The following is a 144,179-nucleotide window of genomic DNA, read 5'->3' as shown; positions in this document are numbered from 1 at the left end:
AAAAAAAAAAAACGGACACCATGTCTACATGCAATGGCGCAACTGAGGAATGCGACACACTTTGATATCAAAAGTCACATCCCTTCCAGACACAGTCTCATGGGGTGAATATCAATAACACTTCTCGGCATCTGAAATATTTCCATGGGCTGATACTGAAAACGAAAGTGTATGAAATGTCTGTCGGTATCTGTGCTGTTGAATTATATGCACAGCTTTTATGAGGCCACCTGTTTGAGCAAAGGCTGCGTAATGCACCTCGATCTCTGCTTCATACCACTCCAGTAATCGATTCGAGTTCAAGCAAGCGTGACCTGTGACCCGAAACTGGCTTTGTGAGCGACGTTTGGCGAGAACACTGACGATCTCGAGCGCTGCATCGATCCTCCACAGCGGTTCTTTCACGGGACGGCGTTCGCATACTGTCGTTTTACAGCTGACGGAGGATTTAATAACGGCGACGTGGCGTTGATTTCACTGCGCTTTTGAGACAATGATGGATCCACACGTTTATATGTCAAGTCACAGAAATTCTCTCAAAGCAAATATGGATCGATTAGAACTGAAACACACACTGAAGCAATGACTCGATCGATAGAGTATCCTTATAACCAGAACACAGGGACTGACGGTATCGATTATAGAGTACAATTTGAGAGAAAAATGGAAAAGGAAATGGATTCTGTACACACACTGGTGTATTTTGCTTCACTGGAGCAGCTCTTGATTTGGAAAAAAAAAAAAAAAAAAAAAAAGAACATATGAAACTTGCTTAGAGACATTTCATTCCGGACTTCCCCATCTGTCCACTAATATGATTTAAAAATGTGATTTGCACTGCAATTTATGCTTCAAAATAGTCATACTGAGGACCAGGAGTCGCTGCGATTCTGCAGAATTCTGGCTTGAAGTATCACACAGTATGTTGTAAAGATCCCAAATTGAATCCATTCACTCACTCATATTCATTGTTGTATATTAGAATTTATTTTAATGGTAAATGGCACACTTATATAGCGCTTTTATCCAAAGCGCTTTACAGTGTGTCTCATTCACACACACACTCACACACCAATGGTAGCAGAGCTGCCATGCAAGGCGCTAACTTGCCATCGGGAGCAACTTGGGGTTCAGTGTCTCGCCCAAGGACACTTCGGTATGTGGAGTCACGTGGGCTGGGAATCGAACCCCCGACCCTACGACTAGTGGACGACCCGCTCTACCACCTGATCCACAACCTTCTTACCATGTTTATCTTGTGTAGCATTCCCCCAAGGTTTTCTCTTCTCTTTTACTCTTGGAAAGAAATCTCTTTCCAGGAATTAGTGTTCATTGTTTTGGTAATGGTTTGATGATGCTTATAATGGTTTTGTGTCAAAAACTGGGCATCACGAGAGGCATAGCTGAGTTTTTGAAGGTGTGTATGTTGGCTGTTCTCCTCCGCGAGAAAGGGAGAGCTAGGTTTTTCCCAGAAACCCCTTGACACGAATACATTTCCGTGAATCTTTCCAAAACAATATAAATCTCTGCGCAGTGGTCTTATATGAAAACAAAAAAAAAAGTGAAAGAGAGTTTAACGGTTGCAAACCTGGTGGAAAGCTTTAGCATTGATTGGCTGCCTCCTTGTAGTGCAGGGTGTGTCCGAGGGGGAGGAGCCAGTGCTCAGGGCTTCCTCAATGTCCAGATTGAGCTGGTCCAGTCTCTTCATGAGTTGGTTCATGGATTCGGACCAGGGAGACAGCAGGACGAGCGGAGACTCCTGAAGGCAGAAGGAAGTATGAATACATCAGGAATACTTTTACTGCCTAATCCTAATCCTTACGATGGAAAACCACATTAAAAGAGTGTCCTTTTATTGCTTGGGGTGTTCAAGGGAGTCTTTCAGCTTTCCTTTTATTCCCTTGCCAAGAACAAAGTTTTGAATCTTAGATTAGCCGTGTAGATGTATAAGGTAACACTGTAGAGAAATGTGATCAAACCAAAACAAACAGCGAGTTGCTGACTGCCATGTGGCCCACGTATAGCCTGTTGGCATTCCTCCCTTGACTGCTTTCACTACTCTCTAGACACCCGCAGACAAGGGTATAAATAGACTACCCCCATCGAGCATAGAGACATCGCTTGTGTTTGGGGAGTCCGTGGCTATAAATTAGAGACAGCTACTTCAGTCACCAAGTGATAAATCAACATGGCTGACCCCTTCTCTTTTAAAGCAAGGAGGAAAGAAGATGAAATATCTCACTATAAGGAAGATCGCACAATAGTCTAGTTTCAAGGACATGCTACAAGTAGGGATGTTTGAGCATTTCCTGGAATTTGTTTGGGGGTGGGGGGGTGAGCATGCTCGTGTGAGCCCTGGGGCAAAGCGCTCTCCGCCCGTCAATGCTTGCTCTCATCTATACACAATCATGCTTTTGATGGGTGTCATGCCAAAGTGGAATGCATTTGTCAGAGGCAGCTGAGCTACAAGGCTTGGTCAAGATCCTGAGACTACAAGTCCTGTAAATTCCCATGGAATGTGGCAATGTTAAGAGGCATAACCAATTAGGCCCCAAACACAGGGCTTCCCTTTGAGTGGACATGCGGGAGAGGGGGGTGACAGTTAAACACTCACCTACTTTGACTCGTTTTGATCTTGTGGCGACTCTAATTGTACATAAAATGCCATAAAAGGTTGCAAAAATCTCACGTGGACGCTTAATGGAAATCTAATTTCACTTCAACGAGAGAAAACATCTCGGTTACAGGCTCTCTGGGATTCATTCGACGCTGGTGCATGTTTTCGGCAGTATCGGCGACTCTTAATAACGAATGGAAGACAGGAGCCATGCTTGTTGTGTGGCCATGAGAACCTGATCTGGCAATCTGAACAGGGAGCAGGCTCTCTTCAAGGGTCAGATGCCTGACCTTCAGCAGGCGAAAGTAGCTTGCTCAAGCTAAAACTAGCAGGAATGACCAAAATCTGGCGAAGGCCCAGACTGATCTTTGAGAAACAGGGTGGTCTGGGGTCAAAGCTGGTGAGGGTGAGTTCGAGTTGACCTCTGTCAAGAAGTTAGCGTCACTCTGTCTTAGTTCTATGAGACTAACCAACAAGCCCTTGACTTAGACAACAGAACAGACGTGTTTATAGTGGCTTGGGGCACCTGGTTAATCTTAGATGGACGTTTGATGGAATCGTAATTAATGTCTTTTTTTTTTTTTAAGAATGAAGGAGTGTTGTTTGCTGTTTTCTAGCAATAAATACAATTCACACCAAATCACATGACTCAAGTTGTACGAAGCATACAATGGTTAAGATCATGCTTAGGGATTGGGTTCATGTTTGAACCATTTCTTGACTTAGCTGGTATAAAATTGACCAAATCTCGACCGCATCATGCTCTTGCTCTTATGAATTCTACCAAATCAGTTTTATAAAAAAAAGCAATAAGCCACACGAGGCCTTGAATTGCGGTGATCTTATCCCAGGTAAAGGTGTTATAGGGACGACATGAAGCAAAGAAGGACGTCAACAAAAGGAATACGATCAAATACGGTCTTTAATAAGTCGTTTAATTTGTTGTAATAATAATATTCGCAATAAACGATTCTTCAGTTACGCAATGAAGTCTGTTAACATTAAGCTTTGGTGTGAAGAAACATCGACAAAGATTTTACGGTATTCCATGGGCAGTGTAACAGTTTTATTGTTTTAAAACAATACAAGCGCATTAATACAGAATTCGCTCATTGCGGTGCGGTCACAGTCGAAGATTTTGGACGGAACAGTTTCGACCGATCGGCCAATCAGATTTCTCTACAAACAAAACAAAAACCACCGATTTTATAAATCATATGAAACGTGTAACCTGGGTGGTTCTAATACAAAGCAATCAATAAGCACACTGTCAAGCTTTTCCACAAACTGAAGGCAAATAGAGAAACAGTACAAAAGCCACACAAAGCGTTTCTCGGAATCTGTCCGTTTCTTGTACGGAATGACCGGAATTTTAGCATTGCTTCATCCTCGGAGTTGAGACAGTAGCCTCGATTCATTTCAACCCCCTATTCAGGCTTGTCGATCGTGAAACACACACTCGCCATGGCAACAGGGTTGGCATGAGTCAACCCTCCAGATCAAGTCATCATTGTTATCTTCAGAAGAGGACAGAATGAGTGAGGGCCATAACTGTATCACTGCAAATTAGCCACATTGGAAACCGCACTGCTGGCGCTTTGACATGTAAATGAGGAGTTAAGTGGCCGGTTGTGGCAATGGTCTGGGCTGCCAGCCATGGCCATACCACCCACTGAGAGTGTCAGGACGCTGTGTAGAGGTAGGAAGATGCACCAAAAAGAGGCCACCAGCCATTACGTGCTTGTTTAAATGCATCAGATCTGGGTCATGGAAGATTTGAAGGAGATGAAGTCATTCAGGATGCTTCGCAAAAAGAGCGCCATCCGGGTCAGGCATTTTAATTCTACTCGATTAGAAACATCAAGGGTGAAAATGGGTCTTTATGTTATTATCAGCTGATTTGATATAGACATCCTTATGTCTCAAAGGATATTGTTTTCAATTCCTACTGTTTGGGAATGGCACCCTCAGATGGTGACCACACAGAACTACACGGTGAAACCTTTTAACCCTGACTTCTGTGAAACCCCGATTTCTCCAAATTTCATACGTAACTTAATACCAACACCAACAATAGTACTATTGAGAAACCCAGCATCAGTCAGTCAGACTGATCTTACACAACATATCCTTTACATTCAAGCTCCTTTCTAACAAAGAGTCAGTACTCAGTGATTCGCACTGGAATGTCTGGAGTAGGTGCAAACAAGGCAAGGTCAACGTGTCTGTGGAAGGTATGCCATTCTTTCACACATTTTTAAAACAGGTATGAGCAAAGAAAGAGCAGCAGGAGAGAGTACAGCATGTGCGGAAGAAAGCAGGACTGGGAGTCGAACAGAAAAAAAAAAAAGATTCGAAAAACACCCAGATGAATAGCGTCTATAATATATATATATATTATTTTTCCAGTGTTCGCACTGCATTGTGTACTGTGGGTGAAATAAGAGTTTGGACAAATTTTCCACTTTGTACTTGCTTTAAGACTAAAAAAAAAAAAAAAAAAATGGATCATTGTGAAGATGTTTTGAACCATCACAGCCATTCAGTGGAAAGAAGTGAAGCAGAAAATCGAAACTGATGGAGTTCTTTTCTAAAAAAAAATGATGGACTGATAGAACACCATGCAGGCAAATGTCAAATAATAACACGATCCAATAAGTTGCTTTGATTCCAGCCCTTATAGTGTCAAGAGCAAAAGTTCGTACACCCTCAGGCAAAATGATGACATTAAACATTAAAACGCAATTTATACCAACATGTCATTTCACAGATGCTCCTTTATTAATTTTAAAAAATTATTAAAAAATGGCCAAAGAGTATATTATAATATATCATACAGGATTTATACCACAGTGCCCCTGAATGCTCGATTTTGATTGGTCAGAAAGTTTGGATTCATTCATATTTAACTCAACTATGAACTCTGAGAAAATGTAAATTATATAACTGAACATAAAAATTAGACAATGTGCATCGGTTTCTTAGTTGATTTAGTACAGTATAATAATTCATAAATAGAGCTAAATTAGCGTGCTAGGATATCAACGCATCAGTATTTTATCCCTGGTAAAAGACATTTGAATTGACTTTAATTTTTTTTACATCCAGCACATCGATCACAGTTACAGCCTCGACATTCATCTGTGTTACTCATGAGCTCCATTTTAAACACAGACTCAAAGAGAATCACCGATGTCCTTATATAACCTGTGTCCATAAAGAAAATATGTGCTACTTGGAATCTGCTTGTCTGACCTCATTTCTGCTTTCTGGCTGGGGACCTTATCTGTATTTTGTTTTAAACAAGAGTCCTCCCTAAACCGTGCATACATGCCCCATTATTCATTAAAGCACTACAGTAAAAATGAGCAGAACAAGGTCACAGATTGCTAATCATCAGGTCAGGGAAAGGGTTTGGGAAAAAGACACAAATCTTCCCGGACCTGGTGCAGCTTAAGGGATTAAGTAGTGGAAGGCGTAGTTCACTGCTCAATACAGTCATCTGGTTTGACAGAAGGAGACGAAGGAGATGAGGGACACAGCTACTGAATTCCTTTACAACAGAGACCGAGGTTGTGTTTACATCATAGGTACTCTATCGAGATACTAATGTGTAGTTAAATAGCCTCCAGCAAAAAAGCTTACTAAATGATGGAATATAAATGCGTACCGGTCTGGTCTTGTTTTGGAGACTGTACACTGATATCTGATATGTCTCTATCGTTACAGTGTTAGAATTTGTCAGTTCTCCTGATTAGCCTGTGAGTAGGTGGGGATTTTGGCATCGCCGGTGTATATAATCAGGGTTGCCAACTCTCATGCAATTGGCGTGAGACACACACTTCACACGCCAAATGGAATATCAAGCCAAGGTAAAAATACAGCATATCAACAAATCTGCTCACATGATTTTGTTCCTGTCAGTATCGAGGGGTTTAATTAGACCGATGAAGCCCCGCAACTTCTTGATTGGACCAGTCGGAATTGGCTCGGTCCTGTAACCAACCACATTTTGACTGTCCATTTTAAATGCATATATCCTCTAAGTATGAATTTTGTCATCGTTTTGGAACGCACTGGCTTATAGATAACCTTAAGGCTAATATGTTCATACTAAAAGTCACAAAACTTCATGGGGATTTTCATGAAAAATAGTGACGGCACTGGAGAGCGAAGACACGGGCATGTGAAAGAAATAGAAACAGTCAAACAAAACAAAAAAAGTGATGTATGACGTTGCGCACATTTCCCCCCCTAAATCTCATTCCCACAGAGCAAAAAAAAAAAAAGGTCGCTTGATTCGGAAATCTCAAGCCAAAGTTGTCAACCCTGATATAATTATTATAAATAAGAAGCAAGCTTCAAAAATCACGTCGAGTGTAACTTGTCAGCAAGCTAGCTAGGCTGATGTAATCTAGCTAGTGCTCAATTTAAATAACAAAACATACAGAGAACACAGGTAATGGATAATGGATATTGCTAGCTGGCTCGTTCATAGTACAGACTCTTTGCTAACAATAATAAATCAGAAAGAAACTTCTACTTTTTAAAATGAGCTTGAGTTTAAACTAGTTAGCTAATTTTTTTTATTTATTTTTTTTTATTTTTAATTTTTTGCAAACAATAATGAACTTGAAGAGGAGAACTTAACATTAGGAAATTAATTGTGTAGAAAAAAAAACACGCTCCAGAAACATATCCGGTTCAATGTTCCAACTTAACACTGAACCGATGACAGCAAGACAGCTAGGCTAATTTTTGCTACTAAGCACACAAATTGGATGACAAAATAGACAGAGAACACATATAATGAATCATGGAAATATGCACACTAGTAGTAATTAAGTATGAGTTTTGTCCTCCAGACTGCCTTTTAAAGTTAAAGCTGGCTAGTTCACACCGCAGACTCTTTGCTAACAATAATAAACAGGGGAGGGTTTAAGAAGGACCCTTTGCCCTTTAAAAGGAGCTTGTGTTTAGCTAACTAGTGAATGCTAGCTCACACTGTATACACTGTGCTAACAATAACAAATTTACCATGTAGAAAAAAAAAAAACACTTCAGAACCATGAGTAATTTGCTAGGTTCACACTGAACAGGTGACAGCAAGCAAGCTAGCTAATTTTAGCTAGTAAGCACCCATATCAGATAACCATATATACACAGAACAGAAATAATGTACATAGAAATAGGGTTACACACCAGTAGTGCGTAAATCTGGGTTTTGTTTTCCAGACTGCATTTTAACTAACTTGCTAGCTTGGTCACCTTGCTAGTTCGTGCTACAGTCTCTTTGCTAACAACAATATACTTGTAGAAAGAACAATTTCTCTTTAGTTGTTAGTTAAATGGCAGTAAAATGACAATGAAAATGATTGAAAAAAAATCCATTAAAATCTAGCTAAAATACAAGTCGAGTATTAGTTTTGCATACTTTTTATTGTTGCATACTCTGTGCTAACTATAGAGATGAGGCATGTAAAGGCCTTAGAAGTCTTGTAGAGCATCCGACTGTACGTGGAACTGATATATATTTAAAAGAAAAATGCTAATCAGCATCCTGGGCCATGTAGTAAATAGTAATAATCCCATACATCAATGGTCACCAACCCTGTTCCTGGAGATCTACCTTCCTGAAGACTTTAGCTCCAACCATAATCCTGCCCACCTGAGCATCTAATCAAAACAGGTGTGTTAGATTTTGGTTGGAGATGAAACATGCAGGAAGGTAGATCTCCAGGAAGAGTGTTGGTGACCACTGCCATGCATGATAGATTAATCATTACATTTACCTCCCTGCTACTGTTCTCCTCTTCAGCCTCATAGCCGGTGGAGGTACCGAGCCTGACTTCGGAGTCCGGGTCTCCATTTCCATTATGTTGTTCTCCTCCTCCTCCAACAGTTCCTTTCCTACGTACAGTTCTCCTGTGTCTACAGCCAGGAAGGATCTCACTGATCTGAGTCATCTCTGTAAAGACATCATCGTCATCATCCTCCTCAGAGGAAGACTCACCACAATCAGAGCTCTCGTGAACCCCTTGGTTGAGGGCTGATGTACAGTCATAATCTGCAAAAGTGATAGAACTGGGCTTGTGTTTGATGATCCGAGGACGTTCAGCTCCTCCATTGGATGAGGAAGGAACAGGAAGGGGTTTGGCAGATGTGGTGGAGCTCTTGCGGTGAGGGCAGGGGGAATTGCGGTGTAACGTGGAGGATGTGACATCTTTGGATGGCGCTACTGTATCTACATCATGGCTGTTTACTATTTGAACATCTGATGCAAACGGGTTGTGGTCGTCCTCTGGTGATGGATATCTACACTGGTAGCATCCATTTAGATCCCGTTCAGATTTACTTTCCACTTTCCATCTTTCTTGGCTCTCAAATGCGTTCTCGATTACAGACTTTCCAGTTTCATAATCCCATGTTGGCTTGGGAAGATCTGGAGTAGATCCCATTTTCACAGTGTTATCTTGTGAAGCACAGACTTGTTCTGGTGGAAGAGAATAAATATTACTACTGTTTTGGTTTAATATGGAACGCCGTTTAATCTCTGCGGATTGGCAGAACCATTTCTTGCCACAGATCTCATTCGCCTGAGACACCGCATTAACATCAGTGTTCCTCAAGGGCTCATCCCCGTTCATGTCCATCTCAGCCTTCTGTACTGAAAAGGTCATTGTGGTGAGTGGCGTCTTTGATGAGTTTGGTTGTCCCTTCTGCTTGACCATGGACAGAGCCTCCATGACTCGTTCTATAGTCCAACACTACTAGTCGCAAGGTATATCCAGAAGAATCTTAGTCGGAAGCCAAGTCCTGGTGTGTTTAGCATGTTTAAACATCTGGATGTTGTCGGTCCTCAAAATGTGAAAATCTCAGTGGACGTTTGCCTGCAATAAACAAAAACCAAGACAAATCTGTATAAAAGAGACTATAAGAGAATATTCCTCTGTAACTTGTTTTAATGCATCTAGAGGTAAGGTACTTTACCAACAAAGTCTGTAGAGCAGCCGTGCACTTCACACACCAAATTCAGCGCATGAAGCCCTTGCTAATTGGTGTGCTAATTTTCACAGATGTCGCCCAAACATAAACCAAATATTTAAATATTAGGCCCATTAAATTCAAATATTTTTGTCTATTTATTGGAGCCATGGAGCTTTTTGTTACTGAAATGTCCGGTGATAAACACATTAGCTTCTCATTATTTACAGTCTTCCTTCTTTTTGGGTTATTGAGGTTTGGATTAAACCCATTTAATGAAAACATAAACAGACTGTACTAGCTCTGCTTCATGGACCCACTTTGAGAACCAATGCTTTAGAGGAACCCTAGGTCAGGTATCATTAAGGGTTTCGTTCATAAGGCTATAAGACACCCCTGTAAGCCTTTTATAACAACTGGCATAAAACTGCATAGGCATCTATGCTTATTCCAACACACGGCATCTGCTATAAACTATTCGTCTGACAATTTTAATGTACAGCTCACTTAACATCTGAATCGACTGAGCTTACTTGACATGATGTAGTGTTATGAGTCTACACGCCAACTGATTCATGATAACTGACTTTGCAGCTCAGTGTGATTCTGTTACATCAGAGGCACATCACGATGATAATCATACAACATTTTAAAGCCAAACTTGCTCAAACGTGTTACAGTATAATGGCATTGCTATGAATATTCATGAGCATTCATAAGCAGGAATTTGCAAATATAGAGCAGGTTTTCATGTTGATGTTACCACCAAGTGCTACATGACATTTTTACATCGCGTCACATTACCCTCACTGTGTCGCATCGCCACACCGTCAAACTATGTCGCGTCACCATCACGTGACTTAAGAGGTTCACTGAGCTACACACTCAGTTATCATGACGTTCTAATGTTAGTCAGCTTATAAACACAACCTTATGTCAACAAATTCCTGTCACTTGGCTCAGGTGTTATGCCAACCTGACAAAAAGCGAACACTTGTTGGAATAAGACGTTAATAAATGTTTATGTAGTAACATAAACGTTAATAACATGTTATAATGCATCCATGGTGAATTCTTAATGTAACGTATGATACATGGCGTTTGGAACACTATGACGAATGTCAAACAAACTCAATCTCACTTTTCGTAGAGGATTATGGCTCACAAATACAGCTTTTAAGGTATTATAATAAGGTTATGATATTATATAGCTGACAGTTGAAATGAAATGTTAAAAATACTTAATAATAAAATCACGGCAGGTCTCAGGGGGTTTATAACGTAATGCACTACGCAGTCTGAGGTTGTTTGTTATTGGCTGATATGATCTCTTTCTGTTAACAGCTTATAATGCATTATTAGCATTGCTATCACGTTTAATGCATTTTCTTAAGCAATTATAACAACGTGTAAAATGGCTTATAAATACATCATGACATGTTATGAATATACTGTATGTATTCACAGTTTATTATACATATGATGTTCTAATTTTTTTTTTCCTCAAGCCTATGATAATGTGCTTTGCTATTCCTGTTTTTTTTCCTGGGTTTATTTGTTGTTGTTGTTGTTGTTGTTGTTGTTGTTGTTGTTGTTGTTGTATCATCACCTTTTTTTCCTCACAAGCCAGTGATATGCTTGATTCAGGGCACTGATAACAAAATACATTTGACATGGATTGTTAGAATTTGCAGAAAATGTGAAGCGTGGAGGAATGTAGCACCACTACTGCTATGAATAAATAGTGCTTGGAAAATTTCAAATAATGGGAATTTTTCTTTTGAGAAATGAAAGGGATAAAAAGGTGTACTGGTTAAGGTGTGTGCATTGCAGACCTGATATGCTATCATATCATAGCAGTGGTGGCTTAGCAGTTAAGGCTCTGGGTTAGTGATCAGAAGGTCGGGGGTTCAAGCTCCAGCACTGCCAAGCTAACACTATTGGGCCCTTGAGCAAGGCCCTTAACCCTCTCTGCTCCAGGGGGCGCTGTATCATAGCTGACCCTGTGCTCTGACCCCAACTTCCTAACATGCTGGGGTATGCGAAGAAAAGAATTTCACTGTGCTCTAATGTATATGTGACCCATAAAGACTCATTATCTTATCTCATATGGCCTATTTTATAGAAAGGGTAAGGGCTCGTAAATAAACATATTTTCTATTTCCCAAACCAGACGTTAATCATCTCGGATCACCTTTTCCATCACGAGTCAGTGATATAATAAATAATGCTTGGAATATTTCAAATAATGTCCACAAAAATAAATAAATAAATAAGTAAATAAATAAAACAACTATTTTGTCATATTAAAAGAAGGGAAAATGTACAAAACTGGTATTCAAAGCTTAATGAAACAGTCGAATCATTACAAATACAGAGAATGAGTCATACAGCTAAATATGAGCTGAAGTAAAAGTGAAAATAAAGTAGGTCTCCCCCCCCCCCCCCCCCCTCCACCACAAGATCTGAAAAAGTTCTTGGGTGATTGTGATTATGGCCATGAGCGAGAAATCTACAGAGGGGGAAGAGAAAGAAAATCTCTGAGGCTGAACATCTGTCTGCAACTGAGGTGTTCAAGTCTGGATCTGTTTCAGGCACGATGGCAGTGACATCAGCGGCGTGAGGAATCCAGCGTCTCTTCCCCCACTGGCTGATTTACAATGCACCAGTCCATTCATCAGAGCAGCTAAAGGGCACCGGCCAAGCTGTGGTTAGCAGGCTGACTAACCCCCTCATTACAGCTTTACCTCCAACAAAACACATACATTCAGCCACGGGAGAAGCGACACTCGTAGGAAATAAAGGAGCATTCCTTTCTGACACCTAAAGTGCGTCATGTGTGCAGCTAAGGAACATTGGGGGTGTCAAACACGAGGATGCTTTTCCTCAAGGGGATGACAGGATAAGCCACAACTATATAATAATTGCTTGTTGACGCCTTGGGCTGAAGGAGAACCGACTTGTTTGTCGTACACCTCCGTACAAAGTACATGGTAAGCAGTCATTATTGTCTCCATAATGACCATTTGTAATAAAAGGTCTACAAGTAAGTGTGTGAAGAGTTTAATCCACAGGACAGCAAAATATAAGCAGTTATACTACCGCGCTCTGGAATGCTGGATTCTGATTGGTTCAGAAAGTTTTGACTTACGTCCTATAACATCAGCGTCGACGATCGTGCCGTCTGTAATTCAAATCACAGGTCTACGTCAACGCGCTCGTCCGTGTTACGTTTTGTTATTTAACAAAAGCAAGACACAATCATCACTGACATGGTGACTTTTTCAGTGCAGAGATGTTTATCGAACATTTATGGAAGGAGTCTCCAGGACTCGGTAACATGACAAGCTGGGGCTTTTTATTTTTCTTCTTCTTCTTCTTACTAACGAAAAAAAAGAGAGAGAGAGAGAGAGAAAGAGTTTGCTATAACATAAGTGATAACAGGAACTTGTGGGTGATCCGCTACATTAAATGTAACTACAAATGGGTCAAGAGTATGACGTGTCGTTCATGAATAAATCTAATCTTGTCATTAATGTTGCCGAGTTGCTGTGGTATAAGAGGAATAAAACACTTTGAATGTTCTGTTATTGGAAAAGAATCAAATTTGATGATAACAACTTCATTGTTGATTATTTTCCACTAACAATATATATATATATATAAAACGTGGTAACTAGGAGGAAAAATCAGAGCAAGACCTGGAGAGATGTCTCATGAGAAATGAGTACAAATCTGAACGAAGAAGGACGATACAGCTGGATTTTATTGTGTGGTTTTTTTTCCCCCATACGAAGGCTCCACCAGCCCTAAACCTAACTGTAACCGTTATCAATCGCCACGTGAATCGTCACACGTTTGCAAACGTACGCCCGTCCTGACAGAAACTGCGAGTATCATTCAAAGGCGACCGCGTAAACGAGTCCTTGATGGACATTCTGGAGCATTTTGAATCCTAAAGAGCGTTCCGCACTCATAAAAAGCACAGTGGTCAGTCTCAAAAAAAAAAGTCATGGCGTCTCGATTTGTCTGCGTCATTTCAGTAGTCGGGACGTCCCTGGCGTAGATAGACGGTGTGAACATCTCCGTACATTTCCTCCAGCTCTCGTCTCCCTTCGTGTATTTTTGTCTACCTCTGATATAGCAAATGTGACAGAGCGACAGCCGGTCAGTCCTTATCAAGCATGTACACATGTACAAAATACACACACACGTGTAAAAACACACATACGCTTCAATGGAACTGAGAGGATAACGCACCTCAGGGCTTTAACCTTCAGAAGCTGATAAGCGAGCAAGGCTAGAAGCAAGGTCACACACTCACACCCCTGAACTGTCCCTCCTGTGTGTGTGTGTGTGTGTGTGTGTGTGTGCAAACCCTCTTAGCTCCATTATTTCATTTAAACAGACGTAACCTCAACATTACGGTGTTTGTACAACAAACACGGCGACCATCGGGAAGACGTTCCTTTTCCTCTTCCATTGGAAACGTTGGTGTAAGAATGATTAGATCGACTGAGTTCACCTCATCCCCTACAGCCCCTCTTTCTAAATCTGTTGTGAAAGAGGGCCTCCTTATTCACGCCTACAGAAAAGGGGAAGGAAAGATCAGCCAAAACAGCCAAACGGAGGATGCCACCGCAGGAAGATCAACAGGAATCTCATTTCACACACGTTACCGCAGAGAAACTTTCAGTTCCTCGACCTCCCTCGGAAGATCTGAATACAGTGATTATACATATCGACTGTGCAACTCTCATTCCACCGAGATGATGCTGAATATCTCAGTCACCTGGTAGTGAGGATAGGTGTTCATAAATTATATGGAAAAAAAATAATCGAGCAAAACATATTGTGCTGTCGTAAAAAAAAAAAAATAAATAAAAAGCTTCTTTCTTTATTTAAATTGCACTTAATTAGGATCTATGCACTCTGCACTAAAAGGACTATGTGATTAGGATTATTTCCACACCTATAGTAAAATGCACTTTGATCTCTATAGCATACGTTTCAGCCTTTGTTTCCAATTAAACCTCATGATTTTAACACTTATTTTCAAGGTAAGTGCGAGGTGTTTTATTATTTCCTTGCATCATAGCACTGAGTTTTTTCCCCAACAGTAATATGGAAAGAAAGCTTCTCTGAGACAAACTTCTATCCATCAAAGTAAAAACTGTTGAAAAGACAAAAAAAAAAGGTGAAAAGAAGACGTTTGAGTCAGATCTCACCTTACCTTTAACCTGTTGAGTTTGTGTCTGATAGTCCAATGGCAGTCATGGGGAAGGAGGTGACCCATTCAGGTGAACACACACCGGTGTCTCTCCCTGCTTTCTGTGTGTGTGTGTGTGTGTGTGTGTGAGGACTGAAGGCAGCAAGCGAGAATGCTACCATCACAGATTCCAGAGAATCACCACAAGCAACGCAAGGCTTCAGCATGCACTGACTAAGTCAAGAAGAGGAGGAGTGCAAGAGGAGAGTGCCAGCCAAGGAGTGTGCAAATGTGTGTGTATGATGAGGAAGGGGAGGAGCTTGCATTCTGGAGAGAGAGAGAGAGAGAGAGTGAGCGAGAGCGAGAGATACTGTTGTGTAAACAAGCACTTCAGTGCGCGCAGTATATTTGGATGTAAATGCAGCACTGGAGTTAGGAGTGGGTGGGAACCGAGTGATATCCAGGACTCTGAGGATCTGATCTCCTGCCCAAATGCACCATGCGTTCTCACAAAGTCGTGCAAAATACTTCACTACCTGTATGCACAAATCCATCTACGTCATTTGTTTTGTCGCGATGATTTGCTGGGATTTTGTTTTGTCGTTCATTCATTTTCCGTTAGCGCTATATCGTGGTCAGGGTCCTGGAGGATCCACAGCCTATCCCAGGAACGTGAAGCAGGGAGACACACTGGATGGGATGCATTCCACCATGAACAAGTCGCCAACCTACAGTAAGTCTGACCATGTTTTTGGAGATGGGAGGGAACCGGAGAACCTGGAGGAAACCCATGCGAGAACATGTGAACCTCCACACAGCCTGTAACCTGAGCTCACGATAATGATAATGATAATGATAATGAGTCTTTATGGGTCACATATACATATGCTCAGTGAAATTCTTTTCTTCGCATACCCCAGCCTGTCAGGAAGGTGGGGTCAGACATGATACAGCGCCCCCTGGAGCAGAGAGAGTTAAGGGTCTTGCTCAAGGGCCCAACAGTGGCAGCTTGGCAGCGCTGGGGCTTGAACCCCCGACCTTCTGATCAGTAACCCAGAGCCGTAACCGCCAAGCCACCACTGCCCCAGGGAACCCTGGAGATCTGAGGTGTTAATATTTCAATATAATACCACAGCGTTGTTGATGTTTTGATTCTGACTGGTCAGAAGGTGTTGATTAATTTTCCATACCAGCACCTCAGACACACTTATATCATATAATGTATATTTGTTACATTCTAGTACATTATCATTTCAATGCTACAACATCTAATTTGCTAAATTGCTGGTACGGTGACGTTTACGGAAGGAGTCTCCAGTGTCAGAGGTGAAGCTGTAACTTCGCTACAGGAAAACCTTCAGCTCAGCGGGTTTCTCAGAAATAAAACGACCCCCAATAAACCTAATACCATCTGAATAGGGCTGTATTTTTGATTTAATATCTACGTACTTTCATGTCCAGCCCACGGAGTATTACTTATAATTATAATTACGTAATTAAGTAATCAAGACAAATGTCTTGGTTGCGTTTGTGTTTTTTTGTTGTTGTTTTTTTTGAAGGAAGTAACAGACACTTCTACATTGTTTCAGCCTAGTATTGTTAAATTAAATACTGAACCCGATCTAACGATATTCTTCGACATTGAAACAAAAATGAAGATACCGAACACACTGCTGCATTAAGAATACTTTAGCTAACCTTATTCTACATTTGTGTAGCATTAGCTAACTGGTGCTCAAATGGGCGATGTAGAGTTTGACTAGCTACATTGGACCGTCATAACACATTCATTAGCACCGCATAAACGCTTTATAAAACAGTGTCACTTAAAGAAGAGGGAAATAGGTCAACTGTTTGTATTTTTTAATCTGCATCTTGAAAGTAATTCATTTGTCCTTACTAATAGCACATTCATGAAGCGCTGAGGAATCTTCTAACAAGTATCCACCATCGTCTTTACCTTTTGGGAAGTGAATACATGTACACGGAGTTTGGATGTTGGATGTAAAACTATTAATAAGCACTATTTCAATGTAATGTGTAGTGTAGCTTGTATAACCTGGCCCGGTTTTAAAGATGTCATATGTCAGCCAAATGATTGACCTTAATCTCGTCGAATTAAGTAGTGATTAACCTGCTCAAATGGGCGTGTGTTAAGGAGAATAGGAATATACGGCATGTCCCAAATGTCTCCATACATAGGGGACTATGTTTACCAGCACCATGAAGAGTGGAAAGTCTTGGAAGTCGTCCCAAAACCCTTTTTGAATTTGTTTGAGTTTGGCGACAGTGTGGTGTGTGATGTGCTCGCCATGTTTCCTGTTAAAGTCCATCGCAACCTTTCGATCCATCAACGAGAATGAGTTCAATACGTCCTTCATTTGTCAAAGGCGTTCTTAATATATATATATATATACACAATATCAACTAAGTATGAACTATTTTGGAAGACATTATGCTAAAAAGTGTTCGTTTCTCCTACGTTTGGAGACTTTTGGGACACCATCAAACAAAACAAGTACTGTACGTGCCTATTAGAAAGGTCACATATACAACGAATCATCATGATCACGTCGTTGTCGAGAAACCTTGCAAACTGAACAAAAAGTATATCGTCCCCCTCTTTTCTATTCTGCTTTTCTGTTTGTCTTCCATTTCCGCCTTCTCTTTTTTCACTTCGACTCAAAGGAGTGGATTCAATTATCCATAAAAATGTAACTTATGTAACTACGCATCTGCATATGTCGCTAACAAAGTCTTTATTGTGCTCCGAAAAGGGCGGTGATAAGGGGTTTATAATTAAAAGCAAGGAAAAGAAAAGGGAAAAATCTTTGCACACTGAGCGGTTGAAAAGAAAAGTAAACAAATGATCCTGATCTTGATAACTTTTTTGGTCCGTTTTTGTTTGTGTTTTTGTGGTTTTTATGTGGAAGAAAGACCTCAGTTCTTGTAGAGAAGAACGGAGGATCGAGTGGAGGATCTCTGTTCCTCCTACAACACAGAGATGATGGATCACCTCCTCTGTACCGCAGCAAATAAAGACACATTCATCCAGTGCTGTGAGGTGTTCAGTCCTCTGCCCTGCCGCTCTTCTCATGAAGTGTTGTTTCATTCGTGAGTAGCTTTGAACAGGGCCGCTTACTCAAACGTACTCAAGGGGGTCAAAATGTTTCCAGAACAAACATGAGCATTAGGACCTTTAGCACGATGAAAGGGTTCAGCTCTGGAAAATTATTTCTTCGTTGGTTGTAATCTTTCTTCATTAGTTGAAAAGAATTGTAAGTACTGTTATTGTACTCAACTCCTTTCCTCCCTCAGACACTCATGTTTCTGCTCAGATCTCAGTATGTCTGGAAGACATCTCATCAGATGAAACTTAATCCCAGCAACACTGAACTGCTGTTCGTCCCAGGTGATTCATCCGCATGTCAGGATCTTGTGATCTCCCCAGCTCTCAGATCTCACCTTTGGGCACTGCATGCAAGCTTGGAGAAACCATGGGCAATTAACTTGTTCCGTTACTGATTTCTCCTTTACAACATCAGAAGGATTTGTCCATTTCTATCCAGCCTTAAAGCACTTATCGCACCGCACCACCCTCCCTCTGATCCTCTAGCGCTGCTCGACTGGTCCCGCCCTCTCTCAGGGTGCAAGGAAGGCATGCATCCAATTTTCTGTTCTCGCGCTTAATTGCTGGAATGAACTTCCCCTAGATGTCCGAACAGCTGAATGCCGTCATAGCTGAACACTGGCAGTCTTCAAACGACGACTAAAGACCTACATCTTCACAGAGTGCTTAAATTAGCACTTTATTTAGTTATGTAAATTGCAGTTTCTATTCATTTCACACACCACAAGGCTGCTCCTGTTACTGCCTGACATGTAAACCTTTCGGTCAAAAGGATAGTAAAGTAATCATGACGTTTCCGCATATCTATTTCAAAAATCATAGGTCATTGCTTGAGTAAGTGATCGCTTATACAGTAGCTAGAAACTGTCCTGGCTTTGAACGTTTCAGAATGACTCAGGATTTGTGGCTCCATGTACTGTACAATGGACGTCTGAGGTCAGGACTTAGAAGTTACAACCTCTAGTCGAGCGCAGCAATTCTGTCTGAAGTTATTCTGTTCTGTTTTACAGAATACAGTACATTGTGCATTAATTCATACTGAGAAACGACTGTTTAGCCATATTTTTGTCCACCTTTGTGCACCTGTTTTGTAATGCAGGACTCGGGGACATGGCGTAAGGATCAGTATGCTTGAAGTTTACTGGTACAAAAGGACTTCATCAGAAAAGGTAGGGTCGTTAACGGAAAAGTCACTAGAGATTGAGCAAATCGATATCAAGAGGCAAAGTCGTTAGGTAAGGCAGGGTCAGGCAAAGGCAAAAACAAGTCAAGGCGAGGTAACGTCGAACACAAAGGATCTATCTAAAAACATGGCTCAGATTTCACAAGATTGGCTGACAAACCGTAAGGCTTCGTATTGAAGTTCAAGTTCGTGTCCTTTATATAGCAGGAAATACAGAGAAACACAACTGAAGAAGGGGTTGAAATTTCAAGGGAGGGTGCCCTCTGGTGGCCTGGAGGAGGAAAACGTCCAGGCTAGATGTTACAATCTTGCTTTCAGATATTTATTCATGCCTGTTTTTTTGTTTTGTTTGTTTTTTTACTTGAAAATACTGATGCACTGAAGTTTCAGCCATCTGTTTGGGTTTTTTTAGCAGAAAATTCCAGAAACATTTCCGTTTGAAATCAAGGCTGAGACGTGAATGTCTCATAAGTAGCTATCTAAGCAACTTAACGCTTGAGAGCTTGCTAACCAGACTTAGGAAAACAGGCTTACAGGGTGAAACCTTCCATCTCTTTCAAGAGAAAAGACTGTCCTGTGCTCATCCCAGGACTCTTATTCCCGATCTACTCATACTGAACATCCTGTAAACACGCTTAGTACCATTTGTCTTTACTGTTCTACACCTGTATACTGTAAGGGTTTGCAATCCCACTATCTGGTGTCACCCAGAACAATATGGGTTTCATTTTCAGTCAAGGTTTTTTCCTCTTTATTTAAATCTACACCTGGATTGCTGTAAAGATGCTTAGCGGCCATGCCTACTGTTAAAAGTACTATATAAATAAAATAAAATTGAACTGAATTGAAGTGAATATAAAAATAAGGTTTCATTTTCACCACCTTCTTCTTATTCGCTGTAACAGACACATTGAAGCTGATTATTTGGACTTTTGTGATCTACTGATCATGATCTACCGATCTTGCTCAAGATCTTCGAACACGAACAAGCTACTGGGCTCCCGAGTGGCGCAACAGAAAAGCTACCCTGTTGTCAACTACTGAAGATGTCACAGCCATCCGTAGCAGGAGTCGCTGAGAGGAAAAGGATGCAGAACAAAGTTCTATATCTAAAGAATGCATTTTTTCACAGTTACGTTAAACTAACCAAGTGAGCTATTCCGAAGTGAACACAACTTCCATCATTATCAACACAAAGAAAAGGGAAGGTAATGATAATGATTCTTTAAAGAATTAATAGCTCCGAATGTGTACTCTGGGTTTGAGCCCCTGTGAAGACTGCATTTGTTGTTAAAAAGGACAAACCAACATGTAGACCAGAGAGCTGTCTATGGGAGAAAAGCGAGCCATTTTGAAGCTGAGAAAACAGGGAAAATCAATCAGAGGCATTGCAGAAACATTGGGCATAGCCAATACAACAATCTGGAATGTCCAGGAAAAGAAAGAAACCACTGGTGTACTAACAACCAGACACGGAACAGGTCAGACAAGGAAAACAACAGCAGTTGATGACAGGAACATTGGGCGAGCTAAACAACAGTCAGTGAATCACCAACAAACTTCACCGGGAAGTGGTGACGGTATCACGATCCACCATTCGAAGAAGATTTTGAGAGCAGAAATATATCACAAGGCCATACCACGAGATGCACTCTGAATGCAGGAGTCCAAGCCCAGGCCTCAGTTTGTCATTGAGAGGCATAAACATGAACGATTATGTACTTACTCGAGTATGCATTTTTCAAAAATACCTTTTAGCAGCCTTTTAACTAGAAGTAAGTAGACTAAGTACACATTGTTCAATCAGACACACAAAAGCACAGATAACGTGAAAGAAAGAAAGAAAAGCAGGTTTTTAATCATCGCATATACAAATGCTGTCATCGCACCAGTGTAGTGCTTAAAAGCACAAAACCTTTTTTCCATGGTGATGCTAATTCTGCATTAGGAATGTGTTTTTAATTTCCTATTCAGTTGTTTGAGATGATTAATTATTGAGTGGTGGCTCAGTGGTTAAGACGTTGGGCTATTGATCAGAAGGTCATGACCCCAGCACTGCCAAACTGCCACTGTCTGGCCCTTGAGCAAGGCCCTTAACCCTAATCAGCTCAGATGTATAAATGAGATTAATTTAAGTCGCTGTGGATAAGTGTGTCTGCTAAATGCCATAAATGTCAACGTATTAAGTGGATTATTGAGCTGGGTCTGTGGCATTTTCTATCATTTTCCCACTGGGCTTTAGTCACTTCTTTAGTCAATTGCTCTTAATTGAATTAATATTGAATGATATCTTGATGAAATGTCGTGAATATTGTGCTGCTGATCACTTTGATGGCTTTTATATTTACATTGCCAATGTAGAGAGGTTTACGTCGTCATCTTCTTGCTCATAACACATTATAACAACACCTTCATGTAGTGCATTATGAGAAATGATTTATTTTATTCCGTTGTTTAATAAATCGATTGATACCAGAAAGATTATCAGGATAACCACACTACAAACTTCACCATATCCTGTCGAGAACTTTACCGAGAACTTGTTAGAGTGTCTACGACTAAACATAATTCACTAGTAAACTGAGGTGGAATTTATTCAGTATTGGCATTGTAATGTGTTATAAACACTGCGTAGTGTTATCGTTTTAGAAATTCGTTTTATAAACATTTCTATAAACTGTACTGCCTTTTCATGAATAATTATAACGATGTCTTTAATGCCTTATGAATGCATTATGACAAGTCATGAACGTATCCATAGGTCATTATATGCGGGGAATTCACAGAAACTTACTAAGTTAACCACATTCTTATTTTCATGCGCTAAATGTAGGTCCTGAGTCCAGTAAATTGGTAAATTGGTGATTTTTCGAACGTCAACTCAAAAAATCAGCACCAAGCTATATTTGTGTTGCGTAATTGATAGGAATGATGTACTGAATAACAGGTTGAATGATAATCTCCAGAACTGCGCCAGGAGGCAAGAGTTCCTGCCAAATCAAACTGCCAAACAAGATGTGCATACCACAGCCAGGCCGCGGAGCCTCCGTGCACGTTGGGAAATCTTATCGTATCTTATCAAATCCTTCATCCAAACATGCAGTAAAGCAGACAATCAGCCGGTGAAGTGTAACAAAGTTTTTTAGGCAGGATGCTGGATTGGAAGTGGGTCAGGAAAAAAAGTCTAGTGCACTTAGGAATGGTGTGTTAAAACTATGCAGTATCCATCCAGTATCTCACCTCAAGAGGCTTAAAAATCTAGCTACACATTAAAACCCATATGAAATAGTTAGCCTGCTAGCCAGTACACGAATGCAATAGTGAATCGTATCACACAGCAGTATATTAGATTATCATTGATATAACATACTACAAATGTATTCATAGTGTAGTTCCTTCATAGCAAACGTTACCACAAATTCATGCCATGCTTACGAATGTGCCATGAAGGCCCTGTATACTGTATTTATACCTCTGGGACCATTTGAGACGATGTTTTCTGCAACACGTTTTCTAAAAGCGTTTCATATGAACTCGGAAAACACATCTCATACCCCATGTTATAATTACAATTATATGCGTTCATGTAATAATACGTCTATGTGAAGGTCGTTTATGAAAACGCATTACACCTTCGAGCTATCTGTATCACGCATAACGGATTGTTATCACAATGCGTAGGTAATAAGTAGTGTTCATAACACGTCAAATCACACACACACACACCATCAATAATGACACCACCTCAAGCGCCGCTCGTCTTGCTATGAGTAAACATGCTTACATTCCTCTATAAGGTATGGATCAATGCCGCTACTTGTTTCCTTTTGCGCTACGTTTCTAAGAAAAGCCATTCTCAAATCCAACCAGCATTCCGAGGAATGCATTTGTGAAACGATGTATGATTTCACAAATGACAAACAAACTACCACGCAATGCAATTATTCTACTTTGCTTTAATTATTTGCTGTTTCTGTGGTTGGTGTTCCAAATATGAAAAACCCTGAGGCTTTCTTTCAGTTCTCAGCTTAACGCTGTAAATTCCCACCTCACGGCACACGCGAATGTCATAGGAATTCCAGCGAGTGAGGGTGATTTTGTTGGATTTCACACCGTGCATTTTCATGCTCATGCACTGAATTCTCCGCAAATCCTTTCACGGTGTGTTCTGTGGCACTCGAGCATGACGAGTGTTTAACTGGAGTGTTCGTTTAATTGCATTGTTTTTATTTATTTTTTTATTCGTTGTGTTTGTTGTTGATGCGATTTGATACGATCGACTAACTGGAGCTACAAGTCTCTGGTTGGAATTTAGACTGAAAGCGAGTCTTTAAACCACTATAAACTCTCACTTTTCTTTTTAGGGAAATCTTTCCAGGTGTCAGATTATCTCCGTCTGTGTGTCAGAGATAAAAGGAGATCGTAAAATATGGAATAGAACATGACAGGGCGTGCTAATGAAGGGAAATAATCAACGACTGGTGGGTCTGATAAAGTGAGAGTCACTGCTGATAGTATCGGAAGTTGATCATTTTCCAACAACAGCAGGTATTTTATTCTTCTTACACTCCTTTGAATAGAATTTTAGGTTAATTAAAGTACAAGACGTCACACTTTTTATTCATTTACAGTTAAAAAGTTTACGGTTGTGGATCATCCATTAAAGCAGCTATAAACAGTCCTTCCCTCACCAGCCTCTCTATTGATATCTCTTGAAATTAGTAAGAAAAAAACAAATCACTCAGTAACTTTGTCATGTTTCTGAGAAATCGCAAAGTGTAAACCCCTCTATCTTGAAATGTTGGGATTTTTTTTTTTACATTTTTAACATTTACACCTCTTTCAATCCAAGTATGAGGTATACCATTGCATTGCATTGTATTTTATTGGATTGGATTCTATTGTATTGGATTGGATTGGATAATATTGTATTGTATTGTATTATATTGGATTGGATTGGATAGTACTGGATTGGATTGGATTGGATTGGATAGTATTGTATTGTAATGTTTTGGATTGTATAGTATTGGATTGTTTTGGTTTGTATAGTATTGGATTGGATTGGATTGTATAGTATTGGATTGGATTGCATTGGATTGTATAGTATTGGATTGGATTGGATTGTATAGTATTGGATTGGATTGCATTGGATTGTATAGTATTGGATTGGATTCTATTGGACTGTATTGTGTTCTATTGTATTGTATTGTATTGTATTGCATTGGATTGGATTGGAATGTATTGTATTGTATTGGATTGGATTGGATTGCATTGTATTGGATTGGATTCTATTGGACTGTATTGTATTGGATTGGATTGGATTGTATTGCATTGTATTGGATTGCATTGCATGCATTGTATTGTATTGGATTGGATTGCATTGCATGCATTGTATTGTATTGGATTGGATTGCATTGCATGCATCGGATTGCATTGCATTGCTTAGTATTGTACACTATACAAGTCTTGATGAATTTAATGAAGTTAATCAACACCGTCTAACCAATCAAATTGCCTTACAGCTTTAAAAACAATAAAACAACCAGGTTCCTAATGCAATTAAATGTCAATATTTAAAAAAAATAAATAAATAAAAAAAAACATGAAAAGGCCACCAAAGTCTCCACATTTAAGCTGCAGCTTTAAAAAACAAACAAACAAACAAACAAACAAAAAAAAAAACCATATACTTCAAAGCAAGAATAAGTAAAACCACAAATCAACTTCTTCCATAACAGTTTTATTGCCTCTTTTTTAAGCCTGGAATTTCAACCGCTGCCACTCTCAAACACCCCGACCCCCGGCTCCTCGCCTCAACCTCAGACACTTATGCAACATTTAACTGTCTCAGACGAAAGAACACACAATAATAATAATCATCATCCATCCGAAGCGATGCTGATACCACATCGTGTCAGAACATTCCAGTGATTCCTGTATCTTTGGCTCAATATTCCCATCGCGTTTCCATTCTCCATGCAGATTCCTGTCATTCCGTGAAGCCGGAGCAGATGGTTCACATCAGGTCCTTATTTTGTTTCTGTCAGGTTTCGTCTGTGTGTGTGTCATCAGATCATTTAACCCGGCCTGGTCACACACCTCATCATACATTACTGATTGAACTCATATTAGTACATTTAACACACTCCAGTAGTCCTACGTTCTTATTTCTTTTTTCTACAATAACTGCTGTTTTTCAAACAAAACGTGTGTTTATGAATCATATCTGATCAGCATACCGATACTCTTTCTCTATCTGAGAAATAAATGCAATTAAAACTTTTTTTTGACGACGATAAGATGTCGATTAACGATGACTAAACTCAATGTGGTTTTTTGCTAACACTTTCGATGAAGGTATAATGTTATAATGAAGTTATAATGAACTATGAACATATCCGTGTCACGTTATAAAGCATTCGTAAGGTCATTATACACATTTTTATACTTATTTATGAAAACGTATTACACTCCATAGCGATAATTATTATGCATTATTAATTGTTAAGCGCATGCGAAAGAAACTAAGCCCGTTATAAATCTGGGGCCTGTAACACTCTCTATGAAGGTCATAGCTATAATAATCTATGAACACGGTCATGTCATGTTATAAGGCATTCATAAGGCGTTATACACATTGGTATAATGATTTATGAAAAATCATGACAGCTATCATTAACATGATGCTTTTATAAGTAGTGTTCATAACACGTTATATCACCAGGCCCCACTCTGCATAGTGTATTATGAGAAGATATAATGGTGATATAATGTGCTATAAGCACTACTTAGAGTATAATGCATTCTTTTAACAGTTTATAAATGCATTATAGCCTTATAGCATTATACAGCCTTTCTATAAGTAATAATCATACTGTGTATAATGCTTTGTGGATGCATTATAACATGTTATGAATATATATTTATAAGTCATTTAACATACGGCCTTCATAGAAAGTAAACGTATACACCAAATGTATTTAGTATTGATATAATGTGTTATAAACAGTGCTTATAATGAATGCATACTGTTAACAGTTTAAAAGTGCATTACAAACATTATTATACGTTTTAATGCCATTTCATGAGTAATTATAGCACTGTGAATAATGCCTTATGCGTGATTGGGGTTAACATTAGGACATTCGCTTCACAGCTCGAAGGTCAGGGGTTCGATTCGCGCCACGGCCGTGCGTGAGCGGAGTTCGCATGATCTCCCCGTACTGCAGGGGTTTCCTCCGGGTTCTCCGGTCATGTCCAAAGACATGCATGGTAGGCTGATTGGAATGTCCATAGTGTGTGAATGGGTGTGTGCGTGTGTATGTGATGTGTATGTGCCCTGCGATGGATTGGCACCCTGTCCAGGGTGTACCCCACCTTGTGCCCGGTGCTCCCTGGGATAGGCTCCAGGTTCAAAACATGAACAAAATCCAACCACATCACTTTCATCTTTCCCAATTTGTATGAATTTCTCATGAGATCAGGTGGAGAAAAAAAAATAATAATGATACACAGCAGGATCATTTTAATTCTTTTTCAAGCCGCATATGTCAGAAACCAGTCATTAGAGGATCTGTATATTAGACTGCCCGAGTACAAAAGAGTCGGGTTCGAGCCACAGGGGGCTGCAGATTACTAGTCCACACAATTCACGCCTCCGGCGATTGGACTCGCTAATTTATTCCGACGGCACACATCTTATCCACATCACCCGGCAGCTGTGAGAGTCAGTCCGTCTGCTCACGAATGCATGTGCCTGGCATTACTGCCATTATTAGCATTCATAGCTCACGTACAGAGAGGCTTACAATCATAAACTGACAATGGGAACGTTCACAAAGGTTGAACACACAGTTGCGTGTAAGAGTCGTGTTATTCTAGCACACCGATGCGACATGATTAGGGAAAATTTCCCGAAATCCAGCGCATATTTGATACTCAAACCTGCCATTGTTCATCTCTCACCAGCTTCTCCAGCCAGCAGGATGTCTATGTTTTCCTCGAAACTTCATTTCTGGGTGCTCTCCAGCAACGCCTCAAGTCTCCAGGTCTCGTAGTTTAACCAGACCGTGTGTCAACACATCTCCATAGATATATTAACGACTTGTGCGTCATCGCGAAAGCTGTGCAGACAGTGCAGACATGTTTTGCTTTGGTTTTTACCTCATTTGTATTCATTGAGCTTGAAGTTCTCTATATTGCTGCAAAATTGATAGACCTCAGCGTGAACCTCAGGAATCTGGTTAAAACGGCATGGTTCACTAGGAGGGAGATATTTAGGACACAGTGGCCGAGTTGCAAGATATAGCCAATCCACATACCAGAATGTTTCTGGAATGTGGGAAGCAACCTACATGGGAAGAACATGCAAAAGTCCAGACAGACTGCAGAAACTCTGTCATGGATCATATGTCTTGTAACTAATCGAATTCGGAGGGGTTCTGGTTGTCGAATGTGCCTTGGAGTAACATATAATTCATCTCAAAGCTTATACGATACCCATCTACATATAATCCTGATACTCAAGCCACATGAAATGGCCAGTTGTATACCGGAGCAGTGTGTTTAACTCAACTGTGTACAATTACCATCAATACAGTTCAACGTCAAAATTATTGGCACCCCTCAACAAGTTTTCTTTACGTTTTTGGCACCTATTAAAGTTCTTTAACTTATCAAACAAGAACACACCGTATTCTCGCCTGCCACGACTTGCTCAGAGAAGCCCACTGGAAGTGAAGCAAATTCCTTCTGCTTATGGAAGTCGCAGGCGTGGGCCGTGTTAGCATGACTTATGCAATGTTGCATCAAAACACATACACGCAGATGCACACTCGTATTTTCACAGTCTGCGTCTCATTCCCTCGACAAGTTCACACAGAAGTACAGACGTCCAACCTTCAGACCTCACGAACCGTGCAGCGTGCAGCATCGGTCAAATCTTAAGTTTATGAGATTACATAGGGAAAGGAAAGAGAAAAAAAAACAACATGCCTCCGGGTTAATTAGCTGATCCGTTCATCCTGGCATTTAAGATGTAGCTTAAAATTCGACACAGTTACAACAAAGGTTAAGACTTTGCCATTTATCACTTTATGTAACACTTTATGTAAGTGCAACATTGTCTGTTACACAAGACTCCTTCCAAAATTGTTCAGTAAACCTATTCTTGCAGAAAACCTCAATGATTGAAGATGTTTGTTTGTTTTTTTAAATCCATTTAGGCACAGCGTTCGCCATGCAAGACCCTGTGAACGAGTTGTTACTATAGAAACAATAAAATATTATTATTATTATTATTATTATTATTATTATTATTATTATTAAAGCATTTGTAGCTACACTACTGTCAGAGCTGCTGTTATAGAACATTTAAACAACACCTCCTGACCAATCAGAATCAAGAATTCAACAGCACTGTGGAATAAAGCAGTATAGATGATGGATGTCCCATACAGTGTTATTTCTAGATGCGAAATATCTAGGGTTGGAAATGCTAAAGGTTTTGAAAATCTGGTTAAGCTGAGTGTCATTTTTATAAAGTATTTAAACAAAACAAAAAAAAAAAAAGCGATTGTCTTACTCCAACTTGTCCCTAAATAAAATAACTTAATGAACTGATATTAATAAGCCCCAAAACTTTGAACCCAGAAATATATCTTCCACTGCATTTGGGATAAATGTACATTTGTGTAAATGAATTTATGAGTTATGTGTGTATGGCAACCCATCTAGCATATGGCATGTATGTATTTTGTATTGAGCACAGCATTAATTATTTGACTGTTTTATCTTTGACGTTTATTTAGCAATGATTTTGAGTTGTAGAGTTAGCATACTGTCAGGGATTTGAGAGTCAGATGCAAGTGACTTATTAATCGTTGAAACACAAACAAATACAAACGGTACAAATGGTAGGAGTCTAAACATGAACTATGGAAACAAGGTGAGAGAGAGCAAGAAACACACCACAAACGCTAGACAAAGCAACGTACAAAATCCAGGGCTTAAGCACAGTGCACATTAGGTGCAATCAGGAACAGGTGTGTGTGATCAGTGGGGTCGTGTGATTTGCTGCGGATGATGTCCTGTAGTAGTCAGTCCCTGTCAGGATTTCACGATCGCAGAAATGAACGCGACATCGAGCAAACTCCGCAATATTCAGAGGAGCTTGCATAATGTTCAAAATAACTGCAGATTTTCCACGGATTTTGGTCGAGGCGCATCACGTGACGTCATGACATTCAGCCAAAGCCCTCTTCGATTCGTGTGTGTAGAACATGAGCTAAAAGTTTTCATTTTCTGATACACATCACTACGATTTTTCTTGCAATTGCGATTTCGCCAATTCAAGTAGTTTTACATTTAAAAAAAAAAAACTCTGCAAGTTGCATGGCAAATTTAAAAAAAAATAATAAAATACAGCAGTAAAGCATTTTTGGCCACGACGATCTCAAAACTCCGCCAAATGCTGTAAGGACTGAGGAGCGTAGTCCGGTGCGGATTTTGGCACTAACATGACACATACCAGGGTACAGATTAAAACCCACCAGCTTCACTTCTGTAAGTCGATCTGGATAAGAGCATCGACTAAATGCTTTAATGTAAATGTAAATCCAGACCGAGCATCATACACACACACACACACACACACACACACACACGTCGTGTCCATATATCCATCCATCCATCTTCTACCGCTTACTCCTTCTTCAGGGTCACGGGGAACCTGGAGCCTATCCCAGGGAGCATCGGGCACGAGGCGGGGTACACCCTGGACAGGGTGCCAATCCATCTCAGGGCACAATCACACACACACTCACACACCCATTCATACACTACGGACACTTTAGACACGCCAATCAGCCTACCATGCATGTCTTTGGCGTGTCCATATAGATTCAATAAAAACAACAAGGTTTATGGTTAGATAAGTCTCTAGGTTTAGTTCACTAACACTAACATTGTTTAAATGTACATGAAGGCCTCATACAGAGAGCAGGACATGAATCTGGAGTGTTGTGGGTGCAGATGGTCAATTCTAATGTAATTAAATCACTTAGCATTTCCTTTTTTACTGCTGGATATTATTTTACTGAATATATACAGAAATACAGAAAGCAGACACATTGTTTACTTATTATTTAAGTCATAATGTTATATATATATATATATATATATATATATATATATATATATATATATATATATATATATATATAATATTTAACATAGACATACAGTCATTGATATGGTTAAGGAGATGATTATTTAACATTTACGGAAGGAGTCTCCGGTTTCAGCTCTTAAGTTTTCAAGACACAGCCGTTAGCGATTTGTCGGTTTCTCTGTAACATGATAAGTTGCAGGTTTTGGGGGAGGTTTTGTTTTATTAGCTTCAAAGAGAGAAAATGAGATAAGTGATAATGTAAGTGATCTCAGGAACTTGATTTGTGGATGTTCCGCGACAATATTTGCAAAGAAATGGATAAAAAAGTATGCAGTTATTTATTAATAAAATAAAAATGCATGTGTAGTATAAGAGGAATAAAACACTTCGGGACGTTCCGGTATAGGAAAATAATCCACTTCGAGTGCTAGCGGTAACTCTGCTTTGCATTACACCACTCCGTTGTTGGTTATATCCCAAGTATTGTATTCCTTACTTATTTTGCTTAGACATTTAGCAGTTATTGCATTTTCAACTCTTCCTTGTTTTAAGTGCGCCACATGTATAACATGATGAATTATTCTGAGATTAGAAAGTTGCTTTTGGCAAGGTGATTCGATGATAAAGGATAAATGAGGGTCCCGATTCAAAGCAAAGCCCCAAAGCACAGCTTACACACAGGAAACTAATACTTCTCCTTTTACTGTAACGTCTGAGTGCTGTACTTGTGCCCAGACAAATAAAGTGGACCCGCTAAAGCGCCACTTGGTCCTGATAACAACCTGATAACATCTATTTAATTACAGCCCTGATTCTGCTCCTATCGACGGTAAACAAAACGCCACAATGGCTGTCTCCAGGTCATGTGGACATTTCCAACGTCCACTTCCTGCCACACGGGACAATAATGCAAGGTGACTTTCGGCTCTATCGAATACACACACACACACACACACACACACACACACGGTTGTGTGTGTGTCTTCTGAAGAATGTCTTCTTCAGAGTTTACACAGAGGCGGACACGGCGGCAGATTAAAAGCTTGTTAGCACTGCATGTGTTAATGAAAAATGGCTCTTCAGGAAGTAGAATTAAGATTTTTTTTTAATTACAATTGATATGACTAGGCGAATGTATTTTCTTAGCAAAGACGTTAGAAGGTTCTCCAGTTGTTCCACTGGGGAAAACCTTAAAGGTTCTATGTGGAACCTTAAATCCAAGCATTTACCTGTTAGAAAGGATCCCAAATAGAACCCTTAACTAGGGAGCCTTTGAACCGCCATTATTTTAAAGCGTGCATATATTCAGCTCATATGTCTCTATGTTTTTTTCTTGTCATTGTTTACAAAAAATGCAACTTGACAAAGGGAGAAAACCTTTCAGAATTGCAATGAAATCAAAATGAAATGACAAAACCTAATGAAGACCTGCGCAGTCTTTAAATCAACTGAGTAATTAACTGGAAAACAGGAAGCAGGTGTGTTAGAGCTGTAAAGCAGGTAAGTTAGAAAGTCGTAAAGTCCGGACTGGATCTGGAGTTGGAGCAGGGGATTCTGGATCGGCTTTGGAGCCGGAGGAATAACCATAAACGCTTTTATTTCACTCTTTATAGAGAGTGAAAAATGGAAAACTTCAATTGTTAAGTTTTAAATTGTTTGTTATGGGTTTTTTAAAGGTAGTAAATATGGGTGTAACAATCGGATGATTTAAAAGAAAGCGACTGAAATGAATATGAGCAAGAATTGCAAATTGATTTATTAACTGATGTGTAAACGGGCTAGCAAGGTGAATTACTTCTTAAAATAGTCGCTCTCTTTGTCATAATTTTCAAATTATGACACAGAATTCATTGTAGGCCGACCCTAGATTGTGAACAAAGCACATAACATTCGTAGGCTACTACATCGAATCATGTCGTATCATTGCAGACTCAGTGTTATTGTCAAATATCAAACTATTTTCGTAAGAATCGAAACTGGGTTTGAGAATCAAAACAATATTGTACTGTATTGTGTCCTGTACTGTATTGTCCTGTACTGTACTGTATTGTCCTGTACTGTACTGTATTGTGTCCTGTACTGTATTGTCCTGTACTGTACTGTATTGTCCTGTACTGTACTGTATTGTCCTGTACTGTACTGTACTGTATTGTCCTGTACTGTACTGTACTATCCTGTACTGTATTGTACTGTATTGTCCTGTCCTGTACTGTATTGTCCTGTACTGTATTGTATTGTCCTGTATGGCACTGTACTGTATTGTCCTGTACTGTACTGTATTGTCCTGTACTGTATTGTCCTGTACTGTACTGTATTGTCCTGTACTGTATTGTCCTGTATTGTCCTGTACTGTATTGTCCTGTATTGCACTGTACTGTACTGTATTGTCCTGTACTGTATTGTCCTGTATTGTCTTGTCCTGCACTGTATTGTCCTGTATTGTCCTGTATTGTATTGTCCTGTACTGTACTGTATTGTACTGTATTGTCCTGTACTGTACTGTATTGTATTGTCCTGTATTGTATTGTCTTCTCCTGTACTGTATTGTCTTGTCCTATACTGTACTGTATTGTATTGTCCTGTACTGTACTGTATTGTACTGTACTGTATTGTACTGTATTGTATTGTATTGTATTGTCTTCTCCTGTACTGTATTGTCTTGTCCTATACTGTACTGTATTGTATTGTCCTGTACTGTACTGTATTGTACTGTATTGTATTGTCCTTTATTGTATTGTATTGTATTGTCTTCTCCTGTACTGTATTGTCTTGTCCTATACTGTACTGTACTGTATTGTACTGTATTGCACTGTACTGTACTGTATTGTACTGTATTGTATTGTCCTGTATTGTCTTCTCCTGTACTGTATTGTCTTGTCCTATACTGTACTGTATTGTACTGTACTGTATTGTACTGTATTTGTACTGTACTGTATTGCACTATACTGTATTGTACTGTATTGTATTGTACTGTATTGCACTGTACTGTACTGTATTGTACTGTATTGTACTGTATTGTATTGTATTGTATTTTCTTCTCCTGTACTGTATTGTCTTGTCCTATACTGTACTGTATTGTATTGTCCTGTACTGTACTGTATTGTACTGTATTGTATTGTCCTGTATTGTATTGTATTGTATTGTCTTCTCCTGTACTGTATTGTCTTGTCCTATACTGTACTGTATTGTACTGTACTGTACTGTATTGTACTGTATTGTATTGTCCTGTATTGTATTGTATTGTCTTCTCCTGTACTGTATTGTCTTGTCCTATACTGTACTGTACTGTATTGTCCTGTACTGTATTGTCCTGTATTGTATTGTATTGTATTGTCTTCTCCTGTACTGTATTGTATTGTCTTGTCCTATACTGTACTGTACTGTATTGTACTGTACTGTATTGTACTGTATTGTCCTGTACTGTAATGTATTGTACTGTATTGTATTGTCCTGTATTGTCTTCTCCTGTACTGTATTGTCTTGTCCTATACTGTACTGTATTGTACTGTACTGTATTGTACTGTATTGTACTGTACTGTACTGTATTTGTACTGTACTGTATTGCACTATACTGTATTGTACTGTATTGTATTGTATTGTACTGTATTGCACTGTACTGTACTGTATTGTATTGTATCGCATTGTACTGTATCGTATTGTACTATATTATATTGTATTGTACTGTAGTGTATTGTACTCTATTGTATTGTACTGTATTGTAGCATATTGTACTATATTATATTGAACTAAATTATATTGTATTATATTACATTTTATTGTACTGTATTGCATTGTATTGCATCATTGCCAATTTAGCGGCATTGTCAAATTGAATCGTTATCTTAAGAAACAAAATTGTGTCGTAACATAGCAGATTCAGTGGTATCACCAAATAATGATTTATTGTCTTACAAATCATAGGCTAGCAGGGTAATTTCTCCATAAATCTGATCTGATTCTGAACAAACTTATCCCATATCATTCGGAGAGTAATAAACTGAATCGTATCGTATTATAGCAGTTGAGTGGTATCGTCAGTTATCTAATCGTTTGCTTAAGAATCAGAACCATATCGTATCATATCAAACCATAGCAGTTTCAGTGGTATTGTCAAACAACGACTCATTGCCTTAAGAGAGGAAACTATATTCGAGCGTACCGTTATCATCGGAGATTCCGTGGTATCGTCCAAATATTAAACAGTTGCATCGAGAATCAATATCGTATTGCATGGAAGCCTGAGTATTACACCTCTAGTACCAAAATGACTAGAAACATCTCTACACACCTATTTATCTTGACTAAAAACACCAGGTTATACGAATATGTACCATTATGCGATTTGAAATCCCACCATGTCCTCCTGCCATCTTAAATATCATAATACCATAAATACTACCTAAATATATCCTCAGTCATTTGTTTAACAGCAGCCAAAACTGTCAAAATAGACACCATCATCAGAAGGATTTTGTTTGTGAGGTGGATGTGAGTGGTCATGTTCACTGTTTGGTGCTAATTAAAGTGCAGCTTGTAGGGAGTCAGCGTGCTACTAATTGAATTGGCAGCCTTGTGTTTTGTGGGGTTTAATGACAAGAACACTGTACACCTGAGGCCAAGGATGAGCTGATAGACAATCACTGTACGCTTCAAAGAATCTCTGACAACACACGCCTCACGTCTCACGCCTCACACAAGCACGAGCAAATGCATAAGCACAGCTGTTTTAATGTCTGTTTTTCTTACTTTGTTAGCGTCTGGTCTACAATCAGCAATCAGCGATGTATAAAGCAAACACGAACATAATCCCACAAGCTGTCTTTCTTCACAAACTCTGAATCAAAAGTATTCCTTTGAAGCGTTCCCAGCATTTGGGGCTGATACCATTTTAAACGTCGAGTTGCGTGCAAAAGTTTGTGCCCCCCTTTTGTTTCTGGATAATTAAAAATGTATCTCAATTTTGACAGGTTTTCTACATGAGTCGATAAAAAGTTTAAAACACCAGGCGTGAATGTTAGAAAGAATATAATATGTCTAAATATGATCTCTCTCTTTTTTTTTTTTTCCCCCACAAGATCGAACGCTTGCATCTGTTAAATCAAACAAATAAATAAATAAATCAATTGAATGCTGCTGTTTACTTTGCTCAGTTTTAAGTGAGACATTAGTGTAAACCTTTGCGACTCTTCCAGAATTTGAAGCTCGTGGTCTCCCAGTTGATGCCAGCCTTAAATACAGTCGAGTGCAAAAGTTTGCACGCCCTCAGCTCAGAATTCATATGTTCATTCAATAGAAAAAGGAAAAGACGTTAGGCATTCTGCAATAAACACACTACACACCAGCCCATTATTAATCTCTATGATATCAAAATTTAGCAAGCATCAACATTTCTTAGCAACACTTGGTTTATGGGTCATAAACACTAAAGGTTTTCTTACCCCATAATAACAGGAGTAGTTTCTCTGTGGTTCTGTGTCCTCTTTATGAGACCTGCTTCCTCAATCTAATCACTATAAAGTGCTCCGAGTGCTGTGTCCATGACGGGGTCCACCCCCTTCAATCAGTCACATCAGTGAGTGAGTGTGTGTGTGTGTGTGTGTGTGTGTGTGGCAGACGGATATGGCTGGGGAAATACCCAGGGGAACGGTCGACGAGAGGATGGGGATTAGGCTCATTAAATCACGGCGCAGAGGAGACGGAATACAAATGATGCTCAAACAGAGACACTAATCATACATAGATACTTTTATCATTTAAATGTAAAAAAAAGAAAACAGACAGTAATCCTCTTAGATTGCGCTTGTTATGTCAGTGTCAGCTGAACAAATCTTAAATGTACAGATAAAGTGTGAAGGTTTGCACAACGTTACCCTGAAATGCTGACCAACAAGACATTTAATGCGATATACAGCAATTATGGACTTTTAGTATTACACTTAAGGATGTTTTTATATCTCCTGCTGTTCGGTTTGGACTTTTACAAAGCTCTTTACTTATTGTTTTTTCCCTAAACACTTTATTATATTTCTATCCCTTTCTCTAGCTCTGAAAAGCTCAGTATTTTCTGTTTCAGGTCTTGTGAGAGCTGTTTTTCTGATTCTCGTCGACTCCTAACCCGACTGCTCACAGAATTTTAGTGTGAACCTTTCATGCCTTCAGTGAGACGTGACAAAACGAGCATTTGAAGCGCTCTGACACCTTAAAGAGGCATAAATACCTCCACTAGAGTTACTTTATACATTCTAATGGGTGAACACTGAATTCTTTGGAATTTGGTAGATAAAACATGAAAGTGTACATTTTTCCTTACCTGGAAACCAACGCTACATTAGCCCAAACAAGAGGTTCAAATAAATAGTAAACACACACACACAAAAAAAAAAAAAACTATTTTGAGCCCAAATGTAGTTGACAAGTTTGCTTTGATAGTTTTGTATTGGAGCTACGACGCTAATGTTGCTAACAAGCAGTGAAGGACTGTCTCACCTAGAAGTATCTTCTTCATGCCACATATAGACATGCTGATGTGGTTTAGGACAGAGTGAGACTTACTGTGCTCTATAAACATGAGCAAAACTTCATTATTTAGCTGAACACTGAAATGTCACTGAGCTGAAATGTTATGGAGGCGGCCATCTTGGAATTTGAAAGCAGAATTGCATTAGGAAGTTAAACACATGGCAATATAATACTGCTTCAAGCGTAAATGTGCAAATTTTTACAATCAAAATTTTTATTTCAATAACAAATACAAATTACATTTTTAAAAAATATTTTCATTTATTTACATTCTCATTTTCAAAATTCACATAAATAAGCTGAAGGGACAAAGCCAAGGCATGTTTGCGGTTTGCTTCTTGAGTTTTGCGCCGAGGCTACGAGGCTACGAGGCTAATGTAGGTAACGAGTAAGGGAACACATTCGCGTCTGAGAATTTCAGCTCAATAATACATTAACTTTTTTTTTTTTTTTTTTTTTTTAATAGCAGAACAAATCTGTACTTCAATTCCACCTCTAATCTTTGGACCACAAGTCCAACCTGTAAAGTAACACCAAACTGGAACAGATCGAGCTACGACCGTTCATTTAACAGAAAATGGTGTCATATTGTGCTATAAACTGCATGAACACGCCTATTTAAGATGAATAAGTCGACACAGTTTGAGGCAAAATTGAGTAATTTAGCCATGCAGTTTGCATGATGCTAAGCTAACAGCTACTCTATGAGCTGGCATTACTATCTGCATAGCTCCAGTGCAAAAGTAAAGAACTTTAGACACTAAACATGTTTTGATTGATGGATCATTTGGAGGAAGGGTGAAAACTTGATCGATAGATTGATAATTAGATTATTCCAAATTCTTACAGTAGAAAAGGCTAAACTACAGCACCACTGCTTCAAAATATGAACAGCATAAAAGCTCTAGAAGTGTTTCTATGATCACCTCATGCTCTCGTTTTCTTTCAAACTCTCTCGTCTCTTGTTCTTCCCATCACGTTCGTACTCCATTTCTTTATTTATATATGCTCATTTTTTATCATTGCTTGTAAAGTGTCCTCGACTCTCAGAAAACCTCAATGAATAAAATGTATTATCATTATTTCTGTGGTTTGAAGTGAATGCTCTGGATGAGTGCTATACGGTGTATGAGCTAAACAACAGATCTGATTACCGCTTAGCGAACAACACAGTAAAAACAATCATAAAAGCTTCCAGCGGTTCAATGTTTCATCCAAAAACAGCATCCAGGCTACAGCTAAAACCAAAACGCTACGAGACGTGGTGTGAGATATGGATTTAATATTGTGGTTTTCAAGACCAGCTTTCTCTTCAAGGAGAAATGTTTTGACCAGTTGGAAGAATTTTTATTTTCCAGTCTATAAAATGCCCACTGTGTAAAACCTGATCGTTGTACAGAACAAGCACAGAATGGAGAATTCATCAGTCCTTTTTAAATAGAAATCTGATTTTGCCTCTTTGTATGAAGAACAAATGCATAGTTCATTCATGCTCATTAATATGCATTTGAAAATTAAAGGTGCACTACGTGATTTTTTTAATTGTATTTATTCCTCGCTTCTACAAATCACCTGGAAAATATGTAGAACGTGAAATGAAAAATACAAACAGGCAGTGGTTGAACTGTATTAAATCGCTGAGAAAATCTATTTGAAAGTCAGATTTCCGGTCCAGAATGAATGTTCCTGTTTGAATCTGCCTCCTGTCAGTCATTTTATAGAGACTCTACAGGCCGCCGTAAACCTTGGGGGCGGAGCTTCGTGAACATGGGCGGGAGTCGTTTGAAAAGTCACACCCACTTAATTGTTTTGAAAAAAAAAAACAAGACTTAACCTAACTAACACACCTTTAAATCATTCTATATAATATAAATAGTTAAAATACAAGAATAAAATAAGTTGACGCTGCTGTTTTCTCTCTCAGCACCCTGCTGGCAAACATCTAATCCGCAAACAGACGATAATCGCGTCTGATTGCACAACATCCAGCGTGAAATAGTTTTGTGTTTATACGTGACCGCATTTTAGGCTCGTGTGAAATCTGGCTGTTTTAAGTTCACGGACTTTTCTCCTTCGGCGCATGAATCCGAGCGAGTTGCACGTTTGACGGTGGCTCGGTGTGAAAGGCGTTTGCAGAATCCCACCGGCCTGCTCGAACAGATGCACAGCGCGAGCTGGCTGCATGATACAATGCCAGAGGTATCTGAAGAATGGGATGTGGATCTAAACCAACAGCCTTGGGCTAGGCATGGGAATACTAACGGCCTCCTCTGTAAACAAGAGGCCCACGCTGCACAGGGAGGCTGAGATAAGAGCAGCAGAATAAGATGCGATACCTCTATCCTGCAGAAACCCTGAGCATAATCCATCTTTCTGTGTGCATAAATACACATCGCATATAAGACAAACAACAAAAAGTTCAGTTTGCAAATTACAATGTTTGAAGACATCTGCATTATACCATTTTGACTCTCTAATCTGATTGGTCAGAAGATGCTGATCGATCTATAACAGCAGCTCAGGCAGCAAGCTTTATATGGACACACCTGTACAAATACGCTATTGTTTCCATAGTAACGACTTACACATGGAGTTGTATGGTGGATGATCCACCTAAAAACGTATATAGTCACTGATATTGGGAGGTTTTTCTGTGTGAAGACGATTTATTTTAGCGTTTTTGGAAGGAGCGTCCGAGCTTCGTGACAGGCACGAAAAGGTCAACATTAACAGTACTATGCGTTAGAGCCTATATGAGAAAACTGTTTTGGGATGAAACCTAATGAAGGAAGCAATAAAAACGAACTGAAACTCAATAAATGTAAGCAAGGTGAGTTAAATAAAAACTGTTTTATTTTGCATTGTTTGTTGCACATTTGTGGCACAAAAGTATATCAGTGTTGCAGCATTTAACGAGTTGTCTGGAAGAATCTAGAACAAAAATGAATCGGATTCTAATGTATACCAGAAGATTAAGGTTTATATTTGACTCACCCTTGTGCGATAACTAAACAGTATATCGGCTAATAATATCCTTTAAGTATTCCCAGACAGAATGTAGAAATAAAGACTGCAAGAAATTATTATAATATTATATTTAGAAATATAATATAAGAAATAGAAATATAATATGTCTATGATTTCAGCAACTTTACTTTAGTTTGAATTTTACAGGTGAATTTGTTGACAATCAGTGCTAGGACCAAAGTAGGCAGCATAACTATCCATATCATAAATACTGTAATTACAGTACGGTGTATATGAATATATTTACAGTCCGATGACATCTCAGAATTATTTGAACGGGAGTGTAAGTTTTCCCCACTCAGTGAATGGAGGAGTATCAACTAGAACAGATTGTTTCTGTCGTGTAGCGTGTTCTTTTCCTCATACGACGAATCACTGAGAACGCCAGTGAGATGTTTATTCAGGGGTCTCATAGATATTTTTTCGCATTGGGTCTCGGTAAATGAGCTTGTAGATCATTTCAGTTCTAAAATGACAAATGTTATCGACAGCATTGCGCCCATTAAGGTGAAGGCGGTCTCTGGTAAGAAAAGATCTCCGTGGAGAAACGCCACTCTGGTTCAGAAGCGAAAAGAGAGAGTGTCGGAAAGCTGGACGCATGTGGCGAAAAACAAATCTCCAGATTCACTATGACGTCTATAAAGAGAGACTTATAATTTAGAACTGAGAAATGCAAGGCGGTCCTTCTTCTCTTATATCGTCTCCAAAAACAATAATAACGCACGCACCTTGTTTGCTACTGTCGACAGGCGAACCGACCCTCCTGTGTCAGTAGCCTCTGACTTTTTATCCACTAGGGCCTGCGATGACTTTGCCTTTTTCTTTACTGACAAAATTAAAAGAATTAGACAAGCAATCAGTGTTTCCATGTCAGGTACAGGATATGTACTGCCTCTGTGTCCATCTAAAAACAACTCGATTAGCATGACACAATTTCATCCTGTCACTCGTGAAAACTTGGGGGACATTATACGACACCTGAAATCCTCCTCCTGCAGCCTTGATATTCTGCCAGCAGGCTTTTTCAAAAAAGGTTTCTAATTCAATTCAATTCAATTCAATTGTATTTGTATAGCGCTTTTTACAGTAGACATTGTCTCAAAGCAGCTTTACAGAAATATCAACATGGTATACAGATATTAAAGGTGCGAATTTATCCCAACTGAGCAAGCCACTGAGTGGCGACGGTGGCGAGGAAAAACTCCCTAAGATGTTTTAAGAGGAAGAAACCTTGAGAGGAACCCGACTCAGAAGGGAACACATCCTCATCTGGGTAACAACAGATATTGTGAAAAGGTTCATTATGGATTTATATGAAGTCTGTATGGCGTTAAGAGCAGCCGTAGTCCCAGCAGTCTGGAATTAAAGAAGATTTGAGCTCCATCCAGAATTGCATGGCCTCAGAACTATTAGAAATTGTCAACACATCTCTTCTCTCAGGTTTCTTCCCACAGGCCTTGAAAACTGCAGTCATCAAGCCACTTCTAAAAAAGAATAATCTAGAATAACACGTCAGTAATGAGCAATTATAGACCCATATCAAACCTCCCGTTCTTAAGTAAAATTAAAGCTGTTTTTCAACAGCTGAACAATTACTTAGAACTAAACGACTGTTTTGATGTCTTCCAGTCAGGGTTCCGACCAAATCACAGCACTGAGACTGCTCTTGTTAAGGTCTTCAATGACATCCATTTAAACACAGATAGTGGCAGAATTTTAGTCTTAGTATTATTGGATCTCAGCGCTGCATTCGACACGGTCGACCACAATATATTACTAGACCGACTGAAAAATTGGGTGGGACTTTCTGGCACTGTACTAAACTGTTTTGTATCCTACTTAAGGGACAGGACCTACTTCGTGTCTATAGGCAATCACACATCTGACATTACAAAAATGACCTGCGGAGTTCCCCAAGGCTCCATTTTGGGGCCTCTTTTGTTTAAAATCTACATGCTTCCACTGGCTCGGATTATGAAATACAACGAAATTTGTTATCACAGTTATGCAGATGACACACGGATGTACATAACCTTTTCGCCAGGGAAATATGATCCCATACGGGCGCTGAGGAACTGCATTGAACACATCGATGATTGGATGTGCCAAAATTTTCTCCAATTAAACAAAGAGAAAGCTGAAGTTATTGTTTTTGGAGCTAAGAAGAAGCGATTAGAGGTCAGCGCTCAGCTTCAGTCTGTAATGTTAAAGACCACTGACCAAGTCAGAAATCTTGGTGTAGTCATGGACTCGGACTTGACCTTCAACAGCCATATTAAGACAATTACAAAGTCAGACTACTACCAGCTAAAAAATATTCAAAGGGTTAGAGGACTAATGTCTCAGCAAGACTTAGAAAAACTTGTCCATGCATTTGTCTTCAGTCGACTCGACTACTGTAACGGCGTCTTTACGGGTCTCGATAAGAAATCAATCAGACAGTTGCAGTTGATTCAGAACGCTGCTGCTCGGGTCCTCACTAAGACTAAAAAGGTAGATCATATAACTCCAGTCTTGAGGTCGTTGCACTGGCTTCCTGTCTGTAAAAGAATTGATTTTAAAATACTGCTGTTGGTTTATAAAACACTGAATGGTTTGGGTCCAATATATATTTCTGATCTACTGGTACATTATGAACCATTCAGACCTCTGAGGTCGTCTGGAACAGGTCTGCTTTCTGTTCCCAGAGTCAAAACTAAACGTGGAGAAGCAGCATTTATTTTTTATGCTCGACATATCTGGAACAAACTCCCAGAAAACTGCAGATCTGCCGAAACTCTCAGTTCTTTTAAAGCAAGACTGAAGACTTTTCTTTTTGCTGATGCTTTTGATTAAATCATGAAGGTATTTTAATTAATATCTTATGCTGCACTGTAAACTTTTTAATCTGTTTTAACCTGTTTTTGTTTTTATGTTTATTCATTTTTTTATATATATATATATATATATTTTTTTTTTTTTAAATTAACTCTTTTTAAATGTTGCTTTGTGTTGCTTTTATGTTTTATGGAAAGCACTTTGAATTACCCTGTTGTGGAAAATGTGCTATACAAATGAATTGACCTTGCCTTGTCTTGCCATACTGTACACATTGCAGTTCAGACAGAGCCTGTTACCTGTTTAACAGATGCTCCTCACCAGCAGGGGGCAGCACTGTCCAAAGGAAAAACCCTTCAGGCCTGTATATGAACTGTACAGTACATTCCTCAAACACCTCCCACAGCCCATTTTAAACAATTTCCAGTGAACACATATACAACAGCAACAGACAACGAGTACAAATAAACATTAAATCAACCGTATTCAATGAAAAAAATGATTTTGGCTTCCTTGTTTTATTTATTTTATTTTTTTCCTATTGTAATGCTACACTGATCTCCTGAAGGAAATAATTCAAACCTGGCTTATAATCAGTCCCTTTCTTCTTATACCAGTTTACCAAAAATTTTATCAAAACATCATGTAATAAACTACTATCTCACCCGGAAAGGAAATGAAAACAGTTACGATACAGTACAGTCTTACTAAATTCTCAGCATCAATCCAAAACACTTTGGCATGAGCACACTGACATAAGAAAAACAATTTCCCTTCCGTAACCTTATTATAATGACAATACAAAATACACCATCATTCATTCTTCAGTAAGCGCTTTATACTGGTCAGGTTTGTAGTGGATTCGGAGTTTATCCCGGGAATACTGGGTGTGTGCTGGGAATATACCCTGAATGGGATGGCATTTCATCACACTGTGCACACACACATTTACACACTCATGTAGTGAAAGTTAGAGTCACCAATCCCCCTTCGGAGATATTATAGTAATCTCAAGAAAGGAAACACAGCATTATTATTATTATTATTATTATTATCCATCCATCCATCTTCTATACCGCTTTATCCTTTTCAGGGTCACGGGGAAACCTGGAGCCCTATCCCAGGGAGCATCGGGCACAAGGCGGGGTACACCCTGGACAGGGTGACAATCCATCGCAGGGCACAATCACATACACACTCACACACCCATTCATACACTACGGACACTTTGGACTCGCCAATCAGCCTACCATGCATGTGTTTGGACTGGGGGAGGAAACCGGAGTACCCGGAGGAAACCCCCGCAGCACGGGGAGAACATGCAAACTCCGCACACACAGGACCACAGTGGGAATCGAACCCCCGACCCTGGAGGCGTGAGGCGAACGTTATTATTATTATTATTGTTGTTGTTGTTGTTATATATGGGATAACATCCATCCATCCATCTTCTATACCGCTTATCCTTTTCAGGGTCATGGGGAACCTGGAGCCTATCCCAGGGAGCATGGGGCACAAGGCGGGGTACACCCTGGACAGGGTGCCAGTCATCGCAGGGCATATGGGGTAATAATTTAAGACATATCTTAATAGCTTAATTTCTCTTTTCTCCATAAACTACAGTGAATCCATTAAACAACAAACATCAAGACATTTAGGTGTGTTTTCATTTGTGCTAGATTCCTAATCTGATCAATATACTACTTAAAATGCTGTTTACGATCTGATTTTTTAAATTGTAATTCTTAATTTTTTTTAAAAAAAATATCGACTAAGGAACAGCCCTTTATCTTTCAACAGGACACACGACTGCTGTATAGGCATTGATTTGACCCGAGCATCACTTAGCAGCCCGACATGCTCGATTACAGAAGGTGGAATTAATGACTGTGTGTTTCAGGCCTTTGTGCTGAGTTTTCGAACTTCTTTTACAAAAAAAAAAAAAAAAAAAGATCGAAAGCAGACTTTTTTGAATTACAATATCATCTATTCGCATTCTGAACTGTAACCAGTATCACAAATATTTATACTGCGGTACTGTTGAGTTCTCTCATCTGATTGGTCAGGCAGTAAAGATGACCTTGTGCCGGCTGTAATTCAAATCACAGGTTTACATTAATGCATTCACACTTATACGGTATTGTTTCTATAATAACAGCTTAAACAGGGACTTGTCTGGTAGACACGGCACATAAACGGATAAAAAAATTGTTTTCTGGAAGGAGGAGTTTATTTAGCATTTATGGAAGGAGTCTCCAGTCCCAACAGTTCAATCTGTAAGTTTACGTTTTCCAACACAGGAAAAGTTTTCAGGATGTTGCAGTTTGTAGGAATATGATAAGCTGCATTTTTTATTTATTTTATTTGTTTTTGTCTTATTAGCTTGGAGAAAAAATAGCCAGTGATGGAACGACTCTTACAGCTCTTACAACCAAAGTACAAAATGACAGGATGTTCATGGATGTTCCAGAACATTAAATGTAATAATAAATGGATATAGCTGAGTATCGTACTCATACATACGTATGATGTCACTTTTAATTAAACAATGCGATTGCTGTAGTATAAGTAATAAAACACTTCTGTATATGCTGTCCTGCGATGGACTGGCACCCTGTCCAGGGTGTACCCCGCCTTGTGCCCCATGCTCCCTGGGATAGGCTCCAGGTTCCCCGTGACCCTGAAGGAAGGATAAGCGGTATAGAAGATGGATGGATGGATGGATGGATGGATGTATATGCTGTTGTAAGAAAACAAACAAATTCACGTCCCAGTAGTCTTGTATTCCTTACGCATTTTTTTTTACTCAGTTTTAAAATGATCCAGGTGTGTTTACGTCTTCTGTGCATTGTGGAAAGAGGAAGCAGCCGTGTGACCTCAACATATGGATGTTAACATGTAGGGGAAGAAAAAACTCTCCATGTGTTTCCCATCTCTCTCTCTCTCTCTCTCTCTCTCTCTCTCTCTCTCTCTCTCTCTCTCTCTCTCTCTCTCTCTCTCTCGCTCTCTCTCAGAACTAATGAGTTGCTAGTGAAACTGCCAGTTAGCCTCATAAAACGTGGTGTCTGAAAAGGACATAGATTTTCTGAAAGCTTCCTGGGAGTTAAGCCATAAAGCCATAAATGTTGATGGCAGTCTGACAGGACTGCTTTAACAGTCCAGTCACAGCTCCATTCTCAACACAGTTTGTAGTGTATGATAAATAATGTGCAGCCTGCCATGATTGAGTCACTGGTCTACAAAAGTAAGCAGTAACTGTGTTAATGTGGAGGGTCTGTACTTTAGCCCATTTATGTGTTTCAGTAATAGAACTAAAAAAACAAAAACAAAAACAAAAAAAACATGAATGTTTAGTTTTAAAACGCAGGTAGGATACATGAAAAAAAAAAAATCTGTTTTTAGCTTTTAGCAAGCTTTAGGTGTGGCTTTGCAACCATATTCTGAAATGATAAGAGACATGGCAAGGAGAGGATCGTCCTTCACAAAAATATCGATGATTATCCCGAAAGTGTATTAATACCTTTTTGAGTGATATTTATTTTTGAGTAAAATTAGAAATTTTTCTTTTCAATATATATATTTAAATTACTGCATCTTTTTCATTCTTTGTGCTTGTGAAGCAACTTCTTCTACTTCTTCTCTATATCATTATTATTATTATTATTATTATAATTAGCTATGTTTTTTTTTTTTTTTTTTTAAATCTACAGTATCTCAGCTGCAGTAGAAATTTGAAAATAAATGTCATATTTTGAGCACGTTTGCTTCACACATCCAGGGTTGGGGGTTCGATTCCCACATCCGCCCTGCGTGCACGGAGTTTGCAGGTTGTTCTCATGTTCTGGGTTTTCTCCAGGTACTCTGGTTACCTCTCCCAGTCCAAAGACATGCGCTGTAGGGTGATTTGCATCTCTAAATTGTCCGTAGTGTGTGAATGTGTGCATGATTGTGCCCTGCGATCAGTTGGCACCGCGTTCAGGGTGTCCCCCGCCTTGTGCCCCGGGTCACAGGCTCCAGGCTCCCCTGTGAAGGATAAGTGGTACAGAAAATGGAAAGATGTCATATTTTGAAAAGAACATTGTTAACCCTAATGTTAAAAAAAGCCAGTTAAAAATAGTTATGAATTCATTTTCTGAAGTGTTTTAATGTTCTTGCCCATTAAAGGGTTCAAATGAATTCCTGACTAAAATTGAAACAATTTAGTGATAGTAATATACTGTTAATATTATAGGAACAGTACAAGCATGAGTCGAATAAAACTTATTATTATTTAAAAAATTTTTCATTGTTTATTGAAATATGTTTCAGAAAAATGCATCAGTTTTCTATATTTTTCTACATAATCTCCAATTTCATTCATTGTTCCAGTCCTTGTAAATGTAATCAAATTCTAATTTCTGTCGTAGTTTTATTGTTATCATTTGACTCAACCTCACAGAACTAATTAAGTTGAATTGTAAAACTCAAATAATGGGGGCTTGAATGCAAGATAGATTATTCTTAAACAAGGTGTAAGGTTTGCAACTCTGATTAATAACTTTACAGAATAAACATTTTATTCAAACCCGGTTAACATTTAATCCCTCAACATATTTTTTCTTAAAGTTAATAAGACCAACAAAAAAAAAGACCTGCAGATAGTTATGTTCCTAAGAAACACTGGTTACTGGCATAACTGTGGTTCTATGAATGGTGGAATACTGCCAGAGACGGACAATACATGGTGGAAAGAGTCACGTCTCGCAAATCACATCGAGAATCCCTTTGGCATGGTCCGTCTCCTTGTCATTCTCGCAATCCGAGTGACCAGAGACTCCGGCAGTTTTCCACCATTCATAGAACAATGGTTACGCCAGTAACCAGCATTCTGTTTCACTGTTCCAGACCACCAGAGACAGTCAGTACATGGTGGAAGACAGCCAAGTCAAGAGGAACATAACCTAAGCACTGTCTGGTAATACAGCAGAGCTAACCAAAGAAATAGGGGCCACATTAAGCCTGTAAAACTTTGTGAACGTGCAAGGTGTTGCCCATGTGGCCGCTGCACATATCTCAGAGAGGGGCATACCATGCAATGCTACACCTGATAGACGCCGGAGCTGTACGACCGGCCAAATGATACACCTCGACAATAGTGTCTACCATCCAGTGAGCGAGCCTTTGCTTTGACAAGGGTGCACCTCTACTGCCAGACCCAAAACAGACGAATAGTTAGTCCGTGGTACACCATGAGGCAGTTCTTAACACTTATTGCCTTAATGCACGAACTGGATATAGGGCTGCCTGGAAGGCCTCGTCCTCCTGTCAAAATGATACCAACTGAATAGGCTGATTTGTGAATTGAGCTGACAATACCTTGGGCTGAAAGGCCGGGTTCGGCCAAAGTGTAACTTAATAATGCTGTGGCCCCCTGCTGAGATACTGTGGACTCAACAAGAGAGCGTGCAACTTCACGACCCTCCTGGTCGATGTTATGGCCAAAAGGAAAGCAGTATAGCAGTATTCATAGAAAGACTCCTAATTTCTGCTTACTCAATCGGCTCATAGGCTGCTGAACACGCACCACCCCCACATCTGACTGGGCATACACTACCCATGCTGGTGGCTTAAGATGCATAGCTCCCTTAAGAAAAGCCACCACTAGCCTATTTGCACCAATCGACACCTGCCCCACAGGATCCCGATTGGCTCACAGAGCTGCCACAAATACCTTAAGAGTGGTTGGGGAACATCCAGTGTCCAATAAGTACTGTAGGAATTCCAACACTACGCTGATAGAGCAGTCAACTGGGCTAAGAGCTTGATCTGTACACCATGAAACAAACAGTTTCTACTTACTGGCATCAGTGCGACATGTTGAAGGGTCCGTAGCACACTTGACAGGTGTTCCTCACTCCTGCTGAACATTGAGAGTGTCCTCTCAACCCCAGGGGAAAGATGGATAGCTTCAATCTGTCTAGGGAAGGGTGCCACAACACCCCGTTCATCTCTGACAGCAGATCCTTCCAAGCTGGCAGTGGCTGAAGTGGACCAGTTGTGAGAGTTGATAGAAAGCTGAACCAAGGCATTGCTGGCCAACAGGGGGCCACTAGAATGAGCCTGTGAGGCTCCTTCTGTACACGCCTCAGGAAGGACCAGAGGAATGGAATAGGAGGAAAGGCAGAGAGAAGGAGGTCTAACCATTCATGGGCCAGGGCACCCTGGCCTAGCAAAACCCATTTCTCCTGCGCTGAGAACCACAGCGGGCTGTGTGCGTCCACGGCTGCTGTTCCGTAAGTCCTCCAGATTGCCTGGACCTCCCTGTGCAGACACCATTCCCCTGTCTTTGGCCCTGCAAGAGCGTGAATCCGCCACACTGTTGCCGAGGCCAGGATTGTGTGCTGCTCTAACCGACAGGAAGTGTTTGTTTGCCCTCCACAGAAGCACTCATGTTAACCGAAGACAGTGTAGAAACCTTGTGCCTCCCTGATGATTGATTGAAAACACCACTGTGGTGTTGACCGTCCTTATCAGAATGTGTCTCCCTGAGAGTTCCCGCCTGAAATGTCTCAGGTTGATGTGAGATGTACCTAGCTATGGGGTCCAACCACCCCATATGCCTTAGTGTTGCCAAAGTCCTCCCCACCCACTGAGGGAAGTGTATGTGGTTACCACCTCCGTGCATGTTGGGGGTGGACATATTGGTATGCCTCTTTGTAGGAGCCGCTCCCTCCTCCAGAGTCTCAGAGAGGTGCTGATCATGACTAAAACCAGAGTGCGCCGATTGTGAACCAGTGACAACCGTCTGGCGATCAACCAGTGATAGAATGGGCTAAGATGTCACAGTCCTAATTGGATGACTGATGAGGCCGCCATGAGAAGGACTGCCGGCCATATGAGGCCGATAAAGGGCAGCTTGCAATGAACCTGGAACCTTGCTAAGGTTTTCCACAAGGGTATCCTTCTGCCACCTGTGAGGGAGGCCCTCATTCACCTGGAGTCCAAGTGCATACACCCAGGAGGCACAGCTTGGTTGGCAGCTTGCTGAGGTGATCTGGAGCACAACAGCCAATCATCCAAATAGGGGAGAATCAGCATGCCCTCCTGCTAAAGAGGTTCCAGTGACACCTGAATGCACTATGTGAAGACCCAGGGAGAAAGAGAGAGACCGAATGATATGATTCAGAACTGATATGTCCTGTCCTGAAATTTGAACTGAAGAAACCTTCTGTGGTGTAGGGTAATGGGAATATGAAAACACACGTCCTTCAAGTCCACTGAGGTGAACAACGTTCCGGGTTTGATAGCATGTCGGAAATCTACCACGCGTAACATGCGGAAAGGAGGACATTTGAGGCTCTTGTTTAAGTGTCTGAGGTCCAGGATGGGCCTGAAGCTTCCATCCTTCTTCAGAACAAGGAACTATATTGAGTGGAATCCCCCGGGTGGGTACGGGGGGTTACTGGCTTTATTTCACCCTTCTCCAGCAGCTTTTGTACCTCCACTGGTAGGGCAAGGGCCTGCTGAGGGTCCTGGACCACTGTGGGATGAACTTGGGTGCTCACAGGGGGTCTGTGATGGAACTGAAGACAATAGCCCTTCTCGAGTGTGTCAAGGAGCCATTTGTTGTCTGTAATAGCTCTCCAATGATGTAACTGAGAGGTCGAAAACTGGCCCTGAACCCCTGGTGACAGCGGGGAACATTTCCATTATCTCTGGGGGTGACAGTGAATAGGCATAGGGCAAGTTGGTGGCCTAAAACGAGAGCGGGGTACCTCTCCTCTTGATGATGAGCCATGTCAGAAACCAGAGCATGCTGAAGAGGCCTTTAAGACTGCTCCTGTCTACGCTGTTGTGAAGTTGAATGACCAACAGGCATCTGGTGTGAAACTTGGCTAGGGTAGTTCACACTGCACTCAACATGCTGAAATCGGGATTCTGCTGCCCGTGCTCTGTGTTCAAGGACCTCCTGAGCAGCCGGACCAAAAACCTGACTAGGCACTAGTGGTAACTGGTGAAGGTTGTTACGGCATGGTTCTGGAAGCTTGGACTATGTAAGCAACACCTGCTGTCTGGCTTGCATAATAAGTCCAAGAGCCTTTCCACTGGATAATGTAACTGATCCCAAGGCCTGCAGTGAAGCATCAAGTAGTTCTGATTCAGTGTTATCTGATGGTGCCGTAGTCATGGTAGAATGGAGTGCCAGCAACAGATGGGCCATTGAATTTCCCACACAACTCAACCCTGACACAGTGTTATAAATATGGACTAATAAGTCATTAGTACGCCTGCATTGCAGGTTGGGGCAGTGGAGTTCCTGTTTCAGGGCTTCATCTGGAGATACCACCAGGGAAGAAATACGTGGCTCTACAGGAGGCATGTTACTGAGCCCCTTATCATGGGCTTCTGCCATTTCTGCCAGTGTGTGGTCCGGCCTGGATGACCGGGCTGAGCGAAATGCAGAGAAGACCACTTCTGTAAAAGTCAGGACAGCTAGGTATCTGGAAGTCCTCCAGCCATGGGACTGGATAACTCAAAAGGTTTGAAGGGCCCAACACATGATAAGGGATCTGAGACCAATCCTCCATGCAGAATCTCTCTAGATCCTTCAAATTTCGAGGTGGACTCTCTTCTTCAGTTCACCCCAAAGGTTTTTTATGGGGTTGAAGTCAGGGGACTGGGATGGCCATGGCAGGACATTGAATTTGTGGTCAGTAAACCACTTTTGTGTTGATGTTTTGGATTATTGTACTTCTGGAAGATCCAACCACGGCCCATTTTAAGCTTTCTGGAAGAGGCAGTCAGATTTTCATTTCATATCTGTTGATATTTGATAGAGTCCATGATGCCATGTACCCTAACAAAATGTCCAGGTCCTCTGGCAGAAAAACAGCTCCAAAACACTTTTAACCGTGGGCATGAGATACTTTATCCATATGGCTACCTAAATGGTAAATGGTGTACTTACATAGTGCTTTTATCCAAAGTGCTTTACACTGTGTCTCATTCACCCATTCACACACCCAATAGCAGAGCTAACTTGCCATCAGGAGCAACTTGGGGTTCAGTGTCTTGCCCAAGGACACTTCGGCATGTGGAGTCACGTGGGCCGGGAATCGAACCGCCAACCCTACGATTAGTGGACAACCTGCTCTACCTGGTGTTTATTGCCAAAAAGCTCTATTTTGGTTTCAACTGACCATAGAACCCGATCCCATTTGAAGTTCCAGTATTGTCTGGCAAACTGAAGATGCTTGAATTTGTTTTTTGGATGAGAGTAGAGTCCTTTTTGATGTAGGTGACTTTGCATTGTAGTTCTGGAGACTTTCTGACCCCAAGATGAAACTAACTTCTGCAATTCTCCAGCTGTGATCCATGGAGGTTTCTTGGCTACTCGAACCGTCCTCTTCACAGTGCGTTGAGACAATATAGACACGTCCTCTTCCAGGTTGATTTATAACATTTCCAGATGACTGGAACTTCTTAATTATTGCCCTGATGGTGGAAATGGGCGTTTTCAATGCTTTTGCAATATTATTATAGCTACTTCCCAGTTTGTGAAGCTCAACAACCTTTTGCTGCACATCACAACTATATTCCTTACCCATTGTTATGAACGACTAAGGGAATTTTGCCTGTGTGATACCTCATATTTAAACCCCTGTTCGAGGAGTAATCCAACAAGCAATTCCAACGAATCTGATATAATCCAATGACGAATCCAAAATCCAATATCCAATGTATGTTCGTTCATTTGTTTTCTCGAGACACAAGGGGATAGAGGGGATATCGAGGGGAGCAACGCCAACCCACAGGCGGAATCGACCGCGACAGGCGGAAACTGAAATAGCTTCCATCATGCCATTGGCCAAGGTCACATGTGACTGAATCAAAACGACACTCTCAATGTGATGCACGAAACACGACTCCTTCCCCCATGTACTAACGGTCTCTGGCGGTCTGGAACAATGAAACAGAACCAGACTTTCACATGGTGGAATTTACATAGTTGACACTGGAGACTCCTTCTATAAATATTCAATAAAATTGTCCTTGCAAAAAACTTTACCATATCAATGATTATACATTTTTTAAAATCTGTTTATTATTGCTCTCAGATTATGTGAGTTGTTAGAATAGAAACAATAACATTAAAATGAGTTAAATCGGTGCTATTACTGTCTTTTGACCAGCTCTGAGAATTTGACGGCACTTAATTTCTTTAAATGTCCGATTTAATTAAGTATGAAGTCATTACATAGCATCTCAAACTGTTAATCATTTAAAAAAAAAAAAAAAAACAAACAAACAAAAAAAAAAACACACAACTGATGTGTTTATTAACCATGTTCTTAAGAGATAAATGAAATGATCACAGCATATCCGAGTAGATGAGAATAAAATATAGCCTATTTATTCACTTACACTCACTCAATTATACAGTATTTATTAAATAAACAGTAAGAACACACAGTTTAATAAATTAAAACAAAAAACAAAATGGTTCAAGTTTACAAAGGATAGTAACGTAAGACCCGTGGCACGGCACAATAAGTAGACACAGTACATCAGCATTACAATGTAAAATGTTCATCAACACCAGCAGCCAATGGTTCAAATGGAATTATTTAGAAGTTTTGAGGAAGGGATTTTTTTGTGCGATCTACTGAAATCCAACAAGCAGCAATATGACCATTCATCTTGGGTAAACAGTTCAACATAACACAATACGCCACGATCACATGACAGAAAAACAAACTCCTGAGAAGGGAGCATTCACTATTTAAATGCTAGTTATGTGCTCACATTGTTTGGTTCAGTACGACGATGTGCAATGATGTCCGTTTCAGGCAGGAATTGCTTAAGACAGCTAACAGTATTGTATTTGCCATGAAAATCAGTGCCATAAGGGATATTAGTAAACTTTTAACATTTTAAATTGCCTTAGTTAGTGGAAAAATTTGCGACATACATAAATTAAAAACAAAATATATATATATATTTCAGACCAGAAAAAGCTAATAAGAAAATTGTAATACAACTCCCAAAAGCATCACAGCACCAAGCTCGTTAAACAGTTGAGCAAGCATCACACTGAACACTCTCTCTCTGTCTCTTTCCTCAGATAAGATGATCTACAACCTCAATGGGTTTATTATGGATACAGATACGACCACTGCAGTCAAAAAGATTCAGATCCTTAAAAAAAGAAACATTAAAACGATTTTAAAAGACTACACTGTTAAAAAATTAAATATTGTAATAAATAAACAAAGAAACTAAACCCTCCACACATGGACCTTCTCAGCCACTACACACCAGTTGGCATGATCCAAGTAGGTCTGCAGGATATGAAGTTCCTCGACATGTTCCTCGATCAGCTGAGTCAGTTCCCCCTCTCTGAAGACGTGGTAATAGCGCAGACACGACTCATTCAGCTTGTCTTTACTCCACTCCTCCTGCTGCTGCTGAAGAGACACTGCACTTTCCTGTCCGAGATCTCCTCCATCGTCCTCTCCGAGACGTTCGCTACCTGAGCGCTCTCTCTGTCGAGACACCAAATCCGGTAAGGGCACTGATGAACAGTCCTGCACCAGTGCGACCGAAACCGTCCCGTTCCCACACTCGGCTTTCTGCATCTGCTCATGCGGTTCTGAGACGAACACGTCCTCTTCTAGGCTGTTCCTGGAGGACGGGTTGGTGAAAAAGCTGGATACTTGTCTGATCAGTGCTCGTCCTCTTGTGCTTCTCGCTTGGGTTCTCGCCTCAGGTTCCTCAGTGGGGCTGCAGAAAGCACTGAGCTCTCTGGAGGAAGAGCGAGACACGGTCAGGCTGCTTAAATCCAGCACGGAGTCCAGAGACCTGGAGAAAAACCAAAGCTTCTGCTTCCTCTGCTGTGCGGGGCTTCCTGGATCTTCTTCATCTACCATTGACGATGTGCTTGTGTTCCTGTGCATGTCGTCAGACTCTGGGGCATCGCTAACGCTCTGGGTTCCACTGCCACGTTGCCTTGGTCTGAGACGTCCTCTTGAGGCAGAGGATAAGGGAGGGTTGGGGTTCCAGGGCACGAAGATGTCCTGCTTCTCAAACTTGCGTCTTTTCTGCTCCATGGCCCAGACGTAGATCATGACTCGACCTCCAACTCGTAGTGTGCGCGCCATCTCTTTCAGCGCCCGGATCCGACGCTCTTTGGTCGACATGTGGTGGATGACTGGAAGAGAAAAATGGCTTCAATAACGGAAATGCATTTGCAGATGATGTACAGTGAAAACACTTCCAACTTTTGGTTTTACTTTTTAAAAACAAGTTACACTAATTATTTCAGAATACTGCGATAATACTGTAGCACTAGTATGGGAAAGGATACGGCACAACCGTGGCACTGCCAAGAAGATTCCGTCCACCAAAAAAAACAAAAACAAACCAAAAGACCAGGTAAGGAGGGCATTAGTCAGAGTAGAAACAAAGACAGCAAGGGTAACTCTGAAGGAGCTGGACAGATTCACAGCTCAGATGGGAGAAGCTGGTCATAGTACAATCATAGTAAGGAAGCTCCACAAAGCAGAGTACTACTTTGAAGTACATGAAAATGCCTTTATTTGTCAAATAACCTCAAGGGTGTTATTTGAACACCCTAAAACACTATCCCTACAGTGAAGCATCATGGTGGAAGCATAACGTTGAGAGTTATCCTTGACCTCATGATCGCTTTTCAGACTAATGACCTTTTTCCTCGGTCGCTGACTTTTGGTAGACTTTTGGCCTCCTGTAGACAGAGTCGCAGTAGTTCCATATTCCTTCCATTTTTTAAATAATGGATTTAATGATGCTTTGCAGGATGTTCAAAGTTTGGGATGTATTTATAACCAAACCTTGAATGATCCTAATGCCAGATTAGCTTTGATCGCTCCTTGGTCTTCATGATGCGATGAGATCGCATGACACTTTAAATAATCGCACACAGTTGACTCCATTAAACTAATATCGGGTGACGTTTGATGGACACTGGTTGCGGCAGAACTAATGTAGGGCTTTCACAGCAATGGGGGTGAATACTTACGCAATCACAACTTTTATTTAAATCATTTTGCAAACTATATATTTTTTACTGCTCAATACAGCAACATAGTCATATGAATCGCACCAATGTACACTCTTCGATGCAACTTTTATGATGTGTGTGATAAATAAAATATGTAATACAATCTCTGTAAGCTATTTAAACCCCCACAACTGACAAAAACACAGAGGAGAAAATAACGTTCATGCACAAAAGCATTCAATTATCAAAATGACCCTCTGCACTCATGAATGGTCGCATTAATCGCCTTCTGAGGATGACCGAGGGTTGCCAGGTGAGACAAACACACAGAAAACATCCAGTATCCAAGTAACAGAGCTCGTTTTGAACGATCCATCCCGCTTTAATAAAGCTATATGACATATGCTGGGGCTTTAATATTACAATTAATAATAGGGCAGTCGAGCAGATGGTGTGAGAACTGCGTAGGGTAATATATAAACTCATGAAGTTTCATTCAAACGAACAGTGAAATGATCCGATACATTTAGTTTACTTAAAGCGTCTGTTTTTTTGTTTTTTTTTTTACACGAAAATTGCAACTATATAAAAATGATTGCTCATATGAAGCTGATTTAGTGAATATAAGACATCACCAAAAGCTCTCAGTTTTAAAAAAATGAACCAAATATAAAACAAGACTATGGTTATTAACAAAAACATTCTGGTAATTGATTTGCTGGCTGATTAAACCAGTGAATTAGCTCATTAATGAGACAAAAATTAAGATAACCATGTAATGGGAAATGCATCCATAAAGAAAACTATAAATATAACGCTCAAATTGTAGAACGCCAGCTAAATCCGAGGACACGTTTTAAGCAGTAGAGTTGTAACGACTACAGAGTTGTATCAAAATGTTTAACGTTACTATTTCTGCACCTCGGAAAGACGGCGTTGTGCGATCGTTGACCTCGGATCTTGCCTCAGGATGATGGAAAACGTTTGAAAATGCGCAACAATTCGAGAATGCCTTGAGCCATATGAAAAGTTCTGACAGTTTGAGGGAAGTTGAGGTTAGAAAATGTCCTTACATTTTCTTGCACTTAATTAAACTAAATCTTCATGAGACTCAGACTGAAATAGCACAGCAGCGTTCAGAAGTGCGTGTGAGTCACTGTTTCCTGTTTTGTACTGGTGCCCTTAATGCTATTAAGTACCTACGCACCCGGTGAGTCAAGTTTATTAAAAGACATGGACATCTTTGCTGTTTGTTTGAGATGAGCATATATACAGGTGAAATAAAGATAGAATGAGTGGTGTTTAAAAGTCTTAACCACAAAAGTGTATCATTGAATCATTTGATCACATGTATGATAAGTTCCACAGTTGTAGGGCTTATTTTGTGATGCTGGTGAGTCCAAAACCCAAAAGCCCAGTCCAAAGCACCAGTCTTTAACCCAAAACCCCATTTCTGAAAAACCCAACCACAAATCCTAGTCCGAAAACCCAAACCCCAGTGTAAACCATGTATAAAATTAGTACACTCAACACAGAAAGACAATATGATGTGGTTGTGGTTCTTCAAATACACTCAAAAGAACACCCCCCCCCCCCCCCCCCCAACCTCAAACCCCAGTACAAGATCCCAAACAGAACTTAATAACCCCAAACCCCAGTGCTGATACCCCAGTCTGAACCCCAAACGCCAGCTCAAAACCTTGTTTAAATGAGAACATTGAATACAGAAAGATTACCTAATACATTCACTCAGTCTGACACAAAACCACAATCTGACCCCAGTCCTGAAACTCCTGTCTGAAACCCCAAACCCCAGTCCTAAATCCCACTCTGAACCTCCAAACCCAAATTCTACTCTGAACCCTCAATCAAAAACCCCACTCTGAACCCCAAACACCACTGAAACCGCAACCCGCATTTGAAAAACCCAAATTCCCTAAAGCAAAATCTCAAAGCACAGTCTGAAACCCCAATTCATTCCCACAATCACAAAGCCCAAGTCCACCCCAAGCCTAAACCCCAATCCCATCCCCCAGTCTGAAATGTCGACACTGGCACTAGAAACTAACGGTGATATCTGAACGCCTACAGAACATTGTGAACCTGGCAGTAATGTAAATCTGGTGTGGATTACCTGCGATGGAGAGCACGGCATCAAAACAGCCGTCTCTGTAGGGTAAACGCAGACCGTCACACAGCTGAACCTCATGACCTCGACTCCAGGCCGAATCCACCAACGGACGGCACACGTCACAGCCCATCTTAAAGATGCTTTCATTGATGTGCAGGTATTTCCCATTGCCACATCCTGTCACATTGGAAAACATGCCAAATTACTTTGGGCTTAAAAAGGTGGGTGAGACAACACCTATACAAGGACAAGAAACACAAAACTCAGGCAGGTCACATTCTGATCGTTCTGTATATAATTCGGTTGCGCTCGTTGGGTTTTACGAGCTGACAAATCGTATTCCGTTTCCAAAAACGTCCAACCCGAGGAGAATACCGAGCTCATTATTTTAACAGCGGGATATTTCACAAACTGAACGACACAACACTGTTGAAAACCTCTCTCTTCAGACATGCCGTCCTCTAAATGAGCTCGTGATCCGAAAAGGGTCATGATCTTACAAATAAATAGCGGCAATTTTTAATGAAGAAGAAAAAAAAAAGAAAGAAAAGAAACCGCTGCACCACTTAACTTGCGTAAAGAATCCAGATTCGTAGAAGGTCACAGCAAGGACATATCAAACCCAGAAAAGCTAGAATGCTCATCTTTGCAGGTAATAAGACGTAAAACGGCATCCTTACCCACATCGGCGACGATGCTGCCTGGTTCCTGCTCCAACAGGAACTGCTTGACTCTTGGCCAAGCCTTGTAGCGACTGTCATTAAAGAACGGCGCAATCCTCTCGTACACGCTGTGAACATGGTCTCTCTCCAGCTGGCTGGCAGCCTCGTCCATGCTGCTCACAAATTAGCCAAGCACAGCATCCTCGGCGCTCTGAGAAGGAAAACAGGAGAGAGACAGTGAGAGAGAAAGAGAGAGAGAGAGAGAGAAAGAGAGAGAGAAACAGTTCCTTATCTATCCCTGTGAGAAGTGCGGCAGGATGCCTTCTTGACAAACAGCCTTTTCCCAGCACCATCACTTTGGCTGCAAATTCAGCGTGACAAAATCTTAAAGTGCCAGGGGACATGGGGGAAGCTTTAAAAACAGTAAATATGATAAACCCAGCTCGTCGATCTGACCCATCTAAACACCTGTCCAGGTGGGTGTGGTCTAATATTCTAATTAGCATGCCTGATTGACATCTCTCTATCCAAGAATTAGGATTTGTACCAACTCACCCAAATATAGGAGTCAGCACTCGCTAGGTTAGCGTTAGCTCGCTCGATTAGCTTTTGATAAGCAGTTAACCCAGCACTCACTCGGAGAGATCTTTTAAAAGTGCGAAAGTTTTTATAACAATTGCGTAGGAAGGACCAGACATCGCAATCAGCCTTACTACTGATGAGGTTGAAGCTTTACACCGTGCACGATCCGATATCCTGCCCGATCTTGCCGTCACAGACACGGACGCACACCGCAACGGATAAACTTCGGTCACGGGTCGAGACGTCAGAAAACTTTGCTTGATATCTCCGTGCGAGCGTTGCTATGACGCTCTAAAATCTACCAACAGCTACAAACACGGCAGTGGCGACGGAGAAATGTAAACAATTTAAAAAGAAGGGCAAACACTCTGTTCAGAGAGTTTATGACGTGTAAAACTTTCCAGTTGAAGAGCTGAACCTGTGCTGCATCGCTGTGCTCCCAGTACAGCAAAACGTAGCAGCTTTCTTCATGGTTTAATCTGACGTGAAAAACAAGTTAGTCTGTTACAGAACGCTTACTGGGATCGTCATGTACAGTGCGACAAGTAAAAGACCGCTGGAATCACATTGTTAAAATAAATCAATAAATAAATAAATAGATGGTTTTACGCAGTTTACTCGGGATTAGCCCCGCCCCTTTATGTTAAACGGGAAGAAATCTGAAGTAGATAAGTCTTTATTGTTCATGTGTACATTACAGCACAGTGAAATTCTTTTCTTCGCATACCTGCAAGTTGGGGTCAGAGCGCAGATGATACAGCGCCCCCTGGAGCAGAGAGGGTTAAGGGCCTTGCTCAAGGGCCCAACAGTGGTTGAACCCCCGACCTTCTGATCGGTAACCCAGAGCCTTAACCGCTAAGCCATATTTGATTTCCAGATGATATCCTTTGGGATTTTTTTTAAAAAAAATTTGGGCATATTTACACTTTTTAGCTAATAACTGTCGGGATTTTTATATATTTATTACGTACTTATAAAAAAAAATCAATAAAATTAAATAAAAAAAACGCTATTTGATGCTGCTGCTCTTTGAGACTCAGACTAAAGTCTGTCTAGAAGTGCTTCGGGAAAACTCGCTCAGACACACTGCCCACGGCTCATGGACTGGCTGATAACTTTGTACACGAAGCTGGCCACAAGGTTGCAACCTATCTACACTAGATGTGTACTGTACACACACACACACACACACACACACACACACACACCGACAGGAAAGCGCAACAAATTTTCAATGCTGCGACACGATGAGTTTTTGATGGCAAGACAGCATTGTCGTACGGTCAGAGCATTGAAAAACGGTTCACACAGACACGTGAAGAATGTAAATATAAATAGAGAAAAAATACGATGTGGCATTCTTTAACGAACAGAAATTGCAAACTGCTGCGGTACAAGAGGAATAAAACACGCCGGGACGTGCTGTCGCACGTTGAAAACGGACTCAACGTTAACAACAACAGTAACTAAGCTTCATGTCGGACCACATCACGGCATGTTTTATCCCTTACATGATACTTCTGTCGGGTGCTTTTATTCATCGTTTCCGCACGCGTATGCCAACTTCATACGGCATACTGCCCTTAAACAATCGTGTAGACAAACGCAGATATGAAGTCTCTACACGGTGATCTTTCGCAGCGTTGCTCACACCCACTCTGTCCTTGGTGAGGACAGGGTCTTTCATAAAACTCTGCTCCTCACAGCGCCACATCAATTACCTCACCGCCTAGGACAACATGACCGTGCTTCAGAAAAAGCACAGAGTGCCTTCTCTAATGATCTCCCTCCCACACACACGCTCAATAGCCTCTTCAGATGAGCCACCTCATCCCCCTGCTCGGCTCAAAATCAGATTAACCCTTACAACCCTAACGCTTTATGACTTGGCTTCTTACATTGTAGTTGCTACAGAAATTCATACACGCCAGATCTAGTCTTCTTCATCTGAGGCGACGTTATTTGATATGTTATCAGATTTTTTATGTTTTTTTTAAAGCATTTTTATCAGTAGAAACATACTTTCCGTCTCTTGAAATTAGCGCACTTTGGAACGTATATCAAAAACATGTTGAATATATATTAAAAATCATTAGAATAATAACTGTAGACGGAGATACTACAAGGATCAGCCATGAGATTAAATCTACTGGGAGGTGAAGTGAATAAATCTGATTATCTCGCTACAATGGCATCTGTGACGGGGTGGGATTTATTAGGCAGCATGTGAACAGTCAGTTCTTTAAGTTGATGTGTTGGAAGCAGGAAAAATGGGCAAGAGTAAGGATCTGAGCGACTTTGACAAGGGATAAAATCGTGATGGCTAGACAACTGGGTCAGAGCGTCTCCAAAACGTCAGGGCTTGTGGGTGCAGTGGATAGTACGTAGCAAAAGTGGTCCAAGGAAGCGCCACAGTGAGCACCCAAGCCTGGGTGGCGGGGGATCAGGTGGTAGAGCGGGTTGTCCAATAACCGTAGGGTTGGCGGTTCGATTCCCGGCCCACGTGACTCCACATACCGAAGTGTCCTTGGGAAGACATTGATCCCCAAGTTGCTCCCAATGGCAAGTTAGCGCCCTGCATGGCAGCTCTGCTACCATTGGTGTGTGAGTGTGTGTGAATGAGAAACAGTGAACAGCGCTTTGTAGAACTTCTAAGGTTAAAAAAGTGCTAAATGAGTGCAGACCGTTTACCATTTACCGATGTACGTGAGGAGCAAAGGTTAGCCCATCTGGTCCGGTCTCATAGAAGCGCTACTGTAGCACAAATTGCTGAAAAAGTTCATGCTGGCTCTGATAGAAAGGTGACGGAAAGCACAGTGCATCACAGGGGGGCTGTGCAGGAGCAGACCGGTCAGAGCACCCATGCTGACCCATGTCCATCGCCAAAAGCTCCTACAATGGGCACGTGAGCATCGGAACTGGAGCAATGGAAGAAGGTGGCCTGGTCTGATGAATCACGTTTTCTTTTACATCATATGGACGCTCGGGTGCGTGCGTGTCAACATACCGAACTGAAATACCATGTGCACCGTGAACACAACGCTGAATATTTCTGAAGACACCGAGCAACATTTTAAATTCCACCGAGTGCCTGGAGAGGTCTGGAGAGCAAATCAACCGTACTGCAACTAGAGGCGATATTTCACAGCGCAACGTTTGAAGACGTCGACGCGGCACCAGAATTATTGGCACGCTTCGCAAAAACGGGCTAACATTAATACATCACATTAACAACCCAAAACAATGGCTGACGTTTTAAGCTTTAACATATGGGGACACTGTTCGGATTCATTCGAAATGTATCATACTCAAAAGTTATTTCCACTCCTACAATGAATCACGTGGAATCTTGGACTCTCTCGCATGTAGAACATTTCAAGCGTCATCCCTTAAACCTCAGATTGGTTTAAAGTAGACATCAAAGAAAATCTGGACCATAAGTTTTCAATACGCAGACCGAAGAAGGTTCTTTGCGAAACATTTCGTGTCTCGCAACCATTTCAGTGTTCATTTGGACGTACGCTTGGAGAAAAACCCATCTACAGTCGAATCTTTTAATCCTCGTGGAAGAGGCAACCAGGTTTTGGGTTGAAAATCCTTTTAACGTCGCAGAATTCAACATGACATCAATTTAGCTCGTGCGACGCAATGATTTATCCGTTTCGACACAATATTACGCCGCCACGATAAATCAGTCATGTTTACTACCATCATATTGTATTACCAGACCTGCCGACCTTCACGGATTGTTTGCAGGAGCGCCAGTACGAGTTATCACTCCAAAATATGCCAGAAGAGCGGTCTTTCTCTCGGCAAGGAAAATGGGAGAGGAGACATTCGACATATAACCCTGGAATAATTTGCGCAGATGTTTTGATATTAACTAACTAACTAGCCCCGCCCCCTTCCTCCTCACCTGTGCTCTGGCCTTGGAGAACGAAGTGTCAAAGCTACCACTCTACAAATAATGCTGAAAGTGATGTCTCTCCAGTCAGTGCTCAGACACATTCAAACACTCCGAGCAGCAGATTCGCAGTGAAAATGTTGGCCATGATTCGTAAAAGAATTCAATCGACAAATGTACCGATCGCCACTGCCAACAAGCAGTTCCCCACTGCACAGCTTAGAGGTTTTTAACACCTTCCCATACTTTCCTTACACCTGATATGACAGGATATTGTTTCTGGATTAATAAATCATTTATCATCATTTTGAAGGAAAAAGAAAAGAAGAAAAAAAATCAATACCATACAAGCCTACGAACAATCAGTCCCTGGATCAACAGCCATAAAAACAGCCCCAAATCATCAGTAATCCACTGCCATATTTTAGACATATAAAGGGATTTGATGCTTGCAACCTACTACTTGATAAATGCCAACAACAGTTTCTGGAGAGTTTGACCTTTAGAAGTATTCTTAGCTGAGAGCTTGGTAATAAATCTGACGATAATTATAGACTAACATTAACCAGAGATGGAATACTTTCTCTAATCAACCCTTATGTTGTCCTGGATAAGGAGATCAGATCCCATGGAGACCCAATGGCCACTCCCCTTTGTTGTCCTGAATATGTAGGTTCAGTACTTTTATATTTATTTAAAAAGGACAAAATTAATAAAACATTTAAGACAACAACAACAAAAAGCTTCATCTGCTCGTATAAAAGTACAGGTTATCTCTGCAACGTCTCAAAAGTGTACTGTGACATCAAAATTCATCATACTAGCGATATTAATTCTATTTATACCACAGTGATGTTGAAATCTGGATTCTGATTGGTCAGGTGTCGATTACTGAAGCTTTCTGTAAGGAAATGTTTGTTCAGAATTTCTGGAAGGAGTCTCCAGGGCCAGCACTTTGTATTTAATTGGATTTAATTCACTTTTGAAAATACACACTCATTTCAAATCTGATGACTGCAACACACTCCAAAAAAGTCGGGACGGCCGACTGTTTACCGCTGTGTAACATGCGTAGCACTTTTCTTTTAGCAACACGTAAGCGTTTGGGCGCTGAGTGAAGACACCAGTTGGTTAAGTTTAGCAAGCGGAATTTTCCCCCATTCATCCATTACACATCTGTACGGTTCCTTCGTTCCCTTATTTTGTGCTACATAATGTGCCACACATTCCCAAATGGAAACAGGTCAGGACTTCAGGCAGGCCATGCTAGCACCCACACTCTCTGCTTACGCAACCCTTCGCTTGTAATCCGGGCAGAATGTGGTGTGGCGTTATGCTGTTCTGGATCGCAGCGTATGTTGCTCCAAAATATGTACACATCTTTCTGCATTAATGATGCCTTCACAGATGTGCAAGTTACCCATGCCATGGGCACTGACACGCCCCCATATCATGACACACAAAACACGATTCCACTGTGCTACTGTCCATCTCAGATGAGACCGAGCCCAGAGAAGTGGGCGGAGCCTCTGGACAGTGTTGATGTACGGCTTCTGCTTTGCATAGTAAAGCCTTAACTTGCATCTGTGGATGCAGCGGCGAATGGTGTCGACTGACAAAGGGTTACCAAAGTATTCCCGAGCTCATGTCAGGATCTCCATTACAGACTCATGACGGTGTTTAAGACGGTGACGTCTGAAGGATCGGAGATCACACGCATTCAGGAGTGGATTTCGGCCTCGCCCTTTACGCACCGAGATTTGACCGGATTCCTTTAATGTTTTAATTATATTGTGCAATGCAGAAGGTGAAATGCCCAAAATCCTCCCGATTTGTCTTTGGGGAATGTTCTTCTCAAAGTGTTGGATTATTCGCTGACGCATCTGTTGGCAGATTGGCGAGCCTCGACCCGTCCTTGCTCTTGAAGGACGAGGCCTTTTTTGGAGGCTCCTTATATACTATGATTAGACGATTTCTTCACCTGTTTCACATCACCTTCTTATGTCTACTCGTCACATCGTTCTTAGTCCTAAAGTGCCCCCGTCCCAACGTTTTTGGAACGTGTTGCTTGCATCAATTTCAAAATAAACATTTATCGTCAAGAAACCATGCAGTTGATTAGATAAAACATCAAATACCTCGTCTTTGTTCTTGTCTAAATAAAAGTCAAAGTACATCTACACATCACTCCCCTTGGTTTCTATTAGCATTTTCCATACCGTCCCAACTTTTTCGGAATTTGGGTCGGACATGCTGAGTATAACAGGACGGTGTTATCAAAATGTACAATTCAGCTACAGAAAAGCCATTTGCGCTCAACGGCCTTACTCACGCAAACGAAAACAAAAGTATTGGCGCCCCCCGCCCGTGCGTGCTACTCATCAACACGATTCCCTCAAGCACAGACTTTGAACGCTGCAAATCTCAGACTCATCTCTGCACCCTGTTTTATATCTCTCTACCTCCTGTTCTCTCCGTCACAGATTCATGCTGCATACTGATGAGCGTGTCGTGTTGTCGTTATCTTTACGTGCCAGCCTTGGGCTTGGGAAAAGCGCTATATAAATAAAAGCGGCGTTTTTTATTATAAAAATCGGTCATATATAAAAAACCCCTGCAGGCTGGCTGTTGCTCTTATGACCTTGACGTCTTGGAAAGAAAACCACCCAGCACAGTCAGGATCAGACACGGTTAGCAGAGAACCGCTTGTCTCGCAATCTTTCAGCGTTCATCCTTCGTCTATCTCCTAATCATGTATCTGATGGTGTCACCAAAAAACAAACAAACAAGTTCATCCATCAGACACGATAATACAATTTCTCCAGGACTGTCACCTGGATTTGAGATGCGAGTCATGTAGACGTGCAAATGTAGTCTATTCTGAGCCAGCGCAGGTCATGTAGGAGGCAGCACCAGACTGTGCAGCGGCCTCTCATTACAGACAATATTTTCACACCAGGGCTGCAATCGCCAACTACTTTCACAATAAATGACTCTGATTTTTAAAGCAACATCAGATGTCTTATTATCTTAGCACACACATATTTCATTTTTGGCTCTCGGGTTAGCGGCTGAAGGACGGAGGCTCTGGGTGAGTGGAGAGACTTAACTAAACCCACACACTGATATTCTCTCAGGGAAACGCAACAGAGTCGGAAAATAAGACTGAAACAGAATGATGTATAATGATGAGGAACCAACAAATACGATTTAGGGAGTCGTTTCTTTTGTCAGAATGCATGCAGCAAAATCAAATCCCAACCAATCCCAGTCTTATAACCATAGCAATTCGCCAGTGAGTACAATTTTACAAGTATTAAAGAACGTAATGTTAATTAGAGATATACCCATTTCATTTACATACACACACACACACACACACACACACACACACACACAGTGGTGCTTGGAACGATTGTGAACCCTAAATATGACCAAAAACCTCATCAGATTTTCACACAGGTCCTAAAAGTAGATAAAGAGACCCCAATTAAACGAATGAAACAAAAATATTATACTCGGTCATTTATTTATTGAGGAAAATGATCCAATATTACAAATATCTGAGTGGGAAAAGTATGTGACCCTCTAGGATTAGCAGTTCATTTGAAGGTGAAATTAGAGTCGGGTGTTTTCAATCAATGGGATGATGATCAGGTGTGAGTGAGGGTCCCGTTTTATTTAAAGAACAGAGGGATCTATCGGAGTCTGGTCTTCACAACACGTGTCTGTGGAAGCGTATCATGGCGCGAACAAAGGAGATTTCTGAGGACCTCAGATAAAGAGTTGTTGAAGCTCGTCAGGCTGGAAAGGGTTACAAACCATCTCTAAAGTGTTTGGACGCCACCGATCTACATTCAGAGAGATGTGTGTGGAACCTCATCACGCACAACAATGGTGTACATGGCAGGGGTGCAAGGGGTACATGGCCACTGCATTCAAAAGGAACGTTGTGGTTTGTGAAGAAAACGTAGACAAGCCAGAAGGCTATTAGGGGGAAAACAAAAAAAACAAAACAAGAAAAGCTTTCAAGCACCACTCTGTGTGTGTGTGTGTGCGTGTGTATATATTATTTTATATATTGGCACCTTTGGTAAATATGAGCAAAGAAGGCTGTGAAAAATTGTCTATTGTTTAACCTTTTGATATTTTGTAAAAAAAAAAAAAAAAAATCAAATAAATAAAAATTCACAAAAATACTCTGCTCTCATGAATATCAAACAATACACAAGTTTAACAAAAAAAAATCTCTCTTAAATATAGGTGTGCAGCAATTATACTTTGTGTGAGCTCCCTTTGCCAAGATAACAGCTCTGAGTCTTCTCCTATAACGCCTGATGAGGTTGGAGAATACATGGCGAGGGATCTGAGAGCGTTCCTCCGTACAGAACCTCTCCAGATCCTTCACATTTCGAGGTCCACGCTGGTGGACTCTCCTCTTCAGTTCACCCCACAGGTTCTCTATGGGGTTCAGGTCAGGGGACTGGGATGGTCATGGCAGGACCTTGATTTTGTGGTCAGTAATCCATTTTGATGTATGTTTTGGATCATTGTCCTGCTGGAAGATCCAACCACTGCTCATATTTACCAAGGGTGCCAATATTAGAGGGCAGTGCATTGTTTTAAAGAACGCCATCATTATCAACCTGTAATATCTTGCCTTAAAGATATCACAGGTTGGGTTGTTGGCCTCAGTCCAAAACCCATTTGGAAATCGGTCTTCTGATTTGCAGTGCTCGTTGGTGTTTAGCTGGGCGTCCCGTCAGTCCTCACTCTGTACTGAACAATAAGAAACAGTAAATCCAGAATGAACACTCGGAAAATGTTGCCAAACGCACCTTTAAAGCAGAATGTAGGACGATTCTAGAAAAAGAAAGGAAAAAAGAAAAGAAGGTTTAACTGTATATAGGCGGGAGGAGGGGGGCTGACGGCAGACGTTATGGTCACGTGACATCACTGAAATATTACAAATGAACTATACAGGCTCATTCACTATTTAAAGGATTTCTCCACCAATTCACCGAGCATGATATGAAGTTCCAGTTTGATAGATTGTATATTCAGTATGTAATCGTTAAGCCCTTCAAAACAATAAAAATTGGACCAAAAGCCCTAACATCTTGGTCAGGTCTCTTTTAAATCCAATTTGGTAAATACGATTACGTAGACCGTCTTGGTGACTGGATCCTCACTAAAATATCTCCATGACTCAGTGGTCCACTCTGCCAGGACTTCACTAATATTCCCGGGACATTTCTGTTATCCACGACCTTGAAATCCATTCCCATCCCAAGTCTTCCCACTTATTCCACACTGGGATCAAAAGTCGAATCAAAACCACTTCAGATGTCCGGGAGGACACTAAGCAGCGGAAACGATGCATCCGATTACGCATAAGACAAGGTTGGATTTGCATAATACGATTATTTAAATGACACGTGAGCTAGATGTGATTAATTCAAGTCTGCATGAAGTGTGTAGGAGAGGATTATTTCATGCTGTTCCACCCACACGATCATCATCAGTGTGCGTTCACGTGCACAATACTCCACCTAAACAGAAATACAGGACAGATGAACCCCGAAATACTGAAACACGTGAGGAATACACGACGTCTAGTCAGCCTACCGACAGCTGCATTCGACTAGAGGTCACGACTCGTAATTCCCGAACTCTGACCAGGAACAAAAACCCCCAAAGTAAATTCCACCTGGGATCAGAATTCCTACTCGGGAACTCGGGAGGGTCTCAGATCAACATGGCTGCTCACAGCGTCAGCAGTAAACAAGACTAGCACCTCTTACTCGTATCGCTTTCAGCGCAATCAATGAGTCAGCACATTTAACGCATGCTTCGTGTTAGTACATTTCCACACAAAGATGTGTTTAAAAAAAAAACAACAACACGAAACAACACAGGGATGTGGTGTTTATACTCCCCCCCCCCCCCCCCCGGACAATTACTCTAAAATGCTCACAAAAGAAACAAAACAACCGCATGAAATTCAGGTGACGTTTATTAAGATATTTAAACATTTAACAGATGTTAACGCCATCCGAGAAGACAAGAATCCCACTCCCTTCCATCTGAAAAGCTGTAAAAGAGAGAGAGGAAGAAAAAAAAAAAAAGAAAAAAAAAAAAAAAAAAGAAGAGAGTATTGGTTAGTTGTTAGCGACAAAATATGAACAAATGCCGCTGGGCTTTAAGTGAAAAACCGAATCCCAAATTGTGTGCTTTTGGAAACGTGACCTCGGCTCTCCTGATCGACAAAACGGCGCTGTAGACTCACCGGGAAAATCTAGCCGACTTGCGAATCTTTATTTTCCCGCCTTTAGCACCTCACTGCTAATTGTTTTCGCACAACCTACTTAACTCAACCAACATTACAGAGGTAGTTGAGAGCATTACAGCCTTCTGTATAACCCTATCCTCTCTCTGTCACGTTAACCTCGTGAAGACGTTTTGGCCTCGACGTTACTGAGCTAGCGAAGTTCCGTTAGCCGCTGACGGTCTGCACCCGTTACCCGGCATTAACATTCACCGAATACATGAAGGAACACGCCTCTATCCAATCCTCCTAATGCTAATTACAACGGCTTGCCTTGTCCAGAACACTTGTGAAATACACTTAACGTTAACCCACTATGTATTACAACACGGTGAATAGCTGTAATGCTAGGTTATTACTTTCAAAAAGGGAATGGGAATATCTAACATTACCGCCAGCTGTATGCTAAAGTAATGTTATCAACTCAGCTGAGCGTCTAGGTTAGCATCACTCATCCCTACTGTGATTGATGACAACATCCAGCTAGCTAACCCTAGCTAACTCGAAGAATTATAGAATAACCTCGAGCCATATTTCACAGCCAACAGAAACGCACGACACTCTTAGTGGAACAGTACAAGATGTTCGCTGTTGTAGCCGTAGCGATAGGGCAAAGTTAACGATACTCTTTTCCAATAAATACATTTTCAGCAGCGTTAACGCTAAACAGAGATGAACGCTGACTCACCTGTGGGCATTCGGTTTCCTCGCCTCAGGACTCCAACTCCGCGGTCACGATCTAAAGCTCAACGCACCGAACATTCGCCGTGAGACGAATTCGCGATGACGTCGGCAGCGCGGTCCGCAACGCGATCGGACGATAATTTAACACGTGTCGGTCATTTTTAAAAAAAACACATTTCTTGGATAATTTAACACAAGGTGTGTTGAGAGAGTAATAACACAAAGTGTGTAGGATATCAACACGTCCTTTCTGAGAGCGTGTACACACGAGTATTTACTTTAGATCGATCGATATATTCGCTGGTTAAATCTATAAACACTGACTAGACAGATCACTGCTGAGGGGAGGAGAATATGCATCAGTTAGCCGGCTAACTTCCGGTTAACAAAAGACAAACAAGGAGGTGTCCATCCTATAATTTGGGCACAGAGGGAACAAAAAAAAAAGCTGGAAATGGAGCGTCTTATCGCTTATCCTACACAGGGATGTGGGAAGCCTGGAGCCTATCCCGGGGAACGTCCTGGACGGGGTGCCGACCCATCACCGGGCACAATCGCACACACATTCACACACTACAGACAATTTCGAAACGCAATCAGCCTACGAGACGTATCTTTGGACTAGAGGAGGAAACCGGACAACCCGGAGGAAACCCCTGAAGCACGCACACAGGGCGGAGGCGTAATTCGAACCCCCAACCCCGGAGGTGCGAGGCAGACGTGCTAACCTCTAAGCCACTGTGTCCCAAGAGACTTATAAATGAAGACAGTGACCATCTTGTTTCCTGGATGTTCCAATGCACAACATTAACTGTACCTATAAAGGGATAAAAACAAAAAACAAACAAAAGTACAGTGCTGTTCTTTAATCAACAAAAGTTGTTGGCAAATTGCTGTGGAATAAGAGGAATAAACACTTCAGAGTGGGAATAGAGTTTTAACCACGCTTCATCACACCACCATGAACCTGAACGTTGATTATTTCCCTAGAACCGCAAAACATCTAGGCCTCCAAGAGGACAGGTGATGCAAACTTTTGCACTAAAAAGGTACATCCTTTCTTTCTTTCTTCCTTTCTGTCTTTCATTCATTCGTTCATTCACTCATGTCTTTGTTTGATCTGCACAGTGGAGTGTACAGGGTGCAGTTGCAGACATGCAAAAGTGATGTTTACAGCTAAAACAGCACTTTAAAACCAATCACGCTGCTCTGCCTGTATTTATTTTGGTTTATTATTATTATTATTATTATTATTATTATTATTATTATTATACTTCAAAGCAGATTTTAATGCATTGCTCATGAGCAGGAACTCTGGTGTGGAAAGTTTACATATTCACTAGGGATTCAGGTTTTGACGTCACACACACACACACACACACCTAAAAGCTTTGCAACAGTGTTACGTACCTTCGTGCCCTTTAAGTGCTGCTTACACACACACACACACACACACACACACACACACACTCTTTCTCTCTCTCACACACACACACACACTTACAGCGACATCTTCACTGCACGGAGTCACATCATCATTCCGAGGCGATAAGCGGTGATAAGAGAAACCCCTCTGATCCCAGTGACGGCGAAAACCGCAGCCACGAACGACACGTTAATGTTTCCTAATCCGTATTCCTATAAGCCCCGCCCACTGCACTCCGATTGGCCGGTTTAAACGAGCAATGAAAATGGCTCAAATGAGTAAACGAATGAATTACACGAGTATAGGCGCAGAAAATTAAAGCAAATAAATAAATAAAATAATTTAAAGATATAAAAATAAAAACAATTCGCTTTAAAAAGCACCAGTCAGGCCTGGCCTTTCTTGCAGGACTCTCAGGCGCTTCCGCTGTTTCTGTTCTGTTGCCATAACGATGCAGACGAAAGACGTCTAAGTTGGCCAATCAGTTGGACGCTAAACGGCGCATCACCGCACGGAAGGCGGGACATTCATTTACCAATCCGACAGCACAGGAGGCGGGACTTGGGTTGGTTGGAAATACGGGCGGATTAAAAAACAACCGCAAAAGAACACGGCTCGCGTTGGGCATCAGATCTCGCTGCTGTCATTGGTCAGTTGAAGTCACGTGACGGCAAACGTAACAAATACATAATGATCAGGCGCAGCAAGCTCCTTTTACTGAGATCTACAGCTAGGGTTTAGTGCGCAAAAAAAAAAAAAAAAAACATGCACTCAAGTCAATATTTTTACCTTTATTTCTGTTTATTTGTTTTTATATATATATATATATATATATATATATATATATATATATATATATATATATATATTTATTAAGTGTGTGTGTGTGTGTGTGTATATACATACATACATACATACACACACACTCATATACTCAATTCCGATTAGTCAGAAGGTGTGGAGAAATTTTCTCTAAGAGGACCCGTGAGACGAGTGTACCATTGTTGATTACTTTCCTATAAAACAGCCTCATTTATTTATTTATTTTATGGCCAAAAGTATGTGGACACGTGACCGTCACACCTGTTTGTGGTTCTTCCCCCAAACTAAATCAGAAGCACACAATTGTATAGAATATGTCTCCCTAATTTCTCCATCCGGGGATTAATGAAGTATCGTATTATCTTTGTTCGCGGTCCTGTTACAATTCCACTTCACTGGAACCAAGAGGCCCAAACATGTTCCAGCAAAACAAAGCTCCATGAAGACTTGGTTTGTTAAGGCTGGAGTGGAAGAACTCGAGTGTCCTGCACAGAGCCCTGTCCCTCAACCCCACTGAACACCTTTGGGATGAACTGGAACGCTGACCGAACACAGATCCCCACGGCTACACTCCAAAATCTAGTGGAAAGCCTTCCCGATGGAGAGGGGAGGTTATCATCACAGCAAAAGGGGGGAATAAATCACACATGGTGAGGGGTCCACATACTTTTTGGCCATGCAGTGGTTTTTACAGGTCTTGGTCATGAAGAATTGTAGAGTAACAATCAATATTAGAGTTGAATATTAAATATACAACGTGCTTGGGTCTCCCCCTCACTAAGTTAAATACACATTGCGCTCAGGCCTAACAGCATTTTTATTTTTAAGCAGTAGTGAATGAGAAAAGTGTTCCACTGCAGTGATTAAATGACTCATTTTTTCCATTTCAGCAACACCATAAATATCTCCAGGGGAACGTCAACCCGTTCATTCTTACATCGTGGACAAAACAAGGAAACGTGACACTCGGATGGATCGACGGGTCAGTAAACAACTCCGATTATTTAAACAGAATAGTTTATTGGTTCAGCAGACTGAAAAAGTGGGCGATTTTAATCCGCAAGTGTTCCGCAACACACAGCCAAATATTAGAACCGATTGCTTTGTACCGTACGTTCCTTTCTTTTTTTTCTCTCTCTCTCGCTCTTTCTAAACACTGATACAAACAAATACTGGGCAGGAAATGTTTTACAAATACGTGATTTTTAATCATCAGACCAGTGTTTCATTCTTTCCTTTGTTTTTTTTTTTTTTGTTTTTTTTTAAATCTTTTTTTTTGTTTTCCTGCAGAGGCACATTTGCACATCCACAATAATATGCACACAAGAATTACACAAATGACAAGGGGTTAAAAAGGGAAAGAGTAAAATGACAAACAGTAAAAAAAGAAAAAAAAAAGCCTACAAAAAAAACAAACAAAAAAAACAATAAACAAACGACAAAAAAAAACAAGAACCTCATGTCGCTCGGTACAGAATGTTACAGAAAACACACTGGACAGATACAGTACTGCTAAAAGTCGCTTTTCCTTTAATACTTGAACGAATTCAGCCGATGCAACATCATAAAATCCGGAAAGTTAAGAGCTATACAGTTTTCCCTAAAGTGGAGGGGATTTCAGGGTCAGGGGGCAACAGAACAAAGACTATTTACAGTTTGCGCGCACGCGTGTGTGTGTGTGTGTGTTTTTAAGCCAAGGTTTTACACATGGTCGGCACATGTGGAAAAACAACGCGGAACAAACCACGAGTCATGGTGGAGCGACGCGGCGAAAAAGCTTACTGCAGAAAAGACGGCGAAACACGGCTGAAGCGGATGCACGGCTCCGAAAAAGTCCAAACACTCAGAAAAAGAAGAAAAAATAAAAAATTCCCTCTGATGTGTTCCGGGGCTTTTCAAAGCTCGGCCATGATGAACCTCTCTCTGAAGGGAGAACGAACGCCAGCTCCCTCATCTCCGCTCTCGCCTCCCAGCCTTCCGTCGCACCTACAGTATACACCAGCACAACAAGCACTGAGCACACCACTCAACACTGCTACTGGAAATAACACGTGGACTAACACATGGTTTAAAAAAAAAATAACACGTCTCTGAAATCTCTCTAAAGAAAGGCTTGTCATATATTCAAATCTAATTTTGAGGTTCTGGTAGGAAATGATCGACGCAAGAATGCTTTATACAACTCTGGGTTTCATTTGCATTAAATATGTGGACGCTGCGTTCATTTCTGTTGCTGTGAATTAGAGTTAAAGAATATAATAGAATAAATTCAGCCACAAATGATTGCACATCCCCCTCCCCTTAGTTCAAATTCGGTTTATATAGTTTCTATCGAGGTCTGAAGTCTGTATAGGACAGTCTCGCGGTGTAAAACCTAGGTATCCACACAATACCAGCTCGATTTTTAAGGCAACGTGTCAATAAGATATTCGATGCTCCCGCTGAAACCGCTACAGTGCGACGTGACAATTACGATCCATAAGCCAACGATGAGCTATTCTGCTAAGGTACGATATGAGTCGAGTCTAAAGACAACGATTCAATGTTTGACGATATCACTGAATCGACTACGATACGATTCCATGTGATTCGATTCTTAAGGCAAGGATTCGATATTGGACAATACCACATGATTCAATACCCAAGCCAGCGATTTGATATTGGACAATACCTGAATCAGCTACGATACCATACCGCAGGATTTGATTCTTAAGCCAGCGAGTCGATATTTTAATGATACCGATGACTGTTATAATACGATTCTTAAGGTAACGATTCAATATTTGAAATTGTAACCGAATCAGCTACGATACGATACCGTATGATTCGATTCTGATGGCAACGTGTCGACATTGGACGATACCACCGAATCGGCTACGATACGATAATATGATTAAATTCATAACGATTCGACGATATCACTGACTGTTACGAAACGATTCTTAAGGCAACGATTCACTGACGATACCCCTGAATCGGCTACAATACGTTTCGACCCTCGTCGTCCGATCGTTACAGCCCTATGAAAGGCATGGTATTAGTGATGTTATTTTAAGCTGAGGCTAGTTTTCAGCCCGATGGTTTACTTTAGGTGAGGACTCCTGTGACTGCTCCTCTTCTGCCTCCTCATCACTATGCTGCGACGTCTCCATCTCCTCCTCAGACTCGTCCTCCTGGCTCACTACTGCTCGGGGTCTTCCGACTCTGGAGCATGGAGTAAACCCAAACAAAACAAAAAACCCAAACAAAACAAAGACAACAAAACAAAACAAAGCCAGGAATTAGTAATAATCCATCGTGTCTCTCATCTACAGTGCAGTGTAGAGATTAAATCTTAAAAGTAAAAAGTTTATAGTAATGCGCTACGTCCCTGTCTCTGTAGTTACTATAGAAACAACGTTGCACCATGTTTTGTAAGGACACGGTTATTTAACATTAACTGATGATTTTTCCTAGAACAGTCCCGAAGTGTTTTATTCCTTACTTATACAAACAAAAAACAACAACAACAACACGCAAAATAATCAATTCAGAGCTCAAGAATTGTTGGACGTAATTTATTATTATAATTTTTTTTTTTTTTTTTTTTTTTTTTTTTTTTTTTTTTTAAATCAAGCACTTGGCCAGGCCTAATTTGCATAATTTGCTTTCTAAATGGCATTTTAGATTAACGGCTGAGAATAGCGTACGGTTATGCAATAATTCCTGCGATCTCAGTGCTATAACAGAACAAATTTCCAACTCATCCGATCCATTTCTAGATGAGGAAACTAGTTTATAAATTTCAAGGGTTTCTTTCGAACTTACAAACACCGATGGTTAAAAGTCTCGCGACTGCGAGAGGAGCAGAGGCGAGCGACGTGGTATCACGATACGTGAAGACGCGTCTACGATACGCGATATCATAGCGGGCAAAACGGCAGTGTCGCGTTCACCTACAAACTTTACAGCACTGAGCTGATGCGCCGATGCGTTTGATCTTACGCCTACGGAAATACACGTCTTAATTTTGGAACGGAAGACGTTTAAAAATTTTAACCTAATAAAATAATAAATAGTAAAAAAATAAAAATAAAGAAATGGCGTACCCTGCTTTTTTGGCTGCCGTTTGCGATTTCGGAGGTCGTCCTCTTCTTTTCTGTGGTGTGGACTCGACAGACTCGCTGGTGACCTCTGACACTTCCGCTCTGAGGAGGATCACATTCCAGAATGTATTTGATTATAAGGCGTTGGATTATTTTAGTACGATTTTAGATTTTTAAGGTGAAAGCTGACCTGGGTTTGCGTCCTCGTCTGCCTTTAGGCTTCACTTCCTCCATGTTTTCACTGCCTCTATCTTCAGCCTCGTCTTCCTCCTCCGCCTCCGGCTCGTCCTCGTCGTCTTCGTCCGGAGGCGGCGCAGCCTTCCTGCGTCCTCTCCTGCCCTTGCTGGCGGCGGTCTCTTCTTTGGCGGAGGCGGATTTGGGAGGTCGTCCTCGGCGCCCCCTCTTGGGCGGGCTGTTCTGCTCGTCCTCGGTCTCCATGGTCGTGTCGACCATGCCGCTGTCCTCAGTCCACTGCTCTTCGGTGTCGTCCGTCCCGGCGTTGGCGGCTTTCTTGCGGCCGCGTTTGGCTTTCGACTCCGGGGCCTTGTCCTCCTGGCCCGACGCGGCGCCTCGCTTGCGCCCCCTGGTGGGCTTGTCTCCTTCAGACGGGCTCTTCATGGAGATGTCCTCGTTCTCACTGTGGTCCACGTCAGCGGAGTCCATCCTGAGGCGGAAAGTGGTAGGATTTCAGAACATTTAGAAATCAAACCGTTAAAGATGTGCACCATCGTTCCGAAGTCATCAGGGTACGAGCTTTCAGAAACACTGGATATGCGTAAATACAGGCAAAAAAAAATCTAATCCTGCCCCTATTAAAATTTAAACATGCAACGCTTACTAAGGAAATAAAAATAAATAAATAAATAAAAAAGAAAACAAAGAGCTTGATATTCAGTTAAATAATGTCCCTGATGTCCCAAATGTCTTATCAAAACACAGCCTGCTCTCCTGATTATACCCATCTTGGGATGGTAATGAATCGCATTGTGCCGCGTTCAATTGGCTCACTGAAGAGGTTCTCCGTCTCCCAGCGTCTCCTGCTTCCGAGCTGAAGTGCTCTGTCGACGCGGGCCGGATGCGGTGAAGCTTTAATCACTACGGCCTTGTGATGCAAATGTGTTCACAGCCCTATTCAGCTCCGTCTGAATCGCACCCTTTCACCCGTGTCTAGACCTCACGGATACACGTGTTTCACAGCTTCTTTTCACTTACACGGGAAAAGCTGGGTTTTTTTTTTTTTTTTTGGATTTCGGAAAGACTGTACGGCTCAGGAGAAAAGTTCACAGGAGGACAAATCGCTAATCTGGGCGCTGGGACAAGAACATTACAGGGGTGGACAAATTATACATTTATTAGCGACCCCGCCCGGCAATGTGCTGCTCAGTGCAATTAACTGGGCTATAAACTGGCAAATAATGTCATTTAACCCGAAAGCACGAGCCAAATACGTGCATTAATACCGTACCGTATCGCACTCGACTCCAGGAACGGCCGACTTTACGTAGCGACAGCCCTTTCCCAAGTCCCGCTTATGAAGCACCGTGTCTGTGCCCTTGGCAAGAGAAATATACGCACCCGGACAGATCGTGTTACGCTTTATTGAATAGAGAGCTCTCTCTTTTGTGTTTAAGTACGACGTGCCGATACTTTATTTCCCGTCCGTTCTTTAGTAGTCGGACGAGTAAAGTCTATAAGAAATAAATAAATAATTTAAAAAAAACGAACGGGAACCTGATATCCCTGCCGGACACGAACCCCAGCTGTTTTGTTTTCTTTATTCACCGCTGCGGGCGAACTAGCAGCTCCTCCACGCTTATACGACGGACACGGGCGTTCCTTTACTTCACTCCAAAAAGAAAGAAAGAAAGAAAGAAAGAAAGAAAGAAAGCAAGCAAGAAAAACAAAGACGCTGCTTCGTATCGACGTATCGTATCGACCGATTCATATATTCCTCTGTGGTGCGAAAGCGTCTTGTTACCGTGGAGTAGTTACTCTTTATTCAAACCCCGTCACCCGCTGAACGACTCGTGCCGACCGAGAAACAAGTTACAAAATAAATAAATAAATACGTTTTTTTTTTTAAAAGGCCTCGAATTGTAACGCCAGCGTAACAGGCTGTCACGTCACACGTAAAGACTGGGACGGGGTTAGTCTCTTCTCTCGGCCCTGTCCGTCACAGCGACGCGCGACGCTCCGGGGTATCTCTGGGATCGTGTATGTGGAAGAGGGCAGATAGTGCCACGCCCTGCCCCGTAACGTAGCGGAAGCAGTAAGTGTCTTCATCCTCAGATGGACATACGCACCACAGTCCGTCAAATCTCTACCGACTGACAGATTCCTTCGTTACCGAGCAACCTGAAACATTCACGAGTAGAAACGCCGCTCTGCTTTTCCCGATACGGACGACGAGACCCCGAGCGTCGGCTGATATCGATACGCATGCGGCATTTATTCTCCCTGTAGATGCTTCTTAAACGGTATTAAAGGAGTTCCCGCCTACGCCGGACTCTTATCGGTTGCTTTTGGGAATATTTCTCTCGAGTCATCTGTTTCCAAAAAGATTTGTATTTTTTGTCAATAAAATGTCCGTTTTGTAACGGAAGAGACGGACACGTCGGCGCGATGATATTTCCGTCTACGGCACCGATTTCACACGTTTAATCACACGCCGTCGGATCAAAAGGTGTTTAACATCATGAGAAACGTTTCAGTCGGGTGCATCACAACAGAACGTTCTCACACACACACACACACGAGACCATAGTGTCGCAGGTCTACTACCTTCCTTTGCTGCGGCCCGGCGAGCCGGGATTGGAGTTGCTGCTGGCGTTGCTCATGGTCTCCATGCGAGAGAGTTTGGTCTGCAGCTTTCCCGTAGCTGATAACGGTTTGTTCACTGCTCCGAGGACGTTCGCCGATTTAGGCTGGAAATGAGAGGAAGAAGAAGAAGAAGATGAAGAGAGCAGGAATTGTTAGGAAGAGCAGCACCTGCTGGGAGCGTTTTATCTCACCGCACAAAGCACTGAGTCATTTGGCACATGAGAATAAACACGTCATCAGTTCAGTACAGAAGCTTCCAGAGTGCACGTTTTGAAACTCATGTACACTCACTTTATTATGAATGTATGAATTAGGATGTAACGTACCCCGAGCTGAGCCCCACCCCTTCAATCTGCACGTGTCTGCAGGCCCACTCTTTTTTCTCTACTCGGTATCTTTTGCACTCTTTCCCCCTCACTCTATTGTTTTTCTCTTTGTATTTTTTTGCGAAAAAAAAAACTTTACTTGTGAAGTTCCCGTTTCTCTTCACTTTCTTTCGTTCTCCACCGCGCTCTCTCTCTCTCTGGCTTTCATCATCTATAAAATGTGATTATTTATTTATTTATTTATTTTAGTGCTTCAAGTTCATCATTGTGGGCTGTTACTGTCCTTTCTCAAGTTTCTTTTTGTCAGAAATGTCTGTGCTTTTTCTAACATCACTAGGAAAACTAATCCCCCTAAATCCTGCCAGTTCCTGTTTGGGCCAGGTCTAGTTTTATTTATTTATTTATTTTTTTACACGTACAAGGTGTGTGGTAAAAACATCTGTTTTACAATTAAAAAACAACAACAACAACAACAACAACAAAAAAACAACCACCAAAGATAGAGGACAATAGACAGAGATGTACCTTCCCAGGGGTAAAGAATGACTTCATCTCAGGAGGAAGATAATTTTTTGTGTTGCTGAAATTCTGCCAAAAAAGAAAAAAGAAAAAAAAAAGAGAGGGAGGTTTAATGAGTTTATAGAACAGTGAGTAAAAGAAAACGTTTTATTCCTCTTATACCACAACAATCTGCCGACACTAACGACACTACTGTCAACACAAGTCACGCTCCGTCTTTCTGTCACCAATTTCACATTTTTTCTCTCTCTCTCGAAGTTATTAAGACATCAATAAATAAATAAATAAATAAATAAATAAATAAATAACGCAGCTTGTGATGTTACTGAAAAACCAGAAAGCAACAAAATCCTGAAGACCTTCCAGTGTCGGAAAACTTACAGTCGTTACAGTTACAGCACTGGAGACCCCTTCCAATAAATAAATAAATAAATAAATAAATAAATAAATAAATAAATAAATAAACCTTTACGGGGTCAACGATTACTTAAGCAGGTTGGTGTTACTATAGAAACAAAACCGGGTTCGAACGAGTATGATCTGCAGCTGTACTCTACTCGTTACAGAAACGTCCTCGACACCTCCTGACCAATCAGAACGGAGCGTCGGTAGTGCTGTGGTATAAATGATTTGAAGGTGTGTATTGGGGGATTTGGGGCCGGTGGTCACACCTTGTCATGTTGAGTAAAGTAGCGCGCGGGCAGTACGGGGTCTTTGGGTGACTCCAGGCTGTACGTGGTGCTCTTGGAGATGACGATGTTCATGGCTACGTCGCACACGGTGTAGAGTTTCTAACAAGGATATGGTTTAAAAAAAAACAAAAAAAAAAAAAAAAAAAAGGGAAAAGAAAAAAAGGTATTATGAGGTAAAAGCATCATGACGTGAAGACGTAACGAACGGATCGTTAATCAATCAGGACTGGTCAGGAATGAAGAAGAAAGGAACTTGAAGAAAGAATAAATAAATCAATTTTTAAAAAAGGCGCTCACCTCGTTTATCTTCGGATCATCTGGACACTGGCCATCTTTTGTCTGTTTGATGTTCTCGACCATTTTTCTTATGAAGGCGTGACTGTTGTTCTCATTCTTGGCCATTAGGATCTCCAAAATAAACCATAAAGCCCTGAGGAATTTTTTTTTTATGGGGGGGGGGCAGAGAGAGGCAGAGAAAAGTCATTTTTCCAGCAATAAAGCCAGAGCCCTGGCAAAATCAATCTCTCTGGCTTTTCTTCATTTTAAATCTGTAAGAGCCTGTCTCTCTCTCTCTCACACAGACACACACACACAAAGTGTGACTCACTCCTTGATGTCTTTGAGCTGCTCTATGTCTTGTACTTTGACGTAGTCGGGGTCGTGGGCCAGCAGGTGGATGGCGTATGGCACCACATATTCCGGCAGGAGGGAGACCAGCTTTTCTACAAGACACAGACATTCAATCTTATTCTTATTCTTCTGCTTATTATTATTATTATTATTATTATTTCAGACATGAATATGGAATCAGTCGGAGCCCCCCCTCGCCACCAGGGATGGGGATTTTCACACTCACAGTCTCACACTGGAAGACCGATACACAGAGTCGATTACAAAAAAGATGCGTGTACTGTATCCCTCAACTGTGAAGGTGCTCCTTTAGGACAACCTAATTAATCCAAATTCATTTAGCATGACCGAACGACGGGCCAAAACATCTGCCAACAAATTAACCTGATAGGACGAAGAAAAAAAATAAAAAATAAAAATAGACATACCAAAGTCATTCAGCTCACCCATTCACTACGTCCAAGATGACTCAAACTTGTTACTCTAGATCCATCCATCTATCCATCCATCCATCCATCCATCGATATCTATCTATCCATCCATCCATCCATCGATATCTATATATCTCTATCTATCTATATCTCTCTATCTATCTATATCTCTCTATCTATCTATATCTATCCACCTATATCTATCCACCTATCTATCGATATCTCTCTATCTATATCTATCCATCTATATCTATCCATCTATCTATCGATATCTCTCTATCTATATCTATCCATCTATATCTATCCATCTATCTATCGATATCTCTCTATCTATATCTATCCATCTATATCTATCCATCTATCTATCGATATCTCTATCTATATCTATCCATCCATCTATCCATCCATCGATATCTATCTATCCATCCATCCATCGATATCTATCTATCCATCTATATCTATATCTCTCTATCTATCTATATCTCTCTATCTATCTATATCTATCCACCTATATCTATCCACCTATCTATCGATATCTCTCTATCGATATCTCTATCCATCTATATCTATCCATCTATCTATCGATATCTCTCTATCTATATCTATCCATCTATCTATCGATATCTCTCTATCTATATCTATCCATCTATCTATCGATATCTCTCTATCTATATCTATCCATCTATCTATCGATATCTATCCATCTATCTATCGATATCTCTCTATCTATATCTATCCATCCATCCATTGATATCTATCTATCCATCTATCTATCTATCTATCCATCCATCCATCCACCTAACCATCCATCCATTGATATCTATCTATCCATCTATCTATCTATCTATCGATATCTATCCAGCTATCTATCTATATCTATCTATCTATCTATCTATATCTATCTATCCATCCATTGATATCTATCTATCCATCTATCCATATCTATCTATCTATCTATCTATATCGACCTATCTATATCTATCCATCTATCTATCGATGTCTATCTATCTATCCATTTCTATATATAAGCTTTTTAACGTCATGAGAAACCTCTCAGTCGAGTGTCCACAAACATCTGAGTCTGGGTAGTGTGAATTTAAAAATAAAAACCTGTAATTAACAGCACTCCTCCTGAAATACGAGTCAATCCTCAGCGTAATTAATGGAGCACTCGGGGTTAACGCGGTGCTGTTAACACGTGGCTTGATGTTTATGCTGCACTGCTGGCTAAAAGCGCTGTACATATAGAAGAGGAGTCGAGTGTGTGATTTTAACGTATCACTGAAGCGAGCTGTCGTCAAGCCTATATTTAAAACATACAAATAAACCTCCTTCCAGAGCCCACGCCCTTCAAACAGGGACGCCAGCTAGCTCTCGGTTCTGACGGAGAACGTAACAGACGTCCCTCTGTGCCGATCGGACGGATTCGGAGAGGCCGGGGTGTTGCCGAGCCTGAATGAAATATCTGTGGACGCCGCCGGAGTCCGAGCGAGAGCGTTATGATGTATACGTGGCTCTCTGAAAGCTTACTCACAGTTTCTGAGTGTTTAATGAAACGTCAGGGTTATACAGTACGACGCGCGGTTCAGTCTCAGGGTTTCAGTTTGTATTTCTTAAAACTGCAGTTATAAAATGAGTCGGAGATGAGCTAGTGCCGTGACACGAGAACTCCTGATCCAGTGTGATGGGGACGGGAAGGAAGTAAATAAGTAAGTAAATAATTAAGTAAATAATTAAGTAAGGAAGGAAGTAATTAAGTAAATAAGTAAGTAAATAAATAAATAATTAAATAAGTAAGTAAATAATTAAATAAGTAATTAAGTAAATAAGTAATTAAATAAGTAAGCAAATAAATAAGTCATTAAATAATTAAGCAAATAAGTAAATAAATAAGTCATTAAATAAGTAAACAATTAAATAAGTAATTAAGTAAGTAATTAAATAAGTAAGTAAGTAAGTAAGAAAATAAATAAGCAAATAAGTCATTAAATAAGTAAATAATTAAATAAGTAATTAAGTAAGTAAATAAGCAAGCAATTAAATAAGTTAGTAAATAAGTAATTAAATTAATAAGTAAATAAGTAAATAAATAAGTCATTAAATAATTAAGCAAATAAGTAAATAAATAAGTCATTAAATAATTAAGCAAATAAGTAAATAAATAAGTCATTAAATGAGTAAACAATTAAATAAGTAATTAAATAATTAAGTAAATAAGTAAGTAATTAAGTAAGTAAATATGTAAATAAGCAAGTAATTAAATAAGTTAGTAAATAAGCAAGTAAGTAATTAAATTAGTAAGTAAGTAAATAAGTAAGTACATAATTAAATAAGTAAGTAAATAATTAAATAATTAATTAAGTAAATAAGTAATTAAATAAGTAAATAAATAACAATTAAATAAGTAATTAAATAATTAAGTAAATAAGTAAGTAATTAAGTAAGTAAATAAGTAAATAAATATGTAAATAAGCAAGTAATTAAATAAGTTAGTAAATAAGCAAGTCAGTAATTAAATTAGTAAGTAAATAAGTAAGTAAATAATTAAATAATTAATTAAGTAAATAAGTAATTAAATAAGTAAGTAAATAAATAAGTCATTAAATAATTAAGCAAATAAGTAAATAAATAAGTCATTAAATGAGTAAACAATTAAATAAGTAAATAAGTCATTAAATAATTAAGTAAATAAGTAATTAAATAAGTAAATAATTAAATAAGTAATTAAATAAGTAAATAAGCAAGTAATTAAATAAGTTAGTAAATAAGCAAGTAAGTAATTAAATTAGTAAGTAAGTAAATAAGTAAATAAATAAGTAAGTAAGTAAATGTGTGTGTGTGTGTACACATGGTCTCACCGCTGACTGCGGCGTGCTGCTTGATGTACTCCCGGCGCAGGTTGATGTTTTTGACCAGGCACTGGCGAGCGTGAGCCCTGCGCTCCTTCACCGGGTCTTTGGCGCACAGAGCGAACACCGCCAGGTACTCCAGCGGCAGCCGCAGCCGACACAGGCCCTTGTGCAGCTTCTGAGCAAAAGCCTGGCGCACCTGGTAACACTCATCCTGAGGACAGAGACAGTGACAAAGTGATGACGCGTGAACGAGCGAGCGGACGAACAATGAAGAAATGAATGAGGTAAGCCTGAAGAGAACAACGCGAAGCCTCGAGTGTGCAATCCGGCTGCAGTGTGCTAAAACGCCACCGTACGGCCTCATAACACCAGCAGCAGCAGGACCGCCGCAATCGCGATCGTCTGGCAATCGCCTTTCATGCAGATTTCTCCTCGTTAAAAACAGACCGAGCTGGCTATTAAAGGTGACTTGTGACATGAAGCACGGTGAGGCGGTGTTTGAGTCTTACGTTGATGACAAGAGCACAAAGCTGGTACTGCTCCAGGGTGATGATCTCATGGTAACAAGGCTCCTGAGCCAGACGCAGCACCGCGCAGCCCGCCGCCAGGCGCAGACGTGACATGTCCGGCTTCCTGAACACACACAGGGTTAAAAATCAGCGATTAGAAGAAGAAAAAAAAAGGTCTTCATTTAAAATACAGGGACGGACGCCTCGTCCTGTACGTCATGAATCGTTTGGCTTTGCTCACAGATCAGCGCTAGACTTTTTTTAATCCCAGTGACTGTAATCACAAATAAATAAATAAATAAATAGATAGATATTATTCGGACACTGGTCGGTAGAGTAACCCCCTGTGATGAGCTCTCAATGTTTTTATACGTGCTCGGATTTTAATGCTCGGATGTGATCGGACAAAGTCTGATCTCTAGGTCGCTCCTACTCGGATCTTTCTTGAAAATGGCAAACTGTGAATCCGAGGCCACCTTGGAGTAAATAGGCCGTCTTTGATAACATATTTAAAAAACAAACAAACAAACAAAAAAACAACACACACACTTGAAAAATAAATAAATAAATAAATAATAAAAATACCACAACAATGTTGAAATCTGCATTCTGATTGGTCGGAAGGGCGATGATTAATTACCTACACCAGAAACTCTGACTGCAGTGCGGCCGCGGTTCGTGTTAACGTGCTCGTTCGAATACGTTATCGTTGCTATAGTAACAGCTCATATGCAGGGAACGCGATGGACGCACCGCAATAAATAAGCCGGATAATAAGCTGGATAAATGTGGTGCTGTTTAAAAGTACAAACAAAAACAATAAACGCCCAAAAGGGGGCGCTTTCTGTAACGAGGCGTTTACGGGAGTCTTCGGGACAGAGGAGTCGCTCAGTAACATGACAGGAGGCACCTCCCTCTCCCCTTCTCTACCTCCACCTCCCTCTCTCCCTTCATTCCTCTACCTCTCTCTACCTCCCTCTCTTCATTTCTCTACCTCCCTCCCTCCCTCTCTTCCTTCCTCCCTCTCTTCCTTTCTCTACCTCCCTCACACCCCTCGCTTTCTCTCTACCCCCCCACCTCCCTCTCTTCCTTTCACTACCTCCCGCTCACTCTACCTCCCTCTCCCTCCCTCCCTCCCACTCTACCTCTCTCTCTCTCTCTCTCTCTCTCTCTCTCTCTACCTCCCTCTCTCCCTTCATTCCTCTACCTCCCTCTCCCTCCATTCCTCTCCCACTCTCTACCTCCACCTCCCTCTTTCTCCCTCCCGCTCACTCTACCTCCCTCCCACTCTACCTCTCTCTCTCTCTACCTCCCCCTCTCTCCCTCCATTCCTCAACCTCCCTCTCCCTCCATTCCTCTCCCCCTCTCTACCTCCACCTCCCTCTTTCTCCCTTCATTCCTCTACCTCCCTCTCCCTCCATTCCTCTCCCCCTCTCTACCTCCACCTTCCTCTTTCTCCCTTCATTCCTCTACCTCCCTCTCCCTCCATTCCTCTCTCCCACTCTCTCCACCCCCCCACCTCCCTCTACCTCCCTCTCTACCTCTCTCTCCCGCTCTCTCCACCCCTCCTCTCTACCTCCCTCTCCCTTCATTCCTCTCTGCCCCCCTCTCTCTCCCTCTCTCAACCCCCCCTCTACCTCCACCTCCCTCTTTCTCCTTTCATTCCTCTCTCCCGCTCTCTCCATCACCCCCCTCTACCTCCCTCTATTCCTCTCTCCCCCCCCTCACTCTCTACCTTCCCGTCTCTCTCCCTACTTCCCTCTCCCCCTCTCTCTCCCTTCATTCCTCTACCTCCCTCTCTACCTCTCTCTCCCTCCATTCCTCTCTCCCCCTCCCTCCACCTCCACCTCCCTGTTTCTCCCTTCATTCCTCTACCTCCCTCCCTACCTCTCTCTCCCTCCATTCCTCTCTCCACCCCCCCCCCACCTCGCTCTCCCTTCATTCCTCTCTCCATCCTCCCTCTCTACCTCCACCTCCCTCTTTCTCCTTTCATTCCTCTCTCCCACTCTCTCCATCCCTCCCTCTCTACCTCCCTCTCCCTTCATTCCTCTACCTATTCTAATCTGGCATACTATTTAGGACGGCCCGAAGGCGAACTCGGACGCAGCAGTAGAATATTATAGAATATAGTTCTACTGCAGTGCCAACACGTATGGACGCACTCACCCCATCTTGCCCTGTTCAGTCAGATCTCCATCACTGTTCAGTATGGCGGTGAGCATCCTCAGCGTGGAGTTCCCCGACTTGCTCTGGTTATTCTTCACCCCGAGCAGCCACCTCACCATCAGCTTAATGCCCTGAATCTGAAAAGAAGATTGAACAGACGCCCTTGATAACACAAAAGATATTTATTTAGGAAACCCCCCCCCCAAAAAAAAAAAAAAAACAGCGATTCATCAACGTCACGTACACCAGTGCGAGATAACAACTACGGTCTGAGACACAAACCCTGTCTCTCGACAAGGAAAATGCTCCGAACCCAAAAACAATATCAGGAAAACTCATCAGCTACGGGTATTGCGAGTCTTTTGGGGGCATTTTAATAAATTATCCAGCACGGCAGATGGTTTCAGAGACACTCGTGTTTCTCAGGAGGACAACGGCTAGGCGTTTAGCGTTTAATAAGGTAGCCTACCTTCGCCAGTGTTTCAGGGGAAACTTCATCATCTGGAACCCAGAGCTTGGTCGTTTTCTTGCCAGGAATCTTTGAGACAGAGATGAAAAAATAAATAAAAACTAAAAATACACCCTCAGATAAAAAAAATACTCTGGCATTCAAAAGCAGCAGGGTCTGCGTGCCAACACGGCAGAGCGAGGAGATTCATCACTTATTTCTTACGTCAGGGTATTTCCAGGGCTCACTCCATTTCATGCTTTTTAAGCGCATTTTGATGCCAGTTTAAGAGATCTGAACGCTCCATAACGGCAGAATTACACACAATCGCACGGGTTAAAGACCACCGAGGGCTGTAGCAAGGTGGAAATGTGGTGGAAGGACGTGATGACGCGATTACCCGTCATCTCTCGCCTAATTAACCGCAATATCTTTTTGTCTTTCCTTTCCTTAATAATAAAACCGATTCGAAGTGGTTTATTTGAGAAATATTTTGCCGTGTTTTTCTGTGACGAATCGATTTCTTTCCACCTTAAATGAAAGTAGAATTGGACTTCACGCCACTGTTTTGAACCTAGGTTTCCACGAGGATCACGAAACGCTAGCGCCGGATTATCACAGTACACGTCGTGTATGCTAATAACTAGAGATGCACCGATACTGAGTTTCTCAGCCGATACGGATAACCGGTTATTCAGAGCGATATCGGTAGGAATATGTACGGATTTTTCTTACTCCATTTATAGCTAATAATTTCACATTTATGTATATATATATTTTAGATTTCTTTGTCTGAAGAAAACATCGCAAGCATTACGTACAGCTATGAAACAGCTGTCTATGCATCTATCTATCAGTCTGCATCAAATGTGTCTTACAAAATGAACAAATATGTAAATAATTGAAGCAGGCGGTGTGTTGCTTCAGCAGTATTTATTAAACGCACACGGTATTGAGATGCGTATTTAATAAGACTCACCCTGTCGTTCATCAGCAGGTCTTTCACGATGAAGTTGGCCACTAGCGATTTAAGCGGCCCGGCGAACTGCTCGGGCGCCAGCATAGCCAAGTGACCCAGCGTGGTGAGTGGAGTTATCAGCTGCTCCATGTTCTCCGTGTCCAGACTTTTATGCAGAGGCTGTAGAGAAACCGACGAGAGGCTTTAATCAGAATAAAACTTTATATCAGAGACTATTCTATTCCCTCGTACTAAAACGCGACGGGATCCGACGCTAGGACTCGAGGTCAAGCTCAGAAACGAACGACGGCTTCGGGGAGGCTTTCGATGTATATCACAACGTTGGATTTTCTCACCGGCTCGGTTTCGCCTCCGCCGAATACGTTTCTGCGAGTAAACCGTCTTCTCGCTGGTCGGAGCGCACCTGGTTATTCGATACGGACAGACAGCGGCGCCGCGGGCTTATCGTGGTCTTTCTCTTTAGCCGCAGTTGTCATAATAATGTGTTCGTCTGAGCAGGAATCGGCGTTGTTGCGATTCACAGAATTGGGAATTTGGGAGAAGAGCCGTTACACGTCGCGTTAAAACGAAACGGTGCGCTTTTGTTTAGTTTATTGTGAAGATCCTGTGAATTCAAAGTCAAGTCAATTGGTTGAGCGAGGAAGGAAAATGTAGTTTCTCTAGGACACGGTGTTAGATTTAACATTAAACAGTCCAGTCAGATAACAGACTACACACACACACACACACACCACTATACAACAATTAAGCACAGAACAGTAAAGTCTAGACATTAGACAGTTGATAAAGACCACTGGACACGTATTACTCCAGTGCACAGGAATCGGTGGCAATAATCCGTAACCACGTCAACGATGTCGGAAGTGCGGATAACGTGTGAGTGTTAAAGTGTCTGTGCTGATAGAGTGAGCGACGTGCTCCTCAGGTGTAATGTAAACGAGTGCAGCAGGTAGTGCGACAGATGAGGAGAACTGCGAGGTGGAAGTTTAAAATCCTCACCTCGAAGATCTGTGCAAAGTGGGTGTCTCTGTTGGAGAACATGGCGTGGATGCAGCGGATGGCGTACTTGGCCTGGCGAGGAGGTCCCTTCTTGGCTTTGTGTTGCAGTACCGGTAAAAGAACCCTAGAGGAAAGCAAATAAATAGGGGGGGGGGGGGTGGTAGCGATGGAGCATGTCTCAGAAGGACAGACAGATTACATGGTTCAGCAGAAGAAATTTTTTTAAAAATTAGCAATATAGATGCTAATAAATATCAAGACAACAAATAATTTCATGAAATTATTATTATTATTATTATTATTATTATTATTATTATAGTGCTCGTAGTTTTCATTCGTCTACTAAATCAAACTAAGCGGCACACTCACGATTTGATGTGCGGGAAGCTCTCCTCCAGTTTTCCGCCGGTGTTTTTAAAGATCTGCAGCGCCGCCTCGGCCACCTTCTCGTCGTCCATCTTCAGACAGCCGAGCAGAGACTCGAACGTCTCGGCCGAGTGGAAGGACACGGGGTGAGTAAAGGACAAAACCTGTGGACGCGACAATCTCAATCTCCAACAGAAACGTTTTCCAAACAAGAGGAGAAGATAAGATAAGTACTTCCCCCACACGAGCCAATCAGACGGCAACCTTTAAGATCCTGAAGCTCGTGGCCAGAAAAGTATACGGGCGCTCCGGAAATCATTTAAACATCACCCGATGCGATCAGAATCGAATAAAACGGCGGAACTGAATCCACGGATACCTTGAGTAGCTCCAGCCCCGCCCTTATGGCCTGCTCGGTGGGAACGCCTTCGTCGTCGTCGTCCGCTGTACCTTCTATGGACTTGTTCACCTGTTTGATAAGCGCGCTGTGGAAGAAAGATCGCGGAGGGAGACGGACGGTCAGACTCGGAAAGGAGAAAAAGCCCAGACGAGGGACGGGATCAGCGTTAGCGCGCTGTACCTGATTGACTCGGTGTCGATATGGACGGGAGCGATCCTCTCCAGTAAGAACTTCACCATCTCGAGGAAAGGGTTGCTGGGTTGTTTGGGGCTGCCCAGTTTTTTTGTGATCTCTTTCTGTAAAAATCAACACGACCGCAAGACTCGGGTTATAACACACACACACACGCAGACACGATCCGATCAGTCTAAAACACTTCAGCACAGGGAGAACGGATTATGGGTAAATTGAGTTCAACTAGGGGCCATAATCCCACTCATAATCCCAGACCTTTGACCAGAAAATGAAGGAAAAAGAAAAAAGAAGAAGAAAAAACACCCGAGTCAGAATTCCTACTCGGAGGAACTTCGGGCTCGGCAAGTGAATTCGAATTCAAATCCGAAACAAACAAACTAGCACTTTATACCTGAAAATGAGTTACACAGTATTTACTTTAGATCGGTTCTATACAGGTCACCGTTTCGAGAACGTAAATACACGTCACTCGTCAGTGACGTTAACACGGAGCTGTCCGTGTAAAGGAAAGGAAGGTACAGAATTCTCAAACGGCGTAATTACGAGCTCCGACTTCCTACGTCCGAGATGAGACGAACGCGGCTCTATATTAAGCTCCTTCGTATGGACATCTGTATCGACAAGCCGATTTTGTATGTAGATAGTTTCCGAGTGATTTTATAGCACGGGTGCCACTTTGTGGGTCAAACCCACTTTACCGGGAAAGAAGAAAAGCCGACCTGAGTACATGACGAAGTTAAGATAGACGTCCTTACCACGCAGACTTCGGCCTGTTTACAGGAACAGGTCGGGCTGACCAGCGTCTCCAGCTGCTTCCTGATCTTCTCATCCTCCTCCAGAACCTGCGCCAGCTTCTTCACAAAGTCCTGTGCCTTCCCTGGGTCAGGCAAGTTTCCTATGAAAATAAATAAATAAAAAATACACACACACACACACACACACACACACATATACATATGTTAAGAATAGAGTGAGACAGCAGCGCAGTCGTGCTGTTCCTACTCCATTATAACAGGACGCACGAGGACTAGAACAACGCGAGACTTACTTGTGATGACCATGACCTTTGAGAAGACCGCTTTATTGTAGGAGTCCGACTGAAAGGAAGAAGAAAAAAAAAAATTCCATTTCAATTTAACTGTGAAGCGCAAAACAACAACAAAAAAAACGACCCCCAAACATCAACATACTTTTGGCTGTTTAACCAGATCCAGCAAATCTTTCACGTGGTGTCTCAGCATGTTCTGGCATTTCCACATTTCATTCAGGGCTCTGGGGGGAAAAAAATAACAACCACCACCAAAAAAAAAAAAAACGTTAAGCTGATATTAACAGTATACTAAATAAATAGTCGTAGTAGTAAGTATACGAGTGCGGCATTCATATAAACCTACGTCTCAGGGTTCACCTTCTGACCAATCAGATTAGAGGATTTAACCAGCTAGAGAAGGTAACGGTGGACTTACTTGACTGCGTTAGAATCCAGCGTAGCGTACAGGTAATACAGACACTTCATCCGTTCTGCAGTCTCCAGATTATGAGGCACCATGTACTGGGCGAAGATTCTCTCCACAAGCAATCTGCCGATAAGATCAGACCAGTGAGTGACGAGCGATTAACACGAGTTACTGAAACTGTAAGATCCTCTGACGCCGAGCGGGAAAACACGGTGTATAAATGTCTACACGAGTTCACGTGAACATGATATGAGCAGAGCATCAGGAAAGATACCGTACTTCACAACCCATACAGTGACAGCTTCGCTGTGCCTCCCCTTGGCTAGCGACACCACAAACTATCCTAGTTAAAAAAGTTTGATATTTTCACGAGATTAATACTTTCATTTTAATCCTTTTGATATCCCGTGATACAAGTTTAACACTAGATTATTTTGCAGCCAATTTGACTATAGCGCCCAAACATTAACGGATGAGATCTGGCTAGTTTCTTCGTTTCGAGTTGTGAATTCGCTCCAACCCCGCCTCTTTTTCTTAAATGAACACTGGCAGGGTGTACTTATTTTCAAAAAAAAAAAAAAAGTGTGTGATGGGCATCTCGACATATTGACCAGTTACTGACTGACCTCATCTCACAGGCAGCAGAGACGTCACTACGATCTACAAACACCGACGTGCGACACGCATACAGAGACGTGATGGAACACTGTGGAATGTCTAAATATAAACAGGAAATGAAGCCGTCCGTACGATCTCTCTCTTTCTCTCGCTCGCTCTCTCCATCTCTGCGTTGCAGTTTACAGATTATATCCGTGCCTTCTCCCCGCAGCTACCCCATTCCTCCGGGAGTGGGGGAGAGTGTATTCATAGCACTCTACATCCTCATCATCATCATCATCATTATTATTATTATTCCCTCATACAAAGCCCTAACACGGTGCAATAGCGGGAAAGCTAAAGACCTGATTGCAGGATTCACGAAACAAAAAGAGCTCCTCCATGAGAAACGTCTCTACAGAACGACCGAGTGTTTAAGAACAAAACCCGACATCTGGCACGGTTTTTATCTCAGCAGAAAAATATGGATCCTATTACAAGGCAATGCAAATTCTGAAGAAAAAAACAAAAAAACATTAAAAGATTTTTTTTTTTGTTTTTTTAAATAATCTGCATGAAGCATATTACAAAAGGTGTAGTATTCATTTTTTTTCATTTATTTCTTACTTCTACAAACATCCCTGAAGATACGGAGAACATGATATAAATAAATACATAAATAAATAAATAAATAAATAAATAAATAAATAAAAAGTGTAAAAAAAAAAAAAACAAAAAAAAAAAACGTCGTGGCCTTAGCCTTAATCGAAAACCTGTTGGGGAAAACAGGCTTCCGGTCCAGAATACTTGTTTGTGATTGGATGCTCCCCCTGTCAGTCAATTCATAGATCCTGGAGGCGGAGCTTTGTGAACATGGGCAGGAATCAATCAACGCAGACAGTTAGGTGAAGCCTAAGCATGGGGAAAAACTAAAAACACTAAAAACAAACCACTCACCTACCTAATGCGCCTCTGAAAAAGGACTTTAAATTCGACAGAAAGCCATGAAGTATTACAGACTACAATGACTTTATATGCATCTACACGTCTTTATTTATGTGCGTGATTTATCCGGTGCCTTTCCATCACCCTAGGTGGCGCTATACTTTGTGTGTAAAATGCGATCGTACTCCTGAACTACTGTTGAATGACGATAGCGTCGCCGGCGGATTCGGAGCAGTGTCGGGAGGAAGAGGGGGCGGCGTGGATCGTTCGGCTCCTCGTTGGTGCGTTTCCCTCTTTTCCCCCTCGCTTTTAAATCGCTCATGAATGCCTTTCACTTTCAAATTAGCAGCGATCGCTTGAAGGGTGGGTTCATTATTATTCTTAATGAAAACAAAATGGTACAATGACAAACTCGCTTATATTAAACCAAATCTTTTGCCATCTCGCCTCATTCAGTACGTCTAGATGGACAACCAATAATCCGATATGAGCCCGATTAAGACGATACTCTGATTAAGAGACTAGCATGTAGACAGAGATTATCGATGACCTTAATCCGATTAAAGTCGTACTCGAAGTAAACACAGACGGAATTAAGACGTGTGGAGTATTCCTGTTTCAGTCGCGTTATCGACGTGCGTTACAGACACGTACACACCTTAATCACACTGTTAACGTCGTGTGGGAGTTTTCACCGCATTCTGCGACAGGACACGTACACACACGGCAGCGCTCGACCGTTTGACGGCAAACGAGAGAGCACGGCCGCGTCCCAAACCGCGTACTTACCCGCTATATAGTAGGAGAAATACATGTGTTTCGGCTACTATATAGACGGTAAGTACGCGGTTTGGGACGCAGCCCACGGCTTCAAGCGGTCGTCTATTTGCATGTTCAGCACGATAAATAATTAACCGCACTTGAAGCTTTCGTAAAATTAAAAATGAAAACACCCAAAACTGTATACGGTTCCATAACGAAGACCAACGGTACGTCGATACGTGAGATTCTGGAGGGACGGCGTGGCGCGGTGACGTAATGACGTGTGGTGTTAATCGATCTATATAACACGTAAAACGGGAACATGGAAGGAGTATTCTAAAAGCGACTCATGTAACCACCTTAATCAGAATATCGTCTTATTCAGAATAAGCTCAATAATTTGATTATCGCTGTCCATGTAAACGTACCGACTTTCATCACGTGATAAATGAAATCTTACTCCTGCTGATCTGCGCTCAGACTCATTCGACTCATGCTGAATTGAGAAGAGGTGTTCTGGTTTTTAATCGTAGCGTCCGTTTTCAGGCTCGAAGCGCAATGATGGATGGCCTTCATAATTTTTCATTAATGCTTTTAAAATCTGGGTGAATGACGGGATTCTCGGTTAACACGACCCCGGGGAAGCACATACGCACGAGCAGAAAAGAACGATGTTTTCGATATACTGCGTTCCCGACCCCCTCCTCCCAAAAATCTCACTTACCGGTCATCGATACTGTTCTGGTAGTAGATGTGCAGCAGTTTGTCTTTAATCCAGGAGATCTGTTTGGATGCTTCCTTCCCCGCCTCCGCCTGCAGGGCGTACTTCTTATAGATCTGTGCGAGGCCCATCATCGCTTCCTTACGCACCCTCCACTGTAACACAGGCATATATACTTTATACACTCACGAAACATCACTGTTATTATAGTCCGAGGGAAAAAATAAATAAATACTGCACGTTCATAAGCAGTAACGAGCTCCTGGGGGAGAAATCATGAACAGAAGGCGTAAATCTTCTATCCTCTCTAAAGCAAACCAAGCACAGTTAATAGAAGAGTTTTGCTCTTATGAGCTGGTTATTAATACATATTTACAAACGAGGTTTTTAATTTTAGCTCGAGGCGGTATTATTTTTACTGTTTAGGAGTGTAACGAGGCGGTGTGGAGCCTCTTAAGACGCCGTTCCAGAGCGCGGTACGTTTCCATCGATGGGTTTCCCCCTCTTTGTTGGCCTTTGTTTATCAATCGAATCTGACGAATGAATTTATTTCTTTTGAAGATATCGTGAACCTGTAGTACGTCTGTTCATAGAAATACTGAACAGATTTAGTTTTATACCGGACACAAAGGCACGTCGTGTTGATGATTAAGAAATGAAAAAGGAGTCTCGTCAGTCATCGTTTTACGTCGTTCGATTCTGTGGTGGAGAAACAATCGGATCGTGAGTGTTTTGTCACACCCCTATTATTATTAGTAGTAGTATTAGAATTAGTATTATTCGCAGTATTACTGTTAGTAGTAGAATTATTAGTATTACTATTAGTAGTAGTAGTATTATAACTGGTAGTAGTATTAGCAGTATTAGTAGTAGTATTATTAGTAGTAGTAGCAGCAGTATTATTATTAGTATTATTAGTATTAGTAGCAGTATTATTAGTAGTAGTAGTATCGTTAGCATTACTATTAGTAATATTCCTTTTAGTAGTAGTGTTAGTATTATTAGTAGCAGTATTATTATTAGTAGTATTATTAGTAGTAACATTATTAGTAGTAGTAATGTTAGTATTATTATTAGTAGTATTAGTATTAATAGTAGTAGCATTATTAGTAGTAGTGTTAGTATTATTAGTAGTAGTATTAGTAGCAGTAGTATTATTAGTAGTATTATTAGTATTTAGTAGTATTATTAGTAATATTACTATTAGTAGTGTTAGTATTATTATTATTAGTAGTATTACTATTAGTAGTAGTAGTGTTAGTATTATTATTAGTAGTATTACTATTAGTAGTAGTGTTAGTATTATTATTAGTAGTATTAGTAGCAGTAGTATTATTAGTATTTAGTAGTATTATTAGTAATATTACTATTAGTAGTAGTGTTAGTATTATTATTAGTAGTAGTATTACTATTAGTAGTAGTAGTGTTAGTATTATTATTAGTAGTATTAGTAGCAGTAGTATTATTATCAGTATTTAGTAGTATTATTAGTAATATTACTATTAGTAGTAGTGTTAGTATTATTATTATTAGTAGTATTATTAGTAATATTACTATTAGTAGTAGTATTAGTATTATTAGTAGTATTATTATTAGTAATATTATTATTATTAGTAGTAGTATTAGTATTATTAGTAGTGTTTAGTGTTAGTATTATTAGTAGTAGTATTATTACTGTTGAAGAACTGCTTGGTGACGCAGAAAGAAAAAAAAAAAAGGGACATGAACTAACAGATCATGTGACACCACCGTTAAGTGACACAGATCATCAGTATAAATGTAGATACCTTTATTTTCCCCCGCATTGCATGTCAATCACAACCCAGAGGTCGAGTGTGAACATTAATTAGCTCTTTTCTCTTTTCAGACGTCATGCCTCTGTGTGTGTTTTTAATTGGAGCACACATTTGCAAATTCGCCCGGATAAAATGAAGGGGAAGCACCGCTAGCCAAAACAAAACGTGACCTTCACATCCTTTCCCTTCGGTAAATTAGTCTGGTTTAGTTTTCTTTGCCAGGCGAATTTTATAGGCGTCTGGCGTGCTTCGACCGGGAAAGCTGAAAAGCGTAGCTTTCTGACTTCTCCGTAGTCGAAGGGGTCAAAAGCAGCACGGCGCCTTGAAGCGTAAACGTTTGCACCTTCTCGTAATAAAAGTCCAAGACGTCCACGTTCCTTTCTCATCGGCTACGCTCACACGCGGCGGGGATGCCAACAAAATATTTCATCTGGAAATAGTCATTTTTTAAATTTTGTACAAAAATACTGCCATTAAATTTCTTTTCCCCTGAAAATAAGTCATTTTTAAGTAATTTAATTACTGTCACTCGTCATGTAAAGATAAAATCTGGTTTCGGATTTCACTCGGCTCCTTTAAATCCGTGGCCCACGTGCGCACGAGGTCGCTCCGGGGGGCCGTGAGGTCGCTCCGTGGGGCCGTGAAGTCGCTCAAGTTCCAGGGCGTGAGTGGAAACGAGTGGCTGGTTCACTAAATAAATAGCGGGAATTATTCCCGATACATTTTTTTGACACAAGTAGACAATAACATCACGGTTAAATATAAAAGTTATATCTCATGGAGAAGAAAAAAAAACAAACTCTATCAACCTCCCTCCGAAGTAGCTTTTACTCTTAAGCCAATTTATGCTATTTCTCTCCGTTTTTCGTATAAAAAATGGTGCAATAACGCTACGCTTAACAGTCAGAACTATTCTATGTTTGAATCAAATTGAAAGAATTAAAAGAAGAGTTTCATTTTAGATGGGGTCAAGATTGATACGGAATTTAAGAAGTAATTAATAATGCTATTGCTTTCCAGACAGAGCAATGAGTCAGGAATTTAAACACGACGTCGACGACGCGATCAGTAATTCATCATTAAGTACTTTCTTTCAAGTCGTTTCCCCGACGGCCTACGGCAGTGTAAAATCGAACACTCTACAAAGCATTTAAACTGGAGAGTGATTTAAAGTGCACCTATTATGTTTTTTTCAAATATTCCCTTTCACGTAGTGTGTCATATACGTAGCTGTTTGTGAACGTAAAAAGTCGGCAAAGTTTCAAAAATCAAACCGCACGACAAACGGAGTTACCGACTCCCAAACGAAGGAAGCGATTCTGAACAGCCGAATCGAGTCGTTAGTGATTCCAGACTTTACTCCCTGTACTAACCTACGTAGGTTTGCAACAAAAAGCCCCGCCTCTGGTCTTCATCGCCGACAGACGGAGCTGAAACTCGTTACGGTAGTGGGCGTTTCCTTTTCTTGAAACATGCTGACAGCAGTAGACCGATCACAACAGACTGAGACATCTGACCAATCAGAGCAGAGTATGCTCTCTGAAAGGAGTTTAGAGTGAATCGTTTAGAACGGATCATTTAACGAGTCGTTTGTGACACTGGGGGAAAGAGTTAATGCTGCAGTTTAAATTACGAGCACGTTAAAGTGTTTTCTGACCTCGGATGCGTGTAAATCTATCGTACGAGAGCTTTAAAACAAAATTAGGCACGTTTCAAAACCATAATAGGTTGCGCTTTAAACCCCTTGTTTGCTTTGCTCTCCTGCCATGGTCAGGAACCTCTCATGGGTCCAGGAGGGATATTAGATGATATTTGTTTAGGATCAGAAATGTACTGTTAGGTTCCTTACCGTGGTCTGGTTTGATTTCAATCTACTTCCCGGTTAATCTGCTCTACAGAGTCTCCCACAGGAGGATACGTATAAACGGTTCGTTTAGAATCGGCTAAATCAGAATGGCGTAAATCTTCGGAGGGGGTGATAATAGCCGGTAGTGAAACGGCACGGTTTTGTTAAAAACCGAGCTCTAATGTAAAATGTCTTCCGCAGCACCGTTTACGCAGGTGTACAGAATGAGAAGCAATCAGGTCAGCCCCCCCCCCCCCCAACAGCAGATGTGATTTGAAAAGGCTGGAGAACGGCTATATCTGAGTACGGTTCGATATATTTCATTTGGCCTCCTCTGCCTGGAGGCCCGAAGAGGCTGCAGATTAGATTAGGAAGAGAAATGGAGTGGAGCTCGAGAGAAACCGCAGAGCTAATGAGCTCCAGGCAGCCGAACGCACTGATGTCACACGGTAACAGCGGCTCGCCGTCTTGGTGTTTTTTTTTTTTTTTTTAAATCACTGATGGTGGAGGTGGAAAAAAAAAACAACAACAAAAACACAAAACAAACGGCAGCAGCAAATAAATAAATAAATAAAAATAAGAACTCACCCGCTTGTCGAGCGTCCTCTCTCTCACAAAGTTCAGCAAGTGATCGTTGACGAGAGAGAGGTCTTTTTTCGACGCGGTCACGATGGACACGATGACGTCGTGCCGGATGGCTTCCTCCGGGTCGTGAGATCTCACTTTAAGATACTCTGAAAAGCGCAAAAACCGACACACTTGAATTGTAATTAATCGTAGTGTGCACTAATACGCTGTCGCGCTAATACGCTGATTAAAAAAAAAAAAAAAGTGCTTAAATGTGTTACTTGGCGAAATGAATAGACTTCGGACTATAAGTGCTGCCAGCTTCCTTTCACAAATACGGTGCACCCCCACCCACCCCTCCCAAACCATCACCGCCGCCACACAGAACCCACACAACACCTAAGCTCTAAGGAAAACCCTGCAGTGTTGGACCACGTACACTGTTACACATCAATGGTGCACTCCCCGCCCTTTTTCCATTTTCCTCCCCAAATTGGTTCCCACCCCCCAGCCAATTAAGGTGAAGGCTAACACACACTTCCTCCAGCCGACTGCAACCTGCAACACACTCGGAGGAACGCGCTATCGACCCTCTTCCACATACGCGAGCTCGCAGACGCCCACGATCGGCTAGTGTTTCTGTGATTGACAGGGGGGAGGGAGTATGTTTATGTTTACATAAAACACAGAAGACAAGACACGGTTTCTTTCTTAAAAATCACTCATCCACGATGATAATTACGTGTTTGTTGGGTTTTTTTGTTTTGTTTTTTTTACATATGGTTACAAGAAATATATCTTTACTTTATCAAAACGTTTTACTCGAGCCCACATTTGCATTAGAACTTAGAAATTTTCCATTAAAAAAAAAAAAAAAAAAGGTGTTTAATCGGACCTGGTTCTGTTTCAGTACGTACGTACGCACGCTTTAGTGACTCGACAAAGGACATGGAATATAAAAAAATTTCACTAATATGAAATGGGGACAGTGGTGGCTTAGCGGCTGGGGCTCTAGGTTACTGATAGGAAGCTGCCGCTATTGGGCCCTTGAGCAAAGCGCTTAAGCCTCTCTGCTCCAGGTGTGCTGCATCGTGGCTGACCCTACACTCTGACCCCGACTTCCTGACATGCGAAGAAAAGAATTTCACTGTGCTGTAATGTATACGTGATCAATAAACACTCGTCATTAATAAACTTCTTTTTTTTAAACAGCTGTGGAATCTGAACGGCGTACGAGAGTGAATTTGGTTCCGAAAGCGAAGACTAGCACTAATCTAACGCGCTCTCGGGAGTCTCGTCTCTCACCTGTCAGATCTTTAGCCAAATCCGGATGATTCATCAGACAGTGGCTGGCGAACTTCACACACTCCAGTCGAATAGGAACGTGGATATCGTTGAACCTGAGACAGCAGAAGTCGTCGATGAAAACCAGACAGTCCTCACAAAGACGCACACTGCCGCTCAAAAGTTTAGACACCCTCATTCTTTATTTATTTATTATTGTTCCACATTTTATAATAATAATAAAGTCATCGAAACTCTGGAGGGACACAAATGGAACGATGGGAATTATGTCGTGATAAAAAAAAAAAAAAAAAAAAAAATAAATCAAAGTTTCAGTCGGGTGTCCACAAACTTTTGACCGGTAATATAAAACTTCAATTAGTTGAGAATTAGACACTACTACTACTACTACTAATAATAATAATAATGATATAGGAGGAACGAGGAAGCTCTACCTCCCGAGATAGCACTGCCACAGAGGCTTGTTCTGAGACGCGAGTTCCGAGTCCTTAGCGCCGAACATCTTGGCCAAAAGCTTGACAACTTGAAGCCGTTCATCGTTATCGTTACTCTGCACACACACACACACACACACACACACACACACACACACACACACACACACACAAATACAGAGATTATTCCTTTCAGAATAAAGCCAAAGCTGCAGGAAGCAAAGTGCAAGTCAATTAATTCTGTTGTGATGAATGAACCCATTTAGTCTATTCAGCTTTTCTCCTTACTGCATCCTGCATGAAAACAAAACATCAATGAAAGTCTATGCAAAAGCAATAAGGCATGCATGTATTCATGGAACACAATTTATCATTAAAAATTGCCTCTCGTTGAAGCTCGCGATATATTAAAAAAAAAAAAAAAAAAAAAAAAAAAAAAAAGGGATGAGATGAAAAACCTGACCTGGCAGAGCAGCCAATACGGCCGACGTAATGTGTATGCTAATACCACACACACATTTATCAGTATGAAACAGGCAGCCCGAGGGGAGCTTTGCATAACCTGGCGTTCTCTTATAAACCTGCTGAGGAGCACAGAGCGGTCTTAAGCCTGTTTTACTCCTCGCGGCGTTTAGGATGATCATTCTAAAACCGTGGACTGTGCGTGTTCTCCGTGTCTGATTTCACGAACAAGAAGATGGTCTAACGATAAGTGAGGAAGAACACACCACAGACGGTGCTCCTGTATGAAAATAACGTGCACCCGGGTGGATTTTGGAGAGCGTGTAATACCCCTAACCCCGAATACCCCTTCGGTAGAACGGAGCTCACGCGACGTGTAGAGAACACGTGCGTGTACGAGGCGAAGATGGCGGGTTTGCCCGTTTTGCGGCTTTGCACGGCACAAACAGCCGGTTATGATGCTGCGCTGCTAAACGTCATATTTACAGCGGATATTAAAAGTATACGCACCCCCGTTAAAACGGCAGGCTTTTGCGATGAACTTAAATCATGTCAGAACTTTTTCTATCTTCAGTGTGAAATTTAAACCTGTGAATTAAAGTCAAAAACATTTTTTTTTTTTTTTTTTTTTTTTTTTAAACACAATAACCTGGTTGCATAAGTGTACACACCCCTAAACTAATAGTTCGTTGAAGCACCTTTAGATTTCATCACTATATTTTGCCGTTCTTCGTTATAAAAGCGTTCTAACTCCGTCAGATTGTCTGGGAATCTCCTGTACACAGCTCTCTTCAAGTCACCCCACAGATTTCCGATTGGATTTAGGTCTGGACTCTGACTGAGTCGTTCTGAAATCTTGAAAAGCCATTCCTCTGTTGATCTGGAGGTTTGCTTCGGGTCGTCGTTATGCCGAACGGTGAAATTCCTCCTCATCTTAAAAGGGTTTTAGAAGAAGATTTAAGGTCTTGTGATAAAATTATCTGGTATTTGGAGCTCTTCATTATTCCCGCCACCCTCATTAAAGCCCCAGTTCCAGCAGGACAAGAAACAGCCCGGAAGTATGATGCTTCCACCACCATGCTTCACCATGGGGATGGGGTTCGTTTTTTGTTGTTGTGCCAAATATATAATTTGGTACTATGGCCAAAAACTTTGGTTTAATCAGACCATAACACGTTATTCTACATGGTTTTGGAATGGATTTTATTTATTTTTGTCTTGCCACCCTACACCATATCCCAGAGACATGAGGAATTCTGGAGACTGCTGCCACAGAAATTGCTGAAATTCTTTGAATGTCGCTGTAGGCCTCTTGGCAGCGTCCCTGACCGGTTTTCTCCTGATCTTCTCATCAATTTCCCAGGGACGTCCTGTTATTAGCGTCACAGTCGTGCCATAATTTTCTCCATGGTATATCCAAAACCTTGTCGTTTTTTTTGCGTGACCCTGATTGATATTTTTCAACAACGGGATCCCGTACCTGCTTTCTAAGCTCTCTGCGGCCCATGGTTTTACAGAACAACGGTACTGTATTAGGCGTTAACCTGTCACATAAATTCATGGAAGGTGTACGGCACACCAATTGGTATTTAACATGAGTTTGAACGTGATTGGTTGATTCTAAACACTGCCACATTCCCAATTATAAAAGGGCGTGCTCACTTATACGAGCTGCGTATTGAAGGGTGTTTGTGAAGGTGAATACGGTTCTGACATGATTGAACTTGATGGGTTTTTTTTACATCACAAAAACCTGCCATTTCAGCAGGGGTGTGTAGACTTTTTTTCATGTATATACATATATATGTCCACCGCACTGCTATGAGCGAGTCGGGATATTAAACGAACGCCGGCTCGGACAAACCTTGGTGGCGTAACGCTACGCCGTCGTCCTATTAGCGGCTCGTACCTTGAGTTTAAACTCCAGCTGAGGCAGAACGGACAGGAGAAGATGACTGTCGATGTTGTAGAGCTCCAGGATTAAATCGAACACGTGCTCTGACAAGTCGCTCACTGACGTCTTCCCCAGCATCAGCACCTGGTTAAAAAACTGAGGGGGAGGGGGAAAAAAAAACAAAAAAACAATAAACACAACATAGACACAGTTCAAAACACCTCCATCCATCACTGTCAGGAAATAGCAGCTGCAGCGTGTTCCGTATAGGCCTATGACGGGAGATCAGGAGCTGAACACTACCGGCACTGTTTTAAATAGAGATACAACGACGACAGATACGCCGCGCATGACTTCACAACAAGACCAATACACCAATAATATATTAATACTCAAAAGACAGTTTTACTTATTCCAAGCCCTTCGAGAAGGAAGCTAAATTATCTACCAAAAGAATTGAAATGAGAAAAATGGATCGAAATACACTACCGCTCAAAAGTTTCGGCACCCTCATTCTTTATTAAAATTTTCCCCCCCTACATTTTATAACAACAACAATAATAATAGTAATAATAATTATAATAAAGTAATCCTAAACTTTGAAATAACACGAATGGAGCTAGGGGAATTTTATGTTGTGATGACAAAAACAAATAAAATAAATCAAAATAATTTAGCATTTTAGCATCTTCGAAAAGTCGACGCCCTTTTCGCCTAGAATTTCCAGAAACGTATTCTTGGCGTTTTCTGATTTCTCGAGGAATTTCCCCGAGATGATTTTTAACGTATTAAAGGAGTTCCCACCGACGCCGGACTCTTATCCGCTGCTTTTCCGGAATATTTCACCCCCCGCGTCCTGGTCGTCCGTTTAAAAACATATTTGTCCGTAAATAAAATGTTCGTTCTCTAATGAAAGAGACGGACACGTCGGCGCGATGATATTTCCGTCTACGACACCGACTTCACACGTTTGATCACACGCCTTCGGATCGAAAGCTTTTTAACAATCGCCAGAAACGTTCCGGTCGGGTGTCCACAAACTTTTGACCCGTAGTGTGTATTTAATAAATCAAGGTCTTAATCGTTATCTCATGATGAAGATCAAGTAGACGTATATCCTTTTTCGCAGTAAACGATCTGAAATGACGTCATAATAAGCTAGAAACGTTAAATAAACCTAATATGACCAACTCCCAAAACATTTCCTCACTAAAACCAGCGCGAGACAGGAAGTAACCCTAACCTGGGAGGTCTACATTCGGTGTGTACGGTCACTTCTATTCAAGAAGACTTCAACGTGACGCTCGAGCCGTAGCGGACGTACGGAAGCTGAGGGGTTGAAGGTGTGACGTCTACTTTCTACGCACGGCGAAATCGAGCTTTTCTGAAATTTATGCGAATCGGGTACGACGAGGTAAAGCGGCAAATCCAAACGACGGGCTTGAATGATTCCTGTGGTACGTTATTACTGCGGTTATTTCATTCGTTAAGGAGGCCTAACCACGGTTTGGCGTAAAGATTCCTCTACGCGCGTGGAAGCGTTTCGAATCATTGCGTGGTCGCTTGAGGTTACGGTCAAACCGCAGGAGCTCGTTAAGAATTCGAAACACAACACTGAATGATGTAACAGAAAGCCTGTAGCGGTGTATATATACAAAATAAAAACCCACTCACGTTGGTTATGTAAGGCTCGATGGCCTGCGCGGTTCTCTTCAGCAGCGCTTTGGCCAGGTCGTACGCCTGCTTGTTCAGATTCTGCAATTAAAATCATTTCAGAAACGTTCTTAGTATAAATATTATTTAATGGGGAGTATTTTCAGCAGTACGGACACCACGATTTGACGTATTAGTGTTTATCCGAAGGTTCATAAGACAACGGAAGGAACGACAGGACGATCAGTCGGGCACTAGAACAGACAGAACCGTAGATAAGGAGGTGAACGGGACAGGAGAACAGAGACAGAGATAAATAAACAACAAAAAAAACACAGATCGCTAGGACATGAAACAGACAGGACACTGGACAGGCAGAGTTTCTGAAGGCTAGACTAAAAGACAGGCAGGACAATGGAAGGTGAGACAGAGAGAACGCTAGAACGTGCGACGGACGACGAGACTGACAGACTGCTAGAGTGTTAGACAGAACACTGGAACTTGAGCGTGACAGAATGCTAGACAGAGAACACTAGATAACGAGACAGACAGGACACTAGACAGACAGAATTCTAGAGTGAAGAACACTAGATAACGAGACTGACGGAACCCTAGACAGAGAACACTAGAACTTGAGGCAGACAGAACCCTAGACAGACAGAACCCTAGACAGAGAACTCTAGATAATGAGACAGACAGGACACTAGACAGACAGAATTCTAGAGTGAAGAACACTAGATAATGAGACTGATGGAACCCTAGACAGAGAACGCTAGAACTTGAGGCAGACAGAACCCTAGACAGAGAACGCTAGAACTTGAGGCAGACAGAACCCTAGACAGACAGAACCCTAGACAGAGAACGCTAGAACTTGAGGCAGACAGAACCCTAGACAGACAGAACCCTAGACAGAGAACACTAGAACTTGAGGCAGACAGAACCCTAGACAGACAGAACCCTAGTCAGAGAACTCTAGAACTTGAGGCAGACAGAACCCTAGACAGAGAACGCTAGAACTTGAGGCAGACAGAACCCTAGACAGACAGAACCCTAGTCAGAGAACGCTAGAACTTGAGGCAGACAGTACCCTAGACAGAGAACTCTAGAACTTGAGGCAGACAGAACCCTAGACAGACAGAACCCTAGACAGAGAACGCTAGAACTTGAGGCAGACAGAACCCTAGACAGACAGAACCCTAGTCAGAGAACTCTAGAACTTGAGGCAGACAGAAGCCTAGACAGAGAACTCTAGAACTTGAGGCAGACAGAACCCTAGACAGAGAACGCTAGAACTTGAGGCAGACAGAACCCTAGACAGAGAACACTAGAACTTGAGGCAGACAGAACCCTAGACAGAGAACTCTAGAACTTGAGGCAGACAGAACCCTAGACAGACAGAACCCTAGACAGAGAACGCTAGAACTTGAGGCAGACAGAACCCTAGACAGACAGAACCCTAGACAGAGAACTCTAGATAATGAGACAGACAGGACACTAGACAGACAGAATTCTAGAGTGAAGAACACTAGATAATGAGACTGATGGAACCCTAGTCAGAGAACACTAGAACTTGAGGCAGACAGAACCCTAGACAGACAGAACCCTAGTCAGAGAACGCTAGAACTTGAGGCAGACAGACCCCTAGACAGGGAGAACCCGAGACAGACAGAACAGTGACACAAGAACAAATAAAAACGTCGGAGTATAGAGACAGAATGATAAAACGAGAGACGGACAGAAGAAATGAAATACAGAGAACCCGCCACACACGAGGCCATCGATCAACGGGAGCTTTAATGAACCCGAGCCTTTCGGCTGACTCCATACACACTCGGTTATATTACAGTGATTAACACGTATACGGCGATTAACACGGTGATTAATCATTCCTCCGTGATCGGAGCTCGGTACCTTGTGTGCTGGAACCAAGTTGACCAGGACGGTGTCCAGGAGCTCCTGAGAAACAGAATCTCCCTCACACACGATCGAGCTCATCAGGTCTACCATGTGCATGTGCACCTTCTGATTGTGTCCATTACTGCAGACACACACACACACACACACACACACACACACACACACACACACACACACTTCAGCAACACCGAAACCACTTCCAGCTCATGCAGAGAATTTTCTCGTTATCTCTTACTAAGAAAAGAAACAAACAAAGATGAGTCACGATGCACTTACGCCTGTCTGGCACTTAGCAAATCATTATATCTGGAACACAACGATAATCCACACACAATATTCTGTTTCTGCAGGTGTGTGTGTGTGTGTGTGTGTGTGTGTGTGTGTGTGTGTGTGGGGCATCTGCAGTGTCTTTTTTATTCATCAACACATGAGCTCATCACTGCGCCACTGCGTTTTCCCTCAGCGAGGACGTTTCCAGCTGAGATGACTTAACCGTTAATACACACACCCAATAAGGAAGTCCCACCTGGGGGACACACACACACACACACACACACACACACCCCCCCGCCCAACTGTCATACTGAAGTATAATATTGGTGGACAGGAAGCTGGCAGCTCATTACAACAAGCCAGTGCTTTCCAGTTACATCAGTGCGTGGGAAATTACTCAGACCTGCCCTTCTGAATTACGAGCACCGGGAGAGAGTGTGTGTGTGTGTGTGTGTGTGTGTGTGTGTGTGTGTGTGTGTGTGTGTGTGTTAGTTAAAGATTTGAAAGCAGATACTCACTTGATCACTTGGAAGAGCGTTCTGTATAGTTGAGTAAATATTTCATTACTGTCCTCCAATTCGAAGCAGATGTTGTAGGATTTCACCCAAGCGATATTCTGCCAGGAGGGGGAAAATAAATAAATAAATCAATCAATCAAAAGAGAATGTCGCACATCAGAGAGCGAATTACCGACTTAAAAAAAAAATACAAAGGAAAAAATCATGCCACGTACCTCCAGTAAGTAAAAATATCGATTGAACTGGGCGCTTTTAGTGTCCTCCAATCCTTTCAGCTGTCGGGTTATGAACATAAATATATCCTGGGAGAGGAGGAGGAGGAGGAGGAGAACAAGAGGAGTACAGAAGCATGAGATTGACATTTTAAATCCTCCAGAAGCAGAAAAAAACGTCAAACGGTTTAATTTCAACAAGTACGACTCGACACTGACGGCGAACCACGAAGTCTAATCCGTCCTGTTATCCATCTGTTCGTCAGAACTACCGTTAAAACATACTTCAGACTTCGTGTCGGAAGAAAAACTATTTCAGACATTTGACCTTTGAACTCCAAAATCTAAAAATCAGTTCATCGGCGGTTACAGCGATAATTCCATATAAATAATCCTAGAAATGTTCCACTAGTCGTTCTTGAGATATCGAGCTAACGAGACTCTCGGACGGACGGACGGTACAGGTGTGACGACGTGCGACGACGTGCGACGATGTGCGTCGGGGAAAATCGGCATCCAATGTAACTGCACTGTTTAAACACCACGAATCCCAACCTGCACAACCCACAGAGTTAACACATACAGAGAGCACACTGGTCACGTGATCACGTGAGGTAGTAGTAGGAGTAATCGTAGTAGTGGTAGTGGTGGTGGTGGTAGTGGTAGTAGGAGTAGGGGTAGTGGGAGTAGTAATAGTAATAGTGGTTGTAATAGTTGTAGTGGTAATGGTAGTGGTAGTAGTAGTGGTAATGGTAGTGGTGGTAGTACTAGTAATGGTGGTAATAGTAGTAGTGGTAATGGTAGTGGTTGTAGTAGTCTTAGTAGTAGTGGTATTGGTAGTGGTGGTAGTAGTAGTGGGAGTAGTAGTAATAGTAGTGGTAATGGTAGTAATAGCAGTAGTAGTGGTGGTAGTAGTAGTAATAGTAGTAGTAGTAGTGGTGGTAGTGGGAGTAGGAGGAGTAATAGTAGTGGTAATGGTGGTAGTAGTAGTGGGAGTAGTAAGAGTAGTAGTAGTGGTGGTAATAGTAGTAATAGTTGTAGTAGTGGTGGTAGTGGGAGTAGGAGGAGTAATAGTAGTGGTAATGGTAGTAATAGCAGTAGTAGTGGTGGTAGTAGTAGTAATAGTAGTAGTAGTGGTGGTAGTGGGAGTAGGAGGAGTAATAGTAGTGGTAATGGTGGTAGTAGTAGTGGGAGTAGTAAGAGTAGTAGTAGTGGTGGTAGTAGTAGTAATAGTAGTAGTAGTGGTGGTAGTGGGAGTAGGAGGAGTAATAGTAGTGGTAATGGTAGTGGTAATGGTAGTAATAGCAGTAGTAGTGGTGGTAGTAGTAGTAATAGTAGTAGTAGTGGTGGTAGTGGGAGAAGGAGGAGTAATAGTAGTGGTAATGGTGGTAGTAGTAGTGGGAGTAGTAAGAGTAGTAGTAGTGGTGGTAGTAGTAGTGGTAGTGGTGGTAGTAGGAGTAGGAGTAGTAGTAATAATAGTAGATAAAAGTGCACTTTTTGTTAAATCTTGTTAAATCAGATTACATTGCAGGTGACGAGGATGTTAAAATAAAACCTGGTCTATACAAACCCACTCCCTAAACACTCTTTCCAGAAGAACCGCTTCATTTTCTCAAAGTTTTCTCAGTCCACACTGAATCCCGAATATTAAAGGAAGCAGCCGAGTGATGAGTGAACATACGGAGCTTCCAACAAGGTCAGAAAAACACTTTGGAGAAGAAGAGTTTGGAGAAAGTCTGTCTCTGTCTCTCTCTCAGCAGGCCGCACATCTCGCCAGGAATGATCTACGAAGGGATGGAGCTTGCCAAGAGCCAACCTGGCAATTTTTCAACAGCGAGTTGGAAGCATTGCTGAATTTCCTTTACCTAGCTTATATAATATACGTACATTTTTACTCCATCAGATTAAATAAGAGAAGAAATCAAAGCTTATGGAAAGAGTGTTTTGGATACACGAGGTCTCATTTTAACATCCTCGTCAGCGTAATCTGATCGGACAAGATTTAACAAAAGAGTGTGCTTTTATTTACTACTACTACTTCCTGTTTACTACCTCTCCTCACTGTCTGATGGACATATAGCTAATGCTGCATTTTACTTAACGCTGAAGTTGGATGCAAGTCTGAATTCGGGGAAAAAACTCAAATACCCCTGTGAAGATAAACTACTCCGACTGTATAACCTCTGACCGCAGGAAGGGGCTGTCTCTCAAACTAGTTTTATTTACACTTGTATTTCTACTTATGTTTCTAAGCGGCCATGTTGACATGACATCATACGCAGACCTCGAGATCTTCCCGAGTAAGACCTGTGGTTTGGTTTTGTTTTTCCGAGTCCGAGGTCGTGAATTCTGTGTTATGAGCTTTAGTCGGATGCAGCACAAAAAATGTGTGTCCCAGGCTTCGAGAGGTTTATTTCCAGATGTCCTCCGGAGCATAAGGCTTAAAGATCCATTAGAGAGGTAACTGCGGTAACTGAGGTAACTCTTTCATGACACAAAGCTCTCGTGTCTTCTACCTTCAGCTTATCCGGCGACGTGTAAGGAGCCTCCGGAGCGTAGATTCGGAAGATGTCGGCCAGGCAGCAGGCCACCAGGAGCCTGACGTCTTTGTCCGGGTGCTTCAGGAAGAAGTCTGAGGCCAGGTGCAGAGCAAGGTTCAGGTACAGCTCTTTCTCCTCCTCTGAATCTTGGTCCATGTCCATGAAGGTCTTTACCACCATCTATTAAAATAATAATAATAATAATCAGCAATGAATCCGTTTACATTATCCAGTGATGTACGGAATAATCAGGAATCCTGACCAGAATGACCCTCGACCCCGAGTGTTTACCTTCAGTCTCCGGACCATCTCTTCCTTGGAGATTTTATCGGAGATCTCCTTCACCCCCGGCGGGTAGGTGATCTTGCCATCCGTGGCTCGATTCTTGGAGTGAGCCATGCTCTCCGACTAGTGCACGCTGAGGGAAAAAAAACACATTCACATTGAGTTACAACCCGGTACATAACCTAGACTTATTAAGCGAGCTCTATAGCAGCTAGATGTCGAGCGATTGATCGGTTCTGCCGGTTATTCGGCACCGATAACAGATCGCTGGAACTGTCGGTTATGGGCCAAAATCAACACCGGTATTTTTTCCCCAGTTGCACGAGTGGCTGAGAAGGGTCCGTCGTCATTATATGGTACGAGAGCGGCCTCTAGAGGCGAAATAAACACCCATCACTGACTAATTTCGTTGTGTCATTCGAAGTGGTTTTTGATTCATTTCGGACGTCTCTGTTTTTATTTATTTGGAGTGCTACTGTTTGGTTCAGTTTGGACGTATATCTTTTATTTACTTTAATATTCATTAATAGTTAACGTATATTAATATTTATATGTTTCTTTCATAAAAAAAAAAATATATATATATATATATATATATATATATATATATATATATATATATATATATATACACACACACACACACACACAGAACACTCATGGTACTTTCAGTACTGTATTTTCATAATAAAGTTCATCAATATTTTACTTTACGTTACGTTTTCGTTCGGTATCAATTTTTTAAAAAACAAAATTTTTAGGCATCGTTAACGGTAAAATCCACTATCGGTCGTCCTCTAATAGCAGTCATGAGAAGAAACCGGCAATTTTACTTTCCAGCTTTCCGGGCGAGGAGTTGTTTTTAAGCTGCGTCCACGTTAATCCGGATAGATCTGAAAACTGCGGCCGGTTGGCGATTGGGTGGGAACCTATAGGCGCCTCGCGATTCGATTACAATTCAGAGGGCTGCGACGCGATGATAAAACGATTATCGAGGCATCTTTTATTTTCTATGACTAATTCGGCCAAACCGCGGTAGTGTGCCAAATCGCCATTACTGCTGTGGCGATCCCTCCCCTGAAAATAGTCTAGTACGACTCCCGTGTAGCCGAATTTCACCGTCGTTTTCTGTGTAAACCAAATTAGAACAGAGACGTGTCAAAAACGTGTTCTAACTGTGACAGTTCTCCCCTACTATCGTGTGTCTCCGTTACGTGCACGTGTCTCGTAATGGAGGTTAGGACGGCTGCAAGTGCGGATAAGAGTTTTATTGAAGACGGGATCCAATGCATGAAACAGAGGCGTTTTCAGAACAGGCGAAGGGTCAGAACGGCTTGGAAGAGCGAATACACTCAGTACTCGGTGAAGTACGTAGACACAGTAGGGGTTTAAATACCAAACGTAATCAGGGGAATAACAAGAACAACTGAATACAATAAAGACACCTAAGTGAAACGACCGATGACAATACGGGGCGGAGACGGGACAGAAATCATAACAGATGCACGTGTAGAATGTAAACATAGTCATCAATGTCACGGAAAAACCCAGAAGCGCGAGTGCACTCACGCTGTGAGCTTCGCTTCGGGTTTCAGAGAGGAAATCCTAACGGCACGCCACAGACCGTCCCGGGCGCCGCGCATCTGTGTTCCCTGAACATCACATTATCAATTAACATTTAGAAAATCGATTTTTGATTCATGAATCGATTCAGAATCGTCCACGTCCGCATCGCGATACATCTAAGAATCGAACCCCCCCCCCACTCTTAGTCGGTGATGTGACATGGCACAGCAGCATCTTAGCTGCGAACGTTAACCCACTCATACCGCAGCAATCTGCCGATGATTACAATGTTTAATTTATTAATAAATGAAATGATCAATGAAATTCGAATGTTATAAAAGCATTTTATACCATACTGTTATTCAACGCCCGAATCCGATCGGTCAGATCAGATGGTTCCGGCTCTAACACTATAGTGCTGTTTCTCGAGAGAGAAAAAAAAGAGAATAAATCTGTCCTTTTGGCGTATTTTTGAATGATAACTCGCACATAATGCGTAAATATTGGCAGGTCTGTCTATGGATCTGGACAAGTGAAAAACTCCTGCGCGGACCAGAAAACACGTTCCCGTAGCCTCTTTAGACAAGCAGGCTCAGTATTCTGCAGATACACTGCTCGCCAGCGGTTTTTTTATTTTTTTATTATTTCTCTCAAGTTTTTATTTCCCAACCAGGGAAAAGGAAACAAAAAACCCCACCCCAGCTCAGTTCTGTCTAATACGCTGCTATGATACACATCAACGCTGTAACTACAGCACACACTACTCGTTCCAAATCCTGCCGCACGACACACAATAGGGTTCTCATAGAACGATATTATCCAAGTGTGCTTATTAATGAGCACGCATGGACGACGTGGATGATTTTTTTTAAGAACCGGGAGAACGCACGTCCGTCACCATACTCGTCGTGGTTCAACATATCGAGAGAAAACAAAGATGCTAAAGATAGTTGAATAATATCTTCCATGGAATTGAGGAGCTGGTCTATTAGGAACACCAATCACAGCCTTTGTGTGCCAAATCAAAGGCTTTTGTTGCGCGGATGATGATGAAATTAAAAAGAAATGGGTCCGGCATTACTGCGTACTCGTAAACGGATGTACGGATTTCTCCACACCCGATACTGGATTCGAATGGGACTCGGAACGCCAGGGATGAGAGAAGTGGTCGTCCTTCCTCCACCCACGGTGATGCTGCTTTCAGCGCAAAAATCGCGTCTGTGCCAAAACATTGGCATCCAGCCCCGTGGCGTAAACACAGCCTACGCTACTAACGATCTGATCTGAGAGTCAATTAAACGCAAGTACGTAGGTAAAAATATCTGTATATAATCGTGATTCAGCAAAAATATCATCATGATTCTTGAAGATATTTCTACCATACGCAGCAACACGCCCAGGTATACGGTAGGGTCTCATTTCAAATGTGTTCAATGATTTATATTTCGCAAATTTAAAAAAAAAATCCACCTTGGTTAAATATAGGTGTTCGACAATTATTGGCACCCTTTTAGTCAGTTCTTTGTGCTACCTCCCTTGGCCAAGATAACAGCGCTGAGTCTTCTCCTAGAACGCCTGATGAGGTTGGAGAATACATGGCGAGTGATCCGAGAGCGTTCCTCCGTACAGAACCTCTCCAGATCCTTCAGATTTCGAGGTCCACGCTGGTGGACTCTCCTCTTCAGTTCACCCCACAGGGTTTCTATGGCGTTCAGGTCAGGGGACTGGGATGGTCATGGCAGGACATTGATTTTGTGGTCAGTAAAACATTTCTGTGTTGATTTTGATGAATGTTTTGGATCATCGTCCTGCTGGAAGATCCGACCACGGCCCATTTGAATCTTTCTGGCAGAGGCAGTCAGGATTTAATTTAATATCTATTGATATTTGATTGAGACTATGATGCCGTGTAACCTAACAAAATGTCCAGATCCTCTGGCAGAAAAACAGCCGCAAAACATTAAAGATCCTCCTCCATATTTAACCGTGGGCATGAGGTACTTTTCCATATGGCTACCTCTCTGTGTACCAAAACCACCTCTGGTGTTTATTACCAAAAAGCTCTACTTTGGTTTCACCATTAATTCCCTGCAACTGTTAGTCCTTTTATTCTTCCTTCATCATCATCAGGCGGCTGATAAATCACAGGAGCTGTTCCAGCACTCAGTCTGACCTCGAAATCACCTGCACTTACCGCATAAATACTAAGATACCTATCGGAACGTTCTCTACGTGCTGCACTTAAACAAAGGAGTTCTTTAGTGTGTGTGTGTTTGGGTGTGTTTCCAGCATAATGAGGTGTTAAGACTCAAGTCCAGAGCTTAAAAACCACTCTGGTGGTCTGCTCACTCATTCCCTGACCATCTGCAGCCAAGTTCCCTCTGGAAACCAAAACCATACCATGGGTAAAAACCATCGAATACGAGACGTTATAATGAAGTGTGAAAAAATGTGAGTTCCAAGGTGCGTTAAACAACAGCTACAGGATATTGTATTTATTTACACGTTATTCTATTGACTTATTCTGTACAGGTGAAAGATGGCGAGAACACTGGAGGAAAGGGTAGAGAAGTCTATACTTCTTGGTATTCGCATTGGTTCCTGTCTTTTCATCCATAAGTGTGGACATATATCCGTATACAACAGAACAATTCATCGCGATCGGGATCAGATTTAAATAATCTGCGTTTACACAGACGAACTAGTCCAAACGTTCCCATCCGAGTCGCCCGTCAATGCCGAAGCTGTCGTCGTTGTTACGTGACGACAGAATAGGTCCCAAACTACAACCCCGATTCCAAAACGTTTGGGACGCTGTGTGAAACTTAAATAAAAACAGAATGCAAATCTCGTAAACCCATATGTTATTCACAATAGGACATAGAAAAAACATATAGGATGTTTGAACGGAGGAAATGTACTATTTTAAGAAATAAATAAGGTCATTTTGAATTTGCTGGCTGCAACACGTCTCAAAAGTTGGGACGGGGGCAACAAGAGTCTGGAAAAGTAAGTGTTAGTAAAAAGAAACAGCTGGAGGTTGATTGGGAACAGGTCAGTAGTACGATTGGGTATAAAAAGAGGATCTTGGAGAGTGTCTCAGAAGTGAAGACGGGCAGAAGTTCACCAATCTGCGAAAAACTGCGGCTGCAATTTGTGGAACGATTTCAGAATAACGTTCCTCAATGTAAAATTGCGAAGACTATGAATATCTCATCATCTACAGGACATAATATCATCAAAAGTGGACATGATACAGAAACGCTGCCGTGTTCTCCGGGCCAAAGCTCATTTAAAATGGACCGAGACAGAGTGGAAAACTGTTGTGGTCAGAGGAATCCAAATTTTAAATTCTTATTGGAAACCACGGACGCCGTGTCTCCTAAACTAAACAGGACTAAAGAGGAGAGGGACGATCTGGCTTTTTATCAGTGCTCAGGGGTTCCCAAACTTATCTCTGGGTCATGGTTTCCCGAACTATCACTAAGTCATGCATTCCCAAACTTGCCAGGTTCAGTTATTTTACAAAAATTCATACATCACTCTAACTATAAAAGGACAGCATGTGTGTGATAATATTTTAAAAATGCTACTGGGGGTCACGCTTAATCGAGCAGCATTTTAATTAAGAGTGTATGCTCCCCCCCCCCCCCCCATGTTCACATCAAAAGGAGTTCAGCAATAACAACAGAAATTTCCGCTAAACAAACTAGCAACGCGTTTCGAACCGTACAAGTAGGGAAAATTCTAGCTCGTTACCGAGTACTAAAACTACCCGGTTTTCCTATTACAGTTACTGTTTGAAACCTTCAAATCTGTTCTGCGTACAAGACGTCCGAGTTTCCTAAACTAGCAAATAAGTTTGAATGTAAAGTCAAGAGTTTTCAATCCGAGACTCGTGACGGCGACCACGACAACAGCGGAACATTGTACCAGAGCTTGTTAGCGTGAGGGCTAGCACGGTGTGAAATCACTAAAGATTATACAGGTTGACCGATGTTTTGGCTCTGAGGTGCGACTTTAATCCGCTAAACGTACATACCGTACGTATGCGAGTCAAATGGAGATTCAGATGAATCAGAAAGTTGAGAAATTAGAGATCTCGTTCAGAGCGATTTCCATGTGTTTAGACCACTGTGTGGAAAGACCTTCCGGTCAGCTCAAGAAGCACAACAGATGGTGCATCAGCGGCTGAAATGTTTTTCCAGAAGAATCTTCTGAACTAATCTGGGCAGTCTGTCTGGGCAAAGGCTCTGGGTTACTGATCAGAAGGTCAGGAGTTCAAGTCCCAGCACTGCCAAGCTACCACGCCAAGGCAAGGCTCTTAACCCTCAACTGCTCAGATGTATAAAATGAGATAAACGCAAGTCGCTCTGGATAAGAGCATCTGCCAAACGCCGTAAATGTAATCATTCAACTTTCGGTCCTCACGTTAAGGAAGGACCCAGTCGGTCCTGGCTCCAATTAAAGACCGTACGGCAAAACACCACAACAACCTCGGCTGAAACGGAATCTCTCCTCCTTTCTCCAACCTCAGTGCTGCTCCTGCCAACAAGCTGCTGGGGTTGATTTAGGGCATTTTGTCAGAGGAATGATATTAAACATGATAATCAGACACGGCCAGGTCTCACGTCCGTGTAAGCATGCAGGACGAAAAGAGAAATCGGACCTGTCGTTTCAAAATATCCGACATCGTGTTGAACGCGACTCGTAGTTTTGGTGAAAATGTATTTCTGTATTCGAACAAGTGCTGGAATGAGTTCCTGTTCAGCCTGAGTGTGTGTGGGTGTAACTGACTCTGACTGTAATATTCTGGTAGTTTTTCATCTTAACAGAGCTGGTTTTATTTGCTCAGATTAAAAGGCTTGATCCTTTAAGTATGATGAGATAACTTACTCCGTGGCAACGCGCTCAATAACAACGTACGGGGCCGCATTTACACTGCAGGTCTCGGTGCCCGATTCCGATTTGCTGATTATATCTCTTTTAAAAGTGACACACAATCCGAGCTCTGCATTTACACTATATGTCGTATCGTTACGACCCGAGGTAGACGTCACCGGAAAAGGAAGTCAAAAAGGCGCAATTTGCGATGGACGCAGACGGAAATGTAAATCGAGCTTTTGCTTTCTGCAGCATATCGAAACGCAAGCAAAACACCGGGCTCTTAAGGCGGAGGAAATAAAGAAAGAAAAGACGAGAGCCCTTGTCGAGAGCCGCGTTTCCGCAGTCGGTGTCCACCCGAGTCGACGTCATTCGCCGCTGTCGCTTTCTCGGCGATGGACGCCTCGCGTCGACGGGGGAATATCTGATCTGTGCGCTTACACGCCAGACGGAAACGCACGTATCCGATTCCTATCGGATTTATTCCCATGAACGAGGCCTGAAACGGATCTGAGGATATCGTGGGTCATGTCCCGTATCCGATCCGCGCTCACACGTTCGTGTTTTTACCCCATATCAGATCCGCGCTCACACGTTCACGGGTCATATCCCGTATCTGATCCGCGCTCACACGTTCGCGGGCCATGTCGTGTATCCGATCCGCGCTCACATGTTCACGTTCATATCCCGTATCTGATCCGCGCTCACACGTTCATGGGTCATATCCCGTATCCGATCCGCGCTCACATGTTCATGGGTCATATCCCGTATCCGATCCACGCTCACACGTTCATGGGTCATATCCCGTATCCGATCCGCGCTCACACGTTCGCGTTCATATCCCATATCAGATCCGCGCTCACACGTTCACGGGTCATATCCCATATCTGATCCGCGCTCACACGTTCGCGGGCCATGTCGTGTATCCGATCCGCGCTCACACGATCACGTTCATATCCCATGTCAGATCCGCGCTCACACGTTCACGGGTCATATCCCGTATCCGATCCGCGCTCACGGGTCATATCCCGTATCCGATCCGCGCTCACACGTTCATGGGTCATATCCCGTATCCGATCCGCGCTCACACGTTCGCGTTCATATCCCATATCAGATCCGCGCTCACACGTTCACGGGTCATATCCCGTATCCGATCCGCACTCACACGTTCGGGGGTCATGTACCGTATCCAATCCGTGCTCACACGTTCGTGTTCATATCCCGCATCAGATCTGCGCTCACGCGTTCGGGGTTCATATCTCACTATTCCGGGTGTGAGACAGGATACACCCCAGATAGGCCACTAATCCACCACACACACACTAATCCACTTACTGGTGTGTTATTGGACGGTGGGAGGAAACCGGAGAACGTGGAGGAGAGCAACCCGAGCTCAGGATTAAACCCAAGGCGCCGCTGTGCCGCCCGTCCTCTGGTAGATCACTACCCACCTTTGAGATCCGACGTCTCCACCACTTCTGCTACGGATTCGTTTATCAGGAAGTCAGTAATAAAATCAGACACGTCTCCTCGGCGATAAAACTCTCGCATGCCGACAGCAATGAACGTTCTTACAATAGAAGAGGGTTCCCAGCGGGGAGCTGAACGTGTCTGCATCACGTGGTCACGTGCCGTTCATCAGAAAGTATACGAGAGCATCAGTTTTTTTTATTTCCTCATTCGGGAAGCGTCTAATGTCCGGGGGAGGGTCGGCGATAAGCGTGCTACCAGAGTAAGTTTCACTGTACAGAGGAACAAATAATTCTCCCGGCGCAATTAGATCACAGAAATCACCAAAAATATACATCAGAAGTAGAATAATCCGATTGATTTACAGGTTAATCAGAGAGACCAGAGAGATCAGAGAGATACAGAAGACAAACATGGAACTTATTAAGGACGTGGAGTTAATGAGCCGCTCATGAACATAACCAGCACGTGTGAAATACTCACTCGACACTAATAACACCAACACGTCTTCCATCACATTCTAACCCTCTAATAGCTAACGCACTCGGTCTGATGACCCATAACAATATAAAACGGTTACACACACACTCACACACACTCTCTCATACACACACACTCTCACACTCTTTCTCTCACAAACACACACAAACTCATACTCTCTCTCACACACTCTCTCGCTCACAAACACACTCACACATACACTCTCTCACACACAAACACACTCACACACTCTCACAAACACTCTCTCACACATACACACACTCACTCTTTCTCTGACAAACACACTCACACATACACTCACTCTCTCACACACACACAAACTCACACTCTCTCTCTCACAAATACACTCACACATACACTCTCTCTCACACACTCTTACAAACACTCTCCCACACATACACACACACTCTCTCTCAAACTCACTCTCTCTCTCACACACACACGCTCACACACGCGCGCTCCCTCACACACACACTCTCTCAAACTCGCACGCGAGCTCTCTCAAACTCGCACGCGCTCTCTCACATACACTCTCTCTCTCACACACACTCACACACGCGCTCTCACACAAACACACACACACACGCGCTCTCTCACACGCGCGCTCTCTCACACGCGCGCTCTCTCACACGCGCTCACACACACTCACTCTCTCACACACTCTCACACACATACACTCTCTCTCTCACACACACACACTCTCTCTCACACTCTCTCACACACACTCTCTCACACACACTCTCTCTCTCACACTCTCTCTCTCACACACACTCTCTCTCTCTCACACACACTCTCTCTCTCACACACACTCTCTCTCACACACACACGCGCTCTCTCACAAACGCGCTCTCACACACACGCTCTCTCACACACGAGCTCTCACACACGAGCTCTCACACACATACACACACATACACACACTCTCTCACACACACTCGCGCTCTCTCTCTCACACACTCTCTCACACACATGCGCTCTCTCTCTCACACACACTCTCACACACTCTCACACACGCTCTCACACACGCTCTCACACACGCTCTCACACACGCTCTCACACACGCTCTCACACACGCTCTCACACACGCTCTCTCTCTCTCTCTCATACACACACTCACACACACACTCGCTCTCTCACACACACTCTCTCACACACACTCGCGCTCTGTCACACACACTCACCCTCTCTCTCACACACACGCGCGCTCGCTCTCTCTCTCACTCACACACTCTCACACTCTCTCTCACACACATGCGCTCTCTCTCTCTCACACACTCTCTCACACACGCTCTCACACACGCTCTCACACACGCTCTCACACACGCTCTCTCTCTCTCTCATACACACACTCACACACACTCACACACACACACTCGCTCTCTCACACACACACTCTCACAAACACACACTCACAAACACACACACTCACTCTCACACACTCTCTCTCGCAGAATAATACACAATCTATAACACATTATACATGTCTTATGTCGCATTATAACTCTCTAATAGCCCAAGCGTTTGGTTTGATGACCCCTAACAACCCCGAATGTTCTTGTACACACACACACACACACACACACACACACACACACACACACGGGGCGTGGAACTGATTAACAGCCAAGTAATGAACACAACCAGAGCCACTGCATGTTAGACCGCTGTATATGACAGCTACAAGATAATCATAATTAACTTAACAACATGTTCGCAATCCCCCACAGTGCACGTCCGTGTAAAACTAGTCAGGGTTTCACGTTAGCTACGTAGCTAACTAATCTAACCACAAACAGTTACATTAATGTTAGCCTAGCCTAGCCTAGCCTAGCAGAACCCAGCAGATAAACCGCGTTAATGCAGCGTTCAGCAGCTCCGGTTCTCTAACGCTAGCTTTAACAGATAAACAGATCTATTTGATTAGCCTAGCCTAGCCTAGCTACAACACAAACACACCAGCCGTTTAATAATAATCACAATAAGATTCATAATAATAACCGGAATAAAGCACGCGACCTCGGGGCAGGAACACAAAGAGGAAAATATGATAAGGGGAAAAAGCTATTATTATTATTATTATTATTATTTTCAGCCAAGTGTGTTAGAAGAGGTGCAGTTCTGATACAGAGAGAGAATGGACATTATTAGTGTTAGCCATGCTACAGCTAATCTTATAGCTCGAGCTCTAAAACCGCCATTACATGAATGTAAAGCCTGATTAAAAATGAAATAAATCTCCTGCACACACACAGGTGTGTATGTGAGTGTGTGTATATTACTGCACCTCTCGGGGTTTAATCGTCCAGGTAGCGCCGTTTACCTGAGTGTTGATCAGCTCCGCAGCCCGCCGCCGTGTCTGTGCGCGCGCGCGTGCGTGTGTGTGTGTGTGTGTGTGTCTCTCTCTCTCTCTCTCTCTCTCTCTCTCTCTCTCTCTCTCTCTCTCCCTCTCTCTCACCGCCGCGCGAATCCGCGCTGCGCTTCAAAATGGCGCCAATCCACACTGCGCGCGCGCACACAGCACAGACCAACACTGACCTCTACTGACCGTGTACGCGCGTGACGAAGACGACCACTATAACAATAATAATAATAAAACTAATAATGATTTTGAAACATAACTATTATAATAGTAATAATAATAATAAACATAATAAAACTAATAATGATAAAAAAATAATTCTAATAATACTAATGATAAAAAAATAATGATAATAATAATAATAATTATTATTATTATAAACATAATAGTGGTAAAAAATAATGATAATAATAATGACAATAATAATCATTTAAAAATTGTGTTTATAAGGATAATAACAACAATAATAGTAATACTACTAATAATAACGACGACGATGACGACGATGGTGATGATAGGGGGCGCAGTACACACTGGGCCCTGTGTGCATGGAGTTTGCATGTTCTCCCCATGGGTATTCCAGTTTCCTTCCCCAGTCCAAAGACACTTGATGTCTGTGTTGTGTGAATGTGTGTGATTGTGATTCTTCAGGGTGTCCCCTGCCTTGTGGCCCGAGCTCCCTGGGATAGGCTCCAGGCTCTCCGCGACCAGGTGCAAGATAAGCGGTATGGAAAATGGATGAATGTATTATAATAATAATGATGATGTGTATTCCCACTTCACCAGGATAAAGCCATTACCATGGGTGTATAATAATATGATATGTGATGATATTATTCATTTTCAGTAAGCACTTTATCTCGGTCTGGGTTGTGGTGGATCTGGGGCATATCCCAGGAAGCTTATCTCCCATCCAGGATGTATTCCTTCCTCACATGAACAAGATAAATGAGTTACTGAAGATAGATGAATAAATGATATTATGTTAGATATTTAATTATATTACATTATACTGAATTTTAGCAACAACATATACTTAAAAATTAAGTTTTTTTTTTTAAATTGATGATTTAATTGAAATATCACAATCACATGATGATGACGACTATTACTAATATTATTATTAGCGTTTTACAAGTAGTAGTGAAAAAAGGAGGAGGAAGACGAGCATGTGTTAAATAAACAATTAAATTAAATGAACCATTTGAAAAAATTATGACACAATAACGTACTTACAGTAATGAAATGTACTGAATGTATTTATTACAATTCCACTATACAAAACTTTTGTAATAGTATTATAAACACACCATATAATAACAGCATTATACATAAACATTAATAATAACAAATACTATAACAATGTAGAACAAAATGTACTACCCATCTTACATATATATGCACACATATATATATATATATATATATTATATATATATATATATATATATATACACACATTATATGACAATATATATACACACACACACACACACACACACACACACACACACACATATATATATATATATATATATATGGACACACATTATATATATATATATATTACACATAGTTTATTTTACCTGAGGGTTCCTCTGTGTTGTTTATATCAGATCAGAGAGATGAAATTCTCCCGAGGAAAGGGAGAATAAAGTGAGCTTTTCCTATTTAATCGGTATCTGTAATTACATTGTGCTACAGTTGGATTTTACGTAGAAAAGAAAAGCTGGCATCAGACGTTCCATACAAAGATTTCGAAAAAATTTCAAACATTCCAGTTTTTTCCATAAAATGAATTTCAGAGGTCTCCCTTCGAAATCTTTGATTGTACGGACCACAGTTTATTAACAATAGTGACTTATAATTAGCATCATTACTATTAATGATTTCGTAATCATTTTTGCAAACCATTCAAACCAAGATATGTTAATAAAACAGCTAACCACAGCATAAAAACTTTTTAAAATGTCGTTAAAAATGTCGCAATACATTTCTGCTAAAATTTTACAAGTCAGCAAATAGAAAATTTTGGTATTTTTCAGGTTATTTGTCATCATCTGTATGGTCTGGAATGATTTTCTTTTCTTTTATGAGAAGGCTCACAGGAATTCATCACAATGTCCACACTGACCGGGAGCTCGAAACGATCCAGCATGTTTGCTATAGTTTCCCTCGAGACTCCATGATGATTCCTCCTGGTGACACAAAGGAAGGAGTTTACAGAAAGATTATAGAGAAAAATAAGCAAGAATAAACACCGCAGTGTAAAACAAACAGAGTAAGGTAAAATAAACACCATTGTGTACAATAAACACCGCAGTATAAAATAAACAGTCGGGTAAAATTAAAAACTGTAACGTAAAATAAACACCACAGTGTAAAATAAACACTAGTGTAAACACCATAGTGTAAAATAAACACAGCAATGTAAAATAAACAGCATAGTGTAAAATAAATACTAGTGTAAACACCATAATGTAAAATAAAAACGGCAGTGTAAAATAAACATGGCAGTGTAAAATAAACAGCATAGTGTAAAATAAACACAGCAGTGTAAAATAAACACCACAGTGTAAAATAAACACGGCAGTGTAAAATAAACACCACAGTGGAAAATAAACACGGCAGTGTAAAATATACACTAGTGTAAAATAAATACTAGTGTAAACACCATAATGTAAAATAAAAACGGCAGTGTAAAATAAACATGGCAGTGTAAAATAAACAGCATAGTGTAAAATAAACACAGCAGTGTAAAATAAACACCACAGTGTAAAATAAACACGGCAGTGTAAAATAAACACCACAGTGGAAAATAAACACGGCAGTGTAAAATATACACTAGTGTAAAATAAATACTAGTGTAAACACCATAGTGTAAAATAAACATGGCTGTGTAAAATAAACAGCATAGTGTAAAATAAACACAGCAGTGTAAAATAAACACCACAGTGTAAAATAAACACGGCAGTGTAAAATAAACACCACAGTGTAAAATAAACACGGCAGTGTAAAATAAACACCACAGTGTAAAATAAACACGGCAGTGTAAAATAAACACCACAGTGTAAAATAAACACGGCAGTGTAAAATAAACACGGCAGTGTAAAATAAACATGGCAGTGTAAAATATACACTAGTGTAAAATAAATACTAGTGTAAACACCATAGTGTAAAATAAACATGGCTGTGTAAAATAAACACTAGTGTAAAATAAACATGGCCATGTAAAATAAACACAGCAGTGTGAAATAAACACGGCAGTGTAAAATAAACACCACAGTGTAAAATAAACACGGCAGTGTAAAATAAACACCACAGTGTAAAATAAACACGGCAGTGTAAAATAAACACGGCAGTGTAAAATATACACTAGTGTAAAATAAATACTAGTGTAAACACCATAGTGTAAAATAAACATGGCTGTGTAAAATAAACACTAGTGTAAAATAAACATGGCCATGTAAAATAAACACAGCAGTGTGAAATAAACACGGCGGTATAAAATAAACACGGCAGTGTAAAATAAACACCGCAGTGTAAAATAAACATGGCAGTGTAAAATAAACAGCATAGTGTAAAATATACACGGCAGTGTAAAATAAACACCACAGTGTAAAATAAACACGGCAGTGTAAAATAAACACCACAGTGTAAAACAAACACGGCAGTGTAAAACAAACACGGCAGTGTAAAACAAACACGGCAGTGTAAAATAAACAATAAACACGGCAGTGTAAAATAAACACGGCAGTGTAAAATAAACACTAGTGTCAAATAAACATTGCAGTGTTTATTTCTGCTATTAAAAACACTTTGGGCCATGCTGTAATAGGAAAGCAATCACCAAAGGGGTGGTGTGATACAGCCCCATTATACTCGGAGTTTCCGTTACCACTTCGACACTGTTTACAGTCTCATATTAAAAAAAAAAAGAGGCTGGTGTAGAAACTAACTTGTTTTGCAGACAATACGTTAAGAAGACTATAAATGGACACAAAGTACATTTGTGTCATTCGTTAATAAAAAAATTCATTGTAATGCTTGGCATACTGCTGTGGTATAAGCGTGATAAAACATTTCAGGACGTGCTGTTATGGAAAGAGATGACTAAGTTCAGAGTGGCAGCTGTAACTCCACTCACTCTCCTCATTACACCATGCTGTCACTGATTATTTTCCTATAACAGCACGTCCCCGAGTGGTTTATTCCTTCCTCGATAGGACGGTCGGTCAGCACAGCGGGACACTTTATACAGGATCTTTTGGGCCGTAGAGAAAGTAAATAGCTGACTTAGCTACTATTTTTACACCTAGGCTAATCCTAATCTTTGAATTTGTTTACTTGTTTAAATACAACTCATAATAGAGGAGCCATACCACCTCAATGACTTTAATTAATCTCTGGGAAAAGTTCAGAGTAAAAAAAAATCTTTAGATGCTGTGATTTTGCAGAAACTGGGACCTTTTTATTCGAAAACCACTACTAATAAAACATGAGCTTTTGCACAACACGCCTTGCTGTTTAAAGTCCCGTCGCCTTGTTTAATCGAACGGCGACGATCCTTGTGCTGATCTAAAAGATTATAACAGCTTATATGAATTCTGACGAGGTATAACGAGCCCCGTACGCGGGTTTAGGATCGAATACGGGACCCTGGGGCTGTGAGGAGACAACACTGCACGCTGTTAAAATGCCCACAACATTAAAACGATGAACAGACTTACTTTTCTAACTCGACAGGATCACGTTTCCAGCTGGTGTCCGGCTCAACAAATTCCACTCTATACCCCGTCTCTAAAGCCTGAAACGTGAGAAATATCAGAAAGAAAGAACACCGGTCAGAGAAACCGCAAAGAACTGTACACGAATGAAACGCAGACGCGGCGTGTTCTCTATAAAAGCCGCATTCGCGTCGAAGTCGGACTGGTCACGATCATTACGCCATCGCCTCATCATACGATATCGCCCGTTGTATTTACATGAGGATGAACGTTTTAGCCGTCCGCGCCGTTTCTTTCCTCTCGTCCGCTCCGGGGCTGCCAGATTAAACATAATCTTTTATTTATTTATTTTTTTTTTACGATAGGATTTAAGGTAAAAACACACATTGGAATGCATAAACTGTGCATTTGAATTTAAGATGTGTAGCGAGCGCTAGAACAGATTTTAATTAAAGCATACTGTTGGGGGGAGAGGAAAAAAAAAAAAAGACGACACGCGAGATATTAACAATGCAATAACGATGTTTTTTTGAAGAAGAAAAATCTAGAAAGAATAGATTCAAAGAGTGTCTGTAATAATCCAGGCGTGGTCAGTGACGTCGGGGATCGAGCCGCTTCAGCTGCGTGAGTGGAAGCGGAACGGTGAATGGAACACTAACACGCTAAACCGAAGCGCTTCAGTAGCGGGTTAATTAACTCACCCGGATGCTATCTATACACATATGAGATTAATCAGACATTTACACGACATAAACGCAATATTACAACCTGCTTCTGCACAAAATCAAAGTTAAATTAAAATAACTTACCACTGCAACGTATGGCTTCATTTCCCAGGCCTGGACGTTGGTATTGTCGATAATAACCGGTGTACGCCCATCCAGCATGGCTTTTTTGGCTATAATCAAAGAAAACCAAATGACAACGCAGCTATAAAACTCTCAAGAAACATCAGCGTAGAGACATGATTCCGTGAACACGCACGGTAAATTCGACAGGGGTTTGTTCTGGAATTAGGATTCCACCAGACCCACCTCTGCTTTGATTCCAGTCGTGTGCGGCTCCGAGCAGAGTGGGCTCGAAGTGATAGCCGTCCTTCTGGTGGAAGTAATCATCAGTGCTGAGGATCAGTCCGCTCGGACCGCTGGTCGATATGTGCCTGAGAAATACACGAGCTCCTGTGATGTTACAGTAGATATACAGATATCGGACAGTCTAAAGGACTAAATTTACCTCCTCGAAACTGTATAGTCAGCGTTGCAGATCTGACAAGCTAATACGTCTATATCTCGATTAATCTACATCAAATATTTGTATATACGGTATGATCCATTTAATAAAGAATCATTTTAAAAAAGTGTTTACTGTGGATGCTACGAGCGGCCATGTTGATTTAACGTTACTCGCTAAACTCAGGGCTGAGGAAACCAGTAGGAATTCCTAGCCGAGGGAGTGTTTTCCTAACCCGAGTTCGGAAATTTACGAGTTACCGCTTTAGTCGAACGCAGCAGATATCCCACTATGGCATTGTGGGTAATGTAGGAACCCGGTAACCGAATATTCAGCTAAATAAACCCTGGACACCATTCGAGATTTTTTCTTGCGCAATAGTGTTTTTTTTATTCGCCCGCACGTACAAAACTCACCTGGCTAGAGTGGATTTCCCGGAACCTGGGACTCCTCTCATCAAAATCAACACCAAAGACGGACCTTCGCTACGCTCGTGTTGGTTCACGTCCTGATAATTCTGCTCCTCATACCGCCACAGTTTGAACACTTCATACGGAGCGGGGCTGTGAGACGAAGCGAGTCTGACGTCGGGACCGAGCCAGAAGTACTGGTGTGTTTGAGGCTGCGAGTACAGCGGGGGCGTGGGATTTGGTGGATAGAAGTAGAAGTTCGGTGGAGGAAGATGCCACTGATTTGGATATCTGTGTGAGTTTGACCAATCGCAGGTCACGTCATAAGACTGAGGTCTCCATTGTGGCGTGTTCCTGTAGTCTGTCCGTGGCCGTGTGGCTGGAAAAGACCTGTATCTCTGGTCACTCCCCTTATCTTTTACGGCTGGAGTGCAGAACTGAGACGCTCGCTCACTACTCCCATCTACAGCGTCTCGCTGGTCGATTTGCTCGAGCTCTTTATAAAACTCACTCAGCTCGTCCTCGATCGCAGACTGCGGTCGACACGTCGGACCGATGAAAGCGGCGCTGCTGGTGCCGATCTCTTTAATGACCTCATCTCTGTTCCTCGCCTGACTGCACGCTCGCTCGTCATCTCCAGAGGTTTTCTCCTCACCTTTATTAAGCCGCTCCGACCCGTGATTCACCTCCACCACCTCCGGCCGTTCCAACACGCCTTCCCGCTGTTCAGGAAGTCCGGGAACAGGAGCGGACTCTGGAAATGTCCGGCTGTAGCTCAACGTTTCGGCTCGGTCGAGCTGCTGTGGATCTTCGACACTTCCACTCACAGGTGGAGGAGAAGATCCAGGTGGAGTCACATTAGGCATCTGGAAAGAATCGGAACATTTCCTGAGACATGCCTGAGACAAACGTGCGTATACAAGTGTGTGAGGTTTGCTGTAAATCCACTGATACACTTAATACACGTTACCCTGTGATCAGCACTAACGCAGTCAGTATTCGTGCTTGCTGAATTAATGACACCTGACACACACACACACACACCCAAACACAAATACACACACCCAAATACACACCCAAACCCCCCCCACCCGAAAAAAAAAAACACACACACTCCTTTACATGAATCAGGAAGTTAAAAGTTAACAATAATGATAATTTTTTTTAAAAAAGGGAGGGGGAGTTAAATCTCTGGGGAAAACATTATGTATATATAATATTTTGTGTGTGTATATTATACACACACACACACACACACACACACACACACACACACACAATATAAAAGATATACATAAGATTCGATTTGAGCAGCGACCAACTTAAACTTTATTTTAAACTTTAATGAAATGTTTAAACAAACAGCTAATGATAGTTACAGATAAGCTTCTTTATTTAAATTAAAATGAGAGTCACAACCTGTTAATTATTGTCTATTAGTTATTAAACTCATACAGGACATGTTCACGCCGTCGGGACATGGTTGAATCCCAAACCGCCCCTTACTCCCTACCTGAGTGGACTACATAGGGTGTGAAATAATGGATTCCGCGCGCGCCGTAGTGCACTTGATATCCCATAAGAGACTATTTAGGATTCAGCCCTAAAGTGTTTACAAGCCTAGCTAAACTCCACCGCTCTGTGAAGTTATCTCTGATAATAAACGACCTGGTTGTAGGTATTTAAGTGTAATATTTACCTAAAAAAATAGAAAGTCCATCATTTACGTTCGGTGAAAAAGAGGAATAAACAGTAAACTGTCGGAAGCGACGGTTGGTGAAATGAAACAATCGGCGCACCGGAAGAAGATGTTTTCTTCGTGTGTGAAACAGTGACACCTACTGACACCTAACGGCCATTCGTATTATTAACAAACAAACACTAGACGTCATATTAGCTGGGTTGCTCACTAAAGTGATGCGTCGACACGTCCGCCATATTGGAAAGGACCGGATAACCCAGTGCAAGTCTACTGTATATATCTTGTATGGCTTTTTAAGCGCGTTAAGTGCGTAATTCTCCATTCAGATACGGAACCTACTGCAGGTGTCAGAGCTAGGTGGATGGCAGCTATTTTCTTCTCAGAAAACAGGTTGTGTTGAGTGTAAATGTTGTTTATATTTTCAGTTGGTGCATTACATTAGCTACTTACATTACTTTAAATGATGGATGTCAGCCAGTTAGCAAATGGTATTTTAGTCAGTCATGGTAAATGGTATGCACTTATGTAGCGCTTTTTTAACCTTAGCAGTTCCTCAGCACTTTACAGTGTGTCTCATTCACCCATTCACACACACCAATGGCAGCAGAGCTGCCATGCAAGGCGCTAACTTGTCATCAGGAGCAACTTGGAGTTCAGTGTCTTGCCCAGGGACACTTTGGTTTGTGGAGTCACATGGGCTGGGAACCGAACCGCCAACCCTACGATTAGTGGACAACCCGCTCTACCACATGATCCACAGCCGCCATGTCATACCTCAAATCTCTAAAATTGACATACTTACGAAAATGATATGACTACAGTTTAGTATTTTCTATATTAAAGGGCTCATATCATGCTATTTTTGTTTATTGGGTGTAATAGATTAGGTTAGCATGCTTTAATGTTCACAGTTTGATATATTTCCGGTTTCTCCAAAGCCCCGCCTTCTGAAAAGCCCCGAGCGCTCTGATTGGCCAGCTGACCCATTGCGCTGTGACTGGGACAAAAATCTCAAGTGTGTGTCAAAAATGTAATGCCCCTTAACATAATCGCGAGCTTCAGCTTCCAAGGCTTCTGAAGCAGTTTTAAACACAGTTAACAATGTCGTCGGTTTTACCGTATCAGCCCCAGCACTGCCAAGCTGCCACTGTTGGGCCCTTGAGCAAGGCCCTTAACCCTTCTCTGCTCCAGTATCATGGCAGACCCTGCGCTCTGACCCCAACTTCCTGACAGGCTGTATGTGAAGAAAAGAATTTCATTGTGCTCTACTGAGTATGTGACCAATAAAGACTCATTATCATTATCATTACCTTGTCTCGCAGTAGCAGATGACATCGGGTTCCACTCCTGTCAGACAAGAACAGAAATCTGATTCTACAGCGGGCTTAGAATCCAATCTTACCGAATCCAACGAAATATTAAAAGCTGAAGTGTCTACACAGGCTACATCTAACGTCTACATTAAATCCTTCACGGAATAGAAACACTTCCTGTTGGAAAGGTTCCTGTTTTGAAACTTCTGCTTAGTACGAAATGTCTCATCAGCAAGGAAAGCTGCTGCTGGAATCCATGGCACTACCTTATATTTTCTTTATGTTTATCTCTCTGGTTGTGTTGAAAATGTAGGACAAGAGATAAAAAAAAATAAAAAATTCCACCTGGATATAAATAAAACAACACTAAAAGGGTTTTTATCATGCTGTCACTGACTTGTCTTCCCAGTTTCTTCTTGGGAAATTCCCATTTCCTTATTAAGCTTTAGCTGAAGTGTTATTTCTCCCCTTAAAAGCCTGAGTCAAGGTGGCCAGACCAGACTAATGACACATGACAAATCCCACAGGATCCCACAGGAAACAGCTCCATATTATTGTGTTTGATCCAAAAGACAAATGTATTTTATAACTCTTAGAGATGTGAAATTTAGACATGGTCACGGTGTTTTTGAGTTATTATGTATAGTATATTGTCATGTAGACAAGCTGACTCGTGTCGTACGAGTCGAATGTTGACTGACACAAGACCTGGATAGAAACGTGAACAATTAATGAGGACGGGCAAAATAACACCGTAAATAAAATAAAAAAATAAATAAATAATGTCAAAAAGTCTGTTCCTGCCAAAACAAAACGATCTCAGAACACGTTCCTCCCATCGATGCTGAAATGTTGTAATGATGTTTAAGCGATACGTTTTAAAGACAAACTCACTCAGGTATATAATAAGCCGAATAAATAATAGAAGGTATACGAGTTCACAGATCGTCGCACGGTGGCTTAGTGGTCAGCACGTTCGCCCACGGTCGGGGGTTCGATTCGCACCGTGGCCCTGTGTGTGTGTGAGGAGTTTGCATGTTCTCCCCGTGCTGCGCAGGTTTCCTCCGGGTACTCCGGTTTCCTCCCCCAGTCCAAACACATGCACGGTAGGCTGATCGGCGTGTCTAAAGTGTCCGTAGTGTATGAACGGGTGTGTGAGTGTGTGTGATTGTGCCCTGCGATGGATTGGCACCCTGTCCAGGGTGTACCACGCCTCGTGCCCGACGCTCCCTGGGATAGGCTCCAGGTTCCCCGTGACCCTGAAAAGGATAAAGCGCTATAGAATATGGATGGATGGATGGATGGAGTTCCCAGATCGGTATCGTGGAAACGAAACACGCTTCTAAGAAACATCACACACAAATATGCAAATCATTGTGGTTGTGATCTGGGTCAGCGTGTGTGTGTGTGTAGGTTTTAAGCAAACACATGGAGCTGCCAAGTGAGGTTTGGGATGTAAGTTTAGTGCAGTTTCTGGTAATAAGGATATGTTGTGTCACCGTAGAGCCTCGCTGGGAAATGCAGCTTACGGTAAATAAATATTTCATTTTCAAGAAAAAGAACAACTCATAGTTTGCTTTCCAAACTTAAACAAACCAGGGGTCCTGATGACGGTCTTAAGACCCTGAATCAAGACGATCAGCCATATGAGTATGAACGACAAAATGGTGAATGGATTCAAGAGAGTGTTGTCTAATTATAAATGTATTTATACTACAGCACGGTTGAACTCAGAAGATGTGGATTCATTTTCGAGAACAGCAGCTCTGAGGGTATTTCCAGCCATAGGATATATCCAGCCAATAATAAGCCACAAATTCTAACACGTTGGCGTTTCTATAGTAACAGCCCGTAGACCTAAGCTAATTATCATATACAGATTTTAAAACACGCCGTTAATTTCACATTGAAAAACATACAGTTGTTGATACGGTGAAGTTTGTTTTTTTTCTTCAGGAGTATGTTTAACATTTATGTAAGGCGTCTCCAGTGTCAGTGAGTTTTTACTACCGTGCAGTCCGTACAGGAGTTCATGGAGGTTTTTTTAGTGACTGTTGTGGCCAAAAATGTTTGATTTTACTGCTGCTTTTTTTTTTGTTGAGTTTTTTTGTGCTTTTTTTTTGCAGAAAACTACTAGAATTGGCAACTGCAGTCGCACGAAATTGTTCTGCGCGGTCTTTCACAGCGATGTTTGTCGGTGAACGAGGCCGTTTAGCTGTACTCATGTATGATGCACGTGAATCGAAGAGGGCTTTGGCTGAATGCGCGCTGTGATGATGTCACGTGATGGCCAAATCTGCGGAAAATCCGCTCCGGGTTTCTAGTGCCAGAGGATGCAAAGCAGCCCCAGAGCATCACCGAGCCACCACCATGCTCGACTGTGGACAGAGTGTTCTTTCTTCAATCTCCTTCCTCCAGACAAACCGCCGATCCATCGTGCCGAAAAGTTCCATTTTTATTTCATCCCTCCACAGAACAGAATCCCAAAACTTCTGTGTTTTATTTATATGATTTGAACTGACTTTTCTTGTGCTTTTGGATCAGTAGTGGTGAACGTCTCAGCGTGTTAACCTTCTGCGTTTAGTACACGCCTTACTGTGCTCACTGAACCCTCAGTGCCTGTTACACCAAGTCTTACTGCAGGTCTTTTGCAGTCCCTCCAGGGTCTTCCACAACCTGCCCTCTCAGAAATCTGCTTGCAGCCGTCGAGAGCGTCCTTTTTCTGAATATTGCGGAGTTTGCTCGATTTTGCGTTCACCGTGAAATCCTGGAGGGACCGACTAAGTCTTCGTGACAGAGGTGTTTACACTTTCTGGTTTCTCTGTAACATTACAAGGTGTGTGTATGTGTGTGTGTGTGTGTGTGTGTGTGTTTCTGGTTAATTTCAAGAGAGAGAAATTAAGTGATATCAGTAACTCCACGTCATCACACCATCCTGCCGTTGATTATTCTCCTATAACAGCACACCTCCAAGTGATTGATTCCTTAGTTATTTCACGTGGGTGTTATTATGCTATCCGATGTACTTATTTAGCTGGCTTAGTGTAGTCCATGGCTCATCCTGTTATCACCGTATACTCGGATCATGTTCATACGATACGGTGTTCTCATGGGGTCAGCGATAGTTCACCGCTTACTAGCGACCGAACGGAAACACTATCGGGCGATTATTACAGATTTTTGTTATGAGTAATTATTATGATCCGCATCCTTCCTCAGTTGCAAGTCAGTCTGGATTAAAGCACGAGTCAAATAACTGAACGTAAATACGAAAGCATTCCAATGGAAGAGAGAATACACAGAGACAAAAAAGATTTCTGTATGAATTTATTTCCCTTTTCAGCCTTCCCACTGTACGAATAAATAACGCATTAAATATTCACTTTAATTCATCGTCACGTCAGCATCAGATTGAGTGGAAAGGCATTTCACAAGTTTAATTTATTCAACATGGTTCCAGACTCATGTAACTGTATGTAAAACTTTACTTAGTGGAAGTGTTCAGAAGGCTACACGAACCCTACATGACTGTCTATAACGGCTTAGTACAGAAGACGAAGTCGGTTATAAAGAGTGCTTTTATTAGTTTTGATGGGAAGTTAACTGGCGTAGATGTTTTTTTTGTTGTTGTTGTTGTTGTTGTTGTTGTTGTTGTCGAGGTTGTGTTATGTCACTCTCTGAGCTGATCTGCAGTCCATTAGAACGTCATGACACCTGACTTCGTAGCTCAGAGCACTTCTATATCCGTCACATGACAAGTAATGTTATTAAGGTAATGTGTCCTGTACTAGGAAACTTAACCGATAACACAGGCGTATTTTGTCAAGATTCTACGTCACGTGACTCAGATGTTACGTCAGAAGAAGTCTTTATGAAAATGTACATAAAACTACGTAGATCTTATTCCGTGTAACGGCTCGTTCAAACACGTGTCGTAAAGACATCTGAGTCGGTTACGATGTGACGCGACTCAGGTGTTATGTCAACGTGACATCGTGTCTGACTTTATGACATGTGAGACCTGTTGGAATAATCCTGTACACGACATAAGCTCCATGAAGGTTTACGTCAGTTGTCATAAAGACAACTAGGATGTCAAGTTGTTATAACACCTCAAGCAAATGGCTAAGTGGTAGTGGCTCAGGTGGTAGAGAGTTCTGTCGGTTGTTTATGACAACTGACGTCTGTCTTATCTGGAATAAGATCTGTATAGGTTTTTGTCATACTTTTTTTTTTTTTTGGTCAATTATGATGTCAAGTTGACATAACACCCGAGTTAACCGGCATCTAAACTGACAAAAGAGGTCTTTATGACACCTGACGCCCGTTGGAATAAGCCGCTTATCGGGAATAAGATCTCTGTGGACTTATATCAATTGTTATAAATAGCGCTTTTGTCAGTGACGCCGTCAAATTGACAAAACACACCGGAGCCGAGTGAAAAGAGGTCTTTCTGACACCTGACACTTGTGATAAAGGGAGTCATGCAGCCTTATGAACAACGCCCTTAGGTACAATTTCACCAAACTATAAATACATGCATAAATAATCAGTACTGTTTCTTCTTTTCTTTTCTTTTTTTTTAAACTGAACCAGCTCAGTCGTTACATAAATAATAATTTAAAAAAAACGAACCGTCACACTTTGTTTTAAAAAGAAAGTAATAAAGGGACTGTTTCAAGACACGCGCGTCGTCAGAGCTCAGCAGTTCAGCAGGTCGTTAGTTCTCGTGATGCGGACGACTTTCCGTTTGTTGTAGCTGTACTCGTACTGCAGGTTCTCGTGGTACAAGTACAAGTATCCTGTTTAAAAGGAAGCACAAAGGGAGAAAACAATGACAGATGTTCTTGATTGGACTCTAACATGACAAGCTGTGTTCCTCTTCTTCTGGGACGCGGTAACAGGAACTAAGTCCTCTACAGTACAAACAGATAACATTATGACCTGGCGCTCTTGAGTACATTTTAGATCGTAATCGTGGACCAGTCGCTGTGGCGTAAGAGGAATAAAACACTCCGGGACGTCTTGTTATAGGAAAATAAACGACTTTGGGACGGTAACGGTAACTCCCTTACATCACCCAGTCGTCGATTATTTTCCTATAACAGCACACCCATGTCGTGTTTTATTTCGTACCCCGTACCGAACACAATGCCGAATGAGAACTAAATAAATCCATCCTTACCATTTTTGTAGGTGGCGGCGTCCACCTCGTCCACCTCGTCCCCGTCTCGCTCTTGCATCCCAGGAAAGCCGTCCATTATGGACTTGGGGTATCCGGGATCCATGGTGCCAGTCTGTTCATTGTAACTGTGGATGAAATCGAACTCGGTGAGCTCCGCATTCTGCACCCACGGTATTCTGACTTTGCCTTAGTGTGCTGGGAACCAAATATAAGATAAGAAGTGAAGAAATACCTCCAGTAGTCCTCGTCAGTGAAGAACAGAGTCTTTCCCGTGTCATAAATGTGAACCGCAGCATCTATTTTGCGGACGGATTTAGGGAATCCCAGCCTGTGGATGTATTTTGGGTAGCCTGGCACCAGGGTGTAACCGTTAAGGGCCCACATTCTGATACCTTGAAAATTCAATAAACATATGAATATATCAATAATATTAATCATACTATTATATACATACATATTACACTACATATGATATTAATAATGTGAATACTACAATGATTAATTACAAGACATAGGCCAGTTGTAGCTCTTTCCCATCACCTCCATCACATAATCTGGGAGCATGAAGGCTAGCACTAGCTTAGCAACTTGCCCACTATTATGCAGTACAGTAGTTAGCCTTTTGTTAGCTAGCTTGCTAACAAACCTGGCTAATGGTTTTTAATTATAAAATAGTTTCCCCCAATGTTAGCTAGTGCTTGGTCTTATTTACATGATAGTCTGCCAAACATTAGCTAACTTGCTTTTCGCAATTAGCTTATTTAGACAATTTTGTTTATAATAGCTTGTCTTTTGTTACTCGATATAATAGTTCGCATAAAGTTAGCTAATTTGCTATCAGACCTGGCTACTGGTTAACTCGGTATAATGTTAGATATGTCCAATGTTAGATAGCTTGCTAAGAAGGCAAGTTAATGATGTAATTTCATAATAATTAGCTCAATGTTTTCTAGCTTGCTAGCGAACCTGCCTAATGACATTATAATAGTTAGGATAGCTTGCTAGTGAACATAGCCTAATGTTAGCTAGCTTACTAGCAAGCCTGGGTTTTTGACTTTAATTACATGTAACTGTTAGCCTAATATTTACTAACTTACTATCAAACCTGGCTTACATGGCAGTTAGCTTAATGTTAGCTTAATGTTAGCTAGCATGCTATGTCTAGCATAACGTTAGCTAGTTTGCAATGGCTTAGTTTTAATTACATAGTGTCTTTTCGTGTGATATTTCGGTGCCATGTTTCGATAGCTGGTTCACTCAGCTCATGGTGCTAAATAAATTATTTGAAGTGTGCTCGTTTATTTATTTATTTTTTTGGTGCTTAGAAGTGAAAATAGCTAAATAGCTAATAGTGATTTTTTTTTTAATTTTTTTTTTTTTTTTTTTTTTTTTTACAAATATGATATATTGTAATTATAATTTTATCATCATGAACAGTGACAAGACAGTGACGAGACAGTGACAAGACATTACATTACGTGAAAAGAAACACAAACCACTGAATATGATGACGATATCTTTCTCCGGGTTCTCATAAGCTGCGTTTACTTTCTTGGGGAGTTGAGGCCATGTGGATTGAATGAGCGTGAGTTCAGGTTCAGTGAACTGTGGGTGCACACGCCAGAAATATCTGCCAAGTGGAGTAGAAACACATTTAAATGTAGAGTTCGGGTTAAAAACTAACGGCGCAACGATGAAGTCGATCGTTAGAGTGAGTCGGAAACACTGGAAATGTTTAGCGTCATCGTTTAGCACCTGTCTTTGAAAATGAGCTTCTCTCCACGCAGCTCTGTCACGGCATCGATGCTTAACTCGGGGTCGCATTTGTCCGGAGCCTCGGGTTTGGGTTTGACTTTCTCGTGATCCGGGTTGGGGCCTGTGAATCAGCCAGAAACACCAAAAAATGGTTACAACTGGATTGGCGTAGCAATCAAAATCGAAAGAAATGTATATTTTACAGTATATCGTTCCATCCGTTGTATTGTAGCCACCAGTCTCGTGTATTTACCATAGAGTTCTTGTATGCCTTTGATGTCATCTTCAGACAGAGGGAACCCATGGGAGTACGAGTAAACCGGGTACATCAGCGAGCCAGGATCATTAGAATGACCCATACCGAGAGCGTGACCGAATTCATGAGCCGCAACTAAGAACAGGTTATACGCTGCAAGAGAAATAAGACGAACTCATTAACGCTTCATTTAAATGCGTCTTTCTTTTTTTTTTTTTTACGACACAGTCACAGTAGATCCGTTTGCTCATTCATTCGTTCATTCAACTTCATACCACTGCATCGGTTATCCTGGGAGCACTGGGCGTACGAGTCGGGAAAACACCCCGAATAGGACACCAGTCCATCGCAGCACACCATGCACATACATTCATTCACACCTAGAGGCAATTCAGCGTCACTAATACACCCACTAGCGTGTTTTGGGGAAAAGAAGGTTTCAAAAGTTCACACAGAAGATCGAAACTGAGGCCCCTGGAGCTGTGAGGCAGCAACACTACCCACTGTGCCACCAGATCACAAGATATAGTACAGTAGCATCTAAAAGTCAACAACAAATAAGTATTTTCATTTCAGTATATTTATATATGCTCCACATCGTTATTACACACACACACACACACACACACACACTCACAGCGTTCCCAGGTTTCACAAATCAAAAATTTCCGCAGCGACATTATAAGAACATTTATAAGTGCTATATAATTAAGCAATATCATACGAGCACGCGCGTTGTTGTACTGAATATCAGCACGGCTGTGATCAGTACTGAGTGTGATACTGCTTCTGTACAGTGGTTCTATAATCAAGAAATTAATATCCAGTAACAAATATTTGGATGATTATTGTTATTATAATGTTTATAACACTTGGAGGCTTGCTGTAATAGGAAGATCACCAATAACGGGGCGGTGTGATGGAAGTGGAGTCCCCGATACTACTCCGAAGCTGATTACTATCCTGAAATGTTGAATTCCTCTCGAATAACAGCAATTTGCCTACAGTTACATTATTTTATTCATTATATAACATCATGTCACACTTTTTTTTTTTTATCTGCGTATGGTTGCATTTAACGTTCCATGAAAAAGCTTCGTTCCTGTTAGCAAACAATCATTCATTTCTTTAAGAATAAATAAATAAATAAATAAATAAATAAAACCCCGCAGCTTGTTATGTTACCTCACCATATTAACAGTTATATGTTTTCATCCTTATATAACATCACATTTTTTAAATCCCTGTGAACGAACTGCTACTGTTTAAACAATAGCATATTAGAATGAACTCATTAATATAAACCTGTGATTTGCCTTTCGGTCAGAACGTTTGTCAGAGCTAATGTTATAGAAAATCAATCATTACCTTCTGACCAATCAGAAACGAGACTTTGGCTTGGCAAAGTTATGTAAAGATGGTATAGTACAAAGACTAGTGGTAAATAAATAAATAAATTTGTTTTAGGTTCTGGACTCGGATTTTAACGAGGCAGTTATCTATTTATTAATAATTCTAAGATAGTACGTTACCATGTGAGTCTTTTGTCCATGTTTCATCCTCGTCAAAGTGTGTGTCTCCGCCGAGGCCTTCTCCCGGCGGGTAAGCATGTGCGAGGAGACCCTCAGGGCCGTCGAAGGGGTTGTGATCTCCATGTTCTGTCGTTTAAACCACACCATGAAGACAAATGAAAAAAGGTCTGAGAACTTTAGAACATTTCTGTGATGGAACCGAATCCTCATGAAGTGAGTCTACCTAGTCTCCCGAAGCTGATCATGATGTCTGCGATTCCTTCATGAAGCCTCTTGAACTTCAGAGGAGTCACAGCACTCCAGGTCATCAGGGCATTATGAATGGCTTTATCCACATCCTCCTTCTTCAGATCAGGAGTGTAGTTTGTTATCCTGTAGGATAATGGATAATAGTCGAAATGAAATTTTTTTTAAATAAATTCATACACAAAACTATACGAATTTAAGAAAAACAAGACGAACCTGAACGTCACAAGTGTGTTTTGCCATTTGAGCTTCCTGGGGAAGAGATTGTACTCGGCTACATCTGGCACACCACATCTGGACTTCTTCATGACCTGCAGCGTGTTGTCGTCCAGATTCCCAGTGACCTCCAGCTTGAAGAATGACTGCATGGCGCGGATCTTCTCAGTCATCACGTCTGAAGATTTGGATGTCCCCAGAAGACCGGGTTGCATGCGGTAGTACCGTCTGAGATATCGCTAAACACCAGGACGACAAGATGAAACTTAAACAAGGACCATATTTTATAGAAGCGACGTGTATAGATATGTCCATAGATATAGAAATATCGTATCCGACGCAAAGCCTCCTATAAAACCTTCACGTGGCTTTATTATATGAATAATACCATTCTATAGTGTATTTTCATCCGTTTAATATGTGACACGAAGTGCTTTACAGATGTCACGTAAAAGAGAAACAGGAACGAAGGGACAAGTTAAAAAAGAAAGAAAGGAAAGGAATAACATTTAAAATTAAAAACAAGTGTAGAATGTTTAATAAAATTAAGCATCATTAAAAATTTTTTAAAGTAAATAAAATACTAAATAGTGAATTTAAAAAAAAAGTAAGAATGTACTTTAGTTAGAGAAATAAATAAATACATTTACAGAAATATATAAAGAAGATCGCAAACTAAATTTATTTTAAATTTAAAAAGTTTCTTTTCTTTCTTTAAAATAAATAAATAAAAATAATTAGCCAAGCGAACCTGGCATTTAACAAGTATTGAATGGTATTACGTTCCAGATTTGAATAAAGACAAATTCTGGTAACATTTTTTAAAATTATGACAGAATATTAAACCTATTCCTAGACATCTTTCTTGTTCTGTCAAGCAGGAAATCTTGCTTAATTTCTAAGGATTTATTTCTGGAAATAAGCACAATTACCTGCCAAGAAAATTCCAATCCTCAAAGTAATGAAAAATGTCTCGAAATTAGTCTCCTACATTCATGCATTTCTGGATTTGGAACATTTTAAATATGAAATATTTGTTAGCCTTCTTCCATCATTAAGATTCAAAAACCTCAATATATATATATATATATATATATATATATATATATATATATATATATATATATTTATAAATAATAATTTCTAAAAGATATTTTCACTTGCTCAGATAATTTTTGCATGCCACTGACTAAAAGAACAAACGTGTTTGCCATCTTTGAAAATGTTTGTCTCACCTCTGCTAATAGCCAGCTCTGCGTCTCGTCTCCAGGGACAGGTTTCGTAAACGACTGTACCACAGTCACTAACAGTACAGCCACAACTATGATCTCCATGTTTACTTCACTGTGTGCATCTGTGAGTGACTGCGACTGAAACACGGGGCCTTTATATTGACCTGAGCGCTCTCCCACCTCTCCGGCACCAACGTGTCATGATTCATGTAAAAGTACCCTGGGCACTTCCTTTTAGTGTGAAAAATGCAGGAGGCAGCACAGCTGTGGTTTATTTAAAAATAAATAAATAAATGCTTCGAAAAAGGCTATACGGTTACATCACTGAACTTGACTGAATGATTTCAGATTTCTCGCAAAACAGTCCTGTCCGTAATTATAGTTTGAATTTAGAAAAAAAAAAACCATGCCGTGTTATTTATTTATACAACGTTGGAGGGGTGGCGGTGGGGGTGGGGGTGGGTTGTTGGGGGTGGGGGATCAGTATGGGACGCGTCAACATTGTTTTCAGTAAATATATTTCCAATGAGGTTATTCACGTGAAATTTTCACCAGACTTTGCTAGTAATTCAAGAAATCTGGAAATATAAAGAATTCACAACATTAACACAATATTGAATGTTGTGGGAAAGAACTAATGGACGTAATGGACTTTGCTGCTACAACATACAGTAATTAATAACAGGAATGATCTTGTCTTGCTGGAGTTCCACAACATCGGATGTAACTGTAGGCAGTTAAAATGTATGACATGTTCTTAGAGGTAGAAGAGGTAATAATGAAACACTTCAGGATGTGCTGTTTTAGGAAAATGCTGAAATAAACCAGACCAAATTTCTAATCTTCTGTGAATACCCTTCTGCTTAATTTAGACAGAAGTTCCTTAGAGACTGATCATGATGCCACCTTCATATCCGTTAGTAACATTTCCAGACAGAGCTGTGCCTCATGACCGTGATGCATCTCCACGTTGCTTTGAGTAAGCGTTGCTGTTGTATCACTAATCAGGGGTTACTGAGCCAGGGGTTAAGCCTTTCTCACATTCCATTCTGCCGAAGGGATGGAAAACGACTTATCGGACATTTTTAATCGGTATAAACAAATTAATTATTTTACTGCCATGAGTCTGTTATAAGATTAGTCAGGACACTGTTGGGTTTCTGTGTGTAGAGTATCGTTACTGTGGGTTTAGCTGCTTGTGAGCAGGGCCATAGGAAATTGGAGGGGTGTGAGCCCCCTGCTGGGCAAACAACTCACACCTCTCCACAAAAACATTGGTACAGAGATTAAAAAAAAAAAAAAAAGATAGGCTACATCCTGCCCCTGAGGACGACCCCAAGCAGAGCAGCCTGGAGATCGCTGAGGACGGTACCGCTTGAAGTACCATGGAAATAGTTTTGGATCTCAATTCCACATGGGCGTTCTCGCTGTGGTTGCTGTGGTTACGGTCGCTGCGATGTCCTTGGGACTGCGTTTACCACGTGCAGTTTTACACTCAGGTCTCCTTTAGTGAACAGTGGACTAGTTCAACAAACAGACTTCATATAAACACCATAATGACCTTTCTTTTACTCTCACACTATCCGGCGTTACCCAGATGAGGACGGGTTCCCTTCTGAGTCCGGTTCCTCTCAAGGTTTCTTCCTCGTATCATCTCAGGAAGTTTTCCCTCACCACCGTCTCCACCGGCTCGCCCAATAGGGATAAATCCACACACTGAAAATCTCTATCCTGTGTTTATATGATTCTGTAAAGCTGCTTTGAGACAACGTCCGTTGTTAAAAACACCATACGAATAAAATTGAATTGAATTTAATAGAATTTACTGGCAACGAAACACTAAAATTAGAACATTTAAACCAAGTAGGCTAGGCTAAAAAAAAAAAAAAGAAATACTTATGAAACACTGCAAAGTCTTAAAGCCCTGAGCGTCTACTTTCATATGTGACTTTAACCACTACTGTGGAGTGTGACAAAGTTTCAGCTACAAAACACTGCAACTGCAACATTCCTCAGTATACATTCATCATATACCTTTAGATGAATAAATGATCGAAGGCTTAAATGCAAGTTGTTCATAGACTCTATAAAAAGCGACTGCATTGAAACTGTACACGGTATGGTTATGATAAAACCTGCACCACTGTCACCATGATCCCTCAAGACACTAACTATGATTCATGAAAAAGTACCACGACCACTTCCTCTCTTCCCATTCAAACAAAACAACAACAAAAAAAAACCATAGCATGCAATGACCTCAGCGAGAGGTTCTGAAGTAAAATTTTGTAAAGTGGACAGTTTTTTAGCTCATGCTGACTCCTCCGTTATTCAACATAGCACACGGAGGCGGAGAGGTGGAATACGCTGCTGGAATTTTTGCGGATTTGCAAAGTAAACAGTGAGAGGAAAGTGCATCTCGGCATTTTCTCAACATGCGGTCAGGTCTGGGAACATTGAACTGCTCAGGGACGGAGCTTCGGGGGGTGAAGATTTAGGCTTGTAAACCAATTTAGTTGAAAGATTTCATTAAGGATCTGTTGATTTAAATGTTCATTCTGATTTAAGATGTGTTGAACCACACACACACACACACACATATAACATATATACACTTTATATATATATATATATATATATATATATATATATGATCTTATATCTTAAATCAGAGGTTCAGGTTTTAATTGCAAATTTATATATATATATATATATATATATATATATATATATATATATATATATATATATATATATATATATAAGTTTGCAATTAAA

General features: G+C 41.4%; 5 protein-coding genes across 7 annotated transcripts in view; all 5 read right to left on the bottom strand.

Annotated features, from left to right (window-relative positions):
* The window catches only part of stard13b (StAR-related lipid transfer (START) domain containing 13b), a 94,501-nt gene extending 85,009 nt beyond the window's left edge, over positions 1-9,492 (bottom strand). The window contains exons 1-2 of the mRNA XM_053687143.1: positions 8,410-9,492; positions 1,589-1,759 (exon numbers count right to left, since the gene is read on the bottom strand). Coding sequence (XP_053543118.1) covers positions 1,589-1,759; positions 8,410-9,363 — 1,125 coding nt within the window. The 5' untranslated portion in view covers positions 9,364-9,492. The remainder of the gene's footprint in view (positions 1-1,588; positions 1,760-8,409) is intronic.
* A 43,535-nt stretch (positions 9,493-53,027) lies between these two features.
* trmt9b (tRNA methyltransferase 9B) lies at positions 53,028-72,049 on the bottom strand. The gene is made up of 4 exons (XM_017490166.3): positions 71,473-72,049; positions 58,489-58,681; positions 57,812-57,985; positions 53,028-54,846 (listed from the first exon to the last, which is right to left on the bottom strand). Exons 2-4 carry the CDS (start codon positions 58,640-58,642, stop codon positions 53,915-53,917), a joined length of 1,260 nt encoding a protein of 419 aa, XP_017345655.1. The 5' UTR covers positions 58,643-58,681; positions 71,473-72,049; the 3' UTR covers positions 53,028-53,914.
* Positions 72,050-73,216: 1,167 nt separating this feature from the next.
* On the bottom strand, positions 73,217-121,684 carry pds5b (PDS5 cohesin associated factor B). 2 transcript variants are annotated; one of them, XM_017491078.3, is made up of 34 exons: positions 121,559-121,684; positions 110,824-110,950; positions 110,509-110,712; positions 107,996-108,082; positions 107,781-107,878; positions 106,984-107,110; positions 105,094-105,174; positions 103,435-103,575; positions 101,064-101,179; positions 100,630-100,724; positions 99,346-99,491; positions 95,119-95,270; positions 92,100-92,213; positions 91,824-91,905; positions 91,682-91,730; positions 91,389-91,528; positions 90,619-90,734; positions 90,418-90,523; positions 90,042-90,202; positions 89,673-89,796; positions 88,674-88,832; positions 87,716-87,784; positions 87,247-87,383; positions 85,081-85,204; positions 84,578-84,782; positions 81,266-81,380; positions 80,956-81,088; positions 80,638-80,757; positions 79,973-80,035; positions 79,083-79,225; positions 76,492-76,965; positions 76,305-76,403; positions 75,303-75,420; positions 73,217-74,202 (listed from the first exon to the last, which is right to left on the bottom strand). In XM_017491078.3, the coding sequence occupies exons 2-34, from the start codon at positions 110,929-110,931 to the stop codon at positions 74,167-74,169; spliced, it is 4,242 nt and encodes a 1,413-aa protein (XP_017346567.1). In that variant the 5' UTR covers positions 110,932-110,950; positions 121,559-121,684; the 3' UTR covers positions 73,217-74,166. The 2 variants fall into 2 exon arrangements, with proteins under 2 accessions (XP_017346567.1, XP_017346568.1); XM_017491079.3 differs by having other exon boundaries at positions 121,523-121,595.
* A 1,159-nt stretch (positions 121,685-122,843) lies between these two features.
* n4bp2l2 (NEDD4 binding protein 2-like 2) lies at positions 122,844-131,094 on the bottom strand. Of its 2 annotated transcripts, none has more exons than XM_053687453.1 (6): positions 130,977-131,094; positions 127,971-128,830; positions 127,359-127,483; positions 127,134-127,222; positions 126,328-126,404; positions 122,844-123,795 (listed from the first exon to the last, which is right to left on the bottom strand). In XM_053687453.1, exons 2-6 carry the CDS (start codon positions 128,828-128,830, stop codon positions 123,654-123,656), a joined length of 1,293 nt encoding a protein of 430 aa, XP_053543428.1. In that variant the 5' UTR covers positions 130,977-131,094; the 3' UTR covers positions 122,844-123,653. The 2 variants fall into 2 exon arrangements, with proteins under 2 accessions (XP_053543428.1, XP_017347242.1); XM_017491753.3 differs by lacking the exon at positions 130,977-131,094 and adding an exon at positions 129,664-129,792.
* A 3,195-nt stretch (positions 131,095-134,289) lies between these two features.
* Positions 134,290-141,565, bottom strand: mmp13b (matrix metallopeptidase 13b). The gene is made up of 10 exons (XM_017490184.3): positions 141,405-141,565; positions 140,170-140,408; positions 139,931-140,079; positions 139,708-139,833; positions 138,173-138,328; positions 137,920-138,040; positions 137,661-137,794; positions 136,397-136,556; positions 136,165-136,289; positions 134,290-135,781 (listed from the first exon to the last, which is right to left on the bottom strand). Exons 1-10 carry the CDS (start codon positions 141,501-141,503, stop codon positions 135,681-135,683), a joined length of 1,410 nt encoding a protein of 469 aa, XP_017345673.1. The 5' UTR covers positions 141,504-141,565; the 3' UTR covers positions 134,290-135,680.
* Positions 141,566-144,179: the final 2,614 nt, after the last annotated feature.

Source organism: Ictalurus punctatus, chromosome 17, assembly GCF_001660625.3.
Source record: "Ictalurus punctatus breed USDA103 chromosome 17, Coco_2.0, whole genome shotgun sequence".
In the NCBI taxonomy this organism is placed as follows: Eukaryota; Metazoa; Chordata; class Actinopteri; order Siluriformes; family Ictaluridae; genus Ictalurus; species Ictalurus punctatus.
The sequence above is the reverse complement of the archived record's forward strand: the minus strand, read 5'-3'. Positions and strand labels throughout refer to the sequence as shown.

What these genes read in the sequence shown, in the direction of transcription:
- mmp13b (XM_017490184.3), bottom strand. Translation starts at nt 141,503, where the DNA reads ATGGAGATCATAGTTGTGGCTGTACTGTTAGTGACTGTGGTACAGTCG. An exon ending in GATCAGCTTCGGGAGACTAG is followed by an intron (nt 139,834 to 139,930) that starts GTAGACTCACTT and finishes TTTAAACGACAG; the next exon opens with AACATGGAGATCACAACCCC. An exon ending in ACTGACGAGGACTACTGGAG is followed by an intron (nt 136,290 to 136,396) that starts GTATTTCTTCAC and finishes TTTCATCCACAG; the next exon opens with TTACAATGAACAGACTGGCA.
- n4bp2l2 (XM_053687453.1), bottom strand. Translation starts at nt 128,830, where the DNA reads ATGCCTAATGTGACTCCACCTGGATCTTCTCCTCCACCTGTGAGTGGA. An exon ending in GGGAAATCCACTCTAGCCAG is followed by an intron (nt 127,484 to 127,970) that starts GTGAGTTTTGTA and finishes TGTATTTCTCAG; the next exon opens with GCACATATCGACCAGCGGTC. An exon ending in CGACTGGAATCAAAGCAGAG is followed by an intron (nt 127,223 to 127,358) that starts GTGGGTCTGGTG and finishes CTTTGATTATAG; the next exon opens with CCAAAAAAGCCATGCTGGAT.
- pds5b (XM_017491078.3), bottom strand. Translation starts at nt 110,931, where the DNA reads ATGGCTCACTCCAAGAATCGAGCCACGGATGGCAAGATCACCTACCCG. An exon ending in ACTTGGTTCCAGCACACAAG is followed by an intron (nt 105,175 to 106,983) that starts GTACCGAGCTCC and finishes TTTTAATTGCAG; the next exon opens with AATCTGAACAAGCAGGCGTA. An exon ending in CCCCTGAAACACTGGCGAAG is followed by an intron (nt 87,384 to 87,715) that starts GTAGGCTACCTT and finishes TCTTCTTTTCAG; the next exon opens with ATTCAGGGCATTAAGCTGAT.
- trmt9b (XM_017490166.3), bottom strand. Translation starts at nt 58,642, where the DNA reads ATGGACGAGGCTGCCAGCCAGCTGGAGAGAGACCATGTTCACAGCGTG. An exon ending in CAGCATCGTCGCCGATGTGG is followed by an intron (nt 57,986 to 58,488) that starts GTAAGGATGCCG and finishes CCAATGTGACAG; the next exon opens with GATGTGGCAATGGGAAATAC. An exon ending in TGCCGTGCTCTCCATCGCAG is followed by an intron (nt 54,847 to 57,811) that starts GTAATCCACACC and finishes TTTCTCTTCCAG; the next exon opens with TCATCCACCACATGTCGACC.